Source organism: Nuphar pumila, chromosome 3 (genome assembly GCF_984573655.1).
Source record: "Nuphar pumila chromosome 3, dmNupPumi1.hap1.1, whole genome shotgun sequence".
Taxonomy (NCBI): domain Eukaryota; kingdom Viridiplantae; phylum Streptophyta; class Magnoliopsida; order Nymphaeales; family Nymphaeaceae; genus Nuphar; species Nuphar pumila.
The window spans coordinates 115,817,229-115,943,077 of NC_143251.1; the positions used below are offsets into that span (position 1 = coordinate 115,817,229).

General features: G+C 38.5%; 1 protein-coding gene across 1 annotated transcript; it reads left to right on the forward strand.

The window, feature by feature from the left end:
* The first annotated feature begins 29,263 nt into the window (after positions 1 to 29,263).
* On the forward strand, positions 29,264 to 121,576 carry LOC149843393 (putative NAD kinase 1). The gene is made up of 11 exons (XM_089999760.1): positions 29,264 to 29,343; positions 31,532 to 31,703; positions 34,349 to 34,468; positions 59,929 to 60,059; positions 64,046 to 64,159; positions 64,429 to 64,523; positions 64,751 to 64,857; positions 77,367 to 77,440; positions 78,131 to 78,209; positions 79,168 to 79,475; positions 120,895 to 121,576. The coding sequence occupies exons 1-11, from the start codon at positions 29,317 to 29,319 to the stop codon at positions 121,201 to 121,203; spliced, it is 1,536 nt and encodes a 511-aa protein (XP_089855886.1). The 5' UTR covers positions 29,264 to 29,316; the 3' UTR covers positions 121,204 to 121,576.
* The last annotated feature ends 4,273 nt before the right edge of the window (positions 121,577 to 125,849 follow it).

The following is a 125,849-nucleotide window of genomic DNA, read 5'->3' on the forward strand; positions in this document are numbered from 1 at the left end:
TTTTTCGCAAAAAGTTTCACCTTTTTTGAAAGAAAATACTAAAGGTAATCTGAGGTAATTCTTTTGTGCAGTAAGAATATTGGAATCAACAAATACTTTTAGCAAATTGGCAAATTTTTCATGAATTCTTTGTGAAATAATCACTCAATATAGATTTTGATATGACCTTTAGTTGCAATTTATGGTTTTGGTAACTCTGACTAGCAAACTGGGATCTTTCATTTAACGACCAGCGAAGTAGCTGGAACCTTTCATTTAACGACCAGCGAAGTAGCTGGGACATTTCATTTAACGACCAACGAAGGAGTTGGAATATTTCATTTAACGACCAGTGAAGTAGCTGGGACATTTCATTTAACGACCAACAAAGGAGTTGGAACATTTCATTTAGCGACCAGCGAAGTAGCTGGGACATTTCATTTAATGACCAGCGAAGTAGCTGGGACATTTCATTTAACGACCAGCGAAGTAGCAGGGACATTTCATTTAACGACCAACGAAGGAGTTGGAACATTTCATTTAACGACCAGCGAAGTAGCTGGGACATTTTATTTAATCATTTAACGACCAGCGAAGTAGCTGGGATATTTCATTTAATCATTTAACGACCAGCGAAGTAGCTGAAACTTTTCATTTAATCATTTAACGACCAGCGAAGTAGCTGGGACTTTTCATTTAATAATTTAACGACCAGCGAAGTAGCTGGAACTTTTCATTTAATCATTTAACGACCAGCGAAGTAGCTGGGACTTTTCATTTAATCATTTAACGACCAGCGAAGTAGCTGGGACTTTTCATTTAATCATTTAACGACTAGCGAAGTAGCTGGGACTTTTCATTTAATCATTTAACGACCAACGAAGTAGCTAGGACTTTTTATTTAATCATTTAACGACTAGCGAAGTAGCTGGGACTTTTCATTTAATGACCTGATTTAAGTTCGAAACTTTTTGAAAGACAACCAGTATGAGGACTGAACTTGATCTTTAGATGTTAAAATTTTAGCAGAATAACCAGTGCGAGCACCGGGTTTTTCCAACTGAGAGTCGGGAACGAGATCGGCATTCTTAAGATATTTAGAGATTGAAGCAGGAATGATTGTCAGGGTTTCAGGATTATCCCTTATCCTGAAGGGAAAATAAAAGATTTTATGAAGAGATAACCTGAGACTTGAATTTAGAAGGGATATGACAAGATTTAGAATTTATGATCTATGATTCAGATGGACCAGGTATGCGATCCAATTTTCAGGATTTAAACCCTTTATTTTGAACGGGTAATATAGAAAAATAAACTTTGAGAAAACAGAAGGATATAGAACTTTGAAAAAAATGTAGAACATTTTAGGAAATTGATTTATTTTTGTAAAAAGAATTCTCACAGGTAGCATGGTTGCCCCTATGAGTGATCTCAGGATTATCCCTTATCCTGAATGGGAAAAAGAATAAAATTTGAAGAGAAATTGATATAAATTTAGAAATCAATAAAGATTGATAAAACTTGTATTTGCAAAAAGAATTCTCATAGGTAGCATTGTTGCCCCTACGAGAGGTCTCAGGATTATCCCTTATCCTGAATGGGAAAAAGAATTTAAGGAATTTTAATAAAGAGAAATTGATATAAATTTAGAAAATCAATGTAGGTTGATGAAACTTGTATTTACAAAAGAATCCTCATAGGTAGCGTTATTGCTCCTACGAGGGGTTTCAGGATTATCCCTTATCCTGAATGGAAAAAAGAATAGAATTTAAAGAGATTTAATGAATGGAAATTGATATAAATCTAGAAAATCAACAAAGATTGACAAAACTTGTATTTACAAAAGAATCCTCATAGGTAGCGTTATTGCTCCTACGAGGGGTTTCAGGATTATCCCTTATCCTGAATGAGAGAAAGAATAGAATTTAAGAAAATTTAGTGAAGGCGAATTGATATAAATCTAGAAAATCAATAAAGATTGGCAAAACTTGTATTTACAAAAGAATCCTCATAGGTAGCGTTATTGCTCCTACGAGGGGTCTCAGGGTTTTCCCTTTATCCTGAATGGGAAAAAGAATAGAATTTAAGGAAAATAAATGAAGAGAAATTGATATAAATTTAGAAAATCAATAAAGGTTGACGAAACTTGTATTTACAACAGAGTCCTCATAGGTAGTGTTATTGCTCCTACGAGGGGTCTCAGGATTATCCCTTATCCTGAATGGGAACACCTCGGACAACGAGGGTCAGGTTTATCCCTTAACCTGAAAGGGTAACACCTCGGACAACGAGGGTCAGGTTTATCCCTTAACCTGAAAGGGTAACACCTCGGACAACGAGGGTCAGGTTTATCCCTTAACCTGAAAGGGTACACCTCGGACAACGAGGGTCAGGTTTATCCCTTAACCTGAAAGGGTAAAGAATAGAATTTATAAAAGTGGGGAAAAATCAAATAAATTAATGAAAATTTTGTTTTTGAAAAGAATTCTCACAGGTAGTCTTGTTGCTTCTGTGAGGGGGTTTTAGGATTATCCCTTATCCAGAATGGAAAAATATAATAGACATTTATGGAGAATTTAGAATAAATGATTCAGGTTTATCTCTAAACCTGAAGGGGAAAAGAATGTACATTTGATGAGAATTTAGGACAATGATTCAGGTTTTTATCCCTTAACCTGAAAGGGAAAGAGGATTTTTCAAAGAGATAACTTGAGACTTGAATTTAGAAGGGATATGACAAGATTTAGAATTTATGATCTATGATTTAGGTGGACCAGGTATGCGGTCCAATTTTCAAGATTTAACCCCTTATCCTGAAGGGAGAAAATAGAAGGAATAAAATTTGAGAAGACAAAAGGATATAGAATTTTGAGGAAAAATTGATAAAGATGGAGAGAATTTGAGGAAATTGATTTATTTTGTTAAAAAAATTCTCACGAGTAGCATTGTTGCTCTTATTAGTGATCTCAGGATTATCCCTTATCCTGAATGGGAAAAAGAATTTAATTTGAAGAGAAATTGATATAAATTTAGAAATCAATAAAGATCGATAAAACTTGTATTTGCAAAAAGAATTCTCATAGGTAGCATTGTTGCCCCTACAAGAGGTCTTAGGATTTTCCCTTATCCTGAATGGGAAAAAGAATTTAAGGAATTTTAATGAAGAGAAATTTGATATAAATTTAGAAAATCAATGAAGGTTGACGAAACTTGTATTTACAAAAGAATCCTCATAGGTAGCGTTATTGCTCCTACGAGGGGTTTCAGGATTATCCTTATCCTGAATGGGAAAAAGAATTTAAGGAAAATAAATAAAGAGAAATTGATATAAATTTAGAAAAACAATAAAGGTTGACGAAACTTGTATTTACAAAAGAATCCTCATAGGTAGCGTTATTGCTCCTACAAGGAGTCTCAGAATTATCCCTTATCCAGAATGGGAACACCTCGGACAATGAGGGTCAGGTTTATCCCTTAACCTGAAAGGGTACACCTCGAACAACGAGGGTCAGGTTTATCCCTTAACCTAAAAGGGCACACCTCAGACAACGAGGGTCAGGTTTATCCCTTAACCTGAGAGGGAACACCTGGAACAACGAGGGTCAGGTTTATCCCTTAACCTGAAAGGGCACACCTCGGACAACGAGGATCAGGTTTATCCCTTAACCTGAAAGGGCACACCTCAGACAACGAGGGTCAGGTTTATCCCTTAACCTGAGAGGGAACACCTCGGACAACGAGGGTCAGGTTTATCCCTTAACCTGAGAAGGAACACCTCGGGCAACGAGGGTCAGGTTTATCCCTTAACCTGAAAGGGCACACCTCGGACAACGAGGGTCAGGTTTATCCCTTAACCTGAGAGGGAACACCTCGGACAACAAGGGTCAGGTTTATCCCTTAACCTGAAAGGGCACACCTCGGACAACGAGGGTCAGGTTTATCCCTTAACCTTTGAGGGAACACCTCGGACAACGAGGGTCAGGTTTATCCCTTAACCTGAAAGGGTAAATGGATTTTGATAAAAATTTTAATAGAATTGAGGAAAAGACTTGATAAAACTTGATAAAATTGATGTAAACTTGATAAAAATATGAAACTGATAAAGATATTCAAATAAACTGAAAATTTATAAGATTTAAGAGAAAAAGAAGTTTTTCTGATCCTGCCTGCATATGGGATATTTGAAAGGAAAAAATGTTTATTTAAAAGATAAGTGAGAAATCATTTTTGGGAAGAAAATCCACTGCAAGAAGAATGATCAGTGCGAGGTCTGATCCAAAAAAAAGGGGAATCATCATGAGAGATCATCATGAGGTTTGATTTCGAGGATAGTGGTTTTAAAAACCAATTTTGAAAAAGAAAACAAACACGAGGTGATGATTTTGAAGACAAATAGTTTTCAAAACCTAATTTGGAAAAGGAAAATCAACATGTTAGTTTATTTAAAAGGGATTTAAATCAAAATATTTGAACTCTTGAAGGCTTTTGCATAAATTTTTGGAGATTTTATGATTTTGAAAATCCTCATAGGCAATATCATTTCTCTCATGATGGAGGAAAACAAATTTTGAAAATAGATGACAGGGATTTTAAAAAAAAATTGAAAAATAGCAGGCAGGATCAAAAAGATTTGAAGAAATCAGAAGAAAAAGACAATACACCTGGGTTTTAAAAAAAAAGAAAATTTGAATAATATATATACCCAGGGTTTTGAGAAATATAAGGAATATAAAATATCACAGATATACAAACAAGGATGCGCAAACAGCACTCCCTAGGGCTGAATCTAAATGCAATATTTGAAATGGTTGATAGGACCTTAATCCTAACTCTAAGATTTAGATCATCTGATTCAAATCAAGTTATGCCGATATACTCAAGCCGAAGCTCGAAGTACGTGGCATATAAGATATCTCTATGGTTCTAAGGTAAAGGCTTCCCAACATCCTTGAGCGCCTACCGATATACCTCGGACTATGGCCCTTATGTACGTGGTAGGGGGGCGCGAACCCAAATAAGTGTCCCAGTTGTGAGGCTCTCTCCCTAACTATGGTTCAGTGAGACAGCCCAGCAACGTGAAGACCGGGACAAATATAGGTAGGGATGTTTTCAAAAATATGTTCAACATGCAATAAATCAGAAGTCTCTAATGCATGTCTTAAAAGAGATAGAATAAAATGAAGAGAAGTATACACTTGCATACATTGTTTACATTCAATTCCTAAAGTTGAGGAGAGTTGTGTTTAAGACCTAAGTCTAATGTGAACATGGAATAATCTCCTCAATATGGTCCTACCAAACCATACTTAGATCCTATATGCAATGATGTCAGCTTAGGACAGAGTCTAGGCTCCTAAGGTTTGCATGGAAAATGAAGCTGACATATGTTAGAATAAAGACTTAGATTATATAAAAGCAAAGCAAAGGCATAATTCGACCAGACAGGGATGAGTCCCATCACGGTCGCCAAAACTGTGATCATCGCAAAAAATTTTCTCTCTAGTGGTTTCTCTCTCTTCCTTCTCTTTTCCTTTCCAACCTCTATTTCCTCCTTTTTGAAGGGAGAAAATAAAAGAAAGAGAGAAGAGAAAAGAAAGGAAGAAAGACTTTTGCGATGATTCAGTTGAAGTATCTCTCTTGTCCCATCACGGTTTCGAGAAATCCGAATGGTTTTTCCCACTCAGGTTAAGGGTCAAAACCTGAACCTTCTGCGAGAGGTCATCAATTTCAAAAGCTGATTTAGTCTCAACAATGAGACGCTCAAAATCATCCCTTTTTCAAGCTTTAGAGAACCCCATTTTTCTCCTTTCGCAAACCCCTTTCGGATTTGTTTGTCCAAACTCCGAAAGTCCCATCACGGTCGCCAAAACTGTGATCATCGCAAAATTTTTCCTCTTGTGATTTTTCACTCTTCCTTCTCTTTTCCTTTTCCAACCTCTATTTTCCTTATTTTGAAGGGAGAAAAATAAAAGACAGAAAAGAAAGAGAGAAGAGAAAAGAAAGAGAGAAGAGGAACTCTTTTGTGGGGCCTCACTTGACCTTGATTTGAAAATATTTAGAAAATTAACTCGCCTTCATTTTTTTTAAAATTTGCGGGAAAATGGAGAGACAGGATTCACTCGTCGGTACGAGGTTCGACCGTTACTGGCGCCTTTACCAGGGGTAATCGAACCAAGGATCGAATTTATGCTTTTTGCTTTGCCTAAATATTATCTAAGAATTTATTCTAAATCTAGATGCACAAAGAATCATGCTTGTGCAATGCAAGGATGTATGCTCTTTTGAAGGATGCTTTGAAAAAATTCCGAAGTATTCTGAGATGAACTTGGTAAGGGAGTGAAGAAAATGATTGAATCTAACTTAGAACTTGAGATAGATCAGAGAAATTCTAAGTCTTTGAAGTAAATCAGAGTTGGAATAATAAATCTTGATTTTGAGAAAGAATGACTTGAAGCTTTGAAAATGAAAGGAAATGAAGTTTCAAAGTCAGAAATGGACTTTGAATTTGAACTTGAATTTAGAAAAGGAAATGAATAGTTGAGATGGAATTGAATTTAGATTTTGAAGTTTGAAATTTAGAATGGATCTAAGAAATCCAAATGGTATTTAAAAATAGAGATGAATTTAAGAAATTTAGATATGATCTGTAGATGGAATTGGATTTGAAATCTAAAATTGGAAATGAAATTGAATTCTGGATCCTAAATAAAATTGGATCCAAGATCTGGAATCCAACATGAAATTGGATTATGGATCCTAAAATGGGTTCTGGATCTTAAAATGAATTTAGGATCTGAAATCTGAGATCCAAAAATAGAGTTGGACTCTGGACCCTAAGATGTATTTTGGATCTGAAGTCTGAGATCCAAAAATGGAACTGGGTTCTGGATCCTAGAATGGAGTGGATCTGAAGTCTGAGATCTAAATTGAATTCTGGATCCTAAAGTGGAATTGGATCTGAAGTCTGAGATCCAATATGAAAGTTGAATCCTGGATCCTAAAATGGATTTGGAGTTTTTAAATTCAAAAGATGAATCAAGAATTTTCAAGTTTTGAATTGAACTTGGAAAATGAAATGTAGAATTTGAATCTTGAATATATAAATGAATTTCAAAGTCAATTTAGACTTTGAATTTTGAATTTGGAACCAGAAGATGAATCAGAAATTTTAAATTGAACTTTGAACTTGATTGAAGTTTTGAATACAAGATGAGTTTTGGAATTTCAAAGTCAAATTGAACTTTGAAATCTAATTTGAATCGGAATTTTTTGAATATAAAATTGAATTTTTGAAATTTCAAAGTCAAATTGGACTTTGAAATTGAAATCTAAATCTTTGAAATAAGACAGAGGAATGAAAAAAATAGAGATTGAAGAAGGATATTTGAGATCACTTGGATTTTGAAAAGAATTTCAAAAATATGATGCAGTTCTATTCTAAATGATCAATGAATTTAAATTTTGAATTTTAGATTTTGGAAATCGTATTTCATTCTTTACATGAATCGAAATAAGATTGAAAATATAATACATCCTTGACTATGGTCATTGAATGTATTATATAATAATCTATATTTAAATTCAGGTGAAGAATTAAACATATTTTGGTGCTTTTATAGAGTTTAAAATGAAATTAACTCTCAATATACCCTGACTATGGCCATTGGTATATATTTTGAGCCAATTTTAAGTTAAACTCTGATAAAAGAAGGAAATATTTGAAAATATGATGATTTTTGAAGAGGATCCAGTGTAGATCCAATGTTATTTTATAAAAGATAAAAATCCTAAGTTTTGTTTACATCCTGACTATGGCCATTGATGTAAATCATCAACTTAGGATTAATTACCTCTTACAAAATGGTGCACGTGCCATTCGTGTTCCCATTTGTGAGATTTTGGAAAATAAAGGCGAAAAATATGAGAACAAGAAATTCAGGGTATTTATAATGCTCATTCTATCTAAAAGCTGGAAATTTAAATTTTCATTAATATCTGGCTTATTACAATGTTGAAGTTGAAAACATCGAAAACTTTCTAATTTCAAGCTTCTTTCATGTTCCTGAAAAAAACAGAGTTAGCACTAGATGTATGTAGGAAACAATTTACATAACACTACTTTGGACCTAAGGTGCAATTGGTGAAATACTCATGTGTATGCAATGCAAATGACAAAGTATGCACTAGAATTATGTATTGAGTGCATATTAGAACCTATATGTAACATCCTAAAGTAATGATGAAGTTCAGATTTGTTGAAAGATGTGAAAGAGTATTCTGAATTAATTAGGATATACATACTATCTAAATGGAAATATGACATTCTAAACTGCTGGGAAAGTGGAAGCTGACATATATACATGATACCCTAAATTAGTAGTAAGATGAGATGCTGAGTGGGGTGCAATACGCCATGAGCTGGATGCAAATCCAGGTGGTACAACGATGGAGATGCTAACAAGGGACGGGGAATGGGAACATGGTGTTGTTGAAAGTGACAGCAGATTGCTGTTGGGATACCTAGAGCAAGGCTGAAGGAAGAGGTGAAATGGAAAGAGGGCTGGTCGAGGTGAAGTATACCTCTGTGCAATGGGTCATTTAACCACAGCTGGGTTAGTTTAGTGATGACCATGTCCCGCCAAACAGGAGGCTGGTTTGTACAATCCTGCTAAGAAAGTGATAATCTACAAACAGTTGGGTTGGATAAAAAGGTAGCTGACTGCAGTTGTAAGCCTTGTCAGGATCCCTTTCCCTCTAACTACTGCCCAGTGTCTTCATGCCTGCAGTATGTCTCATTGGTGCTTGACTCTTTTTTTTTTTATTTGCATAAGCCGGTGCATCAATACTAATAGTGCTCCAACTTTCCACCATGCTCATTTTGATTGAGGAGTTTCCTGTGAATATTTTGCGAACAGAATTAAGCTCCAACCTTTTGTCTTCATGTTGACACTGTTACATCTTTTCTTTTTAAAAGCAGAGTTAAACTTGGGTTTATCACTGAAATTATAACATAAGTAACTTAATTTACCCTATGTTTGCATTTAGCACCAATTATAAAGGTAGAACACTTTACATCCATCCACCTAACTGTAGGATAAAATTATACAACACTAGGAAGCATATAAAGAGGTTAGAGATGACAGAAGAAGTTTCAAAGATGAGATTGCCCATCTTAAAATGCTCTAAACGAAATAGTCCAGTAGGGTGAATAACAATATATTTGCACCCCACTAAATGTTAATATCACAGGAATGACTGATAAAGTGAGAGCTATGATCATAATAAAAATAATATTTTACCTCCAGCATGACCCGTGCGGTGACCTGGAGGTGCAGTAAGCCCAGCTATGAATGCAACAATGGGTTTTTCAGTTCCACTTTCCTTAATTAAGGCAACAACATCTTCTTTTGCAGTTTCTCCGATCTCTCCTATCAAGATGATCCCTGGTTTTGGTTCAGCAGGTCTCAAGTTTCACAACAAACGAGAAGTCCTGATTGTAAGTCCACAAGGCATTCGATCTCGGCTCAACATGCCATATGTTGCCACAGTAAGTTTAGAAACTTAGAATAAATTTTACGAGTACTTTGCAGATGGCCGAGATTATTGGGACCTTCTGAAGACCCTTTACTCCAGCGCTCCCTGAATAATCTGGTTCTCCTCTCGAATTGCTCATTTCACAAACATGCCAGTGAAAGAGTTACTAATACTTGCTGCCAATTGTCTTATGAAGGCATAACATTCATAGTGAGCAGAAAACAAAATATTAGATAACCAAAGGATTTACGCCAGTAATGGGTATGAAATCAGTGTAGTAGTTAGATGAAGGCAGATGATGATAATGGCTGAACATATATATATTCAGGAAATGAAGTAAATCACACAACAACATACATGGATACATGATTCGAATTTCCAATCCTCTTTGAATTCACTTAAACCTCACAGATTTAACCCAAATATGTGTCTGTGATACTTTTGAAACCTAGATAATTTTATACTTGATCCTGCAAACTCATCATAACCCACGTCAGATGGTTTTAGCACTTTTTTGGACATCTTGACAGGTTTCTGAAATTATCCCCCCTTCCTCAACGTGTTTCAGCCATAGAAAGAAAAAAAATTATTACAAATGCTACCTGGAAGATATAAAGACTACCAATGATACAGGTGAATTGCAGATACCGATGACATTATTGCTTTACAAAATGAGAGATGCATTCAGACATTATGAGCTAATCTTTACCTTTGTAATAAAACAAAAGGAAAACATCACACTTGATTATAAGCACATATGTTGAGACAAATACCTGCACAGGGATGCGCCGACTATTGTAGATATGAGGCATGCTCTAGACGCAACTTGAGAATGAAAGGATTACCATATGAAATTGTAAAAGAAAGCTTACAAGCTCAGGTGCGATGTCTGTGTTGTTCTTAGTTTTTGAGGAATCCTGAGGGAGGAAAGAAGAATCTTCTTCTGTGGAGGGGGAAGGAACACCAGGGGAAGAAGGGATTGAGTAGAAGAGAAAGATGCGCATGGAAGGGTAGGAGATCGATCAGAGGATGGGGTAAATGGAGAGGTAGGAGACGGATGTTGAAGATGAAGGAAGGTGCGGGGGTGAGAGAAGGTGGATTGAGAGGAGAAGGTGCGGTGGTAGGGTGAAAACGGGTGGTGTGAAGAGGCCCATGCGTGCTTCTCTTAAAGGAAGAGGAGGAGGATTTGGTTGGGGGATGAGAGGCTGGAGCTGAAGCTGTTGGTGATGGGTGGTAGCTGGAGGCTTCGAGAAGTGGTTGGATGCACATGGGTGCTTCCGAAAGGTCATGAAGAGGGGCGATCGGCCATGGAGGTTCGAGGGTGAGAGAGGGAGAAAGGGAGAAGGCGGCTGAGTGAGAAGGGTTTCCGTGAAAGAGAGGGTCTCCGTAACCCTAAAAATCGATTTTTGTTAAGAAGGTCTTTTATAAAAAAAATTCAAAAAGCCGGTCTCCTTTCAAAGATTTTTTCCAAAACTGGTTTTGGTTAAAAGAATTTTTTTCAAAAAGAGTTTTTCAAAAGTTCGAATTTTGTTTCTTTTCTATATATATATATATATATATATATATATATATATATTATTTTTATTTTTTTGCTCTTTTCTTCACTTTATATATATATATATTGATATTTTTGAAAACAAAACTCTAAAACTAAGAGATTTAAACTAATTTTACAAAATTTCAAAATATTTATAGAAGAAAGTTTTTTTTCTGAAAAATCAATGTTATTTTGAGAAAATTTCTTCAGAAAATGGGTTTGGACCCAAGTTTTGAGAAAATGTTCGAGTTTTGAAACTCGAATCGAGAAATATAACATGATGGATCCAAACTGACACCGGACGAAGTGTCTGAGCTTTTCAAAAAGTTATTTTGGAAATTTCGAGAATTTGATTTTAAACATTAGACAACGAAGCTCAGATTTGGATCTTTTATCTGGATTCGGATCCGAAATTGAGTCAGATCAATAAAATGAATTTAATTTCAATAAAACTTGAGAAATAAAATGGAATTTAGATTTAAAAGTGACTCAATTGCTCAGAAAATGGGGTCAAGGGCAAAAGGGGAATATTTATAAGATTTTGAAAAATTTGGGGTGTTCACACACACCTATGGTTGGGACTATGACTTTGTTGCCACGAGCCATCCTCCGACCCAAAACAAATAAGGAATAGGCGACAAATACCTTATGTGGTTCTAAATTGAACATCTCATTGGACCAAGTGATCTAGGTGGGTCCGTGAACCCAACTGAAACCTTAGTAGTACCTTGGAAAGTATGTGCTAAGCGGTCTAGAGTGTCCTTCAAGCAAAGGTTGGATTACCAAGACACACGAAACATGTGTCATCAAGCGATCAAAAAAAAAATGTTCAATGATCAATAGCATGAGACAAAAACTATAATCTTGGATTTGGGTATAATGGATATTGGTAAAATGCGTAGCTCATTTATGAATTTGTTATCGAATTAGATTCTCAAAAAGGGGTTATTTTGTACTCAAACGGGTGGTTGTATTTGGCCAGCCATTAAATTGTCAAAGGAGTGCATACTTTATTATTCGGGCCATTTACCAGTTGAAATGAATGGTTAGTTTATTCTAGGACTGTGAAATTCGAATTATACTTGTTATTCTCCTTACATATGAAATGTATGCTACTGGTTAGATTCACTAATGTACACCTGCTTAGAGTAGTTCTGAAATACACTGACTTCGCACATACATTGGTTAGGGCAAAGGCTCACTTTAGTGCACCTGTTGAAACAGTATGATGAAATTATCATATGCTTATGAAAAGAAAGTTATGCATCCATGAATGTAGCATATGAACGAGATATCCATGACATATTCATGATTAACATGGTTTACATATGTAATTGTCATAGAAAGGTTACGATGTATGTATTGCCTGTGGTTAAATATATATATTCTTGTTATAATGGCACCAATAAAAGAAAAACTACAAAGGCACGATGATACAAACAAAAACTGAGCATGTCAAATTCTTGTGATGCCATATGGGCACCTATGATGCTAGGTGAATAACATATAATTGAATTATGATTTCATGTTACGACATGCTTACACGTTGGTTGATCTATGTGTGTTCTGAAAAGCTAGCATAATAAAGGATATTTCATGCTATGATCATGTGAAAGCTTATAAAGTAGCTAGCAGTTCCATAGAACTCTAAAAGTACCATACGAGTATTTATGAATTGTTGGAGTTGGGTTATGCCATGTTGTGGCATCATCAGTAGGGTACGATAAGTATACCCTAGTATAAAAAACAAGAGCTAAATTAATACATTTTGGGATTTTGGGTATACCTGAAAGATGGTATATGTTACTGGATTTTCCAAAGTTCTGGGTACACCTCAAAGATGTTGTATGTTATTAAACCCAAACAAACAAAAAATAATAATATGCATATATAAAATAATTAAGTGATTCTGGGTATACCTAAAAAATGGTATATGTTATTGGTTTTCCGGGATACTGGGTATACCTGACAATGGTATATGTTACTGGTTTCCCAAGGCTCTGGGTACACCTGAAAGATGGTGTATGTTACTGGACCCATGGTCTAACTTGGAGGGGGTAGATAATACAAACTCCATGAGACATTCTAGTTTTTTTGAGAGCTAGGCGTCTCACCCGGTCTCTAGTCCTCGGAGTTAGGGGGTCAGGACTACTAATTCGTCCTAGGTGGTAGATCCAAGTCTTCTGCAGAAGTACATGGTGCATCCTAATTCTTGTTCTAGCCATTGGAGAGTACTCTTTCGGTCATGAACCATCCCCTTTGGACCTCCATACGGTTAGTCACACGGGTTATAAAATAATAGACCTCTGTGTGATCTCGGTCCACTACGATGTGGAATGCTTGTGTATACCCACAGGGTAATTAATAAGATGAAACATAAAATTAGTGCATTAAGAAAAATCTTCAAGTAGTTATATACGGCTTGATGTTGAAATTGTTTGAGTAAGCTGTGATTCCTGTGGTGCATGCCTCAAATCAGTTTTCCTTTACATGAAAAATGTGATAACTTATTAATAATGTGTTGAACATTGGTGTTTGTGCTTTATGCAAACTTTACATGAAATGTTTTACTTAAGTCAGATGTACATCCACATTAGTTTCAAAGTTGTTATTACTTATATAACTATGGTTCATACATATATTGTTAATATATCATGCTTTGATGTTGATGGATTATATCATGAAATACTTGACCTTAGTGACCTGTACATATATCACTTGATAAATGGTTGTTAGTTCTATCTAAACATGTTGCACATATACTTGTACACATGTCACTGAGTACATTCATATGGATATTATGCTTCTTACTCAGACATGATAGTTTGACTCTTGAATTAATATTTTCAAGAAACTGAAAGGCGAGCAATTGTAGTCGTCGTTGAGGATAGTACCATGTGACCATATCTTCTTCGGATGTCCTCATGATTATGATTTATAATAAATCATTAATTTATAATTTAAAAACTTGTAGTATTTTAATGCAAGAGTTTATTTTAGTTAATGCCTTGAGTCTGTGCTATTACTTGTAACCTGCCCAAATAAACTGACTAAAGATTTAATAAAGTTTTTCTGCTATTGTTTAGAAAAAAAATTAATTCCAAAATTTTCAAGTTAATTATTTGGGGGCGTTACACCATCAAATCCGATCTAGACCTGTTTGGTTCATTGGATATTAACAAGATCCGTTCTGAGTTTGGATCCAAACTTATATCTAACCCATATATATATATATATATATATATATATATATATATATATATATATTACTATTATTTTTATTTTATTTTATTTTTATTTTTTCTTTTAAAAACTTGACCTACTTGATCTGGAACGAGTCAGGTCTGTCGGTAGGTCTGGACTGCACCTAGACCTAGTTGGTTCAGCACCTCTGATACTCGTGATATCTTTTTCTTCTTCTTTTGAGACATAACTCAGTCTAGGGTGACCAGACCAGCTTGGTCTTATAATTGAGTCCCGCGCCCACTCCAACCCAACTCGGTTCAACATGTCTGGATGGAGCCGATCTTACTTGAGGTTGGGACAGAGAGTGAAAACTCTTTGTCTTTGCCTTTTACCATGATCAGACCCTGACTCAGTCAATCCTGCTCATCATCATTCTCATGAACAATCACTTGTGCATTAGAAATAAGCTTGTAGATTGATGTAAATTGAGAGAGCGCTTTGATACCAATTGATGTAGATCGAGAGGGATCGATTTATGATAAAACTCATGCTAGTCTACTATTATGTTGGGGAATCTAGAAAAATTGAAAAATATGAAAAATTCAAGAAAATAACTGAAACTTACAGACATAAACTTAATATGAAATTAACTGCGATTCTCGTATCAGCTTCAACTCTCAATTGTCTGAGCTCCTAGGCATTCTCTCTATTTATAAAGAAAGAATTATAATTCTAATAGACTTCCTAATCTGAGAATCTAATGAAACCTGAATATCGAATCCAAGATCCATTACAAAATATTAAAAATATCCAAACTAAATAATATGGATCTTAAATAATCCAATGAAATATGTGATTTCAAATATGTATCACTCCGCTCCTGCATCAGAGATCCATTGAATCCAAGAATCTCTAACTCATTATAAGCCCACTACCAGATGAGTGAAACCTTTGCTAACAACAACCTTATTGTTCCAAGGGAAACTCTTGACCGTAATACCGTTTCAGCTCTTCTGGATGCCGTTGATCTCAAGATGAACAACATCCAAACCCATACTTAGCAAAGGAATAGTAAATCAATCAATTAGTTTACTAGAAAAGATGTGAACTCCGTTTAACCAACACTATCATAAAGAATTCAAATAGCCCTAATCTAACTAACTGATTGTGAGAACATTAAATACCAATCTATCTAAGAAAAATATAATTATAAAAGACTAATAGATTGAAATACTCTAACTAACCAGATTTCAAGAAAACAAATTGAAGTAAAACTAACTACCAGTAGACATTAACAAACTAACAAATTGATAAAAATTTATGAACTACTCTAACTAGAACAAACTAACAAATTGAAAAAAATTTATGAAATACTCTAACTAACCACAGTTGATTAAATCTCAACCTAGCCAGTTGATTTCGATTTGAATTTTTTTTTATAATTAAATTTTTTTTTGAATTTTAAATCTCAACCTAGCCAGTTAAACCACCTGCCTTTCCGGCAGGGAAGGGGGTTAAACCCCCTGCCGGAAAGGCAGTTCCGGCATGGGGGGTTGACCCCCTGCCGTGCCTTTACGGCAGGGGGGTCGACCCCCTGCGTTTTCGGCAGGGGGTCAACCCCCCATGCCTTTCCGGCAGGGGGTCGACCACCCCTGCCGGAAACGCAGGGGGTCGACCCCCCATGCCTTTCCGGCAGGGGGTCGACCCCCCCTGCCGGAAACGCAGGGGGTCGACCCCCCTGCCGGAAAGCACGGGGAGCGGCGGCTGGCGAGGTCGCTGGTGGCCGGCGCAGTCGACAGCAGAGAGGGGGAGACCTGGAGCGAAGCTCGGGGGCCACTGGGTCGCCGGAACTCAGAGCGGAGGCGAAGAGGTGGCTGCAGGGAGGATCGTCGGTCGTCGGCGGCTGAGGACGCCGGTTGCGAGTCGCCGGCGAAGGGGAGACAACACCTCCCGGCAGCAGCCACAGGGAGGAACAACAGGGAGGAGGAAGAGGTCGGCGGCGGGTCGCCGGTGCTCGGGGTCCCTGGCGCAGCCGCTAGCCAAGCAGGGAGGTCGGCAGCGAGGATCGTTGGCGAGGCGGCGGCGGCCGGACGGTGGCGAGAGCCGACGGGCGGCGGGAGGGAGAGGGCGGCGGGCGGGAGCAATACAGCGAAACAGGAAAAAGAGAAAGAGGGATGGGATTAGGGATTTACGCGATATTTAGCGACGGCTTAGCGACGGAAACATTCCGGCGCTAAGCCGTCGCTAAATCAAAATACAAAAACCGCGACGGAATATATTCTGTCGCTACTCCGTCGCTAATTAGCGACGGATTAGCGACGACAGAGTTCCCTCTCTAAATCCATAGCTAAAATGGTGTTCTTGTAATAAAAAGTAGCGACAAAAAATTTAGTCGCTAATCTGTCGCTAAGTAGCGACAGATTAGCGATAAAATTTGTTTCCTCGCTAATCCGTCGCGAATTAGCGACAGATTCTATCTCTAGCTAATCTGTCGCTAATTAGCGACGGAAAAAATCCGTCGCTAATTTCCGTCGCTAATTAACAATTTTCTTGTAGTGTCACTTAGATGGGCCCCACTTTTTCCTCAATGTAAGTGTTTCGGATGAATGTCATCAAGATGGTTTAAAATGATGGGCTTATAATGATTCTCATTTGCTGTTTGATGAGTGTCCAATTTTAAGATGAACGGCATCCAAGGCTCCTCTGACCTGACTCTCTCTCTCTCTCTTATTTTTAAAAGCCAATGAAAGTTCAGCTGATTCTATACAGTAATTAAATACACTTATGGGATATTTAAGATAACTTGATTATTATATAAGATTGTCTTAATTATTTAATGTAGTCATGTCAACACCCAATAAGCAAGAACCTTGAAAGTTCCATCCTTATAATATAAACATAATAATTCATTAGGTCAAGCAGTGGCATGTGAAATGGAAGACTTGGGAAAAAATGGCTGGTTAGCTTCCCTCCTGAGTCATTGTGCACACACCTAGGACCAGATCCTTGACTTGGCCTCGTCAATGGGTCAAAGTTAATGTCATATATATGTTAAAATCACTTTGTTTTTTTGTTTGTTTGTTCCGCATGCTAATCACGACTGTGACCAAAGTTTAAAACAGGAAAATAATGCGCGACTTTTTTCTTATGAGATATTGCATTTTGTTTTTCCTTTCGTTATTTTATCAGCAATATCAGGTAAAAATAATTACAAATACGAAAAACAAATATTAAAAAATAAAAAAAAAAACGTGCATTATTTAACCGTTTAAATGGCTGGGAAATATTGTTCATTAAATGCAATAAGCAAATCTTAGTAATTATATATGTCATGCATAAAATAAGCAAATCTTAGCCAAACTTACACCATCCATGTGCCATGAGCTATTTGCCACATGAACATGTCCAACAAAAATGGGGAAGAAAATGAATATCACAACCCAAATAATTGCACTAATATATATATATATATATATATATATATATATATTATAATGGGTTGTTAAATTTGTTTCACTTGTAACTTGTGCTAAATTTGTTTCACCTGTTTTGTATATGTATACTTTATTTTTTATACACAGGTTATATAAATTGTATAACGAGAATTTTTTTTTGATATTTATATTTCAAATAAAAAAAATTTAATTTTACGATGGATTAGTGATGGATAATATCCGTCGCTAATGTTCATCGTGAATTTAGCGACGGATATTTATTTGTCTCAAAAACTGAATTAGTCGATGTTTTGCGACGGAATGTAATCCGTCGTGATTTCATCCATAAATTGACGATAAAATTTAGTAACGAAAACGTATCCATCATTAAATTTTAGCGATGGATTATTGACGGACATGTACATGTCGCAAAACCAAATCAGTCCTTATTTAGCGACGGATCATGACATTCGCTAATCCGTCGTGAATTAGCGATGAAAGTAGCAACAAATCAGTTCTGTCGCTAATTAGTGGCCAAGAAATTGCGACAGACGATAGCCATCGCAAATCCTTCGCTAATCCGTTTAGCGACGAATTATCGTCGGATAGCATCCATCACTAATCCACAGAATTCTTATAGTGAAAGAAGGTACAAGTTTTTTTTATATATAAATATAATTCAAGGGACCCCCACCGGAGAGTATACCTAGCTTCGACTTTACGACAATGGAAGCCACCAATGGGTTTCAAACTTGTGACATCCCATCAACTTGGTGACATTCTCTCCTACCAGATGACCCGAGCCCTTGTATTAGTAAAGACTTTGAGAGAGATATGGCTGCAGGATTATGATTGCTGCAAATCCAAAACCAAAATTTAAGCTGCTATTCAGAATCTGAATCCAGCTTACATCAAGCAAAGCCAAAGTTGAGTTCTTATGTCACATGGACACGGGTATGACTCACCTTATGACACAAAAATTCGAAATGTGAGCTCGTGAAATTTTTGGAAAATAGGACATGAGTACATGCAATGTTTCAAAATTTCAATCAACAAAAAACATTTCTTGGCATTTTAATATACAAAAAATTTATTGAAATACTACTACAATTTATTGAAATGGTAAAAAAAATGGCTGTGTAAGCATCAGTGTGTCATTGCGTGTCCTATCGTGTCATAAAGGATAGTCAGCCAAAATGGACGTGCTTTTGACATAAGGGCCACCCTTTTTAGTCTATGAAATGGAGATGAGATTAGGTTAGAGTGAGCTCTGACCGTAATATTGTTAGAGCTCCTTTGAGTGCCACTGATCTCAAGATGAACGGCATCCAAACCTGCACGAATGAGATACCCATCACTTGGATGGGCCTCACTTTTTTTCCCAATATAGTCCGCACTTCATATGGACTGCATCTGAATGGTTTAAAAATGAGCAGCTTGCTTACAATGAGCCTTCTTCACTGTTTGATGGGTGTCGTTCATTTTTATGATGACCGATTCAGCTGTATGGACCGATACCGATACTCAAGTGAATCGTTCTGCATCGGTCAAAAAATAATAATAAAATATTATATATCAATCATAACGTGACACGTTTAAATCATTAAATTTTTATTTTTTTAGTATTTTTGCATTTATTTAAAAATAGCAGATTCAGGGGTTAAACGTATTTATGTTACGATACGATGCAGATCGGTGGATACAGGCCGATACTCACCGATACTGATAACATTGGACCTGATACTCTCTCATTGAAATGTCGTAGGCAAAGGTCCAAATGAACTTTACCCATATCCGACCTATCGATGGGCCCATCAAAGATCCTGGACGGCTACAAATGGCCCGTCAAAGTCATGCAGGGTCAATTTTCAAAAAGTTGGGTTTGATTCAAACCACACGGTCAATATATGACGGCTTACAAAATTTGTTGTTTGTGAGAAAGTCAAAAAGGGCCGGAAGGAGTCACTTAAATTTCATTAAAGAATGACGTGACATTATTAGAGTTTAGAAATGCATTTTATGTTTTATAAATTATATATATATAATTTATATTAAGCCTTTTATTTTTCTAGCCTAACGCCAGCTTACTCGGCTTTTGAAGAGTTTTTTTTTTTTTAATCTGACCATACTGATGTGATCTATGACATTTAGGTAGGTTTTTATAAGATTTAAAAATCAACGATTTTATAATTTGGTCTATAAATTTTAAATATATTCAATAATTAAAAAAACATAATCCAAATATCATTTCTTAACAAACAGACCATGCCAAACACATATGCTCAGATTTATTAAAAACAAACCCAAATCACATATTTACTAGTGATAGGCTGCCAGTAAGCTCAAAAAGTGACAGGCAACTACCACAGATATATATATATATAGTTATTGTTAGCTGCTGGATCCACAAGTGCTTCATGAAAACTCACCTACACTGATCATTCATCGCACATGAAATTGAAGTCTCAGCATTTATTTTTGCACGGAAACACGCAAAAAACACTTTTAACCTAAAATATAAAAAAAAAATCAGGCACATCTCCAGCTGAGCATTTAACGACGCTTTAAAAGTGTCGCTAAAAGTGTTTTTTTAACAGAAAAAATTTGTTGAGCGTTCATCGCGCGTCTTCTCAAGGAACACTGTTAGCACCTTCTTAAGGTTAGAAAAAAACAATTACTGGCATACATAAGTAATTGGTATGGAGATGAAAGTGATTTTTGGTTTTTTCAAAGGAGATGAAATTGATTACATTCACCGGAAAATAAAAAGAAAACCCTACATTATTTCATCCTTGGAATTGTAAGGTTGACTTGGAGGAACAAAAATAATAATGCAAATGTTACTGTTAATCTCCACCCTAACAAATGCTTTGTATTCTTTACACGGGTAGGGTCGCCCCAGTAGTCTAGTGGGCCTGGGGAAAATGTGGTGATCCCTTCATCTCAAGTTAGACATGGACCCGTTGCGGAGGAGTACCGATGACAGTGGACCAAAGGAAAACGGGACTCGGCCTTGCCTGGTTTGGACAGGGACATGAAACAAAAATGGAGGCGTGAATGGAGGATAAAATCAAAACCCGTGTGGGGATAGAGGCAAAGATGAACTTATGCTTTCCTCGGCCCTGAACCAATCCTTGCTTTACCCCGCCTCACCCTATTTCCATTAATTCTTTCGTGATGACAATGGATCGATGGGAAAATGGGGCCCCGCCTTGACTCGCACCGTTTGGAAAAGATATGGAGGACATGAGGCGGGGATGGAGGGTAGGATTTTGAGACGGGGCGGGGGTGGAAACCTTATCCCCCATCTCGGCCTTGGTCCACTGTTGTCCCTACGAAAGAGCCTTTTTTTCTGGTGATCTGCATAAAAACTTGGGTGTCAAGTGTGTCATCCAAAAAACATTGTTTGCTTTAAAAATATGATTAGTTCCTTAACGCGGTTTTACATTTAGTCACATGAACCAAAGTCCAAAAGAAAACAACGCTATCAGGTAGCTGGGTAGTTGAAAATTTGATGTCATCAATTTAGTGTCTTGCAAGTGGAGCCCACACAAAGAACATGGATCTTACATTTGGCATATCTCATTATAAAAAAAGCACTAACCTTTCAAGAGCCAATTGACCAAGGTATGTTTTTGGAAAAATTAGCAGCACTTTTTAAAATGAGATATATATTTGTTATTGTGCAATGTATGTACAGTCTTAAGATGCTTTAAATTATCTTTTTATATGTAAAAATATGATTTTTGAATTTTGAAATTTTAATACATTGTGGACCATTTATTTCTGAAGTCCTTGAGAAACCCATTTACGTGTTGCAAAAACACTATCCAAAACTTGTTCAACGCTAAAAAAACTATACAAATTGTATTTATAAGGTCAGACGTAAAAAAACATTGATATTTACTACTTGCATGTACAAATGTATATCCTTTGTGCGGGACATTATAACGGAGATGACATGGTATGGATGATGGCGATGAAGAAACGTATAAACACTATAACCGTATAAACACTATGACCATAATGTCAGCATGCATAGCATCAACCTTTAGATTTGGACATCAAGTATAAACACTATGACCATAATGACCATGATGGTGGTCAGCATGCATAGCATCAGCATTTAGATTGCATCATTACCCGTGTCGAAGATTCACCAACACCTGAAGCAGGTTATATGCCCCCCCCCCCCCAACACGCACTGTTTGCTATAGTGTGTGTTCAGGGATCCGGATGAGCGCCACATATATAAGCACATGGGGCTCTTATCCCCGTGTGTGTTGGCATCACTTAGCCTCAAAGTTCGATGTGGTTGCAAAGACTTAAATACTCTTTTTTGCCATTCCCGTCATGAAATGATGGTTCAAAAAAAGAACAAAAATGTCCTCCATCCAGAAAAGGAAGGATGCAATGAAATGACGGTTTGAGAAAAGGACAAGAATGTCCTCCATCCAGAAAAGGGAGGATGATCTTAACTCCTCAAAGTCTAAATGTTTCATTTCCGCCCTAAGCAGTATACGACGCACCATATGTTCTAACATGAGCTCCCTTTGACGACACACCATTTGTCGTCGTCTGCTGCCGTCGAAGCACCCTTTGCCATTGTTTGCTATCGTCGGAGCAACCTTTTCTGTCGTCTGCGCATTGGGAGCATAGTTGCCACCATCGGTTGCATCTACCTTCTAGGTATTTTTCCTTCACTGTCGGATTACCAAAACTCCTATCATTTCGGTGAGTTTCGTATAAGGTTTTGTTATGTAAATAAATCGATTTATAAATTTGAATGCTAAATCTTACAACTTGTTGTACTATTCATGCTAAATAACACTTAATTTTATACTGAAACAAATCGATTTGTACCTATCAATCTTCTGGTTGTCGAAAAACAGTTAGGATGATTTGTTCTTATGAAGGCCAAACATTACAACGATATGTACTTATGAAGGCTAAATTTCTACAATAATTTATACGTTGAAATGCAACAATGATTTATACATTTTATGCAATGGCGATTTGTACGTTCGATGAAGCAATGATTTATACGTTTGAAGCAGTAGCGATGTGTATTTATAATTTATGAAGTTACCATGATTTGTACTTGAGTTTGCTAAATCGCACAACAATGTTTATTGTGTACAACGACATGAGATTTCTACAACGATTTATAAGTTTAAAGCATGAATGATTTATACATTTAAATCAGTAGCGATTTATACATTTGAAGCAACAACGATTTATATGTTTGATGCAGTAGCGATGTGTATTTATGAAGTTACCTCTATTTGTACTTAAGTTTGCTAAATCTTACAATGATGTTTACTTAGGAAGCCAAATATTGCGATGATTTGTGATGTTGGTGATTGTTTAACGAATGTGATAATATGCAATAATATATACTTGGGGAGGTGGTTGTAACATATAATAATGTAGTTAAATTTATGTATTGTACAGGTTAGCAATGATTAAAATTTGTAAGTCAAGAAAGCCTCTATTGTTCGATGGGATGACTATTGGAGAAATTATCCGTCAGTCCGATATATATATATATATATATATATATATAGAGAGAGAGAGAGAGAGAGAGATATATATATATATATATATATGAGCGTTATGAAATGTACTAAAATATAATGAAGATTGAGAATGATAAAGACAAGGACAAAGCATTGGAATTGTATAATGTGGAGTGTGATCCATCAGATATTGAAGATGAGGAAAAAAGGAAGAAGGATGAGGAAGAACTAAAGATGAAGAAGAAGGATGATGAAGAGAAGGAAAAACAAAGAAAAAAGGAGGAGGAGAATGAAAAGCAAAGAAATAAAAGGCAAATAAAGGAGGAGGATGAGAGGGAAATGCAAAGGAAGAATAAGGAGAAGGAGAAAGAGAAGTTAAGACAATTGAAGAAGAAGAAGGAGGTGAGAGAAAGGCAAAGAAAGAATAAGGAGAAGGAGGAAGAGAAGAAAAGGCAAATGATGAAGATGGAAGAGTAAAGACAAAGGAAGAAGCATCAGAATGAGGAAGAGAAAGAAAGGCAAAAGAAGGAGATGGAGGAAGAAAAGAAAAAACAAAAGAAAGAGAAGGAGGACGAGAAATAAAATGAAAGGCAAAGGAAGGAGAAAGAGAAGGAAAGGGAAAGAAAAAAGCAGGAGGAAAAACAGAAGGAAAGAGAAAGGAAGAATGAAATAGAAAAGCAGAGGAGGGAGGCGAAGGAGCAAAGGAAAGAAGAAGTAGAAAAGCAAATGAGAGAGGCTACAAAGCGAATGAGCAACAAGAAAGGTAGAGGAGGAGGAAAAGAGAATGATGGAGCAACAAGAAAGGCAGATGATGGAGGTAGGGGATAAAGAGGAGAAAAGTGTGACCAAGTTACGTAAATCACTCGCCTGTCATGATTTACTGTGATAGGTATTATTATGTATAGCGATTACTGTGATAATGATTACTATGTGATAGTGATTACTGTGATAGCGATTACTATGTATAGTGATTATTGTGACCTATGTATAGCGATTACCGTAATAGTGATTAGTACATATAGCGATTACGTAACGATTTACTGTGATAGGTATTATTATATATGGTGATTATTGTGATAGTGATTACTATAACATATGTAAAGCGATTACCGTAATAGTGATTAGTACGTATAGTGATTACTTTGATATTGATTATTGTATATACGATTATAGTGATAGTGAGTGTACAACGATTATTATATATAGTGATTACTGTGTACAATGACGTGTAGAAGTACAAATGGGATTAATTATGATTTGATACAAATAATGTGTTATTTTGTGTTATAGGAAGGTCAGAAAAGAAGTAGAGCACCAGGTGAAAAGCTTAGAGGGCGGTGTCAGTGGCCTGTAGTTCTATCATGGTATGAACAACTGGGTGAATATCAGAAGGACCGCTTCTAAAATTGCACTTTGGCGGCCTTTTAGACCAACATTATTTTAAAACATGCTGGAACACCATGACCCACCTGGTCAATAAGTGGAATGATAAGATGAACACATTCCAGTTTGATGGTCTTGAGATCATCATGACCCTAGAAGATGTGGTGCAGATTATGGGTCTTAAGTGCCATGAAAGTGTTGTCCTAGCACGGGATTCAAACTATAACGCAAGGGACAAGTGCACGACCCTTCTCGAAATGTCGATGAAGGACTGGGGTCAATGTATTTCTGGTGGAAGCAATTCTACATCGATAAAATTTTTTTTTCATAATAAATAGGAAGGTCGGTCTGTTACATGTGCATCTGAAAGAACTAACCAAAAGTTGTGCGGCTTCCTTCTTTATTTTTTTGGACTTACTTTATTTTCGGGTTTGTCTGGTTCGAGGGTAAGTTACATGTGGCTGCAGTTCTTTGAAGACTTAGATGAAGTCAACAAGTATGCATGGGGTGTTGCTATGCTCGCACACTTATATATTCAACTTTACCGTGCGAGTAAGGGTACAAAAATCGTCGGAGGGTTTTGGCTATTTGTCTAGGTAATTGTTAATTACATATTTGGTAGTTATAGACTAAGATCGTTGAAGGTTATAGTCTTACTAATATATTATTTTTGCAGGCCTCGGTGTGGCAGCATATTGTCGCCTTACGTCCTCAGTGTGGCCCTGCGATTTGTGGTTTTTCCAAGATCGACAGGTGGGCTACAATAAATGTCAAGGAGAATAATGCTAAGTTTATTTTAGATGGACTACAATTAAATGAGGTAACTAGTTAAAAATCATTTACAATCGTTTTAGCATTTATCATTCATTAATATAAATCATTGAAATATTTAGCATTCTTAAGTAATCATGATTGCAGGATTTCGTCTTCGTTAGTACAAATCGTTATCGCATTAGAATTTAACATTCATTAGTATAAATTGTTTTAATGTTTAACATTCTTAAGTAATGATTGTTGTAGCATTTTGTATTCCTTAGTATAAATCATTATCGCTTTAGCATTTAACTTTCATTAGTGTAAATTGTTGAAATGTTTAGCATTCTTAAGTAATCATCACTGCAGGATTTTATCTTAGTTAGTATGAATCGTTATTGCATTAACATTTAGCATTCATTAGTATAAATCATTTTAATGTTTAACATTCTTAAATAATGATCGTTGCAGGATTTTGTATTCTTTAGTACAAATCGTTATCGCTTTAGCATTTAACTTTCATTAGTGTAAATTATTGAAATGTTTAGCATTCTTAAGTAATCATCGCTGTAGGATTTTGTCTTCGTTAATACAAATCGTTATCGTAATTAAGATTTAGCATTCATTAGTATAAATCGTTCTAATGTGTAGCATTCATTAGTGTAAATCATTTTAATACAAAGCACTCATTAATAACAATCGTTGTAATATATTTAGCACTCATTATAAATCGTTTTAATATTTAGCATTCATTAGTATGAAAAATTATCTATACTTAAATCATAATCTACAATGTACAAATTGTGTGGAGACCGTATGAAGATGTGAAGGATGAGGACCAAGAGGTTGTTGCTGAGGCTGCGAGAGTGTCTAACTGCGATATTTGATTGTTTAGCAAATCTGAAGCCGAGTTGCAGCATGATAGTCGAGTTCTCCTACAAGCTGGCTTGAGACAGTCTACCCCAAAGTAGCCTGGGGAAGTGAGAAGGAAGATGAATAGTGGTGGGGCCAAAAGTTTGAATTGAGACGAATGCCTCAGGAAACAATTGGACAGCTGAAACAAATGAGGTATTCATGTCATAGCATATGATTATAAAGAACGAAAATATGACCCCAACTATTTCAAAAAATATTGAAAACCCATGCGTCAAAATCTGGAGATTAACAAGAAGCAACGTGAAAGTAAGGTCCTTCCTTTCCCCCAGCATGTTGTCTCCTAGAATAGAAAGAACATCCATCGCGTCTCTCCAACTATAACTACGATTCCCTCAGTTGTAGTACACAATATCACTGAGGCAACATAGCTCACAAAAAAGAAGGTAGTCTCTGCCACATGGTTAGAGATGTTGGAGAGAGAGAATAAGGAGTTACAGAAGCATGTGCAAGATTTGGGGAGACAAATGCGGTCACAATATGGTACACTGGTAGAGATGATTATCAGTGATTTTAATAAGATCCAGGAAACCAAAAGTCCACCGAAAAAAAAGAGAGTCCACCAAGAAAAATAAAGAGACGATTTGTACGTCATAGTCCATCTGAGTCGTCAAGTGCCACTGAAAAAATATTATGTGATTTTTGTATCTCGATAATTATTTGTTTGAATTCTATAATTCATTTTTGTAACATGACATTCTATAAATGTATAATTATTTTCTTAATAAGTGTAACACACAAGTACCACTCAACAAATCGTTGTAATGTTTGGCCTTCATAAATAAAAATCGAATAAGCATTTAGCGATGTGTACTGTAGAAATTATGATTTACTTTTACGAGTTGTCTTCCTATCACGATTTATACAATGATTAATAAAAGACTGAAATGATTTGTACGTATGAAGGCTACGTGCTATCGTGATTTGCTTGATACTGATTGGCTTGCAACCAGTTATAATTCTTTATTATAACATAATTTTCTATAATTATATAATTCTTTCTATAACATATCTCGATTTGTTTTTTATAGAAGAAGTGTCCTATCATGATTTGTACAGTCATGGACATAAATCGAAAAATATTTATCCTATCGTGATTTGCTTTTACGAACTTTATCTATGTGAATGATATGTCCTATCACGATTTACACATTGACTGATTCATAAAAGGCGAAAAAGAAAAACAATAAACAAATTGATACGATGTTTAGATTTAGTAAAGTACAAATTAATGTAACTCCAATGATACAAATCGAGGTAACTTCATAAATACAAATCAATTTTGTTCATAAATACAAATAAGGACATATCATTGTCACGATAACTTCAAAACTACAAGTCGACGTGATTTACAACCACGTTCATTTACAAAAAAAATATGACTATTTAGTTACAATACATCATGACCAATGGTTTAACTTAGCTACAATACATGACCATCATCATTAAAGAAAATAGATATCATCATCAGCATGACCCCAACGTCCAAATAGTGATATGCTTCAAATGAAATCCAGGTGCGCATGAAATCTAGCTTACTAGTGCAGAAAGCTTCGAGGCAGAGCTGATGAAGCTGCAGAATGTATAGGATCCCAACACATGGAGAAGATGAAGCCTGCACGACTGTAGCATATTTGTCATGAAGTATATCGAAGATTAAGCAGATATTTTTTCAACTGTGAAGTATGGTTTGCGAACAATGGAGGGTCCGACAGTAGAAATAGATCAAATAGTTGGTCATCAGCATCACCCTCTATCTATCATGCAAAATATATGTGCTTGCTATGATATGACGACAATAATTAAGAATGATTATGGTCGTTATATTTTGCGTAAACTTCGATATACTTCATGACAAATACGTTATAGTCGTATGTGTCATGAATATATCGATGTATACATATAAGATAACCAGCATAATCATCATTAAAAGATATCTAGATTTTTTCTCACGGCGTAAAACAACTAGGTTATCAGCATTAAACCACATCTATCAAGCACATGAAGAATGAACATAGAAGAACAAAAAAGAAAGAAAAATATAAAGAAGAATAAAAAGGAGAATAAGGAGAAGAAGAAGATAAAGGCGGAAAAGAAAAAAGAAGAAGTTGCGCTGCCACAAAAAAAAGGAAGAGAGGTTAAATATATTACAGTTTTAGACCTGAACAACGGGTCGGGTCGGGTTTTATATAGAATAGGGTTTTACACATATCTATATTAGGGTTTTACGCACGCGTACACAAATTGATACGATGTTTAAACTTAGTAAAGTACAAATCGAGGCAACCTCATAAATACAAATCGATTTACAACATGATGCTGAATTAAGTAACAATTGTAAATCAATATCATTGTTTCGTTCATAATATTTTAGTAATAGTTGCAAACCGATATGAGAAACTTGTGATATTACATATTGATATCGTTCACAAAGATAAACAAAGGCATATCGTTGTCGCAGTAACTTTATAAATACAAATCGACATCTCGATAATTATTTGTTGTAATTCTATAATTCTTTGTTGTAATTCTATAATTCTTTTCTGTGATGTGACATTCTATAAGTATATAAATCTTTTTTTAATAAGTATAACACACAATTGTCACTAAGCAAATCGTTGTAATGTTCGACCTTCATTTATAAAAATCGAAAAAGTGTTTAGCATTGTGTACTGCAGAAATTATGATTTGCTTTTACGAGTTGTCTTCCTATCATGATTTACAGCATGATTGATAAAAGGCTGAAACGATTTATACATGTAAAGGCTATGTGTTATCGCGATTTGCTTGATACTGATTGACTTGCAACCAGTTATAATTCATTAGAAGTTTTTTTTATGAAAACTTATCGGTTGATTAATTAGCAAATTCATCAACATAATATTTTAACATTTGTTCAAGTTATTTAATGTTTAATTAAAAAAATTATGAGATCTTTGCAGAGTATTTGGGTCGACCCAAATGGATATGGAAAGAGTTTCGACTCAAATCCGGTTTGAACCGGACCTATAAGAGATTTAGATCATTTTAAGACCCAAATTGATCTCCTCTAATGTAAATGACGCCCAGCGAGATGCCAAAGGAGGTAAGAAAGCCATCTCTCCACATTTCCGTCGAATTCTTGACGCCCCAATTGGAAAATTCACGTTTTCCGGTGAAATTTCTAGTTCTGTCTTCCTTCTTGTAGCTGAACGTTTTGTGGGTGCTTGGAATTCTGGAACTGCATCTCTCAATTTCTTGTTTTTTCGAAGAATTGCGATTGGGTTTTGCAGTTTTTGTTTGTTCGTGGTATGGAATGTGTAATTTATTCGAATTCCTTGATTTTCTTTCTTTGTTTTTGGTTTCGTTTAAGGTTGGAGTATTGTTGATTAAAGTAGGAGCTGTTTTTCTGGGTTAAATTTTCCTTTTTCTTACTGTTCAACGAGTTATTATATAGAAGAATAAATGGATCATAGTGTAACATAAAAATTTCAGGTTGAAGATTTTAGTTCTCTGTAGTTGATTTTCTCACCATAATCCGAAAACACTGGAATTTTCAATAGAAAATTATGTCATTTCATGGAAGTGTTCAGTTGCGTACTTTTATTGACTCCATCTTATTGTGTTTTTAACGTATTTCTAATTTTTAAACAGAAATCTGCTGTCTTTATAGTTTTCAAATTAAAGAGTTTTTCCTTGTTTTTGAAATTTGCGAAAATTCCCCCCCAAAAATAGTTACTTTTACCTCTCTCTCTCTCTCTCTCTCTCTCTCTCGCACACACAGAAACAAGTTCGGGCACCATCTAGGTGTATTTCTTACGGTAGATTCATTCTCATGTTCTGGTGAGAAACTTTTATCTTACCAAAAGTCATCATTCATTGGGTCCTTATCTTGAGCTACAACAGTTTCATGGTGCAATTCATTCTGACATGGAGATGAACACAATGAATGGTATGGTTCCATGCAAGAACAGAAGGTTTTGATATTGAGGAATGAAAACAGAAACCGACATATCAAGTTCCATAGTGTCAACTTTGGTTGGAATCATTGATGCAACGTCAATTATAAGGAATGTGTAATACAAAATGATGGATCATCCTTATTAGGTAATAGAAATAAAAAATTGACTGGGTACGTTGTCATTAGACCGGACCGGAAAACAGTAGATGCATATAGGTTGGCACTGATGACTTCTATGTGAGGATACAGTTTTTTGGTATTTGATGGTTCCAAATTCATTTTGTGCTGTATATAGCGAACATTATGGTGTTCAATGACTCCGATGATGTTGTATGGTTGAACTCTTTTAATAAGGGGCTTCTTCTTTGAGTGAATTTCAAGATACCAGCATCAGAAGCTCTTATATTTAGCGTGCATTTGGATACACATGGTGAGATTTCTTATGTTGAGAATTCTCATCACTGAGCTCACTGGGCCCACAGTCCTGGCATTTGCTTAATGGAAGGAATGGAACTCGTGCTCTGTCTATAGAGATGGTAACTTGGATTTTCTGAATCCTGGGGTCCACATGGGCTGTCAATTCTTATTTTTGCAGACTTCAATGAAACCCCATTAATGATGTTTCCTTTTCACCCTCATTCCAAATGCACCCATATTGTCTCCACCATCAAGTTATGTGATGCCTATGTGAGCACTAAGGGCATATAACTTGCTTATAATATCTTCAAGCAATAGTGTAGTATTATCATCCCATAATATGGGACCTTCATATGATGGTTTTTGTGATTCCTTTCTTTTCGTGTATTTTGTTTTGTCAACTATTGCTTTCACATATGCTTCCTTACAACCATGGTCACTATACTGATGATGGTAGCAATTTTTTGAGTGAGGAGGATCAAATGATAATTAACTGTCTTGGAAAAATCTATGAAAAACTCGGTAGTAAGTGTTGTGGAAAGAATTGGATAAAAGATGTCAAAAGTAAGAAATAATATTTTAGTAAAGGTTTTTTATTTGTGGCAGAAGGAAAAAAATTGCAATAGTACCATGATATATAAAAAAACATTGATTTTTCAGGTTTTCATGACGAGGCACCTTAATTCTTCTGTGAAAATTCACAATATCATGCCTACTTTAACTATGCTTACAACATTATGGATGCATAGTTTGCAATTAGGCCTTCATTTACTTCCCATATTCAATTTCAATGTGCTTTGCTGTCAAATTATTACAAAGAATATCAATGTCTTGCTTAACTTGGGAGTTGTGTAACATGATTGTTATGAATATCCAAGTTCATTAGGTTGATTATTCTTTGAATGTAAACAAACAGGTACCCTTTGTGATAGGAGATTCATGTATAAAGCTTTCACAACGAGGCGAGAATGGTATAGCTTGTTCTCCTACTTCTATGGGATCGATAGGTGTGCTGCAGGAGTTTCTCCAACAACCAACCAATAGGGGAGCAGATGATCATCTGGTTGAGTTTTCTGAGGCATTAGAGAGTAAGTCACGCTTGAGTTTAGGTGGTTCATACTTTTCATCTTAAAAAGATCAATGGATGAGCTACTAGAATACCAGTCATTCTTTGTTTCATTAGGATGTTGACTAAACCTTTCATAATTCTTATACTGAATCTTAAGTTCTGACAATTAGTAAACGGACTTGAGTTCTATATAGGGGAATATAGATTGTTCATATTTGGTTTTAATGTAAGTTATAATCAAATATTGTTTAATTGGAAATAGCATAATGGTAGATGAATTTGAATGCAGTCTAGGATAAAGAAATTCCTTTCCAGATTCAAGTATGACTTGCCTTTAGGTTTACACGTATGGATCTAATTTCCTGGATTTTATTCGGTTTGGATTAAAAAACCTCATCCTAAACCCAAATTTTTTATTTAACTAGGTCTGGATGGGGCTTTATCATGTCCAAATAAATGGGTTTTGTTGGTCCAATATCCAGTCCAGAGGCCACAAACCCAAGCGACATTTTACTGCCTTAGAACAAAAGCTTAGGAAGCAAACTCGGCGAGTCAACTCGTGAAACACCCGAGTTGTCTCGTATCGCCCCCTAACTGAGTTAAAAAACTAGTAGAGCTTGGTTAGAGCTAAACTTGGCCGAGTCAACACCCAAGTCAGCTGAGTTTTGTTTAAGACTCAGCCGAGTAAGCTGTGTCTCATTTTTTTTAATAGCATTTAACAAGTTTAATTAGCCACCACCTGTTACACCCAATTACACGACTTTTTTATTCTTACCTCTTTTACTGCATGCAGATCTCACTTTTTTAGATAGATTTTACTCTCTATTAACTTCGATACATCCATTTTTAGGAAGTTTTTTAGGAAGTTTAGGCACCACCACTCATACCCAACTAAGCATGCTTCTTTAATTTACCATTCTATTGCATGCATTTCACAATTTTTTAGGTAGAAGGTCCACTATTTTTTATAAACTTACATGCCATCCATTACAACTAACCAGGCATGCCTTCTTCAATGGCCTATTTAACGATCCAATCATAAACCTGGACTTATGAATGATGCTTTTTTATTTCTTTTTTATCAAAAATAAAAACATTAAAAGTTTGAAATCTTCGTGTGATTATTCTCTCTCTATATATATGTATATATAATACACATATATAATGAGTATAAATTAAAAAAAAACTTATATACTTATAAAATATGTGTTTATTAGTTATTTTTAATAAATTAAAAGAAAAACCATGACTCATCTGAGTCACTGAGTCAAGCATGGCCGGTCTGAGACTGAGTCCCGAGAATGCCAACCATGTGTAGAGTTGAACATTTTCCCTCATGCATGTACTTTGGATCTATTGCCCAAGTTTTGAGGGAAAATATCTTGTGTTTGAATCTTGGGTGGGGCCCATCTAAAATCTGCCATTTCCATTGGTAACCAAATGCTCCCCAAGGTATTGACCTCCTTAACTTGTGCACTTAAGTTAACAATACCATTGTTGACTTTTTCTTTTTTCTTTTTTCCATTGGTTTGTATCGTGTAATACTAACTGATATGCTCAATATGGTTACTACATGAGAACCTAATCAAATGAAACCATGAAGAGTTAGTATTGATTGCAGCTAATGTCTTATAATACATACTCAGGTAGAGATGTGGGTAGAATTGTAAACAAGTTTGAGTTTTATGTTGCTGATATTTGATGATTAGCTGTTGGTAAAGATGTGCAAGTTCTACATGCTTAACATTGTGATGGAATTATGGGTTTTTTATCTATTATGTGCATTTTTTAATACTAATGAATATTTTCAATTTTAACAGCATGTAGATTATCATTAACATCTGAAAATTAATCAACAAGAATTCATTAGGAGTATGTATTTTGGTCAATTACCATTTCAAGTTGGAAATTGTGTAGACTCATGGAACATAAGTCAAGTTGGATCCAAGATGGCTGCAGGTTTGGGAGAAGTATTGAAGCCAGTATGACTTGAAACTACCTTGCAGCAACATACTGAAAGAAGAATGCAATGAAGCAACTTGATTCCTTCCTGCATACTAAGAGCTGTTATAGCCTATGGGAAAAAAGTGTGACCAGATCTGTGTAAAACAAATGATAGACCAACCGAATAAAGCATGACATAGCATGTCTGTTTTTGTATCTTCCACTGAATACTATCAAGTAATTTCATTTTTCACATTCTCAGCCCTTTTATATGATTTTCACATATCATTCCATTAGATTACTTTTGTAATTGGCAGCATGACTTGATTGATGCTTGTGTTCGGAATGGGGATGGGTCTATATCATGGGGCATTAAAACTCAATTGTAAAAGTTGCACTTTTTGGTATGTTGCAAACTCTAGATATCATTGATTTTTTGGGTATGTTGCAAACTCTAGTTATCCTTGAAATTAAATTGAAATTTTAACATGATCATTGTTTAAAGTAGATTATATCAGAAGATTTTTTGGTAATAATACTCTGGTTTCTACTGAACCGAAGATATATTTTTAATGTCCCTAAATGCTCTTGCCAGTAGACTGCAACTGTCTTTTGCCTAGCTCCGGGGTCTCTTCTGTTTTCTTCATTCTCAGTTAATGAGTTGAGACCTGAGAGGCTTTAGTTCAGTACTAATCTTGTTCATTTCTGTTAATTTTTCAGCCATTGCAAAGGCTTTAAGAAAGGTGGCTGAAGGAAAAGCTGCTGCTGAAGAGGAAGCTGCTGAATGGAAGCGTAAATATGAATTGGAGAGGGCACTTAACTCTCAACTAATGCATAAAGGTTGGCAAATGGCCAGTTAATTTGTGTTCCATCTAAAATTTCCCCCCTCCTTCAATATAGATATTTTTTAATATTCCAATTTGTATAATGTCATTTTATGTTAATGTTTTCCATTTTTTACTAAATGATAGAACAAACTATGCATGCACATAGGAATATATGTAACAAATTGACACAATTTCGTTTTTTTTTTTTGGGAGCATATAAAGTCCTTCATTTGTCTTTGTGCTCACTGTCCTTTGTCCCATAGCCTGCTCCCATTAACATGGCAGAAAGAGTAGGATAGCCTCAATGGGTATGTGTGATCATCGCAAAAATTTTCCTTTTCTTGTGGTTTCTCTCTCTTCCTTCTTTTCCTTTCTGACCTCTATTTCTTCTTTTTTTAGGGGAGAAATGAAAAGACAGAAAAGAAGAGAGAAAAGAAAAGAAAAGAAAAGAAAAGAAAAGAAAAGAGAAGATGAACTCTTTTGCGGGGTCTCACTTGACCTTGATTTGAAAATATTTAAGAAAATTACTCGCCTCCGTTTTGAAAATATTGCGGGAAAATTGGGAGACGGGGCTCGCTCGTCGGTACGAGGTTCGACCATTCCTGGCGCCTTTACCAGAGGTAATCGATCCAAGGATCGAATTTATGCCTTTTTGCTTTGTCTTAATATTATCTAAGAATTTATTCTAAATCTAAATGCACAAAGAATCATGCTTGTGCAATGTAAGGATGTATGCTCTTTTGAGAAAATGTTTTGAAAATTTTCAAGTTTTCTGAGATGAACTTGATAATGGAGTGAAAAAATGATTTCTGAATGATTGAATCAAACTTAGAACTTGATATAGACTTGAGTCCTAAGTCTTTGAAATAATCAGAGTTGGAAAAATAAGTTTTGAATTTTGAAAAGAATGATTTGGAGCTGAGATAAAAGGAAATGAAGCTTCAAAGTCAGAAATGGGCTTTGAATTTGAATTTTAAACTTGGATTTAGGAGAGGAAATGAATATTTGAAATGAAATTGGATTCTAGATAGGATAAAATTTGGACTTTGAGCAATCCAAACGAAAAATAGAAAATGGATTTAAGAAGTTAAGATGGGATTTGAAAGTGAAATTGGATTTGAAATCTGGAAGTCAAGATAGATTTGGATTTGAAGTCTGAATCCTAAAAAGGAATATGAAATCTGAGATCTAAGATGGAATTGAATTTTGGATCCTAAATGGATTTTTGGATCTGAAGTCTGAAATCCAAAGTGAAATTGGATTCTGGATCCTGAAATGGAATTGGATCTGAAGTCTGAGATCCAAAGTGGAAGTTGAACTCTGGATCCTAGAATAGAATTGGATCTGAAGTCTGAGATCCAGAAGTGGAGATGGATTCTGAATCCTAAATGGAATTGGGTCCAAGGTCTGGAATTCAAGATGTAATTTGGATCTAGAGTATGAGATCCAAAAGTGGAGATTGTATTTAGAAATCTGGATCCAAGTTGATCTAACTTTGGATTTGGACTTTGAAAGTCCAAATGAGACTTTTGAAGATGAATCTAGGTTTTGAAAACATAGATTGAATTTAAAATTTAAGAAGGGTCAAGTTTTGAGATTCAGAATCAATCTCAAACTTTGATTTTGAATTTGAAGATGATAAAATTAAACTTGATTTTGAAACAAAAGATGACTTCAAAGTTAAATTGAACTTTGAAGTTTGATTTAGAATTTGATTTTTTTTTGGGATATGCAAATGAATTTCAAAGTCAAATTGAACTTCGAATTTAAAATTTGAATTGGGAATCAAAAGATGAATTAAAAATTTTAAAGTTTAAATTAAACTTTTGAAATTTGATTTGAATTTAGAATTTGAATTTTGGATATACAAATGAATTTCAAGGTCAAATTGGACTTCGAATTTGAATTTTGAATCGAAAGATGAATCAGAAATCTCAAAGTTTAATTTGAACTTTGAAATTGGACTTGAATTTGGAAATGAAATTTTGAATATAAAGATTGAATTTGAAATTTCAAAGTCAAATTGGACTTCGAAATTGAAGTTTGAATCTTTGAAATAAGATAGAACAATGAATTGAAATAGAGATTGAAGAAAGATATTTGAGATCACTTGGATTTTGGAAAAGAATTTTGAAAATATGATGTTGTTCTATCTTAAATGATGAATAAATTTAAAGAATCTCGAAATTGGATTTGAAAATCTTATTTTATTCTTTAAATGAAATGTAAATAGGATTAATGATATAATACGCTCCTGACTATGGTCATTGAATGTATTATATAGTAATCATATCTAAATTCAAATGAAGAATAAAATACATTTTGGTGCCTTTATAGAGTTTAAAATGAAATTAATTCTCAATATATCCTGAGTATGGCCATTGATATATGTATTGAATCAATTTTAGACTAAACTCTGATAAAAGGGGAAAATATTTAAAGAAAATATGATGAATTTTAAAAGGGACCCAATGTGGATCCAGTGTTATTTTATAAAAGATAAAAATCCTAAGTTTTGTTTACATCCTGACTATAGCCATTGATGTAAATCATCAACTTAGGATTAATTACCTCTTACGAAATGGTGCATGTGCCATTCGTGTTCCCATTTGTGAGATTTTGGAAAATAAAGATAAAAAGCATGAAAATAAGCAATCTATGATATTTACAATGCTCATTTATTCTATCTAAAACAGGAAATGTAAATTCTCATTAAGATCTAACTATTACAACACAAAATTGAATTTACATTTCCAAGTAATGACCTTTTCCACATATTCCCCTGCAAAAATACTTGGTTAGTATGAAAAGGGAAGAGAATTTACATACATTGCCGGGATTTCAAAGATGCCGATGAAAAGAAAAAAAAATGCTCGTATGCCAAGACATTTAAAATCTAAAAGTATGGAAAGATGAAGATGATATATATATATATATATATATATATATATATATATATAGGTATAGGTATATAGGTGGGATAGTGAATGTGAAGGAAATGAACCTTAAATGAGATGGATATATAAAAGGTGATGACATATATGAGAGTATGCAATGCTTATGAATGACCACTGACCCATATCTGAAATATGTGGACAAACTGACTTCTTAGTTTTGAATGTAAATCGACTTAAATGAATTGAAATCCCTTAGCAGTTCGGCTTCTCAAACTGATATGCCATAGCACAGTAGCCTGGTAAGCCGTCTCTAATAGCAACCGAACATTTTACATTCATATTACTCAAATGAATTCAGTGATACTGCCTAGTTGTGTTTCCTTTGCTGATTTGGTGAAATCTAACAGTTTATCCAGCGAATCAAGGTGATCGCGCACAATGAAGCAAACTTCTTGTAAAATCAAATCAGTGATCTTCCTTTCTTGACAGCAATGAATCACCAAACCTTTTTCTTGATAGTATCAACTCAGTTATAGTAAAACTGCCTTCACCAAAGAGCTACTATGGTGACTGGAGGTTCAAACAGTAAACGATTATATACAGGCAGTGTGTAGGAAACACAGAAAAACAAAAACATCTAATCGCATATCGAAATATATTGCAATTTGCTGGAAATAGATATATACCCGGTGACAATGTGCAGGAAATGTAGGTATTGTGCAGCAGTGCTAACAGTGAACCATACATAAGTGGAGACACAAAGGCATTATACGGGGGATATTGTTGGTGAATGACATAGGGGTTGCTTGCTGGCAACAGCAGGATGCTGTTTGAGACACCTACAACAGATAGTGGGATGCGGTGGCAGCAATGTTCGGTTAAGCGTAAGTGCAGAGAAATCAGACAATAAAGTGTAATGGGATGGTGTTGACTGTTGTGGGTGGCATATGCAAATCGAAAGGGGCTGCTAGGCGCTGTAAATGGGTTGGCAGCAGGACATATATGATGATAAAATGATGACAGGTGCATGAATTAAGTGTACCTGCATAATATAGTGGAGGAATGCAGGATGCAACAGGACAATAAAAGATGGTGGATGTCAAGTGTTGTGGGGTGTTTGTGATGCTATGCAGCACATGGTGAAAGAGGTGTAATGTAGCTGATAGTGGTTATGACTGTAAAAAAAAAAATGGTGACAGAAAAGAGAAAAAAAAGGAAAAAAAGAAAAATGGCAGGGAGTATGGGTGCAAAAGGAACTTAAAGTCTTAAACAGAGAAATAACAGATTACTGTAACAAAACAGTCTTGAAAAGTCCTCACACTGCTAAAATGAATCGAGGTGGCCTTTTGAAGCCAATAAGATGAGAAGCAAACAGTGAAGCTTTTTGTGCTGGCAGCAACTAACGTTGCACTCCAATTTTCAAGAGAAATAAGAACCAAATTTTGGATGGTCCATGCATCACATCACCAACGTGAGGAAGCCATAGTAAAAAAAAAGAAAAAAAGAAAGAAAAGGGGTTCCAAAAAGTAGAGCAAGCAAAAAAATACATGTACACCTATCATTACAGATTGCTGATGACAAAAAAAAAACCTGTAAGCTGAGAAACTGTAGGCAAAAGTGCAAGTGACCAGCTGGGCTAAGACAGAGGGCCTTGCCTACCCAAGAGATGACACGCTGTGAAGTCATAGCCAATACTGGGCTTAGCAACAATTGGAACCAGAAATAGTTACTGCTCCTTGTGATTCAATGATGAACAGGGTCGCTACTCCAGATAGAGGAATCAACCTGTTAATGAATCCTTCAACCAAGACCTGAAGCTTCATGGCAATAATGGGCTTTATAGCATCATTCAATGATATCTACATTGACAAATATCAGACCACCTGATGTCACACAGGAAGTGCTCCTTATGAGGAGTGTATATCCACACTCAGATGTGCAACCTAAGCTCTTTTTCAACAGGCGATGGAGCCAAATGATAGCAATGCGGGAGAAAATGCTGATAGGTGACGTGACATACCAACACTGTGAGTGTGTGATACTGCTAAAGTTATGCAGCAGTGAAAACCGAGTGTAGTGTATTCAAATATCACCATTTTATGAAAACTTCATAAATAGCAACAATGTAATAAAAAAAACTGTAGGGAAATGCTTGGGGTGACTAATTACACACAACCAAGATGTGAGAGAAAGAAAAGAAAAAAATGTGCTACCTTAATTAGGTAACAAGACAACTATTTGACGTTGGTGTCTATGATGACCAGACCAAAGCCCCTGTTATGAAGCTACTGTCAGTATAGACAACATCAAAATTGATATACTATCATGTGAAGTGAAATGATAATAACAGATTAAATATAACGTCAACTTCCATAGATGCGCACTGTCAAACTCTAGTCATGCAAAAAAAAAAATTCTTTCATTTCTCATGAGCTATGCTGCATTCATATCCCCCTTTTCAGGCTCCAGTTGTAGTTGCTGCTTGTAGAGAAACAGATGTTGTTAACAGTGGAAGCATAAATAAATAAAAAAATCCTGCAAAATGAATGGCTAATTACAAGCTATGGGGATTTCTCCTCTTTTTCTCTTCTCTTTTTTTTTTTATTTGCTAAAAAATGTTCTAAAGAGCACTATATCACTTAAAATGAACATCTGCATAAGGAGGAACAAGACACTAAGGGATTTGGGAATACAGCCCAGACATTGTTTATCGCCCATCATCAACTTGCTTCTAACAGGAAGAGAGCATTCAACTCAGGCATAGTGATTAAGGTGTAAGGTGTCCGTAGCTTGGAAATAATGTTACATTTTCTTTTATCCATGAAATTAGGTGAACATGATTTATGATGGTTTCAACTTTTCAAGCTACAAATAGGATCTTCCAAAAGACCCTGCGACAACGATTGATCTTGCCTTTATAACTCTTCCTTTTCAACCCTGCTCACCGAAACTATGGGGTGATACAACAACATTATCATGTTTGGATTTGAGGCTCTTAAAAGGGCAGATCAAGCTTTAAACCGTAAACGAGGCTTTCCTATTCTATGGATACTGCCATATTCTTCATGGAGAGTAATAAAATACAACTTTTCGGTGAGGCTAGTTTCAAGATAAGATAACCATGGCCTAACCAAGAAATTTTGAACCAAATTCACACTATCTGTAATGAAAACATGGCCATGTGATCATACTGGAAATCCTTGCAAATTCTAAATGCCTAAAGCTGGAAATACACACGCAGATGAGCCGAATAGGCAGATGCACATCAGGATGATTATTATCACAGCGGGGGAAATAACGGAGAAGACAATTAAAGGGATGAACCATAAAATCTAAAGGAATGTACAGGGTATTTCATCAGAACTATAGGGATGATATTAATAATGGGACTTCAGAAATCTAAAACATCAACATAGTAATGAACGCAGCGAAATGGAAAATCCTGAATCGGGTATTGTAAGAGAAAAATGTCTATCAACAACCGCAACTAACAAAAAGCAAATCCGATCAACAAAATTGCCGACTAATTCATCATGAAGGATTCAAACTCCCCTATATTTCAGGATAACACGATGAAAATCAGGAATCGATCACGATGAAGATTAGCAAAAAATGTAGTCAATAGAATGAACGAAAAAGGAAAAAAAAAAGAGAAGAAAGAAAGGCAGAAAGAAAAGAAAAGAAAAAACAGAAAAAAGGAAAGAAAGAGAAAAGAAGGAAAAAAAAGTGTCGGAATGTTTTACTCCTTTACTGTTGCACTATGTAATCCGATTTGCTATGCATAAATCGGATTGACAAAGCATGCATCCCCGAGACAAAGTAAATCAAAGGCATTAATGGGAAAATGAACCATAAGCAGAAGACTGTAGTAAGAGGTGGATCGATCCTGTTATGAACAGGCCGATCATGCCTCCAAATGCTTTTATGATGACAGAGATGCAGAAAAGCAAAATTGTAGAGGAACCTTTGGAAAATTTAAATAAGGAGGAAAGGAAAAAAAAATGAGCTACTTACCCTTTTGTATAGCCGCAGATCTTGATTTTCGAAACGGATTGTTGAAGGAGTGATTGATCTTCAACTACTTAAAGTGGATGTCTCAGAGAGTCTGGAGATGGAAGATGAGGCAGAGAGCCTTGTAGGCGACCAAGAGAACAAAGGTAAGGGGGGAGGAAATGGGACTCGATAGGAATGAAGATGATCGATATGACTGGCTGCTAAGTGATGCCCCGGGTTTCCTCATCGTGCCCCTCTTAAAGAGGGGGGCGATGGTTCGGGAAGGGTAGAGTTTGTTGAGGATGAACGGGAGATGGAGGCTATGGAGGATCGGAGGGTGGAGGAGCTCGGGAGATGGAAGCATGCGAGGCCGTTGGAGATGGACGAAGGATGGTTTACAGAGGGTTTGGTGATGAAGGGTCGAAGATGGGTAGAGGGTTGCTGATGCAGTTCACGTTGAAGGAGGAGAGAAAAAAAATGGCCCACCGTAAATCGGTGGGGCTGAACTTCTTTATTAAACTCAGAAATGTCTCAATAGGCAATGGGAAAATGCAATAAACAGGGAAGAATGCAAGGGAAAACAGTAAACAAGTAAAAAGAAAAGGAAAACTGCAGGAAAAGAAAAGTCGGCTGGAGCTTTTTAGTCTTCAATAATGCTTCACGCAACCCTAGGCAGGCCTTTTAAAGACTGTCTACTGGATCGGGTCGTGGGTCCAGATTTGGATCCGACCCACGATCCGGTTCAGTCCTTCTTTGCAGCTGGTTCTGGGGCGCGTGAGCTCCACCACGCCTGACGTAGGTGCGCAGGGGTACCTCCCTGCGTCGTGGCTCCGTCCCTGCAGGTGAGTCATAGTCACAGGGTCTTTCATCTGCCCTGTGTGGTGGATCGAGTGGCACGATGGGCCCAATCGGGTCCTGCCCTGCATCATACTCCCCTGGTTGGGAAGAAGTCGGCTCTGTCGACTTGTTGTTGCCACAGTAAGCATATAGATCAGCCACGTTAAAAATAGGGGAAATATGCCAATCATCGGGCAGCTCAAGGAGGTAAGCATTCGAACCTAACCGCTGGAGGATCCTAAAGGGGCCATACTTCTTAGGACTTAATTTGCTATAGGTACCGACGGGAAAACGCTCTGGGCGCAGGTACACCCAGACAAGTTGACCGACCTCGAAATGGACATCACGACGACCCTGATCCACGAAAGCTTTATAGGTCTCGTAGCTTTCAACAAGTTTGGTCCAGACTTGTCTGTGAATGTCACGCATATATTCAACGGCATCAAAGGCATCCGGAGCTGGAGCTGAGAGATCTGACACAGGGGCGAGGTCAACGACATGGGTGGGAGACCGACCATATACTACTTGGAACGGAGATTTACCAGTGGACCGGTTAATGGAGTTGTTATAGGCGAACTCGGCTTGAGGCAGCACGAGATCCCAAGTTTTGACATTTTCGCCCACTAAGCTCCGTAACAAATTTCCTAAGGTGCGGTTCACAACTTCAGTTTGACCATCAGTTTGGGGGTGATACGCGCTACTGAACTGGAGCTTAGTTTTTAACAGGGTCCATAACGATTTCCAAAAGTGGCTCATAAAACGCGTGTCGCGATCGGAAGTGATTGTGTGAGGTAGACCGTGGAAATGGGCAACATCTTTGAAATAATATGAAGCGACTAAAGAGGCATCGGTGGTGCGTTTACACGGAATAAAGATAGCCATTTTGGAGAACCGGTCAACAACTACCAAAATTGAATCAAAACGACGTGGTGTACGGGGAAGGCCTACGATAAAATCCATAGACACATGCTCCCATGGTCGTTCAGGAATGGGCAACGGGGTGTACAGACCACTATTCTGACGATGACCCTTGGACACTTGACACACATGAGAACCTTGGATGAACTTGACAACATCTTTGCGCATTTTGGGCCAAAAGTATCGTTCATCTAAGAGAGCGAACGTCTTATCATGCCCGAAATGCCCTGCTAACCCACCTTCATGTAATTCAGAAATCAACTGAAGCCTGAGGGAGAAATTGGGTACACATAATTGGTTGCCACGGAAGAGGTAACCATTATGAATACAAAAACGGGGGTCAAGGTTACGAGCGGAGGAGGTGCATCCTTCCCAGACTTTGTGAAAATCAGGGTCCGTAGGGTATAACTCTTTGCATTGTTCAAAACCTATGACCTGCACCGACATAGTCATCAACAGGCTGTTCTTCCTACTAAGAGTGTCAGCCACCTTGTTCAGGGTACCCGATTGATGCCGAAGCGAAAAGGTGTACTCTTGCAAGAAGCTGACCCACTTGGCATGACGAACACTCAACTTTTTCTGACTATTCAGGTACTTCAATGCCTCATGATCCGTGTACAAGACAAATTCCTTGTAAATGAGATAATGCCTCCAATGACGAAGGGCTTGTACAACGACATAAAACTCAACATCGTAAGTGGAGTATTGGCACCTGGCCTGAGTCAGCTTCTCGCTAAAGAAGGCAACAGGCCTACGATTCTGACTCAAGACGGCGCCAATCCCCACTTTAGAGGCATCACATTCAACCTCAAAGACTGCACTAAAATCGGGGAGGGCTAAGACAGGGGCACTGGTCATTTTGTCCTTGATGATCGTAAAGGCTTTGCTAGCCGCTGGCGTCCAATGAAAGCTAGTACCTTTTAGGCACTCCGTGATGGGGGCCATAAGGGTACTAAAATTTCTCACGAAACGTCGGTAAAAGGTGGCTAACCCGTGGAAACTACGGATCTCTCCTATAGTCTTTGGGGTAGGCCAATCGACAATCGCTCGAACTTTAGCAGGGTCGGCCTTGACGCCATCAAAAGACACAATAAACCCTAAGAACACGACACTGGATGTCATAAACTCACACTTCTTGGCATTGGCATACAATTTTTCCTTTCTTAAAATATCTAAGACTTGACGCAGGTGACTCAAATGATCAGACAATGAAGAACTATAGACCAAGATGTCGTCAAAGTAGACAACAACAAACTTCCCAAGACACGGACGCAAAACTTGGGTCATCATGTTCATGAAGGTACTGGGGGCATTAGACAACCCAAACGGCATGACTAACCACTCGTACAACCCATCACGTGTCTTAAATGCTGTTTTCCACTCATCTCCCTCGCGTATGCGAATCTGATGATATCCGTTTTTTAAATCAATTTTAGAGAAAATGGAGGCACCGGATAACATATCAAACATATCATCTAGGCGAGGAATGGGAAAACGGTATTTGACGGTGATGCGATTGATCGCACGGCTATCGACACACATGCGCATGGACCCATCTTTCTTGGGAGTGAGTAAGGCAGGCACGACACAAGGACTAACACTCTCACGAATGAAACCCTTTTGCAGTAATTCCTGAACCTGTCTTAACAACTCCGTGTGTTCGGAGGGGTTCATGCGATAAGCGGGAAGGTTGGGTAGACTCGACCCAGGTACAAAATCAATGGCATGCTGAACCACCCTTGTCGAAGGTAATCCATCAGGAAGGTCATCCGGCATAACGTCGCGGAATTCCTCGAGAAGAGGGGCAACATCCGCGGGAATGGACACAGGTGAACTCATCACTGGCTTAGCCACCAGGGCATAACAATAACCATCTTCCTGGCAGTGGTCTAGGAAAAGCCAGTACGAGAGGCCTGCGATTCGGGGGACTCGCTCGGGTTTGTCAACTGTGGGGAAACCCGTCTCCCGGATTGGTAGAAGGACGATCTTATGGCCATTAAAGATAAAAGAGTAAGTGTTCTTGCGGCCATCGTGAGTGGTCTGGCGATCAAACTGCCAGGGACGTCCCAAAAGAATGTGACACGCATGCATAGGGGCCACATCACACCACACCTCATCGTGGTAGTGTTCCCCCATGGAAAACCGGACTAGGGAACGCTGAGTGATGGGAACCTCATTCCCTTTCTTGAACCAGGCCATCTTATAGGGTTGGGATAACTTTTCGGTGTTGAGTTTCAAGGTAGACACCACACTCTCAGATACCATGTTCTCACATGCTCCGGTGTCAATGATGACATCACAAGCGTGACCTTCACAGTTGCATCGAGTCCTAAAAATGTTATTCCTTAGCCATTTCGATGGGGTCAATTCTTGGGGTGTGGTCAACACATGACGGATGGACAACAAACTTTCGACGTTGCCGTCGAACTCTATAACTCCCCGCTCATCCTCAACCTCAACTAATGAATTGTCCTCACTATCACTCTCACTTGCGGACTCGACAATCCCTTCAACCAGATGGGTGTTCTTGCTCACGGTCGGACACTTGGACGCGACATGTCCTAACTCTTGACACCTAAAGCAACGAAGGGTCGACTCAGTAGGTTTGGTTTTGGACCGGGTGTGGAAAGCTGGACCTGACTGGTCAGATTTGCTAAGGTCGGTCCTAGGTTTTGAGTCACTAGGGGAGCTTGCTCCCCTGGTTGGGAAACTCGGCTTGGGTCGGTTGGAGGGCTCACTACGGGTCGTCCGATATTCCTGCCTCCGCTTCAGCTTGTCCTCGATGTTCATGGCATAACTGCTGGCTTGATCTAATGTTTCGACTGTGACACAACTAAAATCATCAGAGATAGCAGGGCGGAGGCCCGAAATGTACCTCATGACCTGCTGACGAGCTGTTTCCTCGATCTGCACACGCAGGGAAAGACGATGGAACTCCGCGGTGTACTCTGCTACAGTTCGGGAACCTTGGCGCAGGGTCAGATATTCCTTGTAGGCTCGCTCGGCGTGATCCGAAGGCACGAACTTTGACTGCATCAGTGTTTGCATTTCCTCCCACGACTGTACGCGTTCTAATCCCTGCCGCTCCCTTGATCGTTGTAGCTCCACCCACCATGTCTGTGTTAGGCCTCTCAATCGTGTAGAAGCTAACGAGACACGACGATGTTCAGCAACTGTGTGATAATCAAAGAAAAACTGCACTGCATAAGACCAGTCGAAAAACTGCTCCGCGTCGAATCGCCCCGCAAACTCCGGAAGATCCAATTTCACGCCATAGGTGGAAGAGTGGTCTGGTGGTCTCTGCTGTCGCGGCTCCACTATCCCTGCAGGATGCTCGTTCCAGAAAATGTCGTCGTCCCAAGCTGCTTCATTGCCCATATGGTGGTATTGTTCGCCGGGATGCTGGTGCTGTCGAACTCTCCTGATAAGGGGTCGGCGGTCGGGGCGCGTCGGTTCCTGCTGACATTGCCTCGGTCGGGTTTGCCCGTGGGCGGGCACCATCTGCGGCCGGTATGGTGGTACTAGAATGACGGGAAGTCCAAGGTTCGGGGGAGGGTTCGGTTGAGGTTCTGGTGCCGGACGGGTAAGATTGGTATAATATGGTTGTGGGTTAGGAGTATGGTATGGGGCCGGATATTGGGTTGGGTTTTGGGTCAGGTTTGGGTAAACAGGTTGGTTTGGGTTTGGGTATGGATCTGGGTATGGGTATGGGGGTTGGTGGGTATATGAATGGGTTGACTCGCCCGATGGGATGTGAATCGGGCCCACTCCTACACTACTCGTCGGACCCAGATATGAGTGGGTTGGATCGAGGTTCGAGTTGTGGGGATAAGAAGCTTGGTTTGAACTCGATCCCCGATCCATAGCATTATGGGTCTGGTTTTGACCCGGCTCAAATCCAAACTGGAGCTCCGTTCGAGTCCGATATGGGTTAGGGTCGGTCTGAGGTATCTGTTGAGGGTCGGGACTAGTGGGTTGGTTCTGGCTCGGGGCTGCCCGCGAACCGGAACCAACTAGGTAGGCTGGGTAAGGGGTGTCTAGACCCAAACCCGTTCCCTGAGACCCAATGGCTGGTCCCAGTGACACAGGCCTGGGTCCTGTTGCATTACAAATTGGATTGGGTCTTCTTGGATCTGGATCCATCAACAAAGGTTCGCCCATTCCAGCTCGCAAGGATGCGGCTACGGAGCCTCCCCGTGTGGGGTCGGGGAAGGAGTGCTCGTCTCTCCCAAACTGGACTGATAGGACCGGGCCAGCAGCAGGGTCCAGCGTGACGCTGGGCCCCGGCCGACTCAGCTCACCCTGCGACACAGCCCGAGCGAGTCCCTGCCACGATCCTGGGCCCGCAGGTGGGCCCAGCGCAACACTGGGGCCCTGCAGGCTCGGGCCGACCCTCAGCGCACTTGCTGTTGCGCCTGGCCACGCACCCTGGCCTGCAGGTGGACCCAGCGTACAGCTGGGCCCCTGCAGGCTCGGGTCCACCTGTGAAACAGGCGCCGTCAGCCTTTGTCGGGAGTGGGGTGCTCTTACCAGGGCATCGTTGTTCGGCGGGATCCTTTGGTGCTGTCGCGAGGTGTCTGGACCCTTCATGGATGCTGAAACAGGCGCGGTCACTCGCTGTAGAGGTATCGGCTGGTGTGAATCAGCCCCTTGGAGGTTCAGATTTGCAAACACGCCCTCATCGACGTCAGCACCTGGTATTGCGCACGTTCCCTTGCGTGCCTCAAGTGCTGTCAACCGATCGTCCATCCCATCCAGCCTCTTCGATAGGCCTGCCACATCTCGGGTCACGCGCAACACATTCTCCTGGATTTTCGTCAACACCTCCATGACACGCAGCATGGGATCTTCGCTGCTCGCCTCCTCACGCATTTTGCCTTGTACCGGATCGGTTCCCTCCTCAAGAGCCATACCGCTGATGAAGTTGGAACGCCCGCTGCTCTGATACCACTTTGATGCAGTTCACGTTGATGGAGGAGAGAAAAAAAATGGCCCACCGTAAATCGGTGGGGCTGAACTTCTTTATTAAACTCAGAAATGTCTCAATAGGCAATGGGAAAATGCAATAAACAGGGAAGAATGCAAGGGAAAACAGTAAACAAGTAAAAAGAAAAGGAAAACTGCAGGAAAAGAAAAGTCGACTGGAGCTTTTTAGTCTTCAATAATGCTTCACGCAACCCTAGGCAGGCCTTTTAAAGTCTGTCTACTGGATTGGGTCATGGGTCCAGATTTGGATCCGACTCACGATCCGGTTCAGTCCTTCTTTGCAGCTGGTTCTGGGGCGCGTGAGCTCCACCACGCCTGACGTAGGTGCGCAGGGGTACCTCCCTGCGTCGTGGCTCCGTCCCTGCGGGTGAGTCATAGTCACGGGGTCTTTCATCTGCCCTGTGTGGTGGATCGAGTGGCACGATGGGCCCAATCGGGTCCTGCCCTGCATCAGTTGCACATGGAGGGTTCGGGCGAGAGAGGGAGAAGGCCAGAGAGAGGGGAGAAGGCGCTCGGCATCCAACCCCTTGTGAAAAACCCTAAAAAAGTTTTTTACGGCGTCCTTTAGATTTTCACGCATTTTTCAAAAAGAAGGCTCCTTTACCAGGTTTTTCTAAAAAAAAAGGTTTTTCTTAAAAATGATATTTTTAGAAAGGTTTTCAAAAACTGATTTTTGTTAGATATATTTTTTTTCTTTTTCTTTTGCATTTTCCATTTTTTTGGTATTTTTTGAAATGAAACTAGGGAGAAATAAAGGATTTAAAAATCATTTTATAATTTTTGAGAAATATTTACAAAAGAAGGGTTTTTCTGGAAATTCAAGGTTATGTTGGGGAAATTTCTTCAGAAGAATGGGTTCGGATCCAGGTTTTGAGAAAATGTTCGAGTTTTGAAACTCGAATCGAGAAATACAACGCGATAGATACAAACGGATGCCGGATGGACTGTCCAAGCTATTCAAAAACTATTTTTGGTATTTTCTGTAATTTTAATTTAAAAGTTGGACAACGAGACTCAGATTTGCATCTGGACCATGGATCCGGATCCGAAATCAAGTCAGACATATAAAATAAATTTAATTTAAGTAAAATTTGAGAAATGAACTGGAATTTAGATTTAAAAGTGATTCAATTGCTCATAAAATGAAATCAGGGGCAAAAGAGAAATATTTAAAAGATTTTAAAAAATTTGGGGTGTTCACATATGCCCCTCTTTGCTACTAAGCTGGTTGAAAGCCGAGCTTAGTGGCAAAGATAACACTCCAAATTTTGAAAATGCCCCAGTCAGCAGATTTGAACTGGGTGTAGAAGGATTATGACTTTTCAGGCTTAAAACCTTGTCCTGAATGACTTGGGGGAGACAAAATCCTCGAAAATGATATGACTGAATAATAGAAATGAGGAAATCGTGATGGGACTTTGGGCGAAGATCCCGAAATGCTGAAAGAAAAGAATTTTGATAAAGTTTCATGGGTGAGACAAGATCAACCTTTTGGAATGACTCAGGTTTAGCCCTTAACCTGGATGGGACGAAGATATATCAAGATAACTTGAATGGGGAAAGGAATATAAGTGGGCCTCGATGGGACATTTTTTAGAAAAATGCCTCGTTAGACAAACTTAAGTAGGATCCTATCCTGATGGATATACAAAGAACATGGATTCCTTTGTGGGGAAAAACCATGATGGGACTGGGGGGATTACCTCGTCGAAACGAGGTTTAGATTTAAACCAAACCTGAAAGGAAGATACTTCGTGGAACGAGGTTCAGGCTTAACTCTTATCCTGAAGGGGACGACCATACAGGATCCTCGATCGAGGGAGCCGTGATGGGACAACACTATTCACCTGCTTGCATTGCTTACCTGTTTAACTGCATATCTGCTTTAAACTGCGTAGCCTACTGAATTAAATGTACTTAATTCAGTTTCCTGTTAGTCTCTCTTGTGCACCTACTAGTTTTTCGCGAAACTAACCCATTCTATGGGTACAGGTGATGTTTAGGTACTCTACGTGCGATGACGCGATTGCAAGATGGCTTCAAGACTTCTTCTTCCTGCTCTTAGCTCGCGTCCTGGACGCTTGGGTTTGTATCGGATTTCCCTTAGGATATCCGAATTTTTGTGCGTTTTGGTTCTTTTAGCTAACGTGCCCAGAGTTGTCGGCTTGCCTTATGATTTATCAAAGAAAAATCTTCCGTTGATTTCATAAACCAACTCTGAAGGAAAGAGATATTTCTAGTCTCTTGCCTGTTTTTCTGAAAAGGTTCGCAAGTTTGAAATTTGGGGCGTTACAACTCGGATCTTTCAAAAATAAAGAATAAAATGGAAGCAAAACCTGAGTCGGAACTCAGACGGGGAGGGAATAAACTGTAAAGACCATGAAAAAAAAAATCGTGTCCGACTCGCGTCAGACACGTGCCCGGCACGTGTCGGACGCGAGTCAGGGTCTGACCCCCTGTGTCGGACCCGGATCCGGGCTGGATCCGAGCTCGAGCCGACCCGCGCCCCGGCTTCTCGATTTTTCGAGAAGCTGGTGTCCTTAAAAGGACACAGTGCCTCGGGCGAGGGGCAAAACCCTCGCCCCTTCTCTCTCTCTTTCGCTCCGCCCTCCTCACGCCTCCGCCGCCGGCGATCGGAGATGCCGGTGAGCGTTTCCGTCCGGTCGCCTTCCCAACGACCGGCGATCCTCCCAGCGACCACGTTTTCCCCTGTCTTTTGGCTGTGAGGGCGGTGACCTCCGACGACTCGCCGTCAGCCACGGACACCGTCCTGGGTGCTGCAGCCGCCGGCGATCGTCGCCTCCCTCTTGCTGTCTCCTGTGTTGCCGACGCCGACGAATCGACGCCGGCCTCCCTGACGACTGGCGATTCTCCCCCTTCGAGCTTCGGTGAGCCCCTCGATCGACCCTTCTCTTCTCGTTCCTCCCTGGGCCACCGACGCCGGCGATTCGCCGCCGACCACCGCCAGCCACCAGCGTCCGGTGATCCTCCCTGCAGTCGCCGAGCGCCGGCGATTCGCCACTCGTTTCCACTCAGCTCCTCCCCCGGTCGCTGCGGTCTTCGGAGGTATAACCCTCCCCTCTTTTCTCCTGTGTATTGGGTGGATCGACAGGGGGGCTGAGCCCCCTGTCACCCCCGCTTGTTGGCAGGGGGCTAAACCCCCCCTGCCACCCTTTGTTGTTGGTCGACAGGGGGCTGAGCCCCCTGTCGTTGACTCTTCTTGGCAAGGGGTTCCGCCCCCTGTCACTCTCTTTGCTGTGGGACGACAGGGGGGCTGAGCCCCCTGTCACCTCTTGTTTTGGCAGGGGGTTACCCCCCCTGTCTTTTTCGCTCTTGGTCGACAGGGGGGCTGAGCCCCCTGTCGCCTCTTGTCGGCAGGGGGTTACCCCCCTGCCTTTTTTTGTGTAGGGCAGCAGGGGGACTGAGCCCCCCCTGCTCTTTTGGTGATTCTCGGTAGGGGGAGGGGTCCCCTGCCTTGGTGTTGCCTCTCGGCAGGGGGCTTTGCCCCCTGTCTTCTTTTTGTTTGCCGGTAGGGGGCGAGGCCCCCCTGCCTTATGTTGTTTTCCCTGCAGGGGGTGGAGCCCCCCTGCACCCTCTGTTGTTCCTGGCAGGGGGCGGAGCCCCCCTGCTCTTCTGTTGCTCCTCGGCAGGGGGCTCTGTCCCCCTGCCTCTTGCATTGAGCCGGCAGGGGGCGGGTCCCCCTGCCTCCTGCGTGTGCCAGCAGGGGGCGAAGCCCCCCTGATTTCTTGTTTTCGAGCAGGGGCTTGCCCCCTGCATCTTTGTTGTTCTTCGGCAAGGGGCTTTGCCCCCTTGCCTTGTTCTTGCTGCCGGCAGGGGGCTGCGCCCCTGTCTCTTGTTCTGACAGGGGGTGTTACCCCCCCCCCCCCCTGCCTTGTTGTGGCAGGTGTGGCAGGGAGCCCCTGCTCCCTCCCCTGCCTTTCCTTGTGCTAGCAGACAGGGAGTTCCTGCTCCCTGCCTCTGCTACTGTTGCCAAGCAGGGCTGAGGCCCCTGCCTCTGGCACCCTTGTCTGCAGGATGCAGAGCTTCTGCCTCTGCCTTCTGCAGGCAGGAGACCTTGCTGTGTTTGCTTCTTTTCTCTTATATGGCATATACTAATGTTCTAAGCTCTCCAGGTTGAACGGTGGATCCAGCTCGCCCTCTGTGGCTCGAGCTCTTGCTTGCCTACGCTGCATGCGTACGAGGACCCGCAACCCCTTAAGGTAGGGGATTCTTACGTGAAAGGACAATGAATTGATAAAAGCTAAAATAAGAAAGATAATTAAAAGAGGACGATATATGTATACGTATAATATATATACGTATGTCTTTACCTTCAAGGACGCGGTTTCGCGCTCCTTGTCCTCTTTACTTTCCTGCACTTTCTCTTCTGTCGCCGCCGCGCTATATGTGCCTAGGCTTTCTATTTCTGCCTTTACATTCCATGTCTTTTAACTCAAGGACGCGGTTTCGCGATCCTTGTCCTCTTTACTTTTCCGCACTTTACCTTCCTGCTGCCCCGCGCTTTGCACCTTGGCATTTACTTGCTTATGTCTGCTTTGTTCTCCAGGATGCAAGTCCTGGTCCTTCTTTACGTTCTTGCACTTTACTTCCTGCATTTATTTGTTGCCCCGCGCTTTATGCGCCATGGCCTTGCTCCTGCTTTACTTCTCGTGCTTTACCTTCTTGTACTGTCGTGCTTGCTCTTGCACTTGCCTTTTGCTTGTGTTTGTTCTTACCTTGCCGTTGCCCTTCATGCATGTATTATTATTATGTCGTATGCTTTCTTTATTGCTTACGCTTATCAATCTATCGAGGTGCAACCCTATGTCTCGTGAGTCGTCCTTTACACTTGCGTAGCCAGTATAAGATCTCTTACCTCACGAGTTGCTTGTGTAGTTGCCTGCTTGTGCGTTACGATGATCGAGGTATGATCTCATACCTCGTGTGGAGCTTTAGTGTTCTACCCTCGCGGTGCGGCTTCGCCCACCGAGCCTCGTCCCTCGTTTTGCCTTTGTATTAGTATATACATGAGTTTGCCTCTTGTCAGCTTGCACTCCCTAAGTGCAACTTCGAGTGCATAGTGTATATCGTCTCACTTGGCTTTCAAGCCACGACACACACTTATGCACTTCAGTTCTCAAAAGACATCGTCGTAGGTGCAACCCTATTTTCAAGATGTATAGCTTGAAAAACAGAGGTAGCGGTCGGACCTCCCAAATTGATGTATTTGGGATAGATGTGTTACAACCTTAGTTTGCCTATTCGATACGACTTAGATAACCTCGTGTAGGATCCTGTGCACGAGTAGAGCAGGGATCCTAGCAAGGTACTTGCGCCATCACTAGATCGGCGTTACCTCACCTCTGATACAAGACCTAGTTTTTAGGCCTTCTGGTTCAACCAAGATTGTAGTACCTTTCCATTGTGAAGGTATTGTTGGATCTCTTACGAAGGATCCATGTTCCTCCTCTTGTAGTTGTACCCTTAGTCACATACGATATGTTTGGGCTACGAGAGCAGAACGAGAGGTCTACAGTAACCTCTAAGTGTGTATTGACACATTAAGCTAATCCTGTTATGTTGTTTTCGCCTAATAGGCGGGTTGCTCGCATTTGCCTAAAGGACCCGAACACGATTAGTTGGAACTGGAATGAGTTCACTGCGGGTTTCTATAAAGTAGAAGCTTTGGGATTTCCTGCGAGAGATCCATACCCCTCTCATCGTGGTTGTACTTTTGAACAGGTACGTTGCGTACTACGATGAGTAGGATGAGAGGTTTATGTCTGCCTCGAACATGCAATGACATGTGTTTGAGATCACAAGAGTGATGTTTCTACCCTCACTAGGGATTGACCCCCTTTCAGCGTGATTATGCATTTGAATAGTTACGATGCGTACTGCAGTGAGTGGGATGTGAATTGTTTGGTTGCCTTGAACGCGCAATGACGCGTATAACACTTAAATAATAATCATGCGCCTTCACAAGCAATGTAATAACCACAAACTTTATGCAGCATAAAGAAATTATATTTATATATAATTTATATATAAATATATATATATATTTAGTTAATTAACGCGAATTGGGCCTGGGATCCGTTAGCGGATCCAGAAGGAAAATGTGCATATTTGAGTATTTTAGTAATATGATATAAATAAATAAATAATAATAATATATTTTTTTTCTTCTTCAAACCCACTGTTGGACCCAAGTGGATCCAACCCTTGGATCCACTGCTAGCCATACAACCCGGATCCAAACCGCAATCGGATCCAGCATCGCGGGTCGTGGTTCGGACCCGGATCCGACCCACACCCTGTTAAGAAAATAAAGAGGGGTTAATAGGGGGGGGGGCAACCCGATATGGGTTGCCCGATAAAAGTTTGGAGAGGGGAAACCCTCTCCCTTGAGATTACGGGTGTTAGGGTTCAGCCGAACCCTAACACATAAAGAGATGGGAGGTGGGGGGAGCACACCGCAGCCGCCGTGGGGAGAAGGAGCTCCTTCCTTTTCGGGAGGCTACTCACCTACAAAGGAGGGACCCCGAACCCTCTTTCTTCTCTCTCCCTCTCTCACTCTCTTCTACCTCTCTTCCTCCGATCGCAGGCCTGCAACTCGAGAACTTGAAGAGAAGAGCCGACCCCTTTCGGTGGTGGTGCTGTCCGGACCGACTGCCCCTCTCGTGGATGCCGCAACACCCTCGCCGGATAATGGTAGGGTTTCTCTAATTTTTCTTCAGGTCGATTATGGATTGGGTGGGGGTGGGTTGTCCAAAACCAATTGGGTCGACTAGCAAAGAGAGGGGGGGGGGATCCTCCAATGTTGGGTTGTCTGTCACCCCAAACCGAAAACCCCAAATTAAAAGTTTGGGGGTTTCGGATTTCTGTCTTTAGGGATCGAGCATGTGTGTGTGTGTGTGTGGGGGTCCAGATTATAAAAAAAATAAAAATAAAAAAATAAATAAATAACATACAATAAAATAATAATAATCATGATAAAATAGATAAAGATAAAGAGGGGACTGTCCGTGTTTCACAGTTTTTGTAAAGAGATGATTTTTGAAGTAGCAGGGGATAAAACTAAATTTAGAGGGGTTGTTTCCAGATTTGTGATGATGCAGGCTGAATTTTTTTAGTAATGCTGTATTACAAATTGGGCTTAGAAAGATCTTGTTTAACATATCATATTTTCTTATTCTGAAACCTATATCATGCTTGTACTGATGTATGCTGGCCGATTAGCACAGCTATTGCTTTGTGATTACAAGTTGTCCATATTAAATTCTGACCATCCACTTGATATTCTGGTTATTGCTCAATGTTGATGGTTTGGTCGGTAAAGCTATGCTGAAATATCATAGTTTGTGATTTTCTGATGTTGATTATTGTATTCTGTAAAGTTATGTTGAACTTAGCATAGTTTATAATCAGCCCATGTTGATTAAATTATTATGAAAACCTAAGCTAAACATAATATAATTTAGGTGAACAGATGCTATGGTTTCATCCTGTGAAATACAGCATACTTATGCTGGCCGATTAGCACAGCTATTGCTTGGTGATTATCAGTTGTCCATGTTAATTCTGACCAGCCACTTGATATTTTTGTTATTGCTCAATGTTGATGGTTTAGTCTGTAAAGCTATGTTGAACTATCATAGTTATGATTAGCTGAGGTTGAATGTGTTATCCTGTAAAGCTATGCTGAACCATCATAGTTTATGATTGACTGATATTGATTACTTTATTCTGTAAAAGTTATGCTGAATGTAGCATAGTTTACAATCAGCCTATGTTGACTAAATCATTATTTAAACCTATGTTAAACATAACATAATTTATGTGGAGAGATGTTAAGGGTTTCATCCTGTAAAATTACAGCATGTTTGTGCTGGCCGATTGACACTCTCATTATGTAAACCCGAATTTGTCTAGGTAAATTCCTGTTAACCTATTTTGTCTATGTATTATGTTGGGATATATGGCATGCTTATGATAAATCATGTTAACTATTGAAGATATGGGTAGTTACCATGGTTGTGGGGAATTTTCATATTGAGACCCTACATGATAATAAATTATGCTGAACATACATAGAAGTTGTTACACATTAAATGTTGATTAAACACATAACTTGATGAACACTGAAATCTTTAGACCTGTACCTTGCCTAATGGGCAAGACAGATTGGACCACCCGATACGGGCTGAGTACCTAATGAAGGTGGGTGGTCTGATTCTAGTATATTGGTAAGAAAATTAAATAATAAATTGTGCTTGATTGGTTTAAAGGCACCGGAGCACTGTGGGTGGGTTATGCAATTAAAATGACAAATGACTAAGACTGGTATATACACCTGGGTAGAATGACTAAGGTTGAGAATCCTACTACTATGATAGTAGAAAGAAGTTGGGGAAAGGCCCCATACTTCGGGGAATTAACTAGATGAAAAGATTAACCCACCCAGTTCTTGGGCTTACCTTAGAGAGGGTAAGTGGTACAAAACTCTGGGGACACGTGTGTTGGTTTCGAGCGTAAAGCGACTCGTTGGTCCCAGTCCTCAGAGTTGGGGGACCCAGACTACCAATTTATCCTAGGTGGTAGTTCTTTTGTTCTTCTGCAGAAGTGAGGGATGCATCCTGTTTTAGTTTTGGCCTTTGGGAGTTTCTCTCGGTCACTGGCCGCTCCCTTGGGATTTCAGTCACAGTTAGAATGTTCGGGTAAATAAACCCACCCTGAATAATATACCCCCGGACATTCTCTTCTGTGATGGTTGCCTTGGCCCGTGTGTACCCGCGGGATAAGAAAAGATAAACACTAACTAGAACAGTTAGGTATCACTGTGTGGGAGTCATTAAAGAGACCATTGCTTACTCTTTCATCATGTTTTATATTTAGTGCTTATGATGAAACGACATCCTAATTTGTGTATTTATTAGTTAATTGACTTTATATTATGGATGTTGTTCATGTTAGTGTAAGTTCTGCTTTAATTGCTTAATACCTTACTTGCTCCATTGGCGAAGATGCCTAAAATGCTTTTTGTGCTTAAGTATAGCTGTTACATAATTTACCTTTTTATATAGGTCTGTTATTGCTGTTACATCGAATTACTTATGTGTTTATATTTAGACTGAAATTCAACCACGACACCCACATCACACACCTGACACATGATCTACTTGCAAGAATAATTACAGTTTTCCTACTTAGACGTGGTAGTCTAATTCCTATAATTTCTATTATTTTCAGGAGAAGAATAGTTCTATGAGCGATGCGGGATGAGGCGCTGACCGAGACTTGATCCATTTGTTCCCTGGCAGTTCTGCTTACTTTCAGATTGAGATTTTTGGTTTGAGACTAAATGTGAAAACTCTGATGTTGGACTTTATTATTATTAAAGTGAAAATAAATGGTGTGGTTTGCTTTTACCTTCCTGTATCGTTCTGAAATGCTTAACCCGAGAATTTTTAGTGGTTTCCGCTTGAAAAAAAAAAAAAAAAAATTTCCTACAAATTTGGGTTAAATTTCGGGGCGTTGCAAGCAAGATGCTCGAATGGGTCGAAAGACTAGAGCATGAGAATGAGACGACGGTTAAGAAACCCTCCGTCGTGCTCATTCGGAACGGTTCATCAAGAGAGAGGATGGATGGTACAAAACTCCGATGGACAGTCATACATGGCAATCTCGGGCAAAGATCTGACCTTCCCCAGTCATCGGAGGTTAGGGGAAATCCTTCGGGCCACTTCTGCAGAAGTACGGATGCGCATCCATTGGGCCTTTGTTTGCCTTTGGGGATTTACTCTCTTGGTCACAGACCGTCCCCTTAGGAAGCGGACTCAGTCAGTCATTCGGGGTATAATAAAATACATAGCATAATGGACCCCCGAATCGATCTCGGCTGTTTCTACGTTTTGCCTTGTGCGTACCCACAACGGCCTGCTCAGTAATGAGACAAGATATAACTTATACACATGATCGGGAGATACGCATGTTGTGACGTGCTTTGCTTGCTTGCTTGTTAGCTCGGTAGTTCGGTATGCTATTCGTTGAGCTAGGTACGCCCGTCGAGGCGTTACCCTTGTTGGTTAAACTGCTTACGCAGTTCTTTGCTTGGTAATAACTAGCTTCTCATACTAGTTGATTGCTTATCTTGTATTGCTTATGAATTGCTTGTGATGCAATAGCTTGTGCCTCACGATTAATGTAATCACTTGTCGATGGACTGAGCCAGCCTATGGTACTTGGATGTATTACGAATGTTGTTATGAATACCTGTCTTATGAAATTGCTTTGCTTGGCTGGTGGATAGAGTTAGTTACTCTTCACCTATTAAAATGAAATCAGGGGCAAAAAAGGAATATTTAAAAGATTTTGAAAATTTTGGGGTGTTCACAGTATGGCATTGTAGGAAGCTGGAAGCTGATTTTGAAAAGGTTGATGTAGATAACAAGAATTGGTTTTAATTTTGCTAACCACATGGGCAATAAATGGAAGATGCCCTATGGGTATCAAGTTGATGGGAGAGCCACCGTAAGAAGGTGGATGTGGATAAGAAGTAACTGTATCTGGTGTTGGAGATGGCCATTACTAACAACTTGTCGGGAAGTATTAAAAGAGTGCAACTACGAGATATTTTGAGAAACTTCTGACAACTGCATGCCAACGCGCAATTGTCTAAAAACTTATTTGCATTTTGTGCCTCTCTTTGATATTTATATTATTGAAAAGGTGGGGCATCATGACACAGTCACATCTTATCATTTCATTGATTTTCTTTCAAAATCTCAAAAGGACAAAAATGTATGCCCATTAAGGTTATCAATCATTTGTCATCTTGGCAATAACCCTCCCTGGAATTCAAGCTTCATACCAACAGACGTAGATTTGGTACTTGTCAAATGTTTTAGAAGCTTAGGATTTGTATGCAAATAATCAAAAGGACTGATGTTTGGGATAAATCCGTGTGACCTATAACATACCTGAATGAATGGTTAATTCTCTGATGTGGGTTCAAACAACATGAAAGAGATTAGTTTGGCATTAGATAAAAATGAATGGAGAAATGGTCCAGAGCCCCCTCCCATCTAAATGAGATGAGGCTCCACAAAGGTGATGTTACATCACACTACAACTAATTATTTTGTACACGAATAGCATGCTGTCAGAATATCAAGGTTGTTCTGCATATTTTTTAAGGTTTTTTGCGTTTTGGTCTTTTAGGACAATCGCTCAATATCTAATCAGAAATTTCAAGGCTTTTCCTGCACTATAGGTGTATGTTTCTAATTCTTGCCAGCAAAAGTCCTATCGTGAAAAGTCATTTGCATGTTCTTTTGAATGCTTCCTTTTGATTTGGTGTGGCTGAGAATATGTTCAATGATGTGATCCCCATGCCTCACTGCTTCTTATGTCACCATCAATGGCTCGCTCATATCATCTTGATCCAACCATGAAACAGCCACATCTTGGTCTGACAATAACAGTTTTACCCCAAATCTAGGAGTTTGAGGGAAGAATAAATTTTCTTGTTGAATCATAGAGGTCCTATTAAAAAGAAAAAACTTGTAAGAGTACTAGGTGACCTGAAAAGCTGATTGTAGAATATGAAATCGTGGTATATTTGTTGGACCATTAGCTTAGTGATAGTTGATTATTGTTTGGATAGAGAATAATTTTACATGGACTGCATCTGTTGTCCATTTCTGTACTTTTTAAGATCCTTCTTATTGTTTCTATTATGGATGATTATGAAGCCATTTCATTGGCGTCATGGTGCGTTCAATTGCAGAGCTGTCCTCTGAAAATAGTCATCAATTGACAAAATTATCTGATCAAACAGAGATGCAGGATTCTGATAATGATCAAACTGAAAGATGCTGCGGGAAGCATGGCATATGTACACATGGGTTTCTCAGGGATGAGACTCCTGAATCTGATTATAAAGTTGGTTCCAATAAGGTCACTCGCAAGGTACACATCTGAAATAGTTTATCGTACTAATATACATGAATTTAATATGTTTTAGGTATATTAGAAAAACTTTATTTATTTTTGCAATTGTTTTTCTGTTTTAGATGTCAATACTTGGTGACCTCATTGGCGTCTGCCAATGCTGCTTGACATCTAGACTGACTCTTATGGGCAATGGCTTTCGCTCTTTGTCTTTCGTTGGTTCTTTAATATTCTTATATTGATGGTTCTTGATGGGGTTTTCAACTCTTTAGAGACAATCATCAGAATATAAACTTTATTTTTAACTGTTTTGAACCCTCTATTTTGAAATTTAAAATTCCAGACTTGATCTGGCTGGACATCTCCCCCAATGTCAACTTTTTACTGTAAAATTTTATGGTTGTCTATTTTGGCATTTTGAGGTGATTTGGACTGTTTTTGAGTCTGTTTTGACTCAACTAAAAGGGGACTGTTTGGATTCATTCAAGCGCAGATGGATTAAATTTTCTCTCTCATTGACTTTCTGTCAAAAGAGTCTTGAAACACTTTGGTTGTCAATTGTGATGGCTTGAACATTGTATGGCTTGCAAGCAGTATAAACCCTTATCCTTGCCACATTATTTAGAAACTATACTTTTCACTTTATACTAGTTGCATTGAGTGTGTGATTTTTGTGGGAGAATCTTGTGTTTGAAGGTTCTCATGTCTTTTTGTTCCTAACTTAATATTTGCTAAGTATATAGTGGATAATAAACTCTAATGCCTTGTGTTATATCATCAGAATTGAAACCAAGTCTCAATCTCAAATTGGTTTGTTCCATTTTTTTCACTCATTAACCTGCTTCAATTACTCTGAACCATTGCTTTCAATACTTTGTGATATTTTTTTATGATAATTCTCAATAGAACTGGATTTATTTCTTGCAGCAAAGGTGTTAATCTTTTTTGCTCACTATTACAATTGTATTAAAACTCACTTTGAAACCAAAAGCTGTCTCTTCATTCTGTTATAGTGGAGAATGCATGAGCAGTCCTTTCTAGTGCTTTCTACAATCTAAATTTATTTTTTATAATAAATCTCCCCTTTTCATTTCTGAGCATAATATTTAGATAACAATATGTATATTCTTGAGGTTATCGTTATCCATATTGTGCCACTTGAGTTCTCTGTCACTCCGATACTCCATTTTGATTCCTGTACAGTATCCCATTATGTAGTACTCATAATGGAGAGCTCCATAAAAATAGTCATATCCATTTCACATAGCTTGAACTCCTAGAGATTTTCAAATTGAGGCAGTTTACAGAGCAGCCTATGTGATAAGTTATCACCATCCTCATTGTCTAGGTATATTTCTTTTGGTGTTTTGTATTTATCCTCATTCTTGCATCTTTACCTGAGGCTAATGCTGAAATTGTCACACTTAACTACTATGGTTACATATCTAGAGGTTCTGTCTCTACATCTCTACATATACTATAGATAGACATTGTGTAAATGGTTGCTTTTGCTCTATTGTGCAATTCTCATATGTCATTCATCCTTTTTTTTCTTCTTTTCTAATTCCCCTTGAGTGTATCTCATCACAACCCCATGGTATTATGGCCTCATCTCATTCTTACTTTCAATCTCAAATCCCATAAAAAGCTAGCATGTTAACAGCAGCCATTAGCTGTGCAGTTGGGCATTTAACTGAACAAGCATAGAATCTTGTGCTTCCTCTCCCGGAAAGAACAGACAAGTGGTAGGTAGGCATATTCTGCATATTGTAGATGCCTCATTATGTTCTGGCCAACAATAGAACTACAGAAACAAGTTCCCATAATGTCATGCCGCCTGTAAAAAATAGGGATCTTTTCAGAGTTGACGAAAAAAATGAAATAGATTTTGAAGAGAAAACTTTGGTAAGATTTACAGGCAACAGAAAATAGCTGTGTAGACCAAGGTTGCCAAACTAGGAAGCGGAAGCGGGAAATGATACGGGAAGTGGAAGCGAGAAGCGAGGCATTTTAAAATTTATACGAAGCGGGAAGCCAAGTTTTAATTTAAAATCGAAATATGAATAAAAAATAAAGCAATATAGAATCAAACAAGAAACAAATAAAAACTAAAATAAAATTGATCATTCTTATATTTCATGATTTTTCGTAAAAGAGTTAAATTTTTGTTAAAATCTAACAATGATGGTTACCAATTTAAAGAAAGTACATGGAAAGTGAGTGAAAGCGTGAGAGAAAATACATGAAAAAGATGAAAAAAATGAGAGAAAAGTATATAGTATGTATAGACCATGTGTATGAGAAACATATAAGAAGCGTGGGGGAATCGAGCTTCCCATGAAGTTTCAGAAGCGAGGAGTATCGCGCTTTCGAAGCAAGTTTATGGGAAGTGAGCTTCCCACCTACCTAAGAAGCTTCCGGTAACTCTGGTGTAGACTTGTATTCTCCAGTAGGCCATGATATTTCTCTGATTTAAGTGATTTTGTCTGTCTGTCAGATGTACCAGAATCTAGCTAGTTTGGCTCATACCATTTTACTATTACATGAAGCTGATGTCGTTGCAATCAAAGATAAGTTCAGCATTGCATTTGAGAAGCATAAACTGTATGAGAAGTTTGAGATAAAGGACTTGTGAATCTAAAGCAGGCTCAAGCGACCTTTTAAAAATCAGATATTGCTGTTTCAATGTAAATTTGCTTCTGATTTACCTGCTAGAAACAATTAAGGATCCAAAGTGAATTAATACTTAAATTGAAGTTTATGTGAATGTTTAGTCAACTATAGGGAAGTCATCTGCGTATCTTACTGCATGAAAGGAGCTTGATCTACCTGATGGGTTTCCAGAGTAGACATTCCATGTGTATTACTTGGTTTATAAAAATGTTCATACCAGTCAACATAACAGTACATCTTTTGGATTCTATGGTGTTTGGGTCACCATGGATCATGCTTTATTTCTTTCATCTTCTTGGCTGGAAGCTAGAGTCTACTCATTGGAAGTTGGGATCTACTGGTGATGTTGGAATTACTACCACTTTGTATTATTCCCAATGACTATTCCCTCTTCTAGAATAGCAAATATCAACTGGATTTTCTCAATTCACTTCAAAGGCAGAATGTGGCCATGGCTCAAACCACTTTTAAGCCTCTTTGTCAAAGGTGGTTGTTTGGTAATAATAATAGGGGCCCTTGTTCTAAACTGATTTCCATGTGTCATGGTAACACGAGTTCTACTCAGATGCCTGAGGGCATATTAATTTCATGACTGCATTATTAATGTAGAGATTAACTGTTATTAAATACATTATGAGATTTTAGCTGTGTTATTGCTCTTATGTTGACTCTTGCGATGAACTTACTGACTTTTTTATGAAATCTCACCTAATCCTACATGTTCACTCCACTGTTACCAAGCTCCTAATGTTTCCTAGTGAGGCTTTTTATGTTTGAGAGGGATTTTGATGATACAGCAATGTGGAAATGTGCTTTATGTGTGCTGCATATTCTTCTATTTTTTTGTCATGTAGAGGCTCAGGGGCACATTTTCCTTCTCTGTTTAATGCATTTAACTTATATCTTTTCTACTTTTTCTCTGATAATTCTGGGATATGTATTGAGATTAGCATGTAGCGTCCATTATGGAAGCTATTAAGAGTTGTGCTGTTCTCTAGGCACCTCTTTGTCTTGCTTTTATATATTAAAAAGTGCCTATAGAATTTTTGTCTGATTATCCCACTCATTTTAAAGAACACCATTTCCTCAGTGACGTGTTGAGTCTGCATCTCTGAATTTTTATTGATGTCAATGAACACACACACACGTGCACATACATACACACACATATGGAGGAGTATGGTTGGACGTTTTATGCCTTTTTCCTACAAATATGATATATCTCTACCATGAAAAGCTTAAAAGCTAAAGTGTGTTGCTTACAATAAGAATATATCTGAATAACATATCTCCTGATATAGCCTATAAATGACACAGGGTTTCTAATGCAGGCATCATTCAAACTTGCATGGGGGTGTAATGATGAGAGAAATGGTCAACATAAGCATGACATTGTCTCCTTTGACAAAGGAGACATTACAACTGCAGAGCGCAGCAGTAAGCAGGTAATGGCTGTTCATAGCTATTCACTTGCATAAATTAAATCCCAACTTACTCAAACTTGTAGTTTGATGCTTTTATAGATATATCTGTAATCAGATTAAGCAAATAGTTTCTTTTTCTTTATACTTTTTTCTTTTGGTTTCTTTGCCTTCATCACCTAAAGGAGTGTATATTTTCTTCTTGTTGAATCCTGTCATGTAATAGTTACAGTCATCTATAAAATCTGTTCTGTTTTTGTGGATGAACTGATTTACTGCTGTTGATCATTCAGATTGCACTGAAGTGGGAATCACAACCTCAGACTTTAGTTATTTTGACAAAACCAAACTCAGCAACTGTTCATATCATGTGTGCTGAAATGGTCAGGTGGGTCTTAAGGCTTAACTTTTAATCATGCTGAAAATGCTTTTGGGATTTTTCTCATGATGTTGAGGCCTTTGTGTCATCCAATATTTCCACGTTTAATTCTTTTATCTGGTCTAGAGTTGTGAAGATTGTTCAAATGGGCTGTATTTCCAAGATCATTTGATGTGTCTCTAGTGTAGAAAACATTTTAACTAATAGATTTTTTTCTTCTTTTTTTTTTATCATAGATGGTTGAAAGACATCAAAAAGTTAGATGTTATTGTGGAACCAAGAGTTAGAAAAGAGCTTCTGGCAGAGAGCTCTTACTTCAGTTTTGTCCAAACATGGGAACATGGTGAGCAACTTCTACTGCTGCCTTTTTTTTCCTATGGTGGCATACCATGCTTGATATATGTTAAATTATGTATTCAACCATGTAATCTATTATATATATATATAAGGTAATACATATACATATACATATATTAATATATATGTATATGTATCTACTTATTATATATATAATATATATATTTCCTAATAGTAGTCGTAGGGGTAGTTTAGTCTTTTTATGCATATTCAATTTCTTGAATACAACAACAACAACTACGCCTTCATCCCAAAACAATTGGGGTCGGCGATATGAACCAAAAAAGAAAATCATTATGGGTCTTCCACATGAATCCTTCTCCTCCAATCATTTCTATTCAATGCCTTGTCCTCGGTGAGGTTCAAAGCATTCATATCCTTTTCTATCATTTCCATCCACGTCTTCCTAGGCCTACCCCGACCTCTTTTAACTAATATATTTTCCCATTTCTCCATCCTTCTAACTGGAGCATCATTAGGCCTTCGCCGAATATGTCTAAAGTTCCAAACCACCGTAAACGATTCTCTCTCATCTTATTTTCAATGGGTGCAACGCCTACCTTCTTATGTATCTCCTCGTTCCGAATCTTATCTTTTATTGTATTTCCACACATCCATCTAAGCATACGCATCTCAGCTACACTCATTTTTTGAATATGATGTCTCTTGGTAGCCCAACATTCCGTACCATATAGTAAAGCGGGCCTAATAGTCGTCCTATAAAACTTTTCCTTCAACCGCAATGGCATTCTACGATCGCACAACACTCCAGTTGCACTTTTCCATTTCATTCACCCAACCTTTATCCTATGATTTACATCTCCATCAATTTCTCCATACTTTTGAATGATAGATCACAAATATTTGAAACAATCATCCACCGATATTTCTTGCTCACCAAGCTTCACTACACTCCCATCACTACTTCGTTGCTTACTAAACCGACATTCCATATATTGTGTCTTACTCTTACTCAACTTAAAACCTCTTGCTTCCAATGTCTGTCTCCATAATTCTAACTTAGCATTAACTCTAGCTCTAGACTCATCAATCAAAACAATATCATCAGCAAACAACATACACCACGACACATTTTCTTGAATTGATATCGTAAGCTCATCCATCACTATAGCAACACATTTTCTTGAATATGATTGTAATTTATTTTTACAATTTCCTTTTTTTTTCTTAAATTTTTTTTTTAATTTTTTTCTTTTCATGTACTTTACCTTGGGGGGGGCAACACACTAGTCGTTGGACCCCCTCCAACGGTCACATTTGTAACCATTGGAGGGGCTCCAACGACTATGTGTGGAGCCCCTCCCAAGGCTCTCTCTTGCCCTATAAATAAGGGCTTCCTCCTTTGTATTTGTATGCTTGTGGGATTATAGCCCAAGCTCTTTTAGTGAAACTTATGAATTTTGGGTTTGCATTTGCGCATTTGTGAGTTTGTGTTGTGCTCTTTGTGCACACGTGTTCTTGTTGTGCGTGTGTGCTCACTTTTGTTTCCAAGAATATTATAATATTGTTCTTGGTATCTTGTTGAAGATACTTTTACATGGTATCAGAGCCACGTTGGTGATAAAGGATCATGGATTTATTTGTTTTTCGAGTGCCTCGAAAAGTGTGCATTCGGACATTTGAAGATTAAAGTGGTGGAGCTTGCTTCTCAAATATTTTGGAAGAATCTTGTGCAAGTAAGAGCTTTAAATCTTGTGTTGGTGCGTATTTCTCTCTCCTTCTTTACTCCTTCATGGGTGAAAAAGAGTCTCATTTTGCTCTCGGCTTTAAGCTAAATGGATCAAACTATCATGTTTGGGCTGGGAACATGGAGGAGGCTCATATAAAAGGGAAGGGTCTATGGGGTTATGTGTAAGGCACAATCCCCGAACCAGAACAAAAAATTACCATTGTTAATGGGGGTGAAATCAAAATTCTCGATGGAGAATAAAGAACCAAAGCTCTTGAAAAGTGCTCAAAAAAGCATGAGGAATGGAAAATAAGGAATTTTAAAATTCTCTCTTGAATTTTTTCTTTCGTAGAAACAAGAATCAATGCAAATATCATCAAGTTCAAGAAGGCCTCTCAAGCTTGGGAATATCTTGAGAAGATGTACACGTCTAGGGATCTATCCCATAAATACTATCTTCAAAAGAGGGCGCTAACGCTTTAATAAGGGGAAATGTCTATAAGAGAGTATTTTGCCGAGCTCTCTTCTATTTGGGACGAGCTTGTAATGCTCGAACCAAAATGGAGTGGAGAAGCAATAGAGCTTCGCCACAAACAATTAGAAGAAGATAGGTTCTTCAGTTTTTTGAATGGGTTTAGGCCCGAATTTGAACAAATCCGGTCTTCCCTTTTATCCGCTTTCACTTCTCTTTCTCTTGAAGATGTAATTACTAAACTTAGTGGGGAAGAGACTCGCATGGGAATTAGCAAGAACCATCCAAGTATTCTTGCTACTCCTCACATTGAAGAAAATGAAGGTGCTAATACCGTATCAAGACCGGGGAATAATTTAAAGACCTACAAGCCCCCTCACTTCAAGAAGAAAAACTCAAGTGGTCAAGGAGCAAAGAGAGACTATAACATGCTTACATGTCATTTTTGTAAAGAGCCGGGGCATATTAAACCTATTTGCCGAAAATAGAAGAAATTGCTTACAACGGCTATGACATCTCAACCGGAGGAATGACCATCATCGTCAAATGAGTCTTTTTCTCTTCAACAAATTGTAGAAGCCTTACAACATCTTCTCAAGGGAGGGATTTTCGGAGCCGCTATGACTACTTCCTCACCTTCCGGTAAGACATCTTAGCTTCTAGATTCCGGTGCATCTTTTCACATGACCCCGAGTGCTTGTTCTCTTTCCGAGTTTTCTAAAAATTCTTTTTCATCTTTTGTCTCAACGACGGATGGAACACCTCTTGAAATTAAAAGAATAGGTAATTTTGAAAAACAAGATTTCTTTATTCCAAAAACTCGTCTTATACCAAAACTAAGTTTAAATTTGCTTTCGGTCTCTCAACTCTCGGACCATGGTTGTGATATAAATTTTGTAAACAGGATCGCCGGTTCGGGAGATTGATTGGGGAAGACTCTAGGAGAGGAGACCTCTACTATGTTGATTTTCTTCAAATTTGCAAGAATCAATTTTGTAATATTGCTCAAAACAAAGATATTCATGTATGACATAAGTGACTGAGACATCCCAATATTGTTAAAAGCTCTTATTTGCCTTTTATTAAATATCCTTGTAAAGAGGATTTTGTATGTAATGAATGTATTCTTGGGAAAATAAAAAGTATACCTTTTTCACAAAGATCCATGTTTATGACAAAACCCTTTGAAATTGTTTATTCTGATGTATGGGGTCCGGCTCTTGTAATATCAAAATGAGGATTCTCGTACTATGTGATTTTTGTGGACGATTACACTAGATTTTGTTGGATATATTTTCTTAAACATAAACATGAAGTATTTTCAATTTTTAAAACTTTGCATATAATGGTTTTTAATCAATTCAATGGAATTTTAAAAATTCTTAGATCCGACTCCGGTGGCGAATACCTTTCAAACGAGTTCAAGAGTTACCTTGAAAGTTATGGTATCCTCCATAAAAAATCTTGACCTAAAACCCCTCAACAAAATGGGTTAGCTGAACGAAAGCATAGGCATATCATTGAGACAACTAGAACCTTGCTTATTTTGCAAAATATTCCAAAGAAACTCTGGGCTGAGGCAGCTCTTGCATCGGTCTATCTCATAAATAGAATTTTATCAAAAAATTTGAACAAGATTTTCCCATTTGAAAAATTGTATGAGAAAGAACTTGATTATAGCAGGTTGAGGGTTTTTGGATGTAAATGTTTTGTTCTTACTAATAAGAACGACAAACTTTTCTCAAAGGCCATTTCTTGCGCCTTTCTTTGTAACGACCCCAACCCATACCCTTTGAAAATGCGGAATATTTTTTTTTCTAAGAGTTGCGGAAACCTTCCCAGAGATCTGGGGTCCTCACAGTTCCACTTTCCATTGAATAACCCAACCACGACAAACGAAGTTGCAATTATCATCCATATCAACCAACTAAAACTCTTTTATTGATGAGTAAGAAATTTCAAAGACAAGGTTTTTTTCAACTGAAAGTAAAGTAACGATTGCAGAAATTAAAAGAACTAAAAGACAAAAGAAAGAGCCATTATGTCCTCTACTGAAGCTAACAAGCCCAAGTATAACTCATCCATCCCCAGATGCATGTCCAACTTCACTGTTCACCAATTCCTGTGAAAAACCAACAAAGTAGGGTGTCAGAACCGAAATTCTGAGCACAGCTACTTCTAAAGAAAACAGGTGAGAGAAAGAACATGGATAAGATTTTATGCAGTGATTTGAGTGAGTACAGATATAAAATTTGCAATATTTAAATATCCATAACTACCAATAATTGCATATACTCACCAGTCAAGAATAATAAACAGTGTCATATATCAATAACTAGATAATCAAACCTTTCAGCATGATTTCACAAAGTAAATCATATGCTACCACCAAATGATGTCATGATATCAAGAATGATTTAAACATGCATGATCTAATACATAACAGAAAAATGCATGATTATGTGCAATGCATGATTTCTTCTGTTATCTTTCATTTAAGTTCCATCTTTCCATATGCATGCCCTATTAAATGCACACATCCTTAAGTTCCTCTTTTTAATTACAGTTGCCCGCGGATACACCAAACGGGTACAAACCCCGAGGTCAAGTAGGTTCCCAGGGTAGCTTAACACACAATTTGTATTTTATTACTGGGTTCCCACTTAGCCCTCGACCGATATCAGGAAACAACACCATCCATCAGAACATTAGACCTCCACATCTAATGTCGGGGACACAAGGGACACCCCACGCCCACAAGTGCCACTCCCTTAGTACCATAAACTCACAGTTGTGACCAACACACCACTCCCGGGTAAAGTGGTGGACTCTCTCTAAAACCGTGGCCAGGAGAAGAACCTCAATATCGGGTTCATGGGCAACAACGCACACGGAGTTTTTGTATCCTCACAGTCTCCCCAAGACCGGATATCTAAGATTCTCATACTCCAGATGAGATATCCCAGAATGTATATTACACTGTTCTTATTTATTATATTTTTAATTAAGTCCATTTCTTTAAGTTTGCAACACATATGCAAAAGTAAAGTGAAAAACCCGCATCCTCCCTTGCGGGGACTCATTCGGGACTCCAGCCCGTTTAAACCACTAGAACAGTATAGTAAAGTGTCAAACCATCTTATGTAGTTTTAGTGATACAGTTAAATACATATGTGAAAGCAAACCAAACCCACGGCTCTCCAGGCCGATGATGGTCCAATTAGGCCATCGATGCATCACATCACAAAACCAAAATAGTGTTTCAATTATAACACTAAGCCGAAATGTCAAAAGCATATATATTCATGCAAATATGAACCCAAACATATGCATGTTATAATTCATTCATATGCATTTTCAACATGTGTGTGTTACCTACATCACATATGGGCATTGACCAAATCCATGGTTTCTTTAAGTGTATGAGTGTACATGTACCATTTCAAGAAGAATTATCAATAACTAGATCATGCCCACATTCTTATCATCTATACACTCGTACCAAAGCAATAAATCAAATATTTCTCATGTTACAATTTCTACGACACAAACACCGATGCCCTGGTACCTTTAAACCAGTCGGGCAAAAGCATCGAATTTACATTGACTTATGCATTAACTTTATTAACTCAGGGTACAAAAGGTGAACCCCTGGTTCCAGACATAGCAATTCAAGTGCCCACCGCAATCGACCTATAGGGTCGGTTATTGGTTCACTTCTAGGAAACATACATTTTCAAGTCAATCATATAAAGGACCTTGTAAAGTTTCATAGATAATAACTTATAGCACGCTATGCCCTCCCTGAATTCATGAATTCCCTATACAGTCCATTTGCTATTATTTTTATAGGGCTATCATCAACCACTAAACTTCCCAAGGGTATAGTTCATCTTTTCTATCATTTTTTTTTTCGGTTTGGGGAAATACCCAAGAGCTGAACATGGGGTTTTACTCAGGTCCCTGTAATGACAAAAATCTGTAATAAGGCGTACTCAGTAATAGATAACTCTTACATGTTCAAGTGTAAATAAGATGCAAGATTGCGGACTCATCACTATATATACATACATTTTCTTAAATACGCAACATATAGCACATGAAAGCACCCAGACTGGTCAACATAATTGCATCAATCATCTTCAAATGCGCCCGCCAATACACGCATAAGTAAGCAAATCAATACAGCGAATATGACAGGAACTTCTAAAATGTGCATGGAATTACTTTTCACATATCCAGCAACAGGTATAGGAAATACGGAACAAAAACCACATGTGCGAGACTAAACACACATAGGCAAAGGCATTTATACATGCAGACATGAAGGCCAAAACATGATAATAGTAGCAGTATATGCTACTGATCCTCGCAAGGGGCTGAGAAACAGAAAGTTAATGCGACCTGTAGTTATAAGTGGAAATCAAGAGCTCAAGCCCGAGTTCTACAGGGTGACGAAGGTTGGCTCATAAAAGTAAATTAAGGGTCAGTCCTAGCAGGAATTAACAAAACGGAAACGAAGACGGATAGTACAACCGAGGATCAAGACCCCAACCCAAGCTCGATAATTTCCCACCATAGTCCATTCTGCCTCATTTCAACGAGTTACACATACACCAGTCAGGACTCGTTTAAGGGGGTTTAACATATATTCCCAAATAGGAACCCTCTGAACGAGTGACTTGTTGATTATTACACTCGTTGAACCTAGATTAACAGGTTTCAGAACATAAATTTCAACACACAGACTGATGCAGGCTGCATTAGAATGTATATACACATATCATTATACACTTAACACCATGAACAAAAAGGAAATGACATACAAAATAAAACACCGGGGTAAAATGAATGAAATCACTATCCGGTCCCAACTCAGAATGAGGTTTGGGTAAACACATAGGGTAAAAACGACATTCTTTCCTCAAATAGGGTTTACGGCATCCATTAAAACCTTTCCCATGATTTGGGGATTTGCAGCACCCTTAAATCCCTATTCATTGTACTCGCACCCCATGCTTAACCCACATAATACCAAAAAGAAAAACAGGAAAACCTACGCATGGAATCGAACCCATGTTCGATCCCTAACCCGAAATCCAAGAAGCACCGTACCTCTTTCTCGGCGACTTTTCCGGCGATCGGAGGCTGTCGTGGCTGTAAGAGAAGGGTCAGCTGGGGGTTTGCTCCTTGCTGCTGCCGTGACAGGAGTCTCGCCGGAGGTCGGTGATGGCTGCTAGTTGCCGCAGCCCGCCGGCGACCTCTTCTTCCTCCGGTGCGCGCACGCAGACAGGGAGAGCGAGAGAGACGAGGGAGAGAGATGAGGCTGAGTGAAGAGGGCGAGACCCCCTCTCCACTCCCCTCCTTTATCGGCCCCAGGCCTCCCCCTTCTTTGCCGAGATGGGCGCGGGGTCGTTACGCTCTGCGTAACCCCCCTGCGCCCCCCCCCCCTTTCTGTTTCTGCTAGGTTTTATCGGGCAACCCTTATCGGGTTGCCCTTTTCATTTAACAGGGCAGAACATATGGGGTGGGGCTCGGGTCCGAACCCGAGACCCGCAACCCGGCCCCAAGTCAAAATGGATCCACAAGTTGGATCCGAATGGATCCAACTGTGGATCCTCGGATTAAATTAAATTTTTAAAAATTAAAAATTTTATTTATCTATTATTATCATTAAATCGAGGTTTAAAAAAATTAAATCCTAATTACCCCCTTTATGGGTCCTAGATCCGTAATGTGGATCTAGGCCCAAATTGCATAATTTGGAAAATTTTAAAAATCAAAATTTTCGGGTTTTACATTCTTGGTTATTTCGAAACCCAAAAGGGTTTTCGATGTTATGATGTTAAAAATGTCAAACTGTATGTTTCCAGAAATGCAAGCTTCTTGGAGAATCTTAGTAGTTTCGAAAACCTTGAATCTAATGACAAAAACATAGATCATTCTTTTTTATTTGATCTGTTAACTGAAAGTGATGATACTAGTGATGATGAGACAAATCAGAATGACTCCAGTGATAATGAAACCAGGGAAATCAGTCCTGTGTCTTCCCTATTTCCTCAATGTGTTGATGAAGAACCTCCTAGGGACCCCATCACCTATACCCATAGAGATAGAAACACCTTTAGAAGTGTCCTTGAAAGATATGATGATGATAGTAGGACTACTCCTCAAGGTGAGGAGAACCTTCGTAGGACCGAAAGACATAGAAAAACTCCTTGTAGGTTCATCTCATATGAATCATTCTCACCTAAACATAGAGCATGTCTAAGCGCCATTCATTTATATATAGAACCTAGAAACTTCGAGGAAGCACGAAAATGTCCTGAATAGATAGCTGCCATGAATAATGAACTCGAAGCTCTGAAAAGAGCCAAGACATGGGAATTTCAATTCCTTCCTAGAGGTAAGAAAACAATAGGATATAGATGGGTATTTAAGGTTAAGACTAAGAGTGATGGATCCTTCGAAAGATATAAGGCTCGACTGGTTGCAAAGGGGTATAGTCAAGAATATGGAATTGATTATGAGGAGACCTTTGCTCCAGTAGCTCGTATGGTTACTGTTTGTTGTCTCATCATTGTTGCATCCATTAACAATTGGAACAACTATCAAATGGATGTTAAGAATGCCTTGCTGAATGGTGATTTGAATGAGGAAGTTTATATGGATGCCCCACCTAGAATGGAGTCTCCCAAAGAGAAAGTGTTTCATCTTACGTAAGTACTCTATGGCTTAAAGCAAGCCCCTAAGGCTTGGTATGACAGGTTTAACTCAATAATGTTGGAAAATGGATTTTCTTCTTGTTTTACTGACATTGCTTTGTTTGTTAGAAAATCCAATGCATGGATTGTGATTTTGCTGTTGTATATGGATGATATACTCATCATTGGAAGTGATTCTAATGGGGTTAAGAGTATAAAATCAATTTTAAAAGATAAATTTGAAATGTCTGATTTGAGTTTTCTAACTTATTTTTTGGGAATTGAAGTAGCATACTCTCATAGAGGGTATTTCTTATCTCAAACTATGTTTGCTTCTGAGATCATTGACAGGTTAGGTATTACAGATGAAAAGGTTTGTGAAACTCTTGTTGTAGTAGGAGCTAAAATGAAGATTGATGATGGTGTTCCTCTTTCGGATCCTACTCCCTACATACAACTTGTTGGATCATTGATGTATCTGAGTATTATCAGACCAGATATCTCTCATGCAGTTCATACTGCAAGCTAGTTTCAGCACGCACCAACTTCAGTCTACATGAGTGCCATCTTGCGAGTCGTAAGATACATAAAGGGTACTCTAAATAAGAGAGTTTTTCTTTCCTCTTCTTCAGATTTAAACTTAATTGCTTATACTGACTCTGATTGGGGAGGTGACCCAAATAGCCGTCACTCCACCACTAGTTTTTGTGTGTTCTTAGGAGACTCACTGATTTCGTGGAGATGTAAGAAGTAACAAAAAGTTTCCCTATCTTCAACTGAAACTGAATATCGTGTCATGACAACTACTACCATGAAAATTGTATGGATTCATCAGTTGCTAGAAGACATGGGGATCACAATAGAAGAGCCCACCAAGCTGTGTAGTGACAACAAAAGTGCAATTTATATTGCGAAAAATCACACTTTTCATGAGCGGACTAAACACATCGCGATAGACTGTCACTATGTTCGTGAAGCGTATCTCAAAAGAATCATTGACCTTCCATATGTTATGTCAGAATATCAGTTGGCAGATTTCTTAACTAAAACTTTGTGTGGTCCGCGCTTCAATTTCCGCCTTAGCAAACTCTCGGTCATCCTGCCCTAAGTTTGAGGGGGGGGGGTGTTAAATTATGTATTCAACCATGTAATCTATTATATATATAAGGTAATACATATACATATATTAATATATATGTATATGTATCTACTTATTATATATATAAAATATATATATATATATATATCCTAATAGTAGTTGTAGGGGTAGTTTAGTCTTTTTATGCATATTCAATTTCTTGAATATGATTGTAATTTATTTTTACAATTTCCTTTTTCTTTTTCTTAAATCTTTTTTTTTATTTTTTTATTTTCATGTCAGTGAATTGAGGGGAAAAGTTTAGTCCTTGTGGGGAAAAGTTTAGTCCTTGTTTTGTGTTTATGTTTCATGATGAGATTGTCTCCAGAAAGTGATTATTGTCCATGACGTTAAGATATCTCATCTGGGCATTTTAAAAAATATACAATTTCTTGTGTGCAAAATCATTCTATTGATGTTTTCATATGCTATTTTGTCATAAGATTCACCTATGAAACATTAATATTTAGTACTCATTTAAATGTTTTTCACATAATGCCTTCAGGATGTCATTCATGTTACATGGCACTATATCAATATAAGTGCCTAAGAATTTCTATTTGTGAATTTCTGGTTACTTTTGGAATCTTAGAGCTTCAAAAGATTCAAATTCACCATGTTCTGGATTTTAGGTGCCTCAACTTGAGAATGGATTTTTATTTTTATCCAATGATGTTTAGTGATAACTGATAAGGGGATTATTCATAAAAAAATACTGTTGTCTAAAAGGAAGAAAATGATTTCATTCTAGATCATTTGCTAAGTTTTCCAGATGTTGTACTTTGTCTGTTATATGCCCCATAATGTCTTTTTACAACCAAGTCTGTAGATTATGTAGTTGATACTGCCTATCATTTAAAGCAGGTTTTTATCTCTCTTAATAAGCCATCTGAGCACCAAAATTCATAAAAGTGTTGCCACATTGTGCTTAATTGAACATGATTTGCATGGAAGGATAAAACTAGTCAAAGAGGAATTCACCTGTCACTCTTACAGAAATTAATGGTGGATCCTTAAGGGTTGTACGGAACTTTTGGAGTAGTTGAGGCCAGTTTGGTGTTGAGGTTGTTGATTTGATGAGAACATCACATGTAAGGTTGGTAGGTTGGTATAAGGTGGACGGACTCACGGAGTGGTGAAACGCTGTCGAGTTTTCTGCTGTTGGATGCCTTTTTTGGTTAAAAGGGAATTTTCATAGTTAGTGGCAAAACTCCACTGCTGATTATGCAGTGTTATGGAAAGCTAAAAAGTGAAAAGTTGCCTCACATGTCAGATAGGTTTCTAGTGTATCAGGCTAGGTCAGTGGTGGAGGAAACTCATGCAAAGGTTGAGGATACTTTGCACATGTCCTACATAGACGTGATGCAATATATGCAAGAGGGTTTGATTGGACACAGTGGCCTAGGAGAAGTGCATTGTAAGAAAAGACTGAAATGAGGCAACCAGAGGTTGTTGGTACCACTTTGAATGGCTTAGTGTGTAGGCATCGATTAGAAAATGGAGGGAGTGGACACAAAGCAATAACCCTGTGAAGATGAAATAAGGCATTATGACACAAGTCAATGTACCTTCAATCCTTCATCCTCCTGAAAATGTCTGTATTACTCATTGTTCTTGTGAGCTACATGTTTCCACTCCTATGGACTGCTGTTGTGAAGGTCATTTTGAGCAACCTTTAGGCAAAAGAGGACTTCTAGTATCCAATTTACCTAACATTATGGTGCCTTGCATGTTTTCATCCACAAGAATAAGATCATTGTGGATGTCATGTTGTCCAAAGAGCTGAAATTCGTCCTTGTTTTTTTCAGGGTATGTGAAACGATGATGTAATGTAAATTGGGATGCTTAGAAAATACAGTAGTGCATTGAGTATTATTAGATTTTTCATGAGTTGATTTAGCAGGATGTCATTCTGTGCTTGTGCATCTCTCCTGTCTTCTAATGATATATTGCTTCACAAATATCAGATTCACTAGAATAAAGGCATTATTGAATATTTATGACCAAAAAATTTTCCATTTCTTAATTCATGGGTTGATGATTGATTTCTCATTGACCTAAGGGCATTTCAATTGTTATAATGTTTACTGTTTTGTTTGTTTGCAACATCAGAATACTCTTTTGTATGTGGCATTAAATGTCAGAGGCTTTTATTACCTTTTTGTATATCCAATGTATGTGCATTGTGCAGTATATGAAGCTTTCTGTCTTATTTTTTCCATTACTAGAGAATTAGCTATTATAACAAAAATTGACATAAATATCCTTATACCAGGACTGCTTTACCTCTCTCATTGGCACATAGAGTGTCTTATCTTTCTATCTGTAGTCCATTATCCCATTTTGTACGGCAGAATTCCTTGGAATATTTGTAATGGACCAGTATATGTCTTAGGTTCAATGATTTGGTTTCTTGTCAGTATTTTTTTTCCTTTTGAAGGCCAAGGTGTGTTTTAGAACGGATACTAACAAGAAGTCGCTCTTTTTATAGATGGTGAACTTTCAAATTTACGTACAAAAGTTGACCTTGTTATCACTCTTGGAGGAGATGGAACTGTCCTCTGGGTATGAAGTTTCCTCAGTACAGTCATACTTCCGTAGAAAGTTTTATTAACAAATATGTGCACAATTTTTTGTATCATGTTGAATTGTTTTTTAGCTTGCATTGTGAGTATCCAGTGTAACTTTTTTTTCCTAGACTGTTTAGTTATTGATTGATTGGAAAATTCAGGTGCAATGCTAATTTTTTCTTAGATTGTGCTTATCCATGAGAATTGAATGAAATATTTGAAATCCATGAAAATTTGTTTTTTTATCAATTAATTCATGGAAGTGCATCAACCATTTCTCAGATTTGGCTCTATTTTTGCATTTTTGCTTTATCTTGATATGGATTTCATGTTACTATGCCCTTTTTCAAACTTTTGGATTTTGAAATCTTTTAAATTGCAAGAAAATATGATAGGCATTAATTTGTCGGAAAGTACTCATTATTGATCTTATCTTCATGTCTTTTGGTAAAATAATTGTATCTTAGAGTAAATGATGGCATTCTCAAAATGTTGCTAAAATCCCAATTCCTTTTGGGTTGTCCTCTAGCTTGTTTTTTTTTTGTTAACATATAACAAAATGTCAGGTTGCATTGTATTGTATGACTTTAGCATTGATATTTACTATATAATGTGAATCATACTTAAAACATCAGATAAATTTGTTGCTAGATATCAAATTTGTAATTTGTGTTTTTATGTGCAGGCAGCCTCATTGTTCAAGGGTCCAGTTCCTCCACTGGTGTCATTTTCATTAGGCTCTCTTGGTTTTATGACACCATTTCGTATCCTTTTTGAGATTATAAATTATCTTTTGATTATACTTTAAATAGCTCATTAGAATATTGTTATGGGAAGCTAATTTTAGCGATATTTCTTGGTGTTCCTTGTTTTGTTGCATATTTCTTGTAGCTTTGACTTCATCCATTTAAATGTTCATAAGAGCACAGATTCTCTTTAATTTTATATCAATGGGAAGAGCTGTAGAAATGTCCTATGCTTCTATTTATGCAGGTCGTGTCTTTTACTATGATCAAACATTAGGCCTGTGCAGGGTATCAAGTATCTGTGGAAGTGCCTTTGGTACATCATACTTAACAAATGAATTATATAGTAAATGAAATATTATATAATGAATGGCTATTTCTAATAGTAGGTCTCCCTCAAACTGCATTTTGTACCATGTATACTGTCCGTTTCAAAAAGTGGGTAGTCTAGATAAAGAAGTTTGTATGCAAGCCTTGTGAATGTTGTTGAAAGTGCTGTGGTGATTTCAGTTGAATGGCTAAGGATCATATTTGATATGTTTCTTGTAGCAACGGTTGAAATGCAAGAGATGAATAAATAAATGCCAACTAGTTTTTTCTTTGATGATCATATTTGATGTTTTAATGGGATCTACCATTAAAATGTGCACACAGTCATGAGTTTCATGTGATACAGATTTATAGTGCATTAGAGTCTGATTTGGTTTTCTGTAGAACATATATACTTAAGCCAATGGAGCTTACTTCTCTTGTAATGAAGGGGAGAAAACAGATCTTGCTCCGAGATTAACAAATTTTTTTGTATTTAACTCCTGTAAATAGGTTAGAGTCATCCTTATGCATAGGCTGGTAACTTCTACTTGACCATGTGACATTTTAAAAGTTCATTTTCATCTCGTTTGTGGTTTGGTACGCTGTATTTTGACTTTTAATTCCTAACAAGTTCTTGAGTAAAAGGTTCTTTGACATTATGTAGAAATTGAACACTACCAGGACTCGCTTGATGCAATTTTGAAAGGTCCCATAAGCATTACATTGCGCCATCGACTGCAATGTTGTGTAATAAGAGCGTCTGCGAAAGATGATCAAGAATCTGAAGGACCCATTTTAGTTCTAAATGAGGTTACGATTGATCGTGGCATATCATCCTACCTAACAAACCTTGAGTGCTACTGTGACAGCTCTTTCGTCACTTGCGTGCAAGGGGACGGATTGATCTTATCAACAACATCAGGAAGCACAGCATACTCCTTGTCTGCTGGAGGTTCAATGGTCCATCCGCAGGCATCTTCTATAACCCTTGATATGCTTCTGAATTTTTTGTTATTTAATCAGTTGATCAGCTTTATTGAATATCTAGTGTTAATGACATCTTATGTTTGGTGAGATCCTTTACTTTCTTAAAATCAGTGATATATTAACTTGTCAGTTAAAAAGATATATTAGTTGATGTTGATAACTCACAAGATCAATCAATAGTTTAAGTTGTGATGAATCTAATGTAAACACTTAGATACAGCACATGTACCTTTTCTTGATTGTCTGAATGGGTTGGATGTTGCATTTTGTGTGTGTTATTATTCATGGCATCATTTCAAGATGCACTTGTCTGTGCAGGAAAAGAAAAAGCTGTGGTTTTTTTGCTCCAATCAGGGTCGGCTGGCCTCTTTGATATTTGAGGCCACCGCCTAGGGCCTCAAATGAAAAAAAATATAACCCTTATATTTCCACATGCTGAGGGCCTCCAATGAAACATGGCACATGGAAAAATATGGGCCTCCAATGAAATATGCCTAGGGCCTCAACTTCTCTTGAGCCGCCCCTGGCTCCAATTAGTTCCAATTTGTTCTCAGCCTCGAGCTGTTAATTGTAGATGGTTTGGACTCTATACTGTGACTTCTTTTGACGATTTGAATAGAGTTATCAGTCATTCCTTTTTATTTGGTTTAAGTTGTTAAGAATAGATCATTTTGTGTGTATCCTGCATGTTTGTTAGTGTGTTTTCTATGTATTCTATAATAAAAATTTGTATTTTTTGTATTACTGAGGGTATTATTGTCATTCAAGTTAAAACAGGTCATTGTGTATTATGTGTACATAATCAAGGACAATTTTGTCATAAAAAGTATATATATATATATATATATATATATATTCATTAATAGAAGTCCCAGCCCTAATCTCCTTTAGTTGGTTGGTTCTCCCAAAGAACTTGTCTTTTTTCTTTCCATCTTATTCCATTTTTGCTTCTTGCCTATGTTGAGCACAGATTCCAAGTCATGGGTCTTTGTCATGGACCAACCTTAACATAAGTGTCTTAGTAGGTATAGGATGGTGAATGTGAACTCCAGAGGCAAGATAAGTCGTGCAAGTGTGCAACCGTTTTTTGGCTAGCTGAACCATGTTCGGTGCATAATGTCCTGTTGTCATGCCAGGATGTTTATATAACCCAGGTCTGGTAGTTGACTGGCATTTTGATGATTAGATCATACCTATGTCGCTCTCTCTTTCTTAATTTTGTATTATTATTGGTCTTTTTAGCTCTCTCTCTCTCTCTCCACATACATGTTTTGATGAGGTGAGTGTTCATTCATAATTCGTGGACATCATAAACAAGTAAAATTGGTTCTGAAATTTAGAGATTTTGTTTAGTTTCATAAGCATTTCTTATGATCAAAACTGAACTTCAAATATTATTTTATCCATCTCAAACTGAAGTTCAAGGCCATTTAGTTACCTGTCATCCTTTATGATCTAGTAAAATGTCTCATTGATATCTTCAAGTGGTGCATTATTCTGGTTGAAATCCCTGAAAGAGAGAAGATATTATGGTTGACATATGCATGCAACTTAAAAGAAAAAGGTAGTGAATGGTATTTATCTCCCTTAGGTGGGTAAATAACACTTTAGGTCCGCTGCATAATAGAGTAATGAACAATTGAAAAAAATAGTTAGCCCCCATACAACTGGAAACAAATTGGAAAGATATAATGCCTTTGCAGAGTTATCTCAACTACTCATTCCGTTGATATTTTCTTGTATTTAAAGAAGGTATCAGGAGTTCTTTCGAGGAGGAACAATACAATAACTACATTCTGTAACAGTATCTAATATCTATTGTTAGATTTGGCCAGTTGAGCAAGATAACACTGATGAACACAAAAGAATTAACATTGATATGCCTAAGTTTTTGTTTTTTGGTTAATTTATCATGCTTGAAGAAGAGATTACTGAGAGGTTAAGTATTTACAGGTGAAAAATATATACTTTTTGCTGTATCATATTCTGTAATGACATATGCACAAGAGTTCTAAAGTATATATGAGGCCACTGAGGGCACAAACACAAGCCACTAAGGGCAAGAGAGCATGAACTCACAATATTAAAAAATAATATTTTTATTAATCTCACAATGTGTACAAATATGCATATTAAATCAAGGGACTTGGTCCCATATAAGAAGGGATAGAAGGACTTGTTAAAATGTATCTAATATATATATATATAGATATATATATACTGTATATTACATCAATACCCGATAGGGGTATTTTTGTAATTTCACATAGTTGTTTTAGAAAACAACTATTTTTCTTTTTTGAATAAATGTAATTTTATTTTTTATGTTTTAAATTCTTTTTTTTTTTTATTTGAGGACCTAAAGGGGCTCCAACCTTAGAGTCGTTGGAGCCCCCAACGGTCACAAATGTGACCGTTGGGGGCTCCCAACGACTCTATGGGAGCCCCCTTTTGGCTCTCCTTTTGAGGCCCTTTGGCCACCCCTTTGCTCCTCTCCTTTTTGTATAAATAGGGGTGAACCCCTTGTATATTCTTCATTCTTGAGAGCTTTCTCTCTCAATAAGAGGCTTTTTATATTGTTGCCTTCTTAAAGGCTTGTGCTTGTATTGTCCCTTTGTGGACTTGTGATATTGTCTCTTTTATTCATTGTTGTAAGTGCTTGTATGCACTCTTTATATTTCCGCAATATCTCATTACATGGTATCAGAGCCACTCGATTCTTGAAGGAAAGGTGTGGTTCGTGTATCTCATATTTAGTGGATATCTTCTCACTTCTTGGCAACATCATGGAGACAAAGATTGACCTATCTTTCAAGCTCAATGGAAGGAATTATATGATGTGGGCATCGGCAATGGAAAATAATCTCAAAGGACAGAAGCTTTGGGGTTTTGTCATGGGTACCGTTCCGGAACCTAAGCTTATGCTCACGAAGGAAGAAGAAGGTCAAGAAAAGGCTCTTGAAGGAGATGCTCGCCTCAAGGCCATTGAAAGTCATCAAAAAAAAAGTGGAAGATTGGGAAAGCAATCACGCAAAAATCCTTGCGTGGTTTATGAACAATGTTGAGCTTAAGGTATGTGCTAATATAGCTAAATTTCATAGAGCCAATGAGGCTTGGTCCTTTATGAAGGGTATGTATACCCAAAAGGATCTTGCAAGAGCATACTTCTTGCAAGAAAAGATTAGAACCACTAAGCAAGGTGATTCTAACATTCAAGACTATTATAGTGCTCTAAACCCACTATGGGATGAATTGGCTCTCTTGGAGCCAAAATGGGTTTCTATGGAAGATATTGATTTAAGGCAAAAATAAATGGAACAAGAGCGATTGTTTCAATTTCTTTTTGGGCTACGTCCCGAATTTGAGCAAGTGAGATCTTCACTCCTCCATAGATCTATTTTTCCTCCTATTGAGGATGCTATTGCCAAAATCACTCAAGAGGAGACAAGGCTTGGCATGAGTAAGCATGTTGATGAAGTCCTTGCCGTATCAAAACCGGGTAACAATGTTAGAACCTATAAGCCTCCTCATTTTGGAAAACAAGGAAACTATAATGGAGGAAGAAAAATGATTGTTTGTCATTATTGCAATGAGCCGGGTCACATTAGACCCGCTTGTCCAAAGCTTATTGGAACCTTCAAGCCTAAAGTGGTCTCTCTTGAAGAAACCACCACCAAAGAAGATGAAGGCAAGAACAATGACATCAAAGAAACTCTTGGACAAATATCTATGGCTCTCCAACAAATGCTAAAAGTTTCTTCCTCCACATCGGGTGCGGCTATTGCTTCAACATCATCACCCGGTACGTATTCTTGGATCCTTGACTCCAGAGCTTCTTTTCATATGACCCCTCATGAAAATGCACTTATTGATGTTTGCACCAATTCAAAGGACTCTTGTGTCTCTACGGTCGATGAAACTTTTTTAAAAATTTCAAGTATTGGCTCTTTTAAAGATTCACAAAATTTAAACCTATTTTCGGTTTCTCAAATTGTCGACCATGGATGTGAAATATCTTTCTCATCTAATGGTTGCTTTGTGCATGATCTCTGGTCCGGGAAGCGGATTGGGCAAGGCCATAGAAAGGGAGACCTCTATTATATGGACCATCTTGATCTCCCTACAAACTATTTTTGTTCTTATGTCGAAGAAAGAAACATGGAAACTTGGCATAAAAGACTTGGTCATCCAAGTTATTCCAAAATGTATCTCTTTCCTTTTGGAAACAAATTTTGTAAGGAAAAAAAAATTAATTGCAAAGATTGCATTTTTGGAAAAATGAAGTCTATTCCATTTTTAACTAGAACTTTTCTTTCATCAAGGCCTTTTGAATTGGTGCATTCGGATGTTTGGGGGCCTTCTCCAGTTATGTCTAAAGGGGGTTATTCATATTATGTTACGTTTATTGATGACTTTACTCAGTATGTTTGGATTTATTTCCTTAGCCATAAGTCGGAAGTATTTACTTTCTTTAAAGATTTTCATAAAAAAGTTTAAAATCAATTTCAAAGTAACATATCTATTTTAAGATCCGATTCCGGTGGCGAATACTTATCTCACGAATTCCAAAGCTATTTAACCCAAAATGGCATTTGCCATCAAAAGTCATGTCCTAGGACTCCCCAATAAAATGGCCTAGCGGAAAGGAAACATAGGCACATTATAGAAACCGCTAGAACATTACTTGTTTCTAGGAATATTCCAAAGAAGTTTTGGGCCGAAGCCGTTCTAACCTCAACCTATCTAATCAATAGAATGCCCTCTTCTAAGTTAAAAAATGCTTCTCCCTATGAAAAACTCTTTAAATTTTCACCCGATTTCAACCGTCTTCGTATTTTTGGTTGCAAATGTTTTGTCTTATTACATAAGAGGGATAAGTTATCTCCAAAAGCAATTGAATGTGTTTTTCTAGGATATGGTGAAAATCAAAAAGGGTATAGATGTTATGATTTTAAGAATGATAAACTATATGTTTCAAAAGATGTAACATTTCTAGACGAAGAAAACGGTTTTGATAAAATAGAAGAAACAAATGAAATTGATTATATATTCTTATATGATCTTATTGATGACATACAAGAAGATTTTCTTGAAAACATAGACGATACTCGTGAGGTATCCCCTCTTGACATAACACCCTCAAATGATAGTGATTCAAATATAAATGTTCATGATAGTGATACCAATATAAATGTTTACTCAAGAAGAAATCAAGAAAATCCTATTAGTGCCCTCAAAAAATACTCTCAAATTTCTGAATTCACTGAGGAACCACAAGTTAGGCATTCTTCTAGAATATCAATACCCCCAAATAGGTTTGTATCCTATGATTCATTAACTCCAAACTATCGGGCATGTTTAATAACCCTACTTTCTTACTTTGAACCGGCCCACTATAATCAAGCTAAATCTATACCTCATTGGGTTGAAGCAATGCAAGTTGAACTAAATGCTTTAAAAAAGGCCAATACTTGGGAAATAGTTAATCTACTCTCACACAAAATGTAAAGAAGCGGCTTTGAATATATTGGGTTCAATAATGAACCAATACACATGCACATGAAGTGCGAATATACCCACTAAAGGGAAAACACAAGCACATAATGTGCTAACACATAAACCCACAAAGGGGCAAAAATGCCTATAATGCATAAGTTAATATCATTGAAGAAAATAATGGTGTAACACCCATTACATGGAGCAAAAGCTCCTTATTGGAGTGAAGAATACAAAGGGGAAAACCCCTATTTATAAGCACAAAAGGGACCACCTTGGGGGCTCCCAAAGGAGACGTTGGAGAGCCTCCAACAGTCACATTTGTGACCGTTGGGGGCTCCCAACGTCTCTATTGGGAGCCCCCCAATATGGTACGAATACGAAAAACAAAAATAAAAAAACTGAAAATAAAAGAAATATTACAATGCATATTCCAATTGGAATATGCGTAAAATGACAAATTACAAGAATACCCTTAAGGGTATTTTAGGAAGAGAAAATATATATATTTATATATATATATATATATATAAATAGAGATACGTATACATATATATGTATACGTATCTTTATATATATATATATATATGTACATTTAAGGATTATATTTCAACATACATATGTGTACGAGTACACATATTTTAACACCCCCTCTCAATCTTTGCGGGGAAACAAAAAGATTGAAAAAAAGGGCAAGACTCCAAGAGGCTTTGGTAAGGATGCTATTGAAACTTGAAAATGCCTTCCTCCAATTGCCTTCTAATGGTGAACACATTTCCCGATCCATCCAGGGTACTTCTTTTTATCTTATCTCCAAGATCCTGTGGAATAACAAGAAAGAACAAGTAAAAAATATCTTTGCACTTTACTCAAATGGAACATTCCTAACAAGGTGCAAAATTATAACTTATGCATAGAAATTTGAAGCACAGGATAGGATAATTACTTTAGCATGAAAAGAAAATTTAAAAAACCAAGGTTTCAAAATCATATATCATGTTAAATAGTGGGCGGAAACAAATTGCAAAAATGCATAACGCATTCATAAGGTCCAACATTGGACAAACACAACCCCATAATGGGAAATAACACAATGGTCCACTAAGGGACACCACAAGAAGCCTACGAAGAGGCATAAGTTATATAAACTTCATTGAATGAGGGCCTAAAAGGCCAAAATGAGCATATGCATATACTATCATGAAATGAATAATGAACATGATCCAAACATATAGAAAGACAAGGGTTATTGATTTTAGCAATTCCTTTGAAAGCGATTTCAAGAGGGAAATGCTTCAAGAGCATAAAAAGAGTGTATGAAGCACAAGATTTCAAAAAGATTTTAAATCCATTTAAGAGGCAAAATAATGAGTGTTATTTGAGTAGAGAACCTCACACTTTTAGGAAAATCTCACTCAAATGACAAAAAAACTCATTTTTCATATCAAAAAGTGGCAAAAAAACCATAAGCACTTAATATATAGATTAAATGTCAAAATATTGATTTGATTTTAAAATATGCATATCAAAGATATGATTCACTTGTAAAAAGAAAGCAAAAAATGAATGTAATTTCATAACTTTCAACTATAGTTCATCCACTACAAGCAACTACCTTATTAGTCTTCCAAACCCCATAAATCAAGTGTATAAGCTACTAGATCAAGAATATAAATATAATGCCATTAAAGGCCAAATGACACACACAAAGGTGTGCAAAAGAACCTTTTGTCTACATGTAATAATACTTGAAATGAGTGCATCAACGATAAGAACCAGAGAATACACGCCAACATGGACCAAAAGCATCTCTTGTCTACGTAAAAATACACTCAAGACCAAGTATGTTCAGCTACTAGAACAAGAGTATCAAGTCAACCATGGGCTAAAAACACAATACATCTCTTGTCTACATAAAATGACACTTGAATTGAGTGAAAGAAGCCAACCATGGGCATACATTTCAGCGACTAGAACAAGGACACAAATGCCAACATGAACTAAAATCACACGCCATGGTGTGAATCAACATGTCTTGTCTACATATAATAACACTCAAGACAAGTGTGTTCAGCTACTAGTGTAACGCCCCGAAATTTAACCCAAATTTTTAGGGATTTTTTTTTTCAAGCGGAAACAACTAATAATTCTCGGGTTAAGCATTTCAGAACGATACAGGAAGGTAAAAGCAAACCACACCATTTATTTCCACTTCAATAATAATAAAATCCAACATTAGAGTTTTCACATTTAGTCTCAAAACAAAAATCTCAATATGAAAGTAAGCAGAACCGCCAGGGAACAAATGGATCAAGTCTCGGTCAGCGCCTCATCCCGCATCGCTCATAGAACTACTCTTCTCCTGAAAATAATAGAAATTATAGGAATTAGACTACCACGTCTAAGTAGGAAAACTGTAATTATTCTTGCAAGTGTTAAAATGTAAAATTGTACATATATGTATATATAATAATATTATATTATTATTATATATATATAAATATATTTTTAATTTCTTTCTTTTCTGTATTTTTTTTCCTTTATTTTTATTTTTTGTCTTTATGTCATCTAGTTCAGTTTGAACTAGAATGACTGTTGCTAGTCAAGTCCTGTCCAGACTTGACTAGCAATAGAGCTGTTGGACTGTGCCCAACAGCTCTATTGAGTCCTCTTTCAGCTGTGTATATAAAGGGGTGCAGCCCCTCTTGTATTTCACTCCAATGCTTCTTAAGCAATTGGTTTTTCATATCAATAAAGAATACATTTTTATTTTTATTTTGTTTCCAGTTATACCCTTTTTAAGGGTTATGCTTTAGTGTCATTCTTGACACTTGCTCTTGTTAATCAAAGCTCGTGTTTCGAAGATCCCCATTTCATTTCATGGTATCAGAGCCGCGGAAGTACTAAATCTTGAGGAAAAGCTGCCTCGGTTTCCGTGCCCGTTTGCAAAAGTGTTCGCCACTTGAAGAGAAGTGTTTTATCACTTCATTGGAGAAGATTTCACATCTTGTTGTATTGTTTTTTTTTTTTCTTTCTTTCTCATTTTCCTTCTTGTTTCTCTTCTATCCCTATTCTTTCTCTCCTTGTAATCGATGGATGACAATGATAAAGTCACCATCATGCCTATGAAACTAAGCGATACGAACTATGTAACATGGGCTTCAATCATGAAGCACCATATATGGGGAAAAGGCTTATGGGGGATTGTGGATGGTTCCGATTCGGAACCTAAGCTATCTCTTACTAAAAAGGAGGGAGATAAAGACGTCCCTCTATCGGAAGAAGAGAAAATCAAGGCTATTGCCTCATACGAGAAGAAATGGAAAGAATGGAGAATATCTCATGCGAAGATAATGTCATGGCTTATCAATAGCGTTGACATTAAAAAATGCTCAAGTCTTGCCAAATTTGATCATGCCGATAAGGCATGGGAATACCTTAAGAATATGTATTCCCTTAAAGATATTGCACACGTGTGCAACCTCCAAGAAAAAGTTCGAATGATGACACAAGGAGACAAAACTATTCGTGAATATTACAATGGGTTGTCCGAACTTTGGGAAGAACTTTCCCTTTTAGAACCAAAGTGGCATTGTGCCGAAGACATCGAGCTTCGTCAGAAACAACTCGATGTTGAACATTTTTACCAGTTTATCACTGGATTAAGGCCGGAATTTGAAACCACTAAATCGGCCCTACTTCACCAGGGAAAAATTCCTTCTATTGTTGAAACTATTGAAGAGTTAACAATGGAAGAAAATCGTCTCCGGAAAGGTTCTTTAAAAATTGAAGATGATTCCGTTTTAGCCGTGTCTAGACCAGGGAATCATGTTCAATCATATAGGCCTCCTCACTTTAACCGACAAAATGGTGACTATGATAAGAAGAAAGTTATTTGTCATCACTGTCATGAACCGGGACACTACAGGCCACAATGTCCCAAACTTAAGGAGCTGAGAGAAAAAAGAGCTGCAATTGCTGGATCGGAGCCTAAAGATCAGGATGCACCAGTTTCCCTGGCCCAACTAATGGAGATCCTTCAGCCTCTCATCAAAGGTGCCTCTTCCTCATCTGAAGCTTCAACCGGCGCAGCAGCCTCATCTTTTTCTGATTTAGGTAAAATTTCTTGGCTTCTTGACTCTGGTGCATCTTTTCATATGACCCCAAATAATCAAAGTCTATCCAAATGTGTTAAAAATAAAACAAGTGTGTCAAAGGTCTTTACTGCTGATGGGACTTCTCTTGAAATAGAAGGAATAGGAGATTTTGAAAAAATTTATAAAACAAAAATTTTTTTTATTCCAGAAATTAGACATGTTCCCAAATTAAATTTAAATCTTTTATCTGTATCTCAAATTTCTGATTATGGGTGTAATATTTCTTTTTCTTCTCATGGTTGTTGGGTACAGGATCGCCAGTCAGGCAAGCTGATTGGGAAAGGCCATAGAGAAGGAGGACTCTATTACATGGATTTTTTGGAAATGCCGAAGAAAGCTTTTTGTTATAATATTCAAAAAATAGAGTTGGAACTGTGGCATAAGAGACTTGGTCACCCACATATAGCCAAAATCCAACATTTTCCAAATCTAGGGAAATTTTGTAACTCTGAATCATTTGATTGTAAAGATTGTATTCTCGGCAAAATGAAAAGATTACCATTTCAGAACAGAACCTTTTTCTCTTCAAGACCACTTGAATTAATACACTCGGATGTTTGGGGTCCTGCACCAGTAATTTCTAAAGGAGGATTTGTTTACTATGTTATTTTTGTCGATGATTTTTCCCGACATACGTGGATGTACTTTCTCAAACATAAGTCTGAAGTATTTTCATACTTTCAAACTTTTCATAATATGGTTAAAAACAAATTTCAAAATGATATTACTATTTTTCGCACAGATTCAGGGGGAGAGTTTTTATCCACAGATTTTCAAAATTATCTTAAATTGCATGGCATCACACATCAAAGATCTTGTCCTTATACACCTCAACAAAATGGACTGGCAGAACGAAAACATCGCCATATTATAGAAACCACTAGAACTTTATTAATAGCAAATCAAGTCCCTAAAGACTTTTGGGCAGAAGCTGCCTTAACTGCCACCTATCTCATTAATAGGATGCCATCTTCTTCGTTACAAAATATCACTCCCATTGAAAAACTTATGAACATTTCTCCAGACTACTCTAGATTAAGAATATTTGGGTGCAAATGTTTCATATTTACTGACAAAAATGATAAACTTTCCCCTCGTGCGATTCCCTGTGCCTTTTTAGGATATGCTGAAAACCAGAAAGGTTATAGATGTTTTGACTTCAAAAATAATAAACTATATGTGTCTAGAAATGTTTCCTTTCTTGAAAAGGAGAGCTTCTTTGATTTTAGAAAATTAAAAGACGTCACTGAGTACTCCTTTTTGCTAGATCTAACATCAACATCTGATGAATATGACCTTGATTGTAACTTTGATGATGATCCAAGAATTATTGATCTTAATGTTGAAAATGAAGAAGTTCATAGAGATACTAGTATTCAATATTCCAGGCGACAAGAGTTTAATACTCCATGTGCACTTGAGAAATATTCTAACATTCCAACTAGACAATCATCCCGAATCTCGAGGCCTCCAGAAAAGTTTGTATCATACGAGTCTTTCTCACCCACATATAGGGCAGTTATTGCATTAATTCACTCATATGAAGAACCATCCACATATTTTCAAGCAAAAAATGATATCAAATGGATAGAAGCCATGAAAGTTGAATTAGATGCACTTGAAAAGGCTTCTACATGGAATATTCAAGATCTTCCTCCAGGGAAGAAAACTATAGGATGTCGATGGGTTTATAAAATTAAAACCAAGAGTGATGGTACTCTTGAAAGATATAAAGCCCGTTTAGTAGCCAAAGGTTATGCCCAAGAATATGGGATTGATTATGAAGAAACCTTTGCTCCGGTGGCTCGTATGACTACTGTCCGAACCTTAATTGCCTTAGCTTCTATCAAAAAATGGTTTATTTTTCAAATGGATGTCAAAAATGCTTTTTTAAATGGAAAGCTAGTTGAAGAAGTATATATGGAACCCCCTCCTGGTCTAAGTATTCCTAAGGGTAAAGTCCTTCGCTTAGAAAAAGCTCTTTATGGACTTAAACAAGCACCAAAAGCTTGGTATGATAGGTTTAGTCGTGTTATGATTGATATTGGTTTTCAATTCTGTTTAACTGACACTGCTTTGTTTATTAAGAATTCTGATGCAGGGATCATTGTGCTTCTTCTCTATGTGGATGATATGATCATCACCGGAAGCGATAAATAGGGAGTTGAAACAATCAAAACACTTCTTAAATCTCATTTTGAAATGACTGATTTGGGCTTGTTGAGATATTTTTTAGGCATTGAAGTTGCTTATTCTCCTAGAGGATATTTATTATCTCAGACTAAATTTGCTTTTGATATTGTTTTCAGGTCTGGTATTACTGATGATAAGAAAGTTGACACTCCAGAAGTTGTTAATGTTAAAATGAAGATTGATGATGGAGAACTTCTTGCAGACCTTACTCCTTACAGACAGCTTGTCGGGGCACTTTCCTATCTATCCATTACCAGACCAGATATAGCACATGCTGTTCATACAGCAAGTCAATTTCAACATGCTCCTACTTCTGTTCATATGGGAGCAGTCATGCGTATTATCAGATACATCAAGTCCTCTCTTTCACGAGGACTTTTCTTATCTTCCTCCTCTTCTCTTGATTTAATTGCATATACTGATGCTGATTGGGGAGGTGATCCCAATAACAGACACTCAACCACTGGCTTTTGTGTCTTTTTAGGAGAATCATTAATCTCGTGGAGGTGTAAAAAGCAGCAGAAGGTATCTCTCTCATCCACCGAAGCTGAATACAGAGCCATGGCAACCACGACCATGGAAGTAGTTTGGCTCCGACGACTGCTTGCTGACATGGGAGTTGAAGCAACAAAGGCTTCACAAATGTGTTGTGACAACAAAAGTGCGATCTACATTGCCAGTAACAGAACATTCCACGAACGCACCAAACACATCGAAATGGATTGTCACTACGTCAGAGAGGAATATCTACACGGGATAATTGATCTGCCATATGTCACTTCAGAATATCAGTTAGCAGACCTCTTTACAAAGCCTCTCGCTGCTCCCCGATTTCACTTTCTCTTAGACAAACTTTCGCTCATTGTACCGTAAGTTTGAGGGGGAGTGTTAAAATGTAAAACTGTACATATATGTATATATAATAATATTATATTATTATATATATATATAAATACATTTTTAATTTCTTTCTTTTCTGTATTTTTTTTCCTTTATTTTTATTTTTTGTCTTTATGTCATCTAGTTCAGTTTGAACTAGAATGACTGTTGCTAGTCAAGTCCTGTCCAGACTTGACTAGCAATAGAGCTGTTGGACTGTGCCCAACAGCTCTATTGAGTCCTCTTTCAGCTGTGTATATAAAGGGGTGCAGCCCCTCTTGTATTTCACTCCAATGCTTCTTAAGCAATTGGTTTTTCATATCAATAAAGAATACATTTTTATTTTTATTTTGTTTCCAGTAATACCCTTTTTAAGGGTTATGCTTTAGTGTCATTCTTGACACTTGCTCTTGTTAATCAAAGCTCGTGTTTCGAAGATCCCCATTTCATTTCAGCAAGTAGATCATGTGTCAAGTGTGATGTGGGTGTTGTGTTGGAATTTCAGTCTAAACATAAACACATAGGGAATTCGATGCAATAGCAATAATAGACATATATCTGAATAGAAAGGTAGATTATGTAACAGTTTATACTTAAGCACAAAAAGCATTTTACTCAACTACAACAATTAAACAAGGTATTAAGCAATTAAAGCAGAACTTACACTAACATGAATAACATCTATATAGCATCCATAATATGAATTCAATTAACTAATATATGCACAGTTTAGGATGTTGTTTTATCATAAGCAACGAATATACAGTATGATGAAAAAGTAAACAGTTGTCTCTTTAATGACTCCAACACAGTGATACCTAACTGTTCTAATTAATGTTTATCTTTTCTTATCCCGCGGGTACACACGGGCCAAGGCAACCATCACAGAAGAGAATGTCCGGGGGTATATTATTCAGGGTTGTTTTATTAACCCGAACATTCTAACTGTGACTGAAAATCCCAAGGGAGCGGCCAGTGACCGAGAGAAACTCCCAAAGGCCAAAACCAAACCAGGATGCATCCCTAATTTCTGCAGAAGAACATAGAACTACCGCCTAGGACCCATTTGGTAGTCCGGGTCCCTCGACTCTGAGGACTGGGACCAACGAGTCGCTTTACGCTCGAAACCAAACACATGTCCCCAGAGTTTTGTACCACTTACCCTCTCCAAGGTAAGCCCGAATCTGAGTGGGTTAATCTTTTCTTTTAATTATTTTCCCGAAGTAGGGGGCATTTCCCCAACTTCCTTCTACTATCATAGCAGTAAAATTCCCAACCTTAGTCATTGTACCAAGGTGTATAGAACAGTCCCAATGCTTTATCATATGGATTGCATAACCCACCCAAAGTGCTCCGGTGCCTTTAAACCAGTCAAGCACAAAAGTTATTATTTAATTTATTTGCCAATATACTTGAACCAGATCACGTACCTACATTAGGTACTTAACCAGTATCGCCCATTGGGCAAGGTGTTCCAAACGACACTAGTTATAGTTCATCCAATCCATTTTGTGTTATGTTCCTATATAATGGTATAGTCCCTTCTAGATAATTGAGCATGGTACATATACACAACAGCTAATGAAGTACTGTTGATACAACTCACACAGCCTAACTAGGGCCTATCAATTCTGAACCCAACATGTGTAAGAATTAAGTCTTAACATTTTCCTCAACAGGTGCAGAAAGTTTTAGTATAATTAAGGACACAATCTAGCCACAATGGTTGGACCTGTCAGCGGATTACCCATTATGTAACATCCGTTAGGAATATGAAAAGAAACGATTGTCGTTGTACACAATCATAAAGCCAAGTTAATTTAAAAAGGTAAGACCCGATTATGCCATGCAATCCAAGTATGAAACCATGACTAACATATACATCAAAACTTTTCAGGAACTATGGACACTGTTAAAATTTCCAATTTTCATCAATGATGCTCAGTTCAATGTATAAAGCAATCCTGGTGTCAACTAGTGAAGATAGCAGTTATCTAAAGCTTAACCTTGACAGATTTTAATTTCAGGCATGGAGGGTCAACATAGACAGTCATAGTATGCATAGCAGAGACAATTCAGCAAAAGAAAATCACAACTATAACCATTAACACCATGATAAACAGATGGATTTCTGAGCCACTAAATCAGAGAAATTACTGGAGCTACAACGCTAAAAAAAAAAACAGATTCCTTATAATGATTTCAATTCAATAAGAATTTAAAAACCGAACCTTCAGGAAATCATCTAAATGGCCTAACTTATGAACGTGCATGTCTAGCAATCTGAAGAATAGATGCAACTTAACAAAAGAAACATATCTAACAGAGCACATCGTCTAATCCCCCATTTTGTCTGAGAATAATGAGCTTTTTAAAAACAATCAAGGCAGTGAATTCCATGTAAGCACGAGCCCAGTGCATATACCCCTATCAGACAATTCAAACACCCTTTTTTTTTTTTATAGACATCCGACCCCTCCCCATGCTCGGATTTTGTAACTGCCGAAACTACCAACCCACAGATTTGGGGTTTCCGGCAACTGGTAACCCAAGAGGACTCTAGGTCGATCGAGTTAGGGTTTCCTCAGCAACCCACCCCAACATGACCGAGCACAGTCAATAAAAAAAAAATCAAAAATCCTACAAAAACCAAAAACACCCCTCATACAAAAATTCCGAAACCCCCAAATCGTGGATTTGGGGTTTTCGGTTTGGGGTTGACAGACGACCCCAAATTGGGGATTCCCCCCCCCCCCCCCCCACAAGTTGATTGATTTGGGTTTTAGGACAACCCACACCCCACCAACCCATGATTGACCTGAAAAAAAATTACAGACCCTACCATTTTCCGGCGAAGGAGTTGTGGCAGCCACGCAAGGAGGTCGGTCGGCGTCACCCGGCAAAGCTTCGAGCAACAGTCCTAAAACTCAGAGGGCGATCCGAAAATTAGAGAGATAGAGAGAGGGAGAGAATGGGATAGCTAGAGAGAGAGAAGGAAGGGATTCGGGGGTCCCTTTTTTTTGTAGGAGAGTGGCCACCCGAAAAGGAAGGAGCTCCTCCTCCCGGCGGCTGCGTTGTGTTCTCCTTCCCCTCGCTCACGCTCTCAGCGTGTTAGGGTTCAAAAGAACCCTAACGCGAGATTTATCGGGGAAGAGGGTTTCTCCCTCATAGCTTTATCGGGCAACCCATATCGGGTTGCCCCCCCCTTTTTCGTTTTACAAAGTGTGGGCCGGGTCCGAGTCCGAACTGCGACCCGCACCCGGGATCCAACATGTTGGATTCGGGTCTCATTAAAGATGTGGACCCATAGTTGGGTCCAAACCTCAACTAATGATATATATATATATATTATCTATTTTTCTCATTTACGTATATATATGGATATTTAATAGGTTTATATATATATAAGTGGTATTTACTTAAGTATGGGTTCTGGATCCGGAACTTGGATCCGTGCCCAAATCAGCCTGTATTCCGCATACAACATTAAAAAATTTAATGGAAAAATTTCGGTTATTACATCCTTTCCTCCTAAAAAGAATTTCGTCCTCGAAATTTTACCTGTAGGTGCTTACTCGAACAACTTGGGGTATTTTTCTCGCATATTAGCCTCCGGTTCCCACGTGCTTTCATCAATGCCATGGTGTTGCCATCTCACCTTGACGAGAGGAATTGTCTTTGATCTCAAGACTCGCTCGCTTTGTTCCAATATCTCCACTGGTTTTTCTTCCATTGTTAGGTCTTCTCTTATATCTACGTCCTCATATTGGATGACATGTGACGGATCTTGAAGATATTTTCTTAACATAGATACATGGAATACGTTATGTATCTGAGCATACTGAGGAGGTAGGGCTATACGATAGGCCGTTTCTCCAATCCGTTCCAAAATCTCAAAAGGTCCGACATATCTGGGACTCAATTTTCCTTTCTTACCAAAACGAAACACACTTTTGGTGGGTGATACCTTCACAAAGACTCGATCCCCCACATCAAAAGTGAGCTCCCTGCGCCTTTGATCTGCATAACTCTTTTGTCGACTCTGGGCTGTGAGCAGTCTATCTCTTATCATCTTTATCTGTTGGGTATAATGTTGTAACACGATTGGTGATTCTACCGACCGTTCACCAATTTCATCCCAATACACAGGTGATCTACATGGTCTTCCATACAGAGCTTCGAAAGGAGCCATGCCGATACTCGCATGGCAACTATTATTGTAGGCATATTCGGCTAAAACAACATGCTTGTCCCACTCACCTTTCCAATCCAGCATACATGCTCGCAACATATCTTCTAGTGTCTGGATAGTCCTCTCTGATTGTCCGTCAGTCTGGGGATGAAAAGCAGTACTCAGCTTCAGTTTTGTACCTAAGGCCTGTTGCAACTGACCCCAAAATCGCGAAGTAAATCGAGGATCTCGATCTGAGATAATAGAAACTGGTACTCCATGCAGTCGAACAACCTCTCTGATGTATAAGTCTGCTAAGCTCTCGAGGGATTGATTTATTCGTATGGGTAGAAAGTGAGCCGATTTGGTTAGTCGATCCACTATTACCCATATAGCGTCATGTTGTTTTCGTGTTTTGGGCAAACCCACCACGAAGTCCATGGTGATTTCTTCCCATTTCCACTGTGGAATCTCCATTTGCTGCATCATCCCACCAGGTTTCTGATGTTCTACCTTGACTTGCTGACAAGTCAAACACTTCGAGACATAACTTGCGACCTCACGCTTCATTCCATTCCACCAATACCCTCGTTGTAAATCTTTAAACATTTTTGTGCCCCCCGGGTGTATGGTGTACTTGGACCTATGTGCTTCACTCAATAGTTCTTCCTTCAACTTGGGATCACTAGGGACCCAAAGTCGCTTTTTCATCCAGATACTGCCATCTTTCCTGAGTGAGAAATGTGACTTCTCTTGTTGTGCTAGTGACTTCAATTTCTCATATTGGGGATCCTCTTTCTGACCTTCAATAATCTTTGTAAGGATCTCCGGGTGAGCAGACAAATTAGATAATTTAATACTTCCCACTACCTCAGCGAACGGTTTCCAATCAATGAATTCCTCCACCAAATTCCACCCTTTTGTCAAAAGACTAGACAAACTGCAACCAGCTTTTCGGCTGAGAGAGTCAGCTACCACATTTGCCTTTCCTGGGTGATAGGAAATGGTAAAATCGTAATCCTTTATAAACTCCAACCATCGTCGTTGTCGCATGTTCAACTCTTTCTGGGAAAACAGGTACTTGAGACTTTTGTGATCAGTAAATACCTCGAATTGTTCCCCATACAGGTAATGTCGCCATATTTTCAACGCGAACACCACGGCTGCCAATTCGAGATCATGAGTTGGGTAGTTTCGTTCATGAGTCTTTAATTGGCGAGAGGCATAAGCTATTACCTTACCATTTTGCATTAAAACACATCCCAACCCAGTACCTGATGCGTCGGAGTAGACCACAAAACCACCATGACCTGAAGGTAAAGCCAACACTGGTGCGGTGGTAAGCTTCTTCTTTAAGATTTGGAAACTCTCCTCACACTTATCCGTCCATTCGAACTTGATTCCTTTCCTCAAGAGCTTGGTCATGGGCATAGCAATCCGTGAAAAGTCCTGAATGAATCTTCTATAATAGCCTGCTAATCCCAGAAAACTCCTGATATCACTGATATTCTTCGGTTGACCCCAATTTAATACAGCTTCAACCTTAGCCGGGTCTACAGCGACTCCGTCTCGCGATATGACATGACCCAAGAACATGACCTTCTCGAGCCAGAATTCGCACTTGGAGAATTTGGCGAACAACTGGTGTTCCTTGAGAGTCCTCAATACAATCCTCAATTGTTCTCGATGTTGTTCTATACTTTCAGAGTATATAAGTATGTCATCAATAAAAACAATCACAAAAGTATCCAAGTACGCTCTGAATACCCGATTCATCAAATCCATGAATGCGGCGGGAGCATTTGTCAGTCCGAATGGCATAACTACGAACTCGTAGTGACCGTACCTTGTTCTAAAGGCTGTCTTGGGAATATCATCGTCCTTGATCCGAAGTTGGTGATATCCAGATCTAAGATCGATTTTTGAAAACACCTTAGCCTTTTGCAATTGGTCGAACAAGTCTTCAATGCGAGGTAGGGGATACTTATTTTTGACTGTTGCTTGATTCAACATCCGATAGTCTATACACAACCTCATAGAACCATCTTTCTTCTTTACAAACAGAACTGGTGCTCCCCATGGTGACATGCTTGGTCTAATGAAACCTTGTTCCATCAACTCTTAGAGTTGTTTCTTCAGCTCCTCCAACTCTACTGGAGCCATACGGTAAGGTGCTTTCGAGATTGGTGCCGTCCCAGGCACCAACTCGATATGAAAATCCACCTCACGCTGTGGAGGTAGTCCAGGCAACTCATCCGGAAACACTTCCGGAAATTCAAGAACCACTTCAAGTTCTTCTAAAGGTGTGACCTTCGACTCACAGGAGAATACATTTACTAGGAAGGCTCGGCACGCCTGTCGCATATACTTCTGGGCTTTTAGTACTGATACAATTCGGCCCTTTACTGTAGGTCTCGAGAGCCGAAACTCAACCTTTGGCAATCCTGGTCGGGACAAAACCACTTTCCCTTGGCTACAGAGAACGTTGGTATAATGTTCATATAACCAATCCATCCCCAAAATGACATCATATTCAGTCATATCGAGCAAGATTAGGTCAGCAGGTAAGTTTTGCCCTTCAAGTACAATTATGACATCAGGGATGTAGTTTACACATATCGAATTATATCCTATCGGATTGTACACATATAATTCATGTTTCAGAGATTCAGTATGTGCACCAAGTAATTTTGCAAATTCTACGGATATGAACGAATGTGTAGCACCACAGTCAAATAGAACAAGTGCAGCACAGCCATTGACAAATACAGTACCTTGTACCAGATTTCCTTTCTCCAATTCTTCCGCAGTGGTGGCATATACTCGTCCCGGCACCCTCTTCTGTGCATTTTGCTGCAGTTTTTGCTGCGGCTGAGATGGTTGATGTTGCTGTCCTCCCCCGGCATTACGTTTCTGCATATCCGCCATCTTCTTGTGGCACTGACGGGCATAGTGACCCATCTTTCCACAGTAGAGACATGCTCCTGTGTCTCTAGGGCAAGGTTGTCCATAGTGGGACCGGTTGCACTTCTGGCACACCCGATTTTGTCCTTGTTGTTGCGGAGAACGATTTCCACCATTGTACTTTTGCTTCTTGTAAGGTGGCTGGTACTTCTTGCCACCGTGGTGCCGCGGCGGACCGGCTCCCCGTTTTCCCAGTGTGTCCTTTTGACTCTTCCTTGATCGCTCCCATTCTTCATTCAGCATAGTAGCCACTTCAATGGCTTGTGCGAGGGTGGACGGTAGATTTATCATCACTCGTGGTCGCAATCCGTCCTTGAGTCCGCGGACATACCTAGTTGCTCTGGCTTTATCATTCGCGAACAAATTTGGGCAATAACGCTCCAAGGTCCGAAATTTGGTAGTGTATTCCACCAAATTCATATTTCCTTGTGTAAGCTCCAAGAACTCCTGATGCTTCTGATCACGAGCGTACTGGGAGAAATATGTCTCGAGAAATGTTCGTTTGAAATCTTCCCATGGAATAGTATCCACTCCAGCAAAGTGGATGGTTCGGGTTGTGTCCCACCATTTCTGTGCATCTTCCGTCAAGCGGTAGGTGCCGAAGTCCGTTTGCTTATCATCAGGAACAGACAGAACCCGAAAAGCTCGTTCTGTCTCGGCAATCCAACTCTCAGCTAATTCAGGATCAGCCTTGCCTGAGAAGGTAGGCGGGTTCAACTTTAAGAACTTCTCATAGGTGATTGTGTTCGTATTATGCCTTTCACTTATGGCTGCGGCTAACTCCGCCTGATGGCGCATTTGAGTGTCCATGGTTTGAGCCAGATTACCGAGAGTTTCCATCACGAAACCCCTTTGGTCCTGCCATTCGTTCGTCGTGCTCGAACTAGCTTGGGATCGACGATACATCTAATAATCATTTCAATACACACAGTTTTACTATCTTTGAATTGTAGTGTCCCTAAAATCATCACAAGTATATATCTAAACTTATATAGAAAACAATGCAATTATCAGGCCTAATAAAGTAAGAATGATAAAAATATACTCACAGAGCGATCTCAGGATGTGGCATGACCGTGATCCTTGATTTATTGTTCCCATGCTCTGATACCATAACTGTAACGCCCCGAAATTTAACCCAAATTTTTAGGGATTTTTTTTTTTTTCAAGCGGAAACAACTAATAATTCTCGGGTTAAGCATTTCAGAACGATACAGGAAGGTAAAAGCAAACCACACCATTTATTTCCACTTCAATAATAATAAAATCCAACATCAGAGTTTTCACATTTAGTCTCAAAACAAAAATCTCAATCTGAAAGTAAGCAGAACCGCCAGGGAACAAATGGATCAAGTCTCGGTCAGCGCCTCATCCCGCATCGCTCATAGAACTACTCTTCTCCTGAAAATAATAGAAATTATAGGAATTAGACTACCACGTCTAAGTAGGAAAACTCTAATTATTCTTGCAAGTAGATCATGTGTCAAGTGTGATGTGGGTGTTGTGTTGGAATTTCAGTCTAAACATAAACACATAGGGAATTCGATGCAATAGCAATAATAGACATATATCTGAATAGAAAGGTAGATTATGTAACAGTTTATACTTAAGCACAAAAAGCATTTTACTCAACTACAACAATTAAACAAGGTATTAAGCAATTAAAGCAGAACTTACACTAACATGAATAACATCTATATAGCATCCATAATATGAATTCAATTAACTAATATATGCACAGTTTAGGATGTTGTTTTATCATAAGCAACGAATATACAGTATGATGAAAAAGTAAACAGTTGTCTCTTTAATGACTCCAACACAGTGATACCTAACTGTTCTAATTAATGTTTATCTTTTCTTATCCCGCGGGTACACACGGGCCAAGGCAACCATCACAGAAGAGAATGTCCGGGGGTATATTATTCAGGGTTGTTTTATTAACCCGAACATTCTAACTGTGACTGAAAATCCCAAGGGAGCGGCCAGTGACCGAGAGAAACTCCCAAAGGCCAAAACCAAACCAGGATGCATCCCTAATTTCTGCAGAAGAACATAGAACTACCGCCTAGGACCCATTTGGTAGTCCGGGTCCCTCGACTCTGAGGACTGGGACCAACGAGTCGCTTTACGCTCGAAACCAAACACATGTCCCCAGAGTTTTGTACCACTTACCCTCTCCAAGGTAAGCCCGAATCTGAGTGGGTTAATCTTTTCTTTTAATTATTTTCCCGAAGTAGGGGGCATTTCCCCAACTTCCTTCTACTATCATAGCAGTAAAATTCCCAACCTTAGTCATTGTACCAAGGTGTATAGAACAGTCCCAATGCTTTATCATATGGATTGCATAACCCACCCAAAGTGCTCCGGTGCCTTTAAACCAGTCAAGCACAAAAGTTATTATTTAATTTATTTGCCAATATACTTGAACCAGATCACGTACCTACATTAGGTACTTAACCAGTATCGCCCATTGGGCAAGGTGTTCCAAACGACACTAGTTATAGTTCATCCAATCCATTTTGTGTTATGTTCCTATATAATGGTATAGTCCCTTCTAGATAATTGAGCATGGTACATATACACAACAGCTAATGAAGTATTGTTGATACAACTCACACAGCCTAACTAGGGCCTATCAATTCTGAACCCAACATGTGCAAGAATTAAGTCTTAACATTTTCCTCAACAGGTGCAGAAAGTTTTAGTATAATTAAGGACACAATCTAGCCACAATGGTTGGACCTGTCAGCGGATTACCCATTATGTAACATCCGTTAGGAATATGAAAAGAAACGATTGTCGTTGTACACAATCATAAAGCCAAGTTAATTTAAAAAGGTAAGACCCGATTATGCCATGCAATCCAAGTATGAAACCATGACTAACATATACATCAAAACTTTTCAGGAACTATGGACACTGTTAAAATTTCCAATTTTCATCAATGATGCTCAGTTCAATGTATAAAGCAATCCTGGTGTCAACTAGTGAAGATAGCAGTTATCTAAAGCTTAACCTTGACAGATTTTAATTTCAGGCATGGAGGGTCAACATAGACAGTCATAGTATGCATAGCAGAGACAATTCAGCAAAAGAAAATCACAACTATAACCATTAACACCCTGATAAACAGATGGATTTCTGAGCCACTAAATCAGAGAAATTACTGGAGCTACAACGCTAAAAAAAAAACAAATTCCTTATAATGATTTCAATTCAATAAGAATTTAAAAACCGAACCTTCAGGAAATCATCTAAATGGCCTAACTTATGAACGTGCATGTCTAGCAATCTGAAGAATAGATGCAACTTAACAAAAGAAACATATCTAACAGAGCACATCGTCTAATCCCCCATTTTGTCTGAGAATAATGAGCTTTTTAAAAACAATCAAGGCAGTGAATTCCATGTAAGCACGAGCCCAGTGCATATACCCCTATCAGACAATTCAAACACCCTTTTTTTTTTTATAGACATCCGACCCCTCCCCATGCTCGGATTTTGTAACTGCCGAAACTACCAACCCACAGATTTGGGGTTTCCGGCAACTGGTAACCCAAGAGGACTCTAGGTCGATCGAGTTAGGGTTTCCTCAGCAACCCACCCCAACATGACCGAGCACAGTCAATAAAAAAAAAATCAAAAATCCTACAAAAACCAAAAACACCCCTCATACAAAAATTCCGAAACCCCCAAATCGTGGATTTGGGGTTTTCGGTTTGGGGTTGACAGACGACCCCAAATTGGGGATTCCCCCCCCCCCCCACAAGTTGATTGATTTGGGTTTTAGGACAACCCACACCCCACCAACCCATGATTGACCTGAAAAAAAATTACAGACCCTACCATTTTCCGGCGAAGGAGTTGTGGCAGCCACGCAAGGAGGTCGGTCGGCGTCACCCGGCAAAGCTTCGAGCAACAGTCCTAAAACTCAGAGGGCGATCCGAAAATTAGAGAGATAGAGAGAGGGAGAGAATGGGATAGCTAGAGAGAGAAGGAAGGGATTCGGGGGTCCCTTTTTTTTGTAGGAGAGTGGCCACCCGAAAAGGAAGGAGCTCCTCCTCCCGGCGGCTGCGTTGTGTTCTTTTTCCCCTTGCTCACGCTCTCAGCGTGTTAGGGTTCAAAAGAACCCTAACGCGAGATTTATCGGGGAAGAGGGTTTCTCCCTCATAGCTTTATCGGGCAACCCATATCGGGTTGCTCCCCCCCCCCCCTTTTTCGTTTTACAAAGTGTGGGCCGGGTCCGAGTCCGAACTGCGACCCGCACCCGGGATCCAACATGTTGGATTCGGGTCTCATTAAAGATGTGGACCCATAGTTGGGTCCAAACCTCAACTAATGATATATATATATATATATATTATCTATTTTTCTCATTTACGTATATATATGGATATTTAATAGGTTTATATATATATATAAGTGGTATTTACTTAAGTATGGGTTCTGGATCCGGAACTTGGATCCGTGCCCAAATCAGCCTGTATTCCGCATACAACATTAAAAATTTTAATGGAAAAATTTCGGTTATTACAACTAGACCAAGAGAACAAAAGCCAACAAAAGGCTACCAACACACAAATGTGTAATAAAATTCTTGTCTACATATGATGACACTTAGATATGAGTTATAAAAGGAGAAGACTTTTGAAGCAATAAAACTTGTAATGACAAACATATAAATAAAACCTTGAATCAATAGAACAATATTTTTCAAAAAAGAGTACCCATATTTTGGAATAAACTATGTAAAAGTATCTTCAACAAGATACTACAACCGATAGAACAATATTCTTGAGAATAAATGTGTGAACATACGCACACCAAGAATACTTGTGCACAAAAGCACGAAATCACAAATGTGCAAATGCACTCATAAGTTTCATAAACAATAAAAGGTTGGGCAATAATCCCTAAAACCTTGATTTTAATATACCTTAAAACATTTAAGGTTTCAAAACACCATATTTCCATCACATATATAAATAAGAGCATCCATAAGATCAATGGCCAAAATCAAACGAGTGACACACTCATAATTAGAGATCATATACCAAATCATTCTAGAGTCCCAAGGTGCCCATAACTCACCTCAACCACCATCTATAATATGGCAAGTGGACAATATAAAATGACATAACACAAGGTGCCCATAACTCACCTTAACAATTATCTCTAATATAACAATAGGGCCATAAAAAAGGATTGATGCACCATATACCTTGTGATGGATAGAAGATAAATGCCATAAAAGGGCAATGAACTCTTAGGGAAAACATTTTCCAAATATGTAATTTTACAAAGACGGCCGACTCAAAGGTCCAACATAATTAATCACAATAATATGCCATATAATAATAATGTTGCATATATACGAAATTATGTTCAATCATGATCATTATAAAAAGACTTGGCAATAATCTTAAATGTGCAAATTTAGGACATGTACCAAGATATTGCGAAAGCATTTATAATGATAAAAGAAATAATCTTACAAGTCCATTAAGGGATAAAAACAAACACAAGCCCTAAAGAATGCAATAAAAACATCTCTTTATTGAAAAGAGAGTACCATGTGAAAATGTCTATGAATAGACAATACGCATATAAGCATAAATATTTTATAAAAGAAGTGTACGAAGACACTCTCACAATCACTTGAACAAAATACGCAAAAAGCGTAATAAAGGCAAACATGCAATAATGCATGTATTTCATAAAAAAGAACAAATGCTTAAGTCTCTCAAGCTTTAATTATGCAATTATATGCTTGATATGTAACGCCCCAAAAATCCAGGACTTGTAACTTTTTAGAATAGTTTAGGAAGCTTTGAAATCATACAATAATCAGAGTTTAAATAATACTTCAGCGGAAAATGATATTTTTAAAACCACAAGTCAATGGACCTTGAGCGCATTACAGCGTAAACTTTCCTTTTGTCAAATCCCGCACAACCATTGAAATCAAATGGTTTAGAAACGGAGTTTCAATAATTGAGAATTCGTTTGTTGAAACCAAAAAGAAGCTTACTAAAACAGTTTTATTAACTCATGGTTTAATAAAAGATAAATTTTGAAACACACTTTATACCAAATTCACCAACATGTCCTCAGGAGCGAAACGTCAGGGAAAGAGCTCTATCTTATCTATCCATCACCTGCCCATAAAACGGGTCAGTTTCACTAAAAACTGGTAGGTGCACAAACAGGACAATATAGAACATAGTTAAGCAAAATAATTTAATATGTCAAGTAGACAGACAATTAAATAGCAATTTAATTTCAGCAGAGCCATAGAGCAAACTATCATGAGCATAATGCTAAAATTATTACTAGCATTTTACTGGCACAAGTAAGCTAACTATTACAAGCAAAGCACTGCACAAGAAAGTTAACTAGCAAAATACAATGCTTCATCAACCACACACACACTTCCATAAGTATTGAACATATTGTACCCTATAACTTTCATACGTGCATAACTGAACACATTGTGTAATCGGATTTAAATTATGTTTCGATATTAACTGGCCAAGCGGGTACGCACAAGGCACGACTCTAGAAACAGCCTAGACTGATCCGGGGGTTTATTATGCTATGTATTTTATGATAACCCGGATAGTTGACTGAGTCCGCACCTAAGGGGACGGTCGGTGACCAAGAGAGAAATCCCCAAAGCAGCATAAACAATGGATGCATCCCAAACATGGAGAGCTACCACCTAGGATAATTATGGTAGTCTCATTCCCCTAACTCCGATGACTGGGGAAGCCGAGTCTTTTGCTCATAACTGCCATTAATGGCCTGTCCATCGAAGTTTTGTACCTTCCTGTCCTCTCTCCTGACAGGAGTCAGCGATTCGAATGAGTACATCAGGGGTAGTTAACTGAAGACTCATTCTACATACTCTGGTCTTTCGACCCACTCGAGTATCTTGCCGGTGAAGGCGAAAACATCACTTATTTAGGTGATCACAACATTTTGTTATTTGCGCTCATCGAGGTTGCCACAACCTACCCATCCAATCATCGCAACGTAAGAAGACGTACTTGTCAAAAAGTACGGTCGTACATGTCATAAGTACGACTACGATGAAAGGGATATGGTTCGACAAAAGAAACCCCAACAGATGTTATCTGCAAAAGAATTAATACAACACAGCCTGGCAAGATAAATCTTGAATTCACTTCAACAACATTTTTCATATTTCATGATGCAAGGTCATCTCGGATCTCTCGTCCGATCAACAAAGTACTTAACATGTTGTGCATGTCTAAAAGTACGCTATACTGAACCAGGGAGGTCTGTGGGCTTCTCAAAAGGAATACCCAACACACAACTTCATAACAATTCAAAGAATATAGGAGTGCTCATTTGGCACGATTCATCCTTAAAAGCCATAATGCCACATTAAGTCATTCACACAAGACACAACACTATCAATCTTACATCCAAAATTTATCTTAGTATCGACATGTTACACTAGATTGATACATAAAGAATGGGTCCTTCAACAGAACCCCACTCATTCATATGCTCATGCCCCTGATCGGGGTTATTCAAAATGAGCCGCAACTTGAGTCAAGGTTATAAAACATTTCTCCCAAGTGTGTGGACTTGGGAGGGGCCAAATGTGACTTCGCAATCCTGCAAGACTTAATCATACTTTGCAAAAGTTGTGCATTTTGAAGAGCCCTGGGTTTGCAGAAGGAAATCCTCTTTAAAAGAACTATAGTGCACAAGTGCAACTTCTAGTGTTTTGAAAACAGGTGATAACATGATAGGCACAAGACTACATTTATGTAAGTACATATTTACCATGAGTGTGAGCATATGCAGGTTATAACATGTCAACAAACAACTCTCGACTTGCGATGCCGAACATCGAGGGAAAAGCACATAAGTAATACATGAGGTACCAAAACCATACATTGACCACTTAGACAGGCAAACACATAAGGTCATAAGTAATACACGAGACACAAGGTCGTATCTCACTCAAAGGAAACGTGCAGGCAAAAATGGATGCAAGCAAACAAGGGCATATGTATTTCAAGAAATACGAAACCACACCTCAAATTCATAAACACTCCGCAAAATAATAATCGAATAATGAAATTGTACATCCACCCATAGAAAGGTACTGGCAAGTATACATGCAAGCAATTTAGGGCATAAGTATTGCAAAAAGTGCGAAACCACCTTCAACACGTAAGCAAATACACAAATTAATACTCGAAGAGTAAAACCGTACCTCGACTCATAAACATGGAGACAAGAACAATAAGTCACGCAACAGCAGTATAAATCTAAGTACAACTAGCATAGACATTTTAATTATTTCAACTTAATTAGATCTTATTGCCCCTTGTGCGACTTTACCCTACCTTGAGATGTCGTGCAGCTGCGTACGCCTACGCGAGAGGATAATACGAGGGTTGAGCCGTGGAGCACGATCGGGACCTGTTGCGTAAATAGGCAAGAGTGTTAAATATTCAATTATGTTAATATAATTAATGGTGCAACGGGGCAAGGGTAGAATTAGGCAATGGCGGCACCGACGACAACGGAGCGACAGGGAATGAGCCACTGTCAAAAACAGCGAGGCGGCAGGGGGTCAGCCCCTGCAGACAGCACTGAAGTGGCAGGGGTCGCACCCTTGCCGACAGCAGCGAAGTGGCAGGGGCTAGCCACTGCCGACAACAACGAATCGGCAGGGGGCTAGCCCCTACCGACCATACTAAAGCGACAGGGGTCGCACCTCTGCCGACGGCAGCGAAGCGGCAGGGGGCTAGCCCCTGCCGACAGCAACGAATCGGCAGGGGTCGCTCCCCTGCCGACCACACTGAAACGGCAGGGGGTCGCACCCCTGCCGACGACAGCGAATCGACAGGGGGCTAGCCCCTGCCGACAGCAACGAATCGGCAGGGGTCGCTCCCCTGCCGACAACACTGAAACGGCAGGGGGTCGCACCCCTGCCGACGACAGCGAATCGGCAGGGGGCTAGCCCCTGCCGACAGCAACGAATCGGCAGGGGTCGCTCCCCTGCCGACCACACTGAAACGGCAGGGGGTCGCACCCCTGCAGACGACAGCGAATCGGCAGGGGGCTAGCCCCTGCCGACAGCAACGAATCGGCAGGGGTCGCTCCCCTGCCGACCACACTGAAACGGCAGGGGGTCGCACCCCTGCCGACGACAGCGAATCGGCAGGGGGCTAGCCCCTGCCGACAACAACGAATCGGTAGGGGTCGCTCCCCTGCCGACCACACTGAAACGGCAGGGGGTCGCACCCCTGCCGACGACTGCGAATCGGCAGGGGGCTAGCCCCTGCTGACAGAAATGAATCGGCAGGGGTCGCTCCCCTGCCGACCACACTGAAACGGCAGGGGGTCGCACCCCTGCCGACGACTGCGAATCGGCAGGGGGCTAGCCCCTGCCGACAGCCACGAATCGGCAGGGGTCGCTCCCCTGCCGACAACACAGAGACGACAGGGGGTCGCACCCCTGCCGACGACAGCGAAAGGACAATGGCAGGGGAACAAACCCCTACCGAAGAGAGAGAGAGAGAGAGAGAGAGAGATCGGGGCGAAGGGGTGTCGCAGGGGCCCTTGGCCCCCTGCCGGCACTCCGGCGAACCCCCAAAAGAGGGAAGGGGACGACAGGGGCCCTGTAGGCCCCCTGTCGGGTCTCCAAAGGCAAGGAGGAAGGTGGGAGGGCGCGGCAGGGGCCGTGCGCCGCCTGCCGGCGTCCTGGCGAGGTGACAGAGAGGGAGATGGGAGGGGGAGAAGAGGGAGGAGGAGACCGAGGTAGAGGGCGTACCTGGAAGGGGAGGAGGCGAGGTGGCTGGCGATCGACGGCGTGCGCGGGAAGGAGGAGGCGTCGGTCGTGGTTGCCGCCTGCAGGGAACGAGAAGGGGGGCGGGGCATCGTTCCTCCCCTCCCGCAATGCTCTTAAAGAGCTCGGGGAGGGGCGACAAAAGGGGAAACCCCGATGGGTTTCCCTATGGGGCCGAAGGCGCGGTGGGGGGTGCGGCGCACAGGGGGGTTTTGTTTTAAACAAAACCCCTCCTGCGTCGGGTTATGAAACCCTATCACAGGCGGGCCCGGGTCGGGTCCGGACCCGACCCGGCCCGGGTCCAATAAATTTTTTAATTTTTTTTTTTTTTAAAACGTGGGTTTTACATGATAAATGCAATTTAAGACAAAGAAGACCATATTATGGCCAATGTAGGCATCCTTAGAGATACAATCAAGAGGTTTTGAAACCTTATGTGAAAAATACAAACAAACATGTTTATAAAGTTGCATCATTAGAAGAAAAATCAAAAATTAATAAAATCTTTTATACCAAAGGATGCAATAGATACATTATCCATTCTATATAGTGTGAGAAGATTTTTAAAAGATCTTTCCTAATGAACACAATGGTTCATACAACATATTTATCACAAATAATTTTTCAAAATTCTTTGAATAAACCAAAACCATTGAGAGACTTTTAGTTCATAAATATTTATCATTAACAAGAACTACTTAGGGTTCATAAAAAAGTAAACTACAAAGATTTAGATGTGAGAAATTCTCATACAAGAATTATATCAAAAATTTAGCAAAGATCATTAACTTATACAAGAATTATATAAGTTATCCCAAAAAAATGCACTAAAAACCATACACAAGAGTTTTTAAGCAAAGATCATTAATTTAGCAAGAAATTATATAAAAAGTTAACTTATAGGTTAATCACGAAATTCTTATGAAAAAATCATAAATCTCACATATTTGAAAAACAATTTTGCAAAACATAAATTACTATTATATGTGATGAGGAATCGATAAATATATAACCAAGAATTATAATAAACAAATTTACCAAATTTAAAAGGAGATATTTTAAAATATACGAACATGCGAAATGTGAAAGGAAATGATTCAACTATCAAAAACACTAAATGTGCAAGAAAAATAGTTTCATAATGCATAATATGTTAAGAAAAAAGATACATACCGAAAACTTCTAAAAAGGAGAGGAACAATGAATACTTCACCATTTCTTGAGCACCACGCTTTCCGTTGCACCAAGAAACAACCCCATCGTAACCTTGCTCTGATACCATGTAAAGAAGCGGCTTTGAATATATTGGGTTCAATAATGAACCAATACACATGCACATGAAGTGCAAATATACCCACTAAAGGGAAAACACAAGCACATAATGTGCTAACACATAAACCCACAAAGGGGCAAAAATGCCTATAAGGCATAAGTTAATATCATTGAAGAAAATAAGGGTGTAACACCCATTACATGGAGCAAAAGCTCCTTATTGGAGTGAAGAATACAAAGGGGAAAGCCCCTATTTATAAGCACAAAAAGGGACCACCTTGGGGGCTCCCAAAGGAGACGTTGGAGAGCCCCCAACAGTCACATTTGTGACCGTTGGGGGCTCCCAACGTCTCTATTGGGAGGCCCCCAATATGGTACGAATACGAAAAACAAAAATAAAAAAACTGAAAATAAAAGAAATATTACAATGCATATTCCAATTGGAATATGCGTAAAATGACAAATTACAAGAATACCCTTGAGGGTATTTTAGGAAGAGAAAATATATATATTTATATATATATATAAATAAAGATACGTATACATATATATCTGTATACGTATCTTTATATATATATATGTACATTTAAGGATTATATTTCAACATACATATGTGTACGAGTACACATATTTTAACACAAAAAATATTTTAACACAAAAAACCTATTGGTTGTCGCTGGGTCTTCAAAGTTAAAACTAAAAGCGATGGCTCTTTAGAACGATATAAAGCTAGATTAGTTGCTAAGGGATACTCCCAAGAATATGGCATTGATTACGAAGGAACATTCGCTCCCGTAGCTCGAATGACTAGTGTCAAGACCTTAATAGCTGTCGCATCAACAAAAAAATGACTTATTTATCAACTTGACGTAAAAAATGCTTTTTTAAATGGAAGTTTAAGTGAAGAAGTTTATTTGGATCCGCCACCCGGAATAAATATTAAGCAAGGTCAAACACTTCGGCTTTTGAAGGCATTGTATGGTCTTAAACAAGCTCCTAAGGCTTGGTATGATCGTTTCAGTGATATCATGATAAAGTAAGGATTTCACTTTTGTTATACTGACACTGCTCTTTTTGTTAAATATGCAGGTTCTAGTATCGTAATTTTGTTGCTTTATGTTGATGATATGATTATCACTGGGAATGATCAAAGTAGTATTATTAATGTTAAAAATATGTTAAAAGATAATTTTGATATGTCTGACTTAGGTTTTCTCATATATTTTCTTGGAATTGAGGTTGCATATTCTCCTAGAGGATATATTTTGTCATAGATGAAGCTTGCTGCAGATATATGTTCTAAGTCTGGGATTTCTGATGATAAGAAAGTAGAGACTCCCGATATTATTAATGTTAAATTTTGGTTGGAGGATGGGGTTCTTCTGGAAGATCCCACACCTTACAGACAACTCATTGGGTCTCTTACCTATTTAACCATCACCAGACCAGATATCACTCATGCAGTTCACTCAGTTAGTCAATTTCAGCATGCTCCTACAACTGTGCATATGAGTGTTGTTCTCCGAATCATCCACTATGTTCGTGACGAATTCTTACGAGAAACTATTGCTCTTCCATATGTCACTTCAGAATATCAGTTGGCGGACTTCTTCACTAAAGCTCTTCCGGCTCCTCGTTTCATGTTTCTTCTTGGCAAACTTTACGTCATTTCCCCGTAAAGTTTGAGGGGGGGTGTTAAAATGTATCTAATATATTATGTATCTAATATATTATGTATCTAATATATATATATATTGTATATTACATCAATACCCGATAGGGGTATTTTTGTAATTTCACATAGTTGTTTTAGAAAACAACTTTTTCCTTTTTTGAATAAATGTAATTTTATTTTTTATTTTTTATTTTTTAAATTCTTTTTTTATTTTATTTGAGGACCTAAAGGGGCTCCAACCTTAGAGTCGTTGGAGCCCCCAACGGTCACAAATGTGACCGTTGGGGTCTCCCAACGACTCTATGGGAGCCCCCTTTTGGCTCTCCTTTTGAGGCCTTTTGGCCACCCCTTTGCTCCTCTCATTTTTGTATAAATAGGGGTGAACCCCTTGTATATTCTTCATTCTTGAGAGCTTTCTCTCTTCTCAATAAGAAGCTTTTTATATTGTTGCCTTCTTAAAGGCTTGTGCTTGTATTGTCCCTTTGTGGACTTGTGATATTGTCTCTTTTATTCATTGTTGTAAGTGCTTGTATGCACTCTTTATATTTCTGCAATATCTCATTACAGGACTAGCTGTTAGGGAGTTCTGAACGGCTAGTATAGCTAGCTGTTGGACTCTATCGGTTAGCTAGTGTAGCCAAAAGATAAAAAAAGATTAAAAAACTACAAATGCACCTCAAGCGCACATTACGTATGACATAAGGACCTTCCTATATCCTACCCTAGCATATAACCTACAACATAACGCCATCCTTACCTAAGTGCATATGACCTACGATAAAAACGAAATGCACATATGGATACAAATGTATTAAACAATATATATCTAAACACTTCAACACCTCCAATCTGTCTTTGATGTTGACATTAGAGAGTCCTTGTATAGGAGCAAAAGCTGATTATCAACTTATCAGAATCTCATTAGAACCTTGTAGCTGCCCTAAGTTAAAAGGTGTAAAGATGTTAATGTCCTGAGCTGATTTCCAACCAGGGAGCACGGGGGTCCAAAAAAAGCATAGCTTCTTCCCCCAAAAATAATGTTTCCAGTTGAGGAATGCATTAGGTATTTACCTAAACCACTAGGTCCTTAAGCCAACCATACATTAGCCCAAGATATTGATCTCTAACTAGAAAAGTAAATGCTTAAGTTTGAGAAGCTTCCTATCTAATAGGCCCATGAGACTCACTAGCTATGTCACATAGCTGTGGGTGCAGCGATGTGGCACTTTAAAAAAACTTGGGTGCGGGGATGCAGGAGGGTATATATATATATATATATATCAGTGTTATTAATATTTTATGTCTACAAGAGACCAAATGGGTAGGTGAGAAAGCAAAAGTGATAGAACCTTGGGGATATAAGATTGGGTATACAGGAATAAATAGGAATAGGAATGGAGTAGGGATTATTATGAGTCGTGAGTTTATAGATAATGTAGTTGAGGTCCGTAGGAAGGGTGATAGGATTTTACTTATTAAATTAGTATTAGGTACGGATATTATTAATATTATTAGTGTTTATGCACCTCAAGTAGGTTTAGATGATTCCATTAAGCATCAATTTTGGGAAGATTTGGATGGAGTAGTACAAGGGATATTTTATGGAGAAAGGTTTTTCATCGGCGGTGACCTTAATGGGCATGTAGGCATTAGTAGGGATGGATTTGAGAGTATCCATGAAGGCTATGGTATAGGGGAAAGAAACGAAAGTGGAGAAAGGATTTTAGATTTTGGTTTGTCCTATGATATGATCTTAGCAAACACTTGGTTTAGGAAGAGGGTGTCTCACCTAGTAACATTTAAAAGTGGGGTTAATGCAAGTCAGATAGATTTTTTCCTACTTAGAAAGAGAGACAAGGGTTGTTGCATCGATTATAAGGTTATACCGGGAGAAAGTGTAGCTACACAACATAGAGTCTTAATTTTAGATCTTAGAATTAGACAATGCCGCAAAAGGGATAGACATAGGATAGATCCTAGAATTAAGTGGTGGGCACTGCAAGGAGCTAAACAAGGAATGTTTGTAGAGCAGATAGTTAAGGACGTTGATTGGTGTCTCGAGGAGGATTCAGAATCAATGTGGAATAAGATAGCGGGTGGCATGAGAAAGGTGGCTAAGGAGGTATTGGGTGAGTCTAAAGGCGGTGCACCGCTAGGTAATGATACATCGTGGTGGAACGAGGATGTCAAATTAGCTATTAAGGTTAAAAAAGAGTGTTATAGAAATCTAAGAGTCGGGATAATGAGAATTTGGAGAAGTATATGATAGCAAAGAAGAAAGCTAAAAAAGTAGTTCGGAACGCTAAGGATAAGATATATAAGGAGGTTTATGACAAGTTGGATACCAAAGAGGGCGAGAATGATATTTATAGGCTTGCAAAGATGAGAGATAGGAAATCGAGAGATCTGGGTATGGTTAGATGTATCAAAGATGAAATACAAAGGGTTTTAGTCAAAGATGAGGAGATTAAGGAGAGATGGAAAGATTATTTTGATAAGCTATTTAATGAAAGTCATGCTCAGGATCTTGGAGACTTCTCCATTCCTTTTCATGAGATGAATCGTGACTTCATGCGCAAGATTCAAAAGAAAGAAATTACAGAGGCTTTGAAGAAAATGAAATAAAAAAGGGCAGTTGGCCCAGATGGTATACCTATCGAGGCTTGGAAATGCTTGGGAGAGAAAGGTTTAGAATGGTTGACAAATCTTTTTAACAAGATTTGGCGGACAAATAAGATGCCTAATGAGTGGAGGAAGAGTACTTTGGTGCCTCTATATAAGAATAAGGGTTATATACAAGATTGCACAAACTATTGTGGTATAAAACTCATGAGTCATACTATGAAAATTTGGGAGAAGGTGATTGAGTTTAGGTTAGGAACGTTGTCATGATATCGGAGAATCAATTTGGTTTTATGCCTGGAAGATCAACTATGGAAGCTATACATCTTCTTAGACAACTTATTGAGAGAAATAGAGAGAGGAACATAGATTTGCATATGGTTTTTATTGATTTGGAGAAGGCATACGATAGAGTACCTAGGGACGTTCTCTGGTCGACAATGATGAAGAAAGATGTTTTTCTCAAGTACATTAGTATAATTAAAGATATGTATGAAGGAGTAGTAACCAATGTCCGCACTTGTGGAGGGGTGACAACCAATTTTCCTATAACGGTTGGGTTACATCAAGGATCTGCTTTAAGCCCTTTCCTATTTACTATAGTGATGGATGAGCTTACGAGATCAATTCAAGAAAATGTGCCGTGGTGTATGTTTTTTGCTGATGATATTGTTTTGATTGATGAGTCTAGAGCTGGGGTTAATGTTAAGTTAGAATTATGGAGATAGACATTAGAAGCAAGAGATTTTAAGTTGAGTAAGAGTAAGACAGAATATATGGAATGTCGGTTTAGTAAGCAACGAAGTAGTGATGGGAGTGTAGTGAAGCTTGGTGAGCAAGAAATACCGGTGGATGATTGTTTCAAATATTTGGGATCTATCATTCAAAAGTATGGAGAAATTGATGGAGATGTAAATCATAGGATAAAGGTTGGGTGGATGAAATGGAAAAGTGCAACTGGAGTATTGTGCAATCATAGAATGTCATTGCAGTTGAATGGAAAGTTTTATAGGATGACTATTAGGCCCGCTTTACTATATGGTACGAAATGTTGGGCTGCCAAAAGACATTATATTCAAAAAATGAGTGTAGCTAAGATGCGTATGCTGAGATGGATGTGTGGAAATACAATAAAAGATAAGATTCGGAACGAGGAGATATGTAAGAAGGTAGGTGTTGCACCCTTTGAAAATAAGATTAGAGAGAATCGTTTACGGTGGTTTGGACCTATTCGGCGAAGGCCTAATGATGCTCCAGTTAGAAGGATGGAGAAATGGGAAAATATATTAGTTAAAAGAGGTCGGGGTAGGCCTAGGAAGACTTGGATGGAGGTGATAGGAAAGGATATGAATGCTTTGAACCTCACCAAGGACATGGCATTGGATAGAAATGATTGGAGGAGAAGGATTCATGTGGAAAACCCAGAATGATTTTCTTTTTTGATTCATATCGCCGACCCCAATTGTTTTGGGATGAAGGCGTAGTTGTTGTTGTTGTTGTATATCAGTGTTATTAAAAATGCGCCTCAAGGCGCAAAAAGCGCGCCTCGCCTCAAGACGAGGGGCTTTATGCCTTGAGGCGCATGAATAAAACTCAAAAACTCCAAGGCGTGCACCTCATATGCCTTGAGGCGCGCCTCAAAATGAGGCGTATACGCCTTTACTGCTTTTGGTCAAAGCCCTAATTTGACTAAAAGTTGGGGTATAAACAAAGAGCGCCTGACCCTAATTGGGGTTTTATTTTTGCATTCTGTTTCTCTCTCTCTCTCACGCAGGTTCTCTCTCTCTCTCGTCGTTCACACGCAGGCTCTCTCTTGAGGTTGAGCCCAGAAAATAGGTACGTTCTCTCTCTCGTCTCGTCTCTCACATGCATGTACTCTCTCTCGTCTCTCATGTATGTAACTGTGTGTATCACGCAGCTTCTCTCTCTCTCGTTGTTCACACGCAAGCTCTCTCTCGTGGGCCCAGAAAATAGGTACGTTGTCTCTTGTCTCACAAAAAAAATCTACGATATGCCAACATAATGATGGTAGCCACTAGCCAGCATTATGAAAACAATTATAAATTCTGAGAAAAATGTTAGCAAGCAACCAGCAATTAGACCACCCCATGCCAAGAAATCAGCTACTAGTTCGTAAATATTCTGGCGGTGTATAAGTAAGGTTCGTGCTATAACTCTTTCCATCTCTGCTGTTTTTCATAAGACCAAAGCAAGAAAGTCTTGGATCACCATCCTGCAAGTAAAAATAAGAATATAAGCTGAAACACAGCCACAACCATGTGTGCGTGCATGCCCCACTAATGTTCTCAGGAAATTCTTGACAGGAGAGTATTTAGGGATAAAACTCATTTCTCCTGGAAAATATTGTGAGCAAGTCGTGAAGCTGTTTGTGCACCTGTGCATGCTCCACTAATGCTGGTCTCAAGAAATTCTTAGGGAGATTTTAAAATTCACTTCTCCTAGAGAAAAAAATTGCAAACAAATCAATGATGTTGTACAGGGACTCTGCAAGCTATAAACAAAGTCCAAAATTTCCAGCCTCTTCCAGTTAAGAGAAGGGCACGTTCTCTCAATTAAACAACTCAGACTAAATGGGACCAAAAAACTTTTCTAATACAGGATTCTTGCTGCACTTGAGACAAGCATAGGTTATTTCCTGATCAAAGAGAACTCTGTATGCATTGAGATCATGATACAATGGATGACCTTCACTACTACAATAGTCCAAAGCCTCGCCCATATAAAGAGCAACTCGTAGGCGCATAGCCCACTCAATTGTCTGTGTTTCCCCTAAAACAAAACAAACAAACAATCATGAGAGAGCATCAGAGATGAAAACCATCTTGAAGATAAACTCATTAATAGAGTTCTAAAACTAAGAGAATACAACAAATATCACAGACACATACACACACACAGAAAATTAACATTGCAGTGCCTAAAATCTGTGTACTTTTGTATAGTCCTGCAGTACACAAATATTGAAATTTATGCTTGACATCACAAGTGGGAAAAGATCATTGAGTATACAAACCAAATTGACATGGATTTAGAATAGGGATAAAAAATAAACACGAAATTTTGAAATTAATTAAATATCCTAATACACACTTTTAATCATGGTTATTTAAGCCATTGAATTTATCAAAGCACAGTAATCATTGAAATATCAAAAACTATGGGAACATAAAAAGAAGCAACTGCAGGAAGAAATATGCTCTTTAAAATGACTGACTTCTTGAAGTAAGATTCTAACCCGACATCTAGGTTTCCTTCCAATGATGGTAAGAGAACAAATAAACAGACATCAGTTTGCTTATTTGTAGGAAACTTGAGCTTATGCTTCCTAAATCCTAGTTATTGGAGCTCATGCCTGTACTCTCTCTCGTCTCTCGCAAAAAAATTCTACGATATATGATCAACATACTGTTACTCTGTCTCAAGTTTGCATTCTGTTACTCTGTTTTATTATTTAAATATGTTGATTCATGTTGGACTGTTTTGTTACTCCCTCTGATCTTTTAAGCTGATTTTTATATTGAATTTAGATGGGAGATAAATATTTTTTGTCTCCCCCTTTTAGTTTTTCCATGGGTTCTTTTTTTCTTCTTCTTTTCTTGATGCTATTTTTTACTCTCATTTTTGAAGAGTTTGAGTTGTAATTCTGAATGTTAACACTTTCATTTTGAAGAGTTTTGGATAAATATATTAACATTTGGTTGTTAATGTTAACATGCATTTTCTAATTATGACATGATGTTGCTAGTTGCATTTTGTTGTTAATGTTAATTTTTTATTGAATGATTGCTCATATTTTATTTCTTAGATACTTACATAGATCAAGTTGTTGCATTAATGTTACTTTTACATGTTAATCTCATATTTTTTTCGTATTTATTTGAGATTTTTTATTTTTTGTTGGTTGTTGCTTCATCAATAAAGCATTTCTTATTTATTTATAATGTTAGATAATTTTTATAGTTTTTTTTAAGTTTTAATAAAAAAAATTTTGAGGCTTACGCTTTGCGCCTCGAGGCTTACGCCTCGCCTCAGATTTTGGTGGAGCGCCTCGCTACGCCTCAACGCTTTTCACAACACTGATATATATATATATATATATATATATATATATATATATATATATATATATATATATATATAATTTTTTTAAAGTACGGGGATGCGGGAGTAGTAACCAATGTCCGTACTTGTGGAGGGGTGACAACCAATTTTCCTATAACGGTTGGGTTACATCAAGGATCTGCATTAAGCCCTTTCCTATTTGCTATAGTGATGGATGAGCTTACGAGATCAATTCAAGAAAATGTGTCGTGGTGTATGTTGTTTGCTGATGATATTGTTTTGATTGATGAGTCTAGAGCTGGGGTTAATGTTAAGTTAGAATTATGGAGATAGACATTGGAAGCAAGAGGTTTTAAGTTGAGTAAGACAGAATATATGGAATGTCGGTTTAGTAAGCAACGAAGTAGTGATGGGAGTGTAGTGAAGCTTGGTGAGCAAGAAATACCGGTGGATGACTGTTTCAAATATTTGGGATCTATCATTCAAAATGATGGAGATGTAAATCATACGATAAAGGTTGGGTGGATGAAATGAAAAGTGCAACTGGAGTGTTGTGCGATCGTAGAATGGCATTGCGGTTGAAGGAAAAGTTTTATAGGACGACAATTAGGCCCGCTTTACTATATGGTACGAAATGTTGGGCTGCCAAGAGACATCATATTCAAAAAATGAGTGTAGCTGAGATGCGTATGCTTCGATGGATGTGTGGAAATACAATAAAAGATAATATTCGAAATGAGGAGATACGTAAGAAGGTAGGCGTTGCATCCATTGAAAATAAGATGAGAGAGAATCGTTTACGGTGGTTTGGACATATTCGGCGAAGGCCTAATGATGCTCCAGTTAGAAGGATGGAAAAATGGGAAAATATATTAGTTAAAAGAGGTCGGGGTAGGCCTAAGAAGACTTGGATGGAAATGATAGGAAAGAATATAAATGCTTTGAACCTCACCGACGACATGACTTTGGATAGAAATGATTGGAGGAGAAGGATTCATGTGGAAGACCCAGAATGATTTTCTTATTTGGTTCATATCGCCGACCCCAATTATTTTGGGATGAAGGCGTAGTTGTTGTTGTTGTTGTTGTTGTATATATAGTTTTTTTTTAATATTTTAATATATATATATATATATATATATATATATATAAAACTTAGGTGCAGGGGGCTCGAGGAAACCACTATTTTTTAATAGGGGGGGGGGGGGGGGGGGCTCGAGGTACCCCTACCCATTCTCGAGCCCCTCCCTTTTTTAATGGACCAAAATGGACTCAGTCAAAGTTGATCGAGTCCATTTTAGACAAACATAACCATGGGTGTGGGTTGACCGCACCCAGGGTCACATTGACCACACCGGGTGCCACACCCACATCACCTTGCATCGATGCTGGTGCGGCGGCCTCTATGCCGAGTTTTTGTGACATAGCTAGCTAGTCATTCTGCTTTATGTTTTGGTGGATGACTCCCTTTGTGAAGCTGGATGAGCTATCCCCTTGAAATGTGGGGAAGTATCCTCTACATTGCAGCACCTCTGAACATAGAAAATACTTGAGAGAACATTCATCCATCTTTGTTCAAGATTCATTTGAGCTGTCAATATATTACCAATTTCATTAATTCTTCAAGGGTTGTACCTATTGCTTGATGCTGCATCAGCTTGATATTAGAAGTACTTTCTTCCGAAGAGATGCGATGGTGAGGCTTGGGAAGAGCCTCCCCAGTATCATGAATGATACTAAGAGACAATAAAGTTTTAGCAACACTTTGTGGATTTGTGGTATGTTATGCAGATGACATGGTCTTGGTCTTGAACCTTCTATCTGGACATTGAGATACACATTTCTCCCATTTTCCTAATGAAGAGATGTGTATGTTTTAGTTGATTGACAGCAGCATTTACTTTACATGTTTTTGAGTAAACCATGTAGACGGAACTTGTGATTCTTGCTTGCAATAGAAACATGCGTTAAATTTGAATAGATGAAAATGTTGGATTTTGGGTATGGCTTTATAATAAACAGGCTGTATGACTGTCATATTGCTGTTAATGCAGGTTCCTGGGATACTTTTTACACCAATATGTCCGCATTCATTGTCATTCAGGCCTCTAATATTACCAGAGTATGTGACTCTTCGAGTACAGGTTCCCTTCAACAGCAGGGGACATGCATGGGCATCATTCGACGGCAAAGACCGTAGGCAGTTATCTGCAGGTGATGCACTTATATGTAGCATGGCGACATGGCCTGTGCCAACAGCATGCCGAGGTGATTCCACAAACGACTTCTTGCACAGCATCCATGAAGGTCTCCACTGGAACCTTAGGAAGAGCCAGTCCTTTGATGGCCCTTGGGATTCATGACCTCTTTATATGCCTCTCGACTATGCCAGAGTCTTTGATGTAAATAGATGAAATCAAATCTGTAATGTTGCTGATAAAGAGTGGTGTCATGGGGGAACCTACAAGGTTAGGAGGCTGAAAACTGTCAAAAAATCTGGATCCTCAGTAGGATGTGGGTTCCATTTTCATCACTGTTAAGAAACAGTAGTTACTTTTGTGATAGGTGGTATTGGAATAATCATTCCCGTCTTATTCTATGTCCAGGCTAATTTATAAGCAATATCATGGTCTGGATCTGTCCTATTCTTTTTAACAAAATTATGTGTTGTTATGTACGTTGATAATGTAATATTTACATAAAAGTTGGAAAGGAGAATATTTGAAGCAGTTTAAATTGTGTGTGTGTGTGTCAGAGAGAGAGAGAGAGAGAGAGGCTTTCATGTGTTTTGGAGTTGCATGGGGAGAGGTGTGACTTCAAATCTTTTGATTCAAGAAAATGATCTATATTTGGCTTGGATACGGGTGCATTTTGATTTAAAGATAATAAAGTAATTTTGAATTCATAAAATATCCTAAAGCTGTTGACCTGAATTCATATCAAAGGCATGAACCGTGACAAGCAATTAGACTTGTGTGAGCTCCATGTGGGAAAATGCTTCCCCACACGTCCGTTTCCAACCGGGCCAATGATATTTTCCGCCTTCTGCCATCATTGGAAAATGGCCGTTTTTGTATCCACGTGTTTGGTTAAGAGTCGCAACAAAGGACGTGCATTCTGGGTATCGAACTCTTGACCTCCTACTTGAAAGCCCTAATCTGACAGCCGACCTATCTAGCCTGGTGTGCAGAGCGGTGTGCTGAGAAAATGTTTATTTTTATTTCAAAATGCAACACATAAATTGAATCGTGTGAGGTATGTTTTTAGAGAAATGTGTGGCATTCTGATTACTTGGAATCTCAAAATCCGGAAGTATTAACAGAAAAAAAATGAATTAATCGTAGCTTGAAACAAATAAAAGAAAAGATGAAACATAAATCATTTGTGATTGAGAAGATATTAGGTGAAGGGGATTTGACATCCGCAAAAGACTTCAAAACGCAAGTTTTTTAGCTTATTTTCTCCTGCATGGAATTTAATATCCAAGCATCACTAGTTTAAGGAATTGAACGCCTTGGAATGTTGGACAAGAATACTAAAACCTTTGGATAGTATTTTCTTGTAGAATTGTAACTGATAAGAAGAATTTCTCCCCTTCATAAGGCACAATCATATACATCCACAATATTTTGAAAAATGTCATAATTTTCTTATTTTGTGATTTTAGAAAGCGATAAAATCACAATAAGCTAGCTTGACCAAATTTTGAATTCAGATCCAGTTGAGTGTAGAAGCAATGTCAGACTGGACCGGTTGCCATCTAAGGGCCAGCATGAAACCTTAAATTCTTGGCTTAACCATGATATTTGTTTATTGGAAAGTTAGAGGTTTGGGTCTGGGCAAAAGAGGACATGATTTTCCTACTCGGGTTAATCAAGAAAACGATTGAAGGGTGTCTGAATCAATATATTACTGAGAAGTAGGGGTGGCAAAATCTGACCCGACCCGCCAACCCGCTTCTTAGCCGGGTTAGGGTTTGGCTTAAACGGGTTTGTGTCATAAATGGGTCGACCCGCCTAACCTGTTTATTAAACGGGTCGGGTTCATGTTAGGGTATGCCAACCCGCCAACCCATTTGACCTGTTTAATAAACGGGTTTAGGGGGGGGGGTCAAGGTTACACCAACCCGTCAACCCAATTAGAGAGTATAGACTGTCTAGGGCAGCTTAATTAATATGACTTTGTTAACCAACAAATTAAAAAAGGTGTACAACTAACATGCAATATTTAATGGTACCGTGCGTGAAGATAAGTTGATAACTATGAGAGAGAGAATTAATAAGTCAATCACATTTAATTTATAACTTTGAAATCTGCCCACACCACCACGCGTGCCTCCTTCGTTTAGCTTTTAGAATGTATTAATAAAGGAAAATAATTGAAATTAATGCCTCCACCCCCTCTTTCATTTACTTTTTGAAAGCCATTAAAGATGGTAAGCTATACAAATTTGAGGCTCATTTAAACCATTGAATTGAAAAACAATCCAACGGTATAGATGGAGTAGGTGCTCCGGGACTCGAGAGCACGGTATCATTAAATATTGCATGTTAGTTGTACACCTTTTTTAATTTGTTGGCTAACAAAGTCATATTAATTAAGCTGCCCTAGACCAGTCTATACTCTTTAATCAAATGTAATTGGGTCGTGTCGACCCGACCCGTTTATTAAATGGGTTAACTGTATCATATCGGGTTACCCGTTTAATAAATGGGTTGTGTTCGTGTTTGCCACATCCTACCCGTTTAATAAACGGGTTGTGTTCGGGTTGAGGTATTCTGACCCTCCGACCCGACCCAATTGCCACCCCTACTGAGAAGTGGAATTTGATGATCGTTTTTGGATTCTCTAGGTTTGAATGTTACAAGGTGGATAAGGATTATAACTATTGAAAATGACCATGCTATGAAGCTAATTTGACGTATTTTTCTAAAAACCTTACAATTTTTTATATTCTCCTCATGTCCAAAAACACAAATAACAAGCTATGGAATTTCTTTTTACCTTTTTCATCCATGAAACTCATGAATTTTGCCCAAAATATCGTTTTGTTCATCGGGTGCCACAAACTTTCACTTAAAATAAGGTCCACACATTTTTTTTGCAAACTTCATGAAGTTCGCATAATAATATTTGTGAACATCCTGTGAAACTTGAACAAAATGAGGAAGTCTGCATATATTTTATGCAGACATCCTCAAGTCCACATATATTTTATGTGGACTTCCTCAAGTCTGCATATATTTTATGTGAGCTTCCTCAAGTTTGCCTATATCGTTTGTTGTTTGCATTTTTACAAGGTATAATCTAGGTTGAAACGTCCTCTAAAAGATAGATAACATGTTTCTATTATGGTTTTGGAACTCAATAATAAAAACCCTAAACGGTTTTTTATTCTAACTCAAAACATGAAAGTTATAGGCTTGTGTCTCAGTTTTTCAATGACTATAAAAAATACATATTTTTGACTTGAGATCAAAGATATAAAAATCTGAGAACAAAGACTATTCTGAAAAAAATAGTCACATATTTGAGAGAAAGTTCAAATATATAGAAGGAAGTTTGCATATGCAAAAAGTAAAAAAGTCTTTTTAAATTCAAATATTTATGGTTTTAGACATGAGAAGAATTAGGGGTGGAAAAATCTGACTCAACCCGCCAACCCGCTTCTTAGCCGGGTTAAGGTTTGGCTTAAACGGGTTCGTGTCGTAAACTGGTCGACCCGCCTAACCCGTTTATTAAACGGGTCGTGTTCATGTTAGGGGTATGTCAACCTGCCAGCCCATTTGACTCGTTTAATAAATGGGTTAGGCGGGCGGGTCAACCCGTTTACATGAACCCATCAACCCGCAACCCGTTTATATATATTAACTTATCTAACCCTAAAGTGTAAAGTTAGGTATTCCAGTCCTTCCTTCCTACCCAATTGCAGCCGAGAGCCTGAGACCTCTCCTCTCCACCTCATTGCCATCACCCCACAGGCGCACACCACCACCCTCTTCTCTCCTCCCTCTTATTCTTCCTCTTGGTTTGGCAATGGCACCCAAGCAATGCAAGCCCAACGTTTCGTCTCTCATGCTGAAGGCACCTCATTTTTTTATCTTGAAGAAGGGGCTGGAATAAGTAATAGGTATATCCTGTCTTGATTTCGTCTTATGTCTCCTCATTTAAGCTTAATCTTTAAATATCTATGTCCTTGATTTGTTATGGTTTGTTATTGCTTTTTTTAAAGGTCTTCTCATTCCCATCGTTTGGCAGCACTGTCACACTGGTATATTATTGCTCTCTCTCTCTCTAGTGTTGGTTGAATTCTTGTGACGGTAATGCTTGGGTCTTTTTATTTTTCTCCATAATAGGCCACCAGGATCACCAAGGGTCTGAGGCATGAGTATCTATGTTTGTTGGTCCACTAGGTTGGATATGTGTGAAACTTGAGATAACCTAACCAGTAGGACTGATGAGCTTGGTGTTACAAAACTGCAACTAAGTCCACAAGTGTTTAATACCGAAATTGGGTTTGAATTTATTTGGTCAGTCTGAATCTCTATCTCGGCATACTGTAGGTCATCGACATTTAGATCATACACTAAATTGGGTCAAGGGCATAGTTTGGTTCTGTTTTTGTGTTTAGGAGTGAATTTATATTGTTATTGGGATCAGATCCTCGTCTAGAAAGTATGTCTGGATCTTAATGGGAAGAAGTTGGATGTATTGGAGATTACTCAATCTCTGCTACTGCTGGACTTCCTATAGTTTTGAATTAGAACATTAAAGAACAGATTTTGAAATAGTTCAATTCATTGTTGCAGAATTGTATTAAGATTTGATTGACCTTGAGGATTCATATTCCTCTAGGAAATTTTTTTGCTATTCGACTATTTGATTTAGTCTTTATATTTTACTTAAAATATTTTGCATTCAGATGAGATTAGTGACCTATAATATTTTATCAATTTTGTTGTTATTTGATTAATTGATTACTGTAGTGTGGTGATTAAGCAACTTAAGC

Bases quoted from the DNA above. Each gene is read 5' to 3' on its own strand.
- LOC149843393 (XM_089999760.1), top strand. From the start codon at position 29,317: ATGACGCCCAGCGAGATGCCAAAGGAG. The intron at 29,344-31,531 runs GTAAGAAAGCCA...GTAAACAAACAG, and splicing joins CCAGCGAGATGCCAAAGGAG to GTACCCTTTGTGATAGGAGA. The intron at 78,210-79,167 runs GTATCCTTTTTG...GACATTATGTAG, and splicing joins TGGTTTTATGACACCATTTC to AAATTGAACACTACCAGGAC.